At 32.3% G+C, this 144,179-nt stretch overlaps 5 protein-coding genes and 1 long non-coding RNA gene across 6 annotated transcripts in view; all 6 read left to right on the top strand.

Moving 5' to 3' along the window:
• LOC133192432 (low-density lipoprotein receptor-related protein 2-like) overlaps positions 1-3,797 on the top strand; it is a 22,192-nt gene extending 18,395 nt beyond the window's left edge. Inside the window, exons 11-21 of the mRNA XM_061328440.1 lie at positions 1-5; positions 124-304; positions 419-546; positions 630-786; positions 890-1,002; positions 1,090-1,215; positions 1,350-1,520; positions 1,821-1,994; positions 2,861-3,031; positions 3,231-3,407; positions 3,610-3,797. The exon at positions 1-5 is cut by the window's left edge and continues 223 nt beyond it. Of these exons, the coding sequence (XP_061184424.1) occupies positions 1-5; positions 124-304; positions 419-546; positions 630-786; positions 890-1,002; positions 1,090-1,215; positions 1,350-1,520; positions 1,821-1,994; positions 2,861-3,031; positions 3,231-3,407; positions 3,610-3,797 (1,591 nt within the window). The remainder of the gene's footprint in view (positions 6-123; positions 305-418; positions 547-629; positions 787-889; positions 1,003-1,089; positions 1,216-1,349; positions 1,521-1,820; positions 1,995-2,860; positions 3,032-3,230; positions 3,408-3,609) is intronic.
• Positions 3,798-29,032: 25,235 nt separating this feature from the next.
• On the top strand, positions 29,033-56,744 carry LOC133192433 (low-density lipoprotein receptor-related protein 2-like). Its single transcript, XM_061328441.1, has 16 exons — positions 29,033-29,183; positions 29,302-29,482; positions 29,628-29,755; positions 29,844-30,000; positions 30,424-30,536; positions 30,652-30,777; positions 31,226-31,396; positions 33,426-33,599; positions 33,885-34,035; positions 35,063-35,360; positions 46,638-47,065; positions 47,407-47,659; positions 50,857-51,004; positions 51,553-51,663; positions 52,504-52,758; positions 56,635-56,744. Exons 1-16 carry the CDS (start codon positions 29,135-29,137, stop codon positions 56,742-56,744), a joined length of 2,853 nt encoding a protein of 950 aa, XP_061184425.1. The 5' UTR covers positions 29,033-29,134.
• A 1,321-nt stretch (positions 56,745-58,065) lies between these two features.
• Positions 58,066-64,551, top strand: LOC133192435 (low-density lipoprotein receptor-related protein 2-like). The gene is made up of 7 exons (XM_061328442.1): positions 58,066-58,087; positions 59,495-59,645; positions 60,367-60,504; positions 62,563-62,668; positions 63,064-63,202; positions 63,999-64,118; positions 64,274-64,551. Exons 1-7 carry the CDS (start codon positions 58,066-58,068, stop codon positions 64,549-64,551), a joined length of 954 nt encoding a protein of 317 aa, XP_061184426.1.
• A 64-nt stretch (positions 64,552-64,615) lies between these two features.
• Positions 64,616-69,334, top strand: LOC133192436 (low-density lipoprotein receptor-related protein 4-like). Its single transcript, XM_061328443.1, has 8 exons — positions 64,616-64,799; positions 64,913-65,040; positions 65,121-65,277; positions 65,381-65,493; positions 65,581-65,706; positions 66,325-66,498; positions 68,733-68,856; positions 69,142-69,334. The coding sequence occupies exons 1-8, from the start codon at positions 64,639-64,641 to the stop codon at positions 69,332-69,334; spliced, it is 1,176 nt and encodes a 391-aa protein (XP_061184427.1). The 5' UTR covers positions 64,616-64,638.
• A 30,661-nt stretch (positions 69,335-99,995) lies between these two features.
• Positions 99,996-108,170, top strand: LOC133191887 (uncharacterized). The gene is made up of 4 exons (XR_009721761.1): positions 99,996-100,048; positions 107,135-107,231; positions 107,764-107,870; positions 108,021-108,170. It is a non-coding gene; the product is annotated as an uncharacterized LOC133191887 (long non-coding RNA).
• A 9,186-nt stretch (positions 108,171-117,356) lies between these two features.
• Positions 117,357-120,140, top strand: LOC133192437 (integumentary mucin A.1-like). Its single transcript, XM_061328444.1, has 4 exons — positions 117,357-117,378; positions 118,432-118,665; positions 119,429-119,662; positions 120,106-120,140. The coding sequence occupies exons 1-4, from the start codon at positions 117,357-117,359 to the stop codon at positions 120,138-120,140; spliced, it is 525 nt and encodes a 174-aa protein (XP_061184428.1).
• The last annotated feature ends 24,039 nt before the right edge of the window (positions 120,141-144,179 follow it).

The following is a 144,179-nucleotide window of genomic DNA, read 5'->3' on the forward strand; positions in this document are numbered from 1 at the left end:
AACTGGTAAATCTGATTTAATGATAGAAACTGATTTATTGCGAACATATTCGTAAATACCCTCCTCCCCTTAATATTATCTTAAATGTAATTGCCTGGACATCGTTATTACTTTATACAACAGGCTTTGTGAATCCTGACCGTATGGCGATTGATTATTCAACGGGAAATATTTACTACACTGCGGTAGGGTCAACATCGAGTCAGAGTTATATCGGTGTAATTCATAGAACTACCTTTCAGCATAAAACATTGTTGTCTGACCTTCACAGTCCAAGAGAAATAGTGGTATATCCGTCAAAAGGGTAAGTTTGGCCATAAATAGCCATAGGTCATTTTTCATCATGTTTTTGATTTTTAGATCACTGCAAAAATAAAAAAAAATTACATTGCTTTTTTATTCTTAAACATATAATTAGTTTCTTGTTTTGGACGGAGTTTGGGAATCTAACTGAAATAGGAAGAGCATATATGGACGGGTCATCAAAAACATATATTGCAACAACTGACATTGGATGGCCTAATGGTCTTGCCATTGATTTTACATGTAAGTAAATATAAATGATTATACATCTACCATCAAGACCAAGTAAAAAAAGTACCTGTTTTAAAATTTAATATCTTTTTTAGCCGACAGAATTTACTGGACAGATGGACAGAAAAACCGCATCGAATTCTCAGATTTAAATGGAGGAAACAGACGTGTTTTGACAACTGACAATGATGCACATTTGATGAGCATTGTGGTTCACGGACAATATCTCTATTATACCGCGTGGAATCGGCAGTCAGTATTTTTCTGTCATCTTATATCTTTTAGAAACTGATTTTCTTATAAAATCTGACAAATATGTCCTTAATTGCTTTTTCCCATTGCATTGCTCATGCAGACGGATAACAAAGATGCACAAAACAACAGGATCAAAAGTCACCTTTATGTCAAACCACCCTGAGCTTGGTCGACTTGACAGTCTTGCTATATATGCAGACGATGTAGTTGATGGTAATCAGTATCCTCTGAGTTAAATAACGCATTCCAAAGTATTTGTTTTTGTAAAAAACCATGAAAGGCTATTTCACTTTCTTATAGTGAGTTTAAGTTGTTCCCAGAAAAACGGTGGTTGCAGTACATTCTGCTTTCCGAAACCAGCAGGAAGAACATGTGGATGTCAGGACAATGTTAATTTACAATCAGACCAAACAACATGTCAAGGAGGTTCATGATTATCAAGTCATTTTTTATGTCAATAAAAAATCTAATGATGGTACTAAAGTTTTGGAATTGAATTAATGGAATGTCTTATTGTAGCGTAAATGTCACCTATAACGTAATATTTTTACTTTTTGCAGTATCTAGTTGTACCACTTCACTACAGAATATATATATACCCGATTGTCTCCCATATCCTGGGCAGGTTTGCAATATAGAGTGTAAAGCTGGATACAGACTAGATGTCAATACGTCTATTACATGTGATACTTCTGGACAATGGAATCCTTCTCCATCTTCTTTATGTACAGGTGAATTTCTGAAGTAATAAATCATAAATTATGAATAAGATGTAAATTAAACATTGAAAAATTAATAGACTCATTCCATTTGTAGGATTTTTTTCCTACTACATGTAAAAAGTATCTTTAATATAGATTTTAGGTAAAATGAGAACAGATAACCCCAAAACATAATCTACTTGTTCTCTCTCCCTCTATCTAATCCCCCTCCCCCCCCCCCCCCTCTCTCTCTGTGTATGTGCTGCTCGCTTGAATATAATTAAAACATATTTGATTATAATAATTATTTCAAACAATATTCTTTCATAGAAATATTGTGTTCATCACCTGTTGGAAATGTGATGCTGTCATCAATTTGCACGCGAAGAGTGGGTGACTCGTGCACATTCAAATGTGCAGAAGGCTACACCTCGACAATTTCACAGAACTTGCTTTGTACAAATGATGGTACCTGGAACTTTGACACCAAAAACTTATGTATACGTAAGGAGAACAACAGATTAGTGAATAATAAAAAGAAATACTGAGTATATGACAAAATTAAAAGAAAAAAAAGGACAAATGGATCAAGTTTACTTTTCAGGAAAAAAAATCAGCATATTTTTTAAAAAACAAAAACAAAAACAAAAACACGTAATGTGTCTATATATACAACTGTGTCAATGGGTCTTCATATCTCTCAGGAATATAATTAAAAAAGTGAGGGAAAAATATTATATTACATGTATGCAAACTGTCAATCCAGCGCACAATTTAGAAGTATTAAAAGTATTTACTAGCTTTTCACAGTATTTCCGTTTCAAGTCTCCTGGAATCTGACTGAATGCCCCAGGGTAGGCTGAGTCAATCATGTTTTGAAAATTCCTTACATTTGACAAATATTATTTGCTTTCTGGATGTCTAGAAGGCAAACTGTTTACATGAGTATCATGAGTAATTAGCTTTCAACAAAATTTATGAAAACTATTGTTTCTAGGTATAAGTTCGGACCCAAGAATAAGGTTAAGTTCATGAATTAAAATTTCGAAATTGGCGTTCCCTGAGCTAATTAAGCATCTAGGGTGATGCAAGCTGGAGCATCTATTGAAAAACATTTTTAAGAATCTTCTTCACTCTTAAAACATCTGGAATATAATCATTAACATCTCTTCCAAGTTGTAAAATCCATGTCACATGGGTCTGGAAGTCACACTCTAGGTGGAGCTGAGTTGGCCACAGCCTAATATCTCATTTGTATGTTTTTCAGGTGCTTCTTTTAAAACACTTATTGACATAAACAAAAAATTAACTCTTAAGTCATGAAATGTTTCTCCAAAACGCAAATTTATCAAAATCAGTGTAATTAACAGGTTCTGGTTGTTCAAAGACAATACGAAATGGTCAACTTATCAACTGTGAATCAAAACTAGGAGAAACATGTCGATATGAATGCAATAGTCAACTGGAAAACAATCCATCTGTTCCAAATGTTACATGTAACGCAAGTGGTAACTGGGATCACGATACAAATGATCTATGTGGTAGTGTATATTCATTCTAAAGCAAAGCGTAATCTATAATTTATTGATTGTATCTTCTTTTACGTCCCATTCGAGATATTTTTTCATATAGTGACCATTTGCTATTATACAACATAACTGATGGTTACATTTAATATGAAATATAAATATATATATAAACATATATATGCATAAAATATATATTTGTATCCTACTCTAGTACAACTGTGTCCTTCAACTATTCGTAATGGAAACTTAAAATCAGATTGTCAAAGAAAAGTTGGATATAGCTGTTTATTTACATGTGACAGTGGCCATAAATCTATAATTTCTTCTTCAAATATTGTGTGTACCTCGGATGGCCTTTGGAACGAAAATACCAACGAATTATGCCAACGTAAGATAATTTCTTTAATTTTCTTGTCACATAGCATACTTTGATACCGCAAAGTTAAAAGAGCAAAGTAAGACAATTTCGTTCTTCATTCTGTATGTTTATTTTTTTAATTATATTAGCATAAGTATTCCTCACAAAACATAACGCATAGCATAAAAGTACATGTGCATATTTCACAAAACGAAGATTTTTTTTGTTCTAGACATAACCTGTCAACTAGAAATAAGAAATGGTAATTTGAGCTCCATTTGTAAGGGAAATATCGGAGAAAAATGTGACGTGGTATGCCATGAAGGATTTATAAAGAACTCTCCAAATTTAATCTGCACAACGGAGGGATTATGGGACAAACGCACCGATGGCATTTGTGTACAAAGCACTTGTAAGTGAATACAGATGTTCTTTCTTAATTCAACATTATTTTTGCTTTTAAATACATAGATTTGTTTTGTTTATTTGTTGTTTAATGTCCCTCTCGAGAGTTTTTCACTCATATGGAGACGCCACCACTTGCCGGTGGAGAGCTATAAATTTTGACGTATATTTCGCACTCAGGGCCATTGAGCAGTGAGGGATCTTTTTCGTGCCAGCACATAATGCGATACGAGACCTCAGTTTATACGGTCTCATCCGAATGACCGGTCTTCACGCCCTGCAGTGGGATTCGAACCCGCGACGTAAGGATCAACCCCTTACTCCGCGACTCTAGAGCAGACGCTCTAACCATGTCAAATGGTAATATCTCAAGTATTGATAGTTATCATGAGAAGTCAGGTATTTGGAAGAACATGCTTGTTTCTTCTTTTAAAACATATAAGAAACATGCATGTCCTTTCAAATACCTGACTTCTCATAAAAAACTATCCATACTTGAGATATTACCATTTGACATGTATATTAAATGAAAAAAATTCCACTGATTTAATAAATTGACCATAAACTTGTGTCAAATGTAAAAATAATTTGTTGTCTCCCTAATAGGATAAACGTAGTTCTTTATACACAGCTTCTCATTATATTATCTTACAGAACAAGTAAATTAATATAAATGAGGTAATGCATCTTGTATATTTAGCCAGCCCATCCACGAGTGAGGATAAAACAATTGCGTACATTGGAATGTCAGTTGCAGGTATTGTCATCCTCGCCATTATAATAATTGCAGCTGTTTGCTTCACGTACCGCAGAAAACCACATGTTGTTGGGTAAGATTATACTGGTAAAAGGGTGTCTTAAAATGCACTAAACTTAAAAAGGTTTAATGTAAATCAGTTTGACGAATAACATCATCACAAGACTATTTAAAAAGCATTATGCACCTGGGGAATTGCAATACCAGCTTATTATTTTCACTCCCTCTTTCATTGCCATTTATTACCAATACTCATACTATACTTAAAGGAACAGAAGCACTAAATAAATCATGGTTTATAATTTTCATTCACTGAGGTATAAATATAATTTTAGAATAGAGCTATTTCTATTATAGACAAGAATACCAGAGTGCTCCTGCAGCTCGTAATAATATCTATGCAACGTTCAAAAATGGTGGATATATGACTGATAGCAGTGATTTACCAGAAAGACCCGTTTCTGATGTGTACTGCTCAATTGACGACACCTTCGCTACTGAATACGAAGAACCACTTAAAGATACCTACCTGAACCCTCTCACATACTGATAAATCATTTTGATAAACGTTTATTTAATGTAATGTTCCTAAACCGCTTAGCATAATTTTCGAACTTAGAAAAATTGTTTCTTGTACCACGTCAAAGTGTGTTATGATTAGCAATAAAATAATATATGTTGTACAAAGTATGTCACTGTTGAAATAAACGTTTATTTATATGTAACGTTCCTACATGTTTATATGTTTAACTTCCCTGAACAACGTTGCTGTGACGTATTTTTTTTTCTAGACCCATAATGTTGACCGCGAAGTTTTGACAATCTTAGTGATACTTAATATTTTTTCATCTTCGGATATTTTACTTGAAAAAGACGTAAATGGTAAAATAACAAACCAAGCTTTATGATAAACGTGATGACTTTAACATTTCAATAGTCAACTTCCCTTACTTATGCAGCAATATACCTTCATCACCTCATACGGGGTTTATATCTTTCAGTTGCTTCGATACGCAAGAGCATGCTCTACGTATGTACAATTTCTAAAACGAGTCAAATTATTGACAAACAATTTGATGAAACAAAAATATCAGCAGTCTCGTTTAAAGTCATTATTCGTAAGTTCTATGGTCGATACAATGACCATGTCCGCAAATACAATCTATCATTGAGTCAAATGCTGTCTGACGTTTTTCATACTAATTGTTAGGCCATTATTTACACACTGAATTGTCGACGGACTTTTCCCTTATTTCCCGATCATGACAAGGAGCACACGACGGGTGTGACCGGTCGGCAGGGGATGCTAACTCCTCCATGGCACCTGATCCCACCTCTGATGTTTGGAGGTCCGTGTTTGCTCTGCTCCTATTTTGTAATGTTTTATGGACTTTTGAGTTTGAATACTGTTCGTTATCTCCATATATTTCATTCCTAGAAATAACAGTCATAATCAACAACCCTAGTTGTGTTTTTTATATATGAAATATTTATAGAAATTACATTTGCCATGGAAACAGAAGAAATATGCAAAAAATAAATAAATGAATAAATAAATAAATAAACCGCTTAGCATAATTTTCATACTTAAAAAATTGTCTCTTGTATCATATCAAAGTGTGTTAAGATTAGCAAAAAAAATGTTTTACAAAGTATGTCGCTGTTGTCATTGTCAACGAGAGAGAGAGAGAGAGAGAGAGAGAGAGAGAGAGAGAGAGAGAGAGAGAGAGTTTGCTTTTCATTTTGTTATGGGAGGTAGAAAAATTACTGTCACGTGACAACTATTTATTGACATTGCTCTGGTCATAGTTCTTGAAAATGGTAATTTTTGTGTATATTGGAGTCCTGTTTATCTAGACACTTTATCATCCGAACTAAATTTATGTGGAACAATTCATATTTCAAAAAACCAAATCAATAAAACATATGACTCAGTTAACCGAACGCTTTATAAATATGAACAATTTGATCAGAAAAACAGCACCAAGATTAACAAGGCTCCGCTGAAAATATTTCAGGAATAACTGTCATCTCTTTTGCCACTTTCTACCATTAGATCATGCACTCACCTCTGTAGATGGCTTGTGTATATCAGAGTGATAAGCACGGAAATTATGCGTTTGATTAAATTAATAATAGTTAAATGCCCGTGCTTATTTTGTCAAGGAAGATATTTACTAAGTAGATATATAACTATTAGTTTAATTCAAAATAATCCTTAGAATATCATGCTATTTCAAAATCCTGACGCGAGCCCATTGCAGAGGTGTCTACTGTATATACACAAGTATGTACATGTACCTTCTTTGATTTTTTGGATGCTCTCCTTCATCAAAGGAACGATAAATCTTTCAAAAAAGAAATACGAATATTTTTTTCTCGAATAAATATATAATTTACAAAGTTGTCAAAGTAAATATACAGTTCGTTCGAAAAATTCCGTTCAAAAAAGTTTAATATACTTTCTTCTAAGGAAGAACTTATTTCTCAACACAGATATCTTGTTTTCGAAGGAAAAACAGTAGCACACTTGGCGCAGTTGTTAGAGCGTTTGCTCTGGAGTCGTGGAGTAAGGAGTTGATCCTTAGGTTGCGGGTTCGAATCCCACAGTGGAGACCGGTCCTTCGGATGACCGAGGTCTCGTGTCGCAGTAGCTACTGGCACAAAAAAAGATACATCACTGCTCAATGGCACTGAGTGCCGAGATTAAGTTTAAATTTGCAGCCCTCTACTGGCAAGTGAAGGCGTCTATTTTGAGGGAAAGTTTCTAGTAAGGGACGATAAACAACAAACAATCAAAGGTTTAACTTTCTCCAACATCGCTTGCATTAGTCAATCAAATACAGATGACACAACGATTGCTTTAGAATACCATAATTATGATACCAAAAAACTTCAGGATACCAAAAAACTTTAGGCATTCATTTTACACGGATGATAAATTGGGGTCAATTTTAGTTGACATACGAGGGTTGATCAAAAAGTTCGCGAACTATCTCTGTATTTTCAAAACCACAGTTCAGATCAGAATGAAATTTGGCACACATATAGTCATACATGTGTTCTATATATAGCAGTTTTATGTAATGTTTTGCTCCATGTTTGTGACGTCACAATGTGAAAATGACGTCATAAGGTAGGTTACTTGTGACAAAAAATGATTGACTCAGTCGTACTCGAGCAACGAACGGCTGTAAAGTTTAATGTGTATCTTGGAAATTCCTTTGCAGTAGCATATAATACTTTGTACAAAGTTTATGAAGACAAAAGTCTTGCCAGGAGTTCAATCATTAATTGGATTGATTGTTTTAGTGAAAGAAGGGAGATGGTTAAAAATGATGTTTGTTCTCTTGCCCAGTGAAAGCAAGCTTGGGAAGAGATGTGTCCTCAGTTGAGCAATTTGATATGAAAGACCGACAAGTTACAGTTAGAAAAATAGTTAAATATCTTAACAATAATACAGTTATTAAATCCCTAAAATATCGTTTACTTTAGACTTTATTCATATCAGATATGATAAAAAGAAGGCGCCATGCCTTATATCCACATTGGATAAACGACGCTCCCAAGACAGAAGACTCGGGTTGTGATTGTCACCATGCTCATTCCGGGAAAGGATATCCTTATCCACCCATCCTATTGCCGAGATTTGGCCATTTTTGACCAGTTGACTGTTCTTGTTATAAAAAAATAATTTGCATGGTAAGAAATATAAGACTCGGAAAAATCTTTTACATCCTGTGAACGGGACGCTTCGGAGCATGCCACGTGACCGCTTGTATCACGTGATTCGCGCATGGGCAGAACGATGGCAGATATGCATTTAAATCGGAGAGGACTACTTTAAAAAATAATGAACACTAAAACCTAATTTCATTTCTTTTATGGAAGTTATTCAATTAGTTCGCGAACTTTTTGATCACCCCTCGTATATGTGAAAAAGCTTGCAAAAGAAAGTTCTTTAACCAAGTACAATTTGGCCTCAATTAGAACAATTAGATAAATATAAATTGTCATTCCATTTAAAAAAAATTATAATAAAACATTAAACATGTAATTAAATGCATAAGAACCACATTGTTAAGATTTTTTAAAAAAAAAAATATGTCCATGGAATTATATATGGATATATCATGTTTAGATAACCATAATATATTTATAATTATAATGATAATACATGTATCATGGATAAAAGACAATAATTTCTCAGTGGATGGACGTGGTTGTATTAAGTTAATGTAATAAGCACTTTGTAGAGTCTCTAATCCAACTGAGTATATCTGTGACTTACTGTTAATCGTCATAGTTGTTAACTTCTGAAATATGATAATACTTGTTATAAGGATTTTCTTTTTTATTGATATATTTCACTGGAATTCGCATTAAATGCAGTGACTACAGGTACATGTAGAAATTTTCATAAGATTTGATGAAGTAATGGAAAGTAATAAAGGTAAAAAAATATCTTTATTGGAGAGCCATGAAAGACAGGTTTAACAAACCGTTGCATTTCCCCGTGCCGATTGTTAAAAGATTTCGATTAGAAATCGATACGGCTCAAAATAAAAAAAATATTAATCTGATACATATGGTTTCCGTAATCATTCATATGAAAAAACAAACAAACAAACAAACATCAGTTAAATCGTTCTTGGACTCCTGATCTCAATAGGCCATAAAAATTAAAAATTTTGAAAATAAAATTTATCGAATTTTCTCAGCGTCTTACTTATTCTTTTATTTCTTTCCTGGGAAATAATAAAACGTGTAAAAATAAAACTCCCTATAATCTGCTTTCCTTCTGTTTTGAGAGATTTGTTTATGTCTAAAATTTCGATTTAAGAAACTGCTAAAATAAAAGATTTATTAAATAAAAAATATATAATTACAGGAATGCTCTTGAAAATTAATTAAATCATATGCTATATATATTGTAAGGTAATATACGTAACCTCTATCAAAAATACACCCGGATTTTTGAAATTTACAGTTCCGTTTTGAAACTACTTCACCCACCCTAATGTAGATTTTCTGTACGATTCGTGGAATTCCATAACAAATTCCGTGGAATTCCATGGAAAAAGTGTTCCATGGAATTCCGAGGAATTCTCAAGAGTATTGGGACGGAACTTTTTCGGAATGGTATGGAATTTCAAATCTAGCCTGGAAAAGAGCGGAACAATGCCAGAACAGAAATTTGCGGAAATAGCTGGAAATCCATGGAATTCCAGGATATTTGGAAATATATGGAATTCCACGGAAATCCAAGGAATTCCAGGAAAATACAAAAAACTGGAATAATCCAAATAATTTAAGGGCCAAATAATTACAAAAAAAAAGACTAAATCACAATTTTTCAGAAATCAAATCTATATTTTCAAAATAAAAAATCATTTTTGCTGTACAATGTGTTTGGGGACAAATATTGCATACACACTTCTATGTATAATGTAAGCACAAATATTAAAAAAGTATTATAAATGAAAGTGTATTTTACATCAAAGGTTATTTAAACAATGTTAAAAATCCACAGAGAAATATCATTACTGGATGATCACCTTGGTTTAATTAATGAGAATTATTATAATATACATGCATGTACATGTAGTAAATAACAGTCTGCATAAGGACTTTTGGTTAAAGAAAATACTTTGTACCTAGAGTAATCTCAAACATATGACACTTTTTGATAATAAAAAATAGATTTAAAAAAAACCCCATTAATTATGACCTTTTGCTTCATTAAATGACCTTAGGAAAGGTCACTAAAGCCTTAACAGGGTATATTTGCAACATTCGTATACAGTTACAATGATCTTCCAGTGGTCCATATACATTTACCATACAAAGTTAATGACTAGAGTGACAAACATAGGTATTAAGTACACAAATATCTACTACACAACTATATTTGGAAGATCCCATAAAATCAACACATGCTATTTTTTCCCCAAACATGCCCCAAGATCCTAATTATTGAAGGTCCTAAACTTCTGAAGTATTGGCTAGAATCACTTCCTCACTGGTTCTGCTAGAGGGTGGTCAGATAATTGGTGTCACGAATGGATTCACTTTTGGTACGACGGCTTCAAAAGCTCAGCAAGTTTGATGTTGATCATTCCCAAAGACACTTCAAACTTTTCTTGCTCCATTTCTGAAAGAAAAGATTACCATAAAGATGTATGATATCTATCTCATATATAAATATATGACAAATAATAAACTAAAGCTATATAAGACAACTGGTTCTTTCAACCTGGCAGATCAGTTTAATACTGTAGAATAGGAATTTATTATCTTGTAAATTTTTGTTCAGATTAGGATTGATTCCTTTTTAAACTAATGAAAGTTGTGAAATTAAAAAAAAAAAAGACGTGTTTGTGAAACATTGATGCCCCCATATGGCAGCTTATGGCTGAGGTTAAAGTTTCTCAAATGCAAGTCAAACTCTAAGGTCAAAGTCAAAAGATAAAAATGTTGTTACCCAAAGAAAAGTCTTGTCTCAAGGAATTTAACTGTGAAATATGAAAGCCCTAGCATCAAACATTGAAAAGTTATGGCGAAGGTTTAAGTTTATGGAAAGTAAGTCAAATGTCAAGGTCAAAATTAATAGTGCCCAAGGGAAGGTCTTGTCACAAGAAATATACTTGTGAAATATGAAAGTCCTATCATCAACAGGCCTTTCAAAATCTGCTGGTACCCGGTACTTTTACACGGCTGAAATCATGATTGTACCGGCCAAACATTTGATGTGGAAAAATTCTTCAACATATTTTGTATTTAATTGAAATCGCTTCCACAAGGTACCTCCTATTTTTGTAAAAGTACCACCTGTTTCTGATCTTTTTGAAAGCCCTGCACCAACCATTCAAAAGTTAAGGACAAAGTTAAATTTTTTTAAAAAGTGGATCATAATCAACGGTCAAGGTCAAAATCCGTCAAATTGTTGATATCGAATGGAAGGCCTTCTCACAAGGAAACACCTAATGAAGTATGAAAGCCAAACCTGAATCCCCTTCACCCAAGGATGTTTTGTGACATTTAATAGTTTGGTTGATCCTATGGTTCTGAGAAATCAAAAATGTGAAAAGTTTACAGTCGACAGACTAACACCAGACACTGATCAGAAAACTCACTTGAGCCTTGAGCTCAGGTGAGCTAAAAAGAAAAGGTTAGAACTAAAGTGTATAAATAAAGAGACATGATTGTGTCTAAGTTAATTAACCTTGAATATGAGAGAGAACATTGTAAATTACATAAACTATGTACCCTTAGAAACATTCAGCAAATAAAGTTAAGGTATGAAAAAAAAGTGCATTAGTAAATATAATTTATATACCATATAAAACTTTTAGTTTTGCCTTGTCAATGGCTCATCTTTTGACTCTTAAGCTTCTGATTAAAAGCACCTTGAACAGGAGTTTGGACGCCTATGCTGCCTTTGATATATTATCCTCCATATTTGCAAACTCCGTTAACTGACCTTTGAAAAGAGGAAAAGATGAATTTATATGCATATGTAGTTGCTTTAAATGCACATTGGCATATTTACAATGTAATAAAAATATAGACAAACAAATAACATAAAGTGAATATATAGAATACATTTGTTCTAGGCTTCAAACATGCAAATACATGTACATATTTTTTTTTTTGAAATATTGAAAATAATAAAAAAAAACTGTTATAAATACATGTAACTTCCAGGCATCAACAATTCAGTATTGAGTAAGATAATATATTAGCACATGTATACATACAGTATGCTTCTTTATTTCCGGAAATTTATATCTGCGACTAAGATTATAGGTTTGTGTAAGAATATGATGAATGACATTGACAAGGCGTAGGTATAAACTTGTGAACAGGACAGAGAACTGACATAGGAAACAAGTTAAAAGCAACAACTTCTTAAAATAACTAAAATATATTTGAAAGAGTGGAGTCTAACGTTTATAATAATTTTTCTCAATGCCTGGCTAACATTGATAAACACATAATTTCAATTCTTTTGATTTTATTGATTAGGAAAATGATTTAAAAATCTGACCTTTGTGTAAATTTCCATACAGCTCTGAGCTCTTGTCCTTTTTGTGAACATTCCTGTAAATAATGCATGCATAATTTTATGTCATAGAGTATAGTCATTTTTAATATTTATACTTAAATAATTATAAAATGATTATGCATGTAGGCATTTAGCATGTTTAGATTACCTGTCAAAAGTTATAATTGTTATGCATTATTAAGGAATTAAGAATATAAACCTCTTGTTATTTACTCAGTAAAAAATATCTTATGCTATAAAACATTAATTAATAAAAACAATGTTAGTTTATTTGTCCTGAATGATAATTTGAGCAGGCTCTCACCATTCTCACAAGCTAAGTGACTGAATGACTTAGCATCTACATCTACATATTAGGACATTTCATCAAACTTGATGATTATATGCCGGCGCTGTTCGAATCGAGTACTTCAACTATGAAATAATAAAAGTAAGTGCTGTGAATGATCATGAACATGCATTAAAAAATAGATATAATTATTTACATTGTACTCTGTAAATGTAAGTAGTACATGTACTAAGGAATGTTATTAGCTAATAATTTGGACCAGAGTTCTGAACTGGCCCAAAAGAGGCTGCCGACACCACTGACCATGGAAGAGAATTCCATAATGTCACTGCATGGGGGTGGGGGGTGGGGGAGCTATATTTTAAATTATCTGTGCAAGTACTAAAGGTCTGAAAGTAAGGAGGACTTGAAATGCCTTTGTTGGTGGTAGTCTGTGAAACTAAATAGAGGCTTGGGTCTACCGCAACTAAGTTGTGCACAACTTTATATCTAGTCCGAATTATCTGACGCTTTCCTGGCTTTTTTACGATTTTGATATTTTGCGTGCCAGGAAAACGTCAGAACCGGCGCCATTACGAAAACTGGGAATTCGCCGCCTCCAACCGGAGGCGGCATTCTCGGGTTGATTTTCGATACTAGCGAACCTAATTAAATGTCAAAATCACAACTTATCAATAGTACAATACTTTTAGTACTCACCAACATCGTCTTTATGGTTCGTTTATAAAATATACAATCCGATGAAAACATTTAGTCTAACTGTCGAGATTTCTTTTCATTTCGTGCATTTTAAAATCTTGCAAGTCCTGTGTCGAAATGCGGAGTGATGTTTTCTTTTCATCGATATTGGTGAGTACTAAAAGCATTGTGCTATCGGTAAATTGTGAGTTTGGCATTAAATTCGGTTTGCAAGTATCGAAAATCAACTCCGGCTGGAGAAGGCGAAAATTCCAGTTTCCTTAATGGCGCCAGTTCTGACGTTTTCCTGGCACATAAAATATCAAAATCGGAAAAAAAGCCAGGAAAATGTCAGATATTTCGGACTACTTTATATCATATAGAGCATTATTAGTCTGCCACCGTCTACACGTTTTTCTGCTTTGTAAACATGGTAAAGATAGCCAATTTAGATGTTGCAACATGTTGGAGACACTAATAGTGTTTTGATGTCTGTGTACGATGTAACATGGACTGTCATTTTACAACATCCGATCAGCGTAATCAGTTTGAAGATCGATTACAATAAAACATACTCGAATAATCATCCCATAAACCCTACGAAAAAGAACATGAGAACTTGCACATGAGTCTCATCAAGGAGTCGTTAAAACAAAATCACTTTTACGAGAAAAAGTTTGCAGGCCAAAAACGGACGAAGATTTTAAAACCGCCGTTTTGTTATGTCATGCATGTCAAATGGTTTGTAAAGCAAATCAACAAGCTCCCGTTAAAATGGCAGAACAATCCACTAGAGCTTGGAATAAACTGGACATGGATTTATGCTTGCCATTTCAAACCGTAGAACAGGTATTAGTAATTATTAATTACTATATCAGATACCCAGAAATCAAAATCATGAAATCTGTAACCTCAGAAACTATTATTTGACGACTAGTGAGAACTTTTGCATCTCATGGATTGTCTAAGACAACGACAGACAATTTATTTGAGACGAATTTGAAAATTTCTTCGCGTGGAGCGGATTCAGACATCACAGAACGCTACCGTATTGGCCTCAAGCTAATGGAGAGGTTGTTAAGATTCAGTGCAACATTAAAGAAATCTGCACATATCGCAAAATTATAGCGCATGGATTGGAGATTCGAAATATATAAATTTAACTTAAATTATCGGAAAACAACACATATAGCACAACAGAAGAATCACCTGCCAAATTAATGTTCAGCAGATACCTGAGGATAAAATTCCGCAAATGCCACATAATCGAAGGAACAGAATTCTTTTCCTCGAGACAGAGAAAATAAATTTCGAATAAAAACATACGCGGACAGTTTGCACAACGCAAAATATGTCGAATTGCGCGCAAGAGAGACAGTGCTGATTAAGTTCAATACGCCGAAATTTTAGTTAGGCACAAAATGGTATGGACCGTTTAAAATTATCTCGCATGAGGGTAGTGCTGTTAAGATTGACATTAATATCAGAACAACTTATCGAAACATCAACCATGTGCGACCCTGTAAGGACACACGACAATGACAGTTTTATTTATCAAACATTTGAAGCTGTAGCTAAACACTCTTAATTGGGAAAATGTTTCACCTTAAGATAAAACTATTTATGTCCATCTGTAAAGTATAAATTCAAAGAGGGGAGGATTGTAATGTATTAGAATTTACTAGAATTGTTATACACAGTCTGTTTATAGTTGATTTCACAGGCATGCAAATCTTTAGCTCTCTTTTTCTCCTACAGTTTAGTAACTTACTGACATTTATCTGAAATTAAGTGAGTCACCTATATTCCCTGATTCCCAGGCTCTGGTGACTTTCAAATATATATAAAAAATTGGTACAACATGTACAAGGAGACACTTTCTGACATCCAATGTAATCAGACTGATTTGTGCTTATTAGATTAAATATATAAAATGTATTGAGGGCTGTATCTAAGGTACTACACCCTTTAAAGTTGGGGGTCTAGGTTTTAAAGCCATATTTTCTCCAAAATCATCAAAAAGTAATAAACTGATTATTTGAAAAGTAACACCACTTAAGACCTACTTAACAAAAATCACCCTAGTATCTGTAAGCGTGAAGAATACAGGAATGGAAAGACAGACAGACGGAAAGACGGAGAAGACATTTATAATTTCCCAGGTATCATATGTAGGGGGCTAAATATTGAAACCAGTATTCGTTTTAATTTTGTTGCAATTGGAACAAAGTACATTTAGAATTTATCAGAGTTTGATTTTGTTTAAAATTTTCCTCAGCATTAGCCATGCTTCAATCTTAACAAAGACGATGACCCATTTATGTATCAACACTTGGAAAATACAATTGGGGGTTTATTAGATAATGAAAACAAAGCTTACGTCTTTTAGTGAGAGTCAAACCATACTCTTTTAAAAGAAAAATGTCTGAGGAGTATAATTTTAAAGTTTTAAAAAATCTGTTTGTCTTACTTGAATATTGTTAACCAACTATTATTTGCGTCATCTTTTATTCGCGATTCGTCAGTTTGAAATCAATCCGCGACGATTAATTTTCGCAATTGGGGAAACATTCTGTTCAAATACAAAGCAAAATAAATGGTTTGCAGCGATTAATATCAGCGAATTTAAGTACGTCGCAAAACTCGCGGATATTTCTCGCACTCGAATAAAAGTTTGTTTACATTATCAAACTAGGACATGCAATTTACTGTATACAGGGTTATTTTCGCCCTGTGTTATTCTTGCACTTTCACACTTGCAAACAATTTTGCTCCGTTTTAAATTCGCCCAGTCACAGTTCTGTTTAGGAGGTAATACTGTCTATGAATTCACACCGTCTTAAATTCGTCCACTTGTGTCAAGGGCGAAAGGAGCAAAATAAAACGGAGACGAAAATTTCACTCTTTACAGTACTCATAACTCAATCTTAACGAAATATTTCAGGCATCCTTGCTGACAGAGGACTCCTTATTGGAATGTGGAATCCTGCATCGCTGGTCACCATCACAAATATACCCAGATCTCAAAGAGAAATTCAGTATTTCACTAATGTCACGCAATATTTGCAGCCTCCAAATTATCGGATATTAAGCATTACGTCTGATGAACAAAATAAAGTTGTTTTTGTCGCCATTCGTGACGCTATTCTCGCGTTTCAAAATTTTACGATTCCGCCAAAAACATTAAGATCTCTTGAATCAATTACTATTGCTTACAAAGGAAAATTTCTGGCTCTTGGTCGAATTGTCTTTGACTATGTCTCTAATAATTTGTACTGGTGTGATTCGCTTTTAAACTGGATAGGCATGAAGCCAGCGTACGGCCATAATAATTCTACATACAAAATTGTTGTTCAAGATAACCTGTATCAGCCAGAGGGATTGACACTAGATCCTGAAGATGGGTAAGATAAAAAAAAAAACTGTAACACATTAAGATATGCATCTAAAATTCTATCATGCAAAAAGCTGTTAAAAGTTTAAAATACATGTAAACATTTCAGTTTAAATGTATCTCTGATTATAATGTTTATTTTCATTTAATGTATCAAATTTTATTTCTTACAACAGTCAATTAAATATTTCATTTCTTACAAACACAATGTGTTTACAGCTTTCTTTGGATTTGTTTTAAAATGTACAGTTTTGAATAGGCGGTATTATTTCAAAAGAAACCTTGTGTTTATTCCTTTCCGGCTTTTGTTCGTGTAAATCAGTTCTTTACAAACGTTATCAAGAGAAAAGAAATATATACAGAAATAGGCATCCAGCAGGGCACACGAGTTTATTTCTTTCAAACTTGAAAAAGTACTTAATAATCAAGTTCTGGGCCTAATCACGTCCCCGCGAAACGTTGATTTCGTCGAAAGTATTTCCTGCACAACGATCGCGATATTATAGACGAGCTTGTTGAAATAAAAAAGCACGTGTCGATAAAAATTACCATACCTTGAAATATTTTTACACAATCATAACAAACAATACACGAATTCTTTTTTTTTAGTACATTTTTATACATCAATTTAGGCGTATATAATGCACAAACGTAAAATCAAAAATTGCACGAGCAAAGGCAACTGAAAATTACATGAACAATTTTACTGTGCACACAGCTGCGCATATCATTATTATGAACAGTGAATATTCAATGTGTTCTTGGTTTTCGGTGCTCTTCAACTATTCATGAATGTTGGATGTAAACGAGGGAAAATGGCGTTGACTATGCCATGTTTGTTTGTTTTTATATTTCCCTGTTAAAACTCGATCCGACTTCTAGCTATTGCCAATCGAACGAATGATGTGTTTTATTGTGAACTATGTGAGAAATTTTGAAGCTATTTGGAGGTAACTGTGTTTTTCTTATCTTGACCGATATCGTTGTCAAAATATGATTCGAAGTGTTCTAAATTGTGGCAAGGAGGAATCGCATTTTTCAATCAAGTCGGTTGTGCTATAAAGAGGAGAAACAAAGTACATTACATATGACACACTCTATTAAGATCGAGACTCTGAACTAGTAATATTCAAGGATAAATCACAAAATTTTAGGAGATACCGTATTAAACATTAAATTAATGAAGAACTCGATGGTCAATACATTAATAAACAGCACTGCAGACCATGATTATGATTTAGAAAAGGTTGATAGAATAATATGGATAATTATTTTATTCAATTATTTTAAATAAACACTCTATGACCTGGAAAACTCTCTTACTTGTTAAATACATGTACAATTTAAATGTAAAATAGAAAATAAAATAAACATACGAGGGTTGTTCGGAAAGTTCGTGTACTATGCCAATCTTCGTTATACTATATTCCAGAAATTTAGAATGAACACATTATCATATATAAAAATATTAATTTTGTTTCAGTGTGAAGTTTCATTCCAATGTGTGCTTTAATAGAATTCATGTTATTTGATTTTAAAATCAACACATTTTGTAACCACGGAGCAAACTCAACAACACTGTAACGTCAAAAACATTCCGACATGAGGTTCTCAAAAATACTATCCCTATACATTTCACACAGTATTACCCAATACCAGTAAACTCATTAAAACTTTTCTCTATCACTTGAAATCTATTTTGCTAACAATTGTTCCAGTAGCATCATTTTGTTTGTCTATCTCATATTTTTTTCACTGCATAAGTGTGATTTCACAAGATTAGCATCTGTGAAGCGCCAAACTCTAAGCATGGCGTTACTAACTTTTCAATGTTTTGATAAGATTTTTACAGATAATTCCTTTTCTCACAGATCACAATCGTCTAAGCAGAGTAGTTTATCATTCAAATACCGCTTGTACTATATACTATTACATGCATGGCTCGCTTTTGACATATTTCCTACTTCCTTCGGCATTTTCGGAATTTTTTTCTGGAGTTTTTCAGAGTACAACACAAAATTGTATGGTTAACTGCTGCGCCGTGACGTTCTACGACGTCGTCTTTTTTGTCTAGAGGACTACCTATTTTCTAAAACTGATTTCTTTTCAACGAAGCAAAATATTAAGTCATAATTTAGAATCAGAAACGATGAAAAAATTCTTAATTTGAATCTGTAATTTTTTCCCTTTCGTGTCATTTTACAGAAGATATGACTTCAAAAATTATTTAGTGTCTTGATTGTACATTACAAAATTTTGACTTGCTCTGTGGTCCGATTTTCGCGTTTTTAAAGTCTAAATACGTTTGAAATAAACCACTTTATTAAAAAAAAATTAATACACATCATTTGAATTTACTGTTGAAATATTTCTTCCAAATTTTGGTATAATATGACGTTAAGTAAAAAAGTTATGACGGTAGTCCACGAACTTTCCGAACAACACTCTTAATTATACATAATTAAACAATTATAAATTTGGATTCTTGATGATAATGATGAGGAATTAATTACTGATTTTAATTATAATATTATAGAATTTATTTCGTATTACTTTTCACTTGTACCGATTTCTCTTGGGCAGTTGTTTTGTTTCATTTGGGAGAATAAAAATTTAATCAGTTAACTGAATAGATTTTTTTTTTCAAAAGGGCGTAAAACGTTTCTGCGAAACCATAGAGATATTTAATATTTTATTTCTAATTAAATTCTTACTTATACACTGTGAAATTATTAATAATAAAAGTAAACAGAGTGGTGTAGTGTACACACCACTAAATGGATTGAAACTGTACATGAACTCAGATATCAATTCTGGTGGGTATCTGTAGCTCATACTATTTTAAATTCCATAGCTTCCGTGATTTCACATCCATTTTTAGTCATAAACAACTCAAAAAATAAGTCATTTAAGATTAAGCGTGAGCCTCATTAAGATTAATGGCGATTATTTGATGATACGTTTTCGTACCTGATAAAGGGAGAACAAATATACATTTAGTAAAGTTTCAAACATGTATTTGTGGACAGGATCCATCCCTCCTTCAACCCCGGGGCTTGTTGGACATTTCTTCATAAATTATATTTATAACACTTATTTATCATGTATACTATAGGAAAAAAAATAACGTCACGGTAGCTCAGTCGGTAGAGCGCTCGCTCCATGATTGGAATTGGATTGGATTGTGTTCGACCACAGGTACTTGTGGACAGACCCCCCCCCCCCCCCCTTCAACCCAGGGGCTTGTTGGACATTTTGTTTTACAAATAATATTTATTGCACTTATTCATCATGTGTTTCATAGGAAAAAATCCTGAAAACCCCAAAATAATCGTTTCTGACGAAAATGTAATACTATACATTATAAGAGAGAAAAGGTATGCCACTCCGGTTTGTTTACGATGTACCCCCGCTGGTATTTCTGGGTTAAAAACATGCTTATATTTTATTTCAACCTAAAATGTCGGTTCACATTGTCAAAATTTATTTTTATTAATCTGTTAAAATTAAATGTTTGTTGTTAATCTTTTATCTCATAAACATTTATTCCCTAGTATGCAGAAATACAAGAATTGGAAGATAGTTTTGTTCTTTTTTTCGCTTTTGACGTGAATCTTAAACAAAATACCAGTCTGTTATTACACCTTCAGGAGAGTTGCATATTAAAGTAAAACTCTATTTATGCATATTAACAGTATGGTTTGATAACTCGAACCTCTTCAAACGTGTTTATATCACAAAATTGAAAAGCAATATCGTTGTACCCCCGCTTGTATAGTGATTGGGGTGTCTGTCCGACCTTCTGTCTCCACGTCCGTCCGTTACGCTTTAGGGTACCCATCTATTATCCGCAACTCCTCTTATACCACTGGAATTTAATGAGACTTTCACAGAATCTTTGTTACATATGCCATTGTGCTAGATATTCCAACACTTAAACTTCATGTAAATTTTACTCTTTCTTATTATTATGATACTATTGTACATATTGATTGTAACATTGCTCAATACTCACTTTTTCATTGTTGAATTGTTTTAAGTGCTTCCTTTATATATTTACATTTTTCTACATCTAGAATATAATACATGTTCTTAGCTCGAGCGCTAGGTTGATTGCTGGATATGATGCTACAGCTGGGTCTTTAATGTACGGTGTAAACACATCAACAGAACCGTTTGATATTCATATTTACGAGGCAAAAAGATTAAAATCACATGCTGGTATGAAGTTGTCAGCATCTTGTATGAAATTTCATACATAATAATGTCTTATTTTGTTCATAAAATAGGTTTTACCTCAATTTTGGTTACTGAAATTATACAGTATTGAAGGATATCTTTTAAGCAAAATTCTTTTACTGTGAATAATTATAGTGTACAAATATTGTCTGTCAAAACCCTTTTAATTTTTTTTTAAATGATAAAATGAGTATTTGTTATTAAACCCTGATGAATGATCAATGTGCCTCAGTGGAATATAGATTTCGATTAGTCATCAGCTATTAAAATTTTGAAAATGTTTTTGAATTAACTCGTGATAACTATTTGAATGATATATATATGAATTTTTAGACCCTTGCGCTTCAAGAAATTGTCAACATATATGTGTAAACAGTCCAACAAGCAAACAGTGCTGAGGGTTATAGATTATCTGTGGACGGTTCAACATGTAGAGGTATTTTGTGTATATCAATATACGATTTAAATTCCTTAAATACTAGTAAGAAAGGAGAAATATTCATACTTTCAAGAGCAATTTCATAATGGTGAAAATACTAAATATATAGAATATTTGAAATTCAACATTTAGCATATTGATTTAAGAAAATCACTTAAAGCTTATCAAGACCATTTTAAAAAAAATAAATGATAGGTAATAAGTTAGTCTTAAGTACTTAAAAATTTCCTATTGTTAACTGTTGCATTTTGCTGCTTTTGACAGAATACTCGTCGCTCTATGAGAAAGGATTTATTATTAGCAACGCCACATTGTTTTCCATGTTGGAAGTCAATGCCGTCAAGGAATACAATCCACGACTAATGCCATTCGAATCTCATCAGTTAATATCACGACATTTGCTGTTGACCCTAACTCTCATCTTATCTACTTTGTTGACGGTCATAGTGAAAGATTAAGAAAAAATAACGTCATAACAAGAAAATCTGAAACCCTAGCTTCCATTGGAAGTGCTACAGGTAAAACTGATTTACGGTACACAGGGTATATACCGGGTATAATTTAATGGGAATGTTTTAAATATGGCTATATTATAAATCTCAAAATGTAAATACTCTGAAATGAAATATATGGAGATAACGAACAGTATTCAAGCTCAAAAGTCCATTCAAACAATACAAATCAGGAGCAGAGCAAACACGGACCTCTAAAACATCAGAAATGGGATCAGGTGCCATGGAGGAGTGAGCATCCCCTGCCGACCGGACCGGTAACACCCGCCGTGTGCTCCTTGTCATGATCGGGAATAAGGGAAAAATTCGTCGACAATTCTGTGTAAATAATGGCCTAACAATTAGTATGAAAAAAGTCAGTCAGCATTTTACTTAATGATAGATTGTATTTGGTGACAAGATCATTTTATCGACCATAGAACTTACAAAATAATGACTTTAAACGAGACTGTTGTTATTCTGGTTCATCAACTTGTTTGTCAATAACTTACCTTCTTTAAGAAATTGTTCATACGTAGACCATGCCCTTGCGTATCGATTCAACTGAAAGAGATAAACGCCATATGCTGGTGATGAGGGTATACTGCTGCATAAATAAGGGAAGCTGACGATTGAAAAGTTTAAATCATCACGTTTATCATAAATCTTGTTAGATTACCATTAAGGTCTTTTTCTTGTAAAATATCCAAATATGAAACAGATGTGTCGGACCTTGTGGTATCTTTTATTTCAAGCTCACTGGGATATATCGTGTCGACATATGAATGGAAATAACTATTGTTAATTGGTAATATGTCATCGATTTATCTAAATGTCGAGTTGAAAGCCACAGAAAGAGTTTTCTTTTTTTCAAGCATAGGATTTTGAATAAATTCTGCTTCATATGAATACAAAAATAGGTCTGCTAATAACGGGGCGCAATTGGTATCCATGGAAATTCCAACAGATTGTTGGAAGACTTAGTCCCCAAAAACCACATAGATACTGTCAATCAGAAACTCAAGCATCTTTTAATATCAACTTTAGATTACTTGTGTGTACAATCAGAAAGGTTTTTAACAAAATAATTTCGCAAATGACCAATGACAAGGTTAATAAATTAACGAGGTCCATTTTTATTGAAAAAAGCAGTGTCAATGATTTCAAAAAGCCTGGACTTTAATCGTCGTGAAAATAAAATTGATTTAAGATATTAGAGCAAGACATAGTAATTCTTGTTCAAATATTTAATTTGATATTATTTCGAAGTGTTCCTTTATTAGGAGGTTTATTTTAGAAGCCACATTTGAAGCATAAATATTAAAATAACACACGTACTTTTATATTAACAAAATAATAATAATATAAAAAGTCATTTCATTTCAAATGTTAGGATGTGGATCGTGCAAAGTGAAACGTCCTAAATTACCACATTGTTGGGGGAAGGGGGGATCATCAAAACTTCTGTTAAAAAAAATTATAGATAGTTTTAGCTCACATTTTTAATTTAACCTCTTACAATTATCGATATTATTCATTGCTTTTCCTTCCCATTCAAACAGACCTGAATTTTGACTGGATTGCTAATTTGCTTATATGGATTGAGTCAACAGGGACAAGCATACACGCCTACTCTATTAATACTGGTTCGATTACAATAATATATAGCGGACTTCAACGACCAGCTTCATTAACAGTGGCCGCATACAATGGGTTTGAGATATATATATATATATATATATATATATATATATATATATATATATATATATATATATATATATATATATATATATATATATATATATATATATAATTTTCTGTAATTGTAATTCGTTTAATTTATCTTTTCTGAAATTGTGTTAATTTTATTATACGCAACACAGTTAAGGCTGCAGTAAGGAGGTGGGGCCTAATTTATACGGGAAATGCTTACTATGACATCACACAAAAATATATTAATTTCATAAAATTACCACAAAATGAAATGATTTGCTATTTTAAACTGTTGAATAGCTTTAAACTACATCAATACTTACTAGTGCAGGCATTTTTGTCGTTGGTTAAATCCCACACAGCAATATATAAACAATTCACTGATCGCAATGCACTTGTCAATGTGACGTCATATCGTAAAATTTGACGCAGTTTGTGTGCAGTGAGAGGCGGATCAAGTTATATTTATACGATGAAAAATGTATTTTGTAAAGAAATAAAATATAAACTGTAGATCTATAAGAGGCCATTAACTTGGATGCGATGTCTATTTTATGATTTTATTCATATACTTCCCGTACATTCCCTAGACAAGCGATACTGTCGTATATTTGTATGCAGATTCATTGAAGGGTAATAAATCGATATATTCAAGGGCATACCCTCAATGAATTATGACAAGCTTTTACACATAAACTCAAGAAGTATGAAGATATTTGAAAAGTGCTGCGAACCTGTTGAAATCTTACAAATGAATTAATTATATCTTTATTTGATGTACTTAACCAGCAAAATATTCAACATACGGTCTAACAAATGTAATTTTAGCAATTAGATAGTAGAATCTATATAGGTTCGCAGCACTTTTCACAATTTACAAGGAGTGTTGAAAATAATTAAATGTTAAACTTAGATTTTTAACTTGGTTATGCCCTTGCAATATTAGAATTTATAGATGACCTCAATACTTCAGGTATATTTGCTAAAATCACGTGACTGCCACATCACGTAAAAGTCTAAATAAGAAATCTAATCTTCCTCAACATGTAGTTTTCAACCACATTGCATTTTTCCAATAATAGTAAAGTCCTAAAACGAAACGCCCATCCTTCTAAAGAATGTATTTTCTATCTAGAAAAATCGCCGATATTTCCATTTGGCACCTTAACTGTACTGCGTAATGATCAAAATGCATTTTGAGAGAACGGTCCTTTCATTTAACAATAAACATATTTCAGTTATCTTTTTTGACTCTCGGGAAAATTACGCAGATGAATTATGCGGGGATCACTGCGAAGAAACTTTCCAGTAGATATTGTATCTCCTCCAAACCTAGAAAGTCCGACTTCACTCTATTATGATATCACAAGCAACAGGTACATTAAAATAACAATAGAAAATGCACAAAATTGCAAACTTCTGAATGCATTACAAATAACAATTTTGCTTTATAAATGCAAACCACACAAGAAAAGTGTTTGGATGTGGTACCCAACATTCTCTCCGACTTTTTTGCGTAAATATATTGGCTGCTCAATTTTATTTCATCTGATATTCACATTTAGAAAACTATATCTGCCAAAGTTCATTTGATCCTTCTTAGAAACGAGTTTGGTGCCTAATTTGTTTTTATATTTTAGAATATATTGGCTTGATGAAACGACTATTAAAAGCTGTCTGAGCAATGGGTCTAACATTAAAAGCCATACTGTTACGTCGGGTGCATTACAGATATTTGTATACAAGGTAATGAAGTCATACTATATCTTTCACTGATTTTTTTTTTTAAATAAAAGCTTAGCCAGATACATGTATTTATTTATTTTTTCCAGTGCGTGATATTCCTAACCAAAAGACTAGTTAACTATATATAGTTAGAATACCTATACTTCGCTGTTTAATCAGGAATATTCATTTTAAAAAAATTGTTTTCAGACCAGTTACCTAATGAAAGATTCAGTTTTGAATTAAGCTGGATTTGTCATTACTTGACTGATTGTTAAAAATAGAGCTTATCGAAAATCTTTAACTGCGGTCTTCATCTACATGTGTAATGTTGGATCATGAAGCATCAGAAACACAGAGAGTATTAGAATCAATTCCCAATGCATCATCTATGAAAGTTTGGTCTATTTTGTACTTTAAATGTTAAAATTGCTATAGATTTATATCCGAAAGTTAGAGGAAATATTAAACCATTACCAATTAAAACTTTCTGCTTTTTACAGAACAGAACTTCTTTAGGCTTCATGCTTGTTATTACTTTGCGGCAATTAATCAAATGATCACTATAGTTCTCTCCCATGTTAGAGGAACAAAAAAAAGAGGGAATTTATGTGGGAATGGAAGAAGTTAAATACCGATACGATAATAAAAAAAAAACAGACCTATACCTGAATGAGGAGGGATTTGTATTTCTTTAAAAGTTTTTTAATGAGACTTGATATTTTGACTTGTTTAATGACAAATGAATTCGCTTGTAGGATTTCTTTGGTTGGATGAATCAGAATAGGCTGTACTTTGCAAGAAAGTCAGAAAATTCCTCAGAGCATGTTCTGGATTTAATACAAAATCCTAAAGAAGTTGTTGTTTATGATTCCTCTTTACAGCGGGATAAAAGTGGTTAGATTTTCTCTCTCTACATACATCTGACACTATGAATGTTAACAACTGTTCTTTAACAAAGCTCTTAGCTATCATAATGTTTTCTTTGGACTTAAACAAAACAGTGTTGTAAAAATTTGTACATATTGAGTACATTTCCTGTGAAGGGTATCTGCCATATTTATCCAGGAAATATTTTATTAAATCTTAAGAAATACTAGGGAACAGAAATCGTTGTTCAGTTATATCAAGAATTAACATGCAAATAATGTTTTCAATTACTTGTCTTTGTCTGATACGATTGATATGATGTTAAAAATACTTTTATATATTTCAAATTGTGTCATTTACTGTAGATCTCCTTTTTTCCATTTGATAGCAAAGACTAGATTACTCAAACTTCATAAAGTTTTATGGTAGTTACCATGAAATCAGTACCCTTCAGTGGGCAGTGTTTAGAGTTTCCTTAAGCTGTTGTATGAAATCTAATAAAAAAAAATATATGTGATAATACTCTGCCACGTACTTCATTTAAATCATTAAATAAGGTCCTTTTGTAATTGTAGTACATTGTAGTTATAAACAAAGAATACAGAATATTTCACGAATGGAGACTTCCGGTGCTTATTTTTGGGTATACATGTATGTGGTCCTTTTGCTGCAAAATATAATTATTTTTTCACATTTCATCTAAATAAAAACAAGTTTCTTAATTGTCTGAAATCTTTTCAATTACTAATACATTTCCTCTGATACAGATCAGTTAATAAATTTAAACCTCCATTTCTTTGTTTTATAAAGTACTGGGTTCTTTTCTTAATTGTGGGAAAAGCTCAAAGCTCAAAGAATAACAAAATATATGAATAGCCCGTCATATATATAAAAATATAAAACTTGCAATCATTATTATCGATGCACTAAAAAAAATAAATTTTGACAATTTTTTTTTTTTTTGATGTTAACAATGCCTTTTCCATTCATTGATTTGTTTGTTTTAATTTTACATGTAATCCTCAGAGTTTTATATAGAAGATAAACTCTTGTTTCTTCAATATTGGCAGAATAAATGATAAAGAATTTCTTATTATATGTTTTAGAATAATGTCTATGTTAGCATTCTTTCACAGAAAATATATATTATATGTAATCTATCATAGCGTTTGCACACTGAAGTGTCTACAGATTTTTCCGACATGAAAAGGAGCACACGGCGGGTGTGACCGGTTGGCAGGAGATGCTCACTCCTCTATGGCTTCCGATCACACCTCTGATGTTTTAGAGTCCGTGTTTGCTTTGCTCCTGATTTGTATTGTTTGAATGGACTTATATGAGCTTGAATACTGTTCCTTATCTCCATATTTCATCAATTTACTGTCAATACAGATTCTTGCAACGTCTTGAATGGTGATTGTGAAGGTATTTGTGTGCCGATACAAAGTGGACGAAAATGTGAATGTGATTTCGGCCTGCAACTTCAAACAGATTTGAAAACTTGCGATAGCAATAAGTGGGTTAATCCTCTGGTAATCCTCTGCATAATTTGTTTTGTGATAAAAGATATGTATTTTTGTGTCGTATGAAGAGCAGAGTGTCACACAGGGATAACTTTACCTGGCGTCTGTCTGTCTGTCTGTCCGTCCGTCCGTCTGACACAGCCTATATCTTGAGAACTATAAGAGGTATAGATTTGATATTTTACACACTTTTTGCCTGGCACTTTGTTTTCGAAAATATCATAATTACTGATCTTGACCTTTGACCTATTTTGCAAATTACTCCTGATGGTTGATTTTATTTGCCTTTCTTTTATTTTGAGAGACAAGCTTTTGGTCATTAGCATTTATATCACATGTTTATGAGCTCATAACATTGTATTTTGAAATTGTTTGCTTTACAGATACCACACAAACTGAAATTTTAAAGATACTATAAAAAATACTTCAGGATCGGTATACCAAAAAAAAAAAAAAAAAAATCCTTGTAGATTGACAATTTTAGTTAAGAAAGACTAAAATCTTCTTGGAGGATAGCTGTTTTTAAAATGACAAATAATCATTTTCAATAATTTCACCCCATTTCATTATTCTCTTTGGCTTTGAGGGTTGGGGAATCATATTTTTTATTTGATTGTCAGATTTCATATGATTAATGCTATTCTATAAACAAACAAACAAACAAACCTTTGTCTAACTTTTAACTTCTTGGTCCATTCTTAAATGCTGGAATTACCAAGTGTTCGACCATACAGCCACAAAAGGTGGGGGAGGAGCTTCCAAATAAAAATTTACATTAGTAGAACTACATCAAAAAACTATTCTCAGAAAAGAAGCCACCCCCTTCCGCGTGCTAAGCTCCTGTGAATTTTATTCTTTGCTATAATGCTAGTAGCAAATAAATATCTGACCACCCTTAGAATTATTTTAATCTGTAATGATGATGCGATAAAGAAGGCGACACATGCTTTCCTTGAAACACACTAGGTTTTTTTTTATTGTAAGGCGTTTATTCTAATAATTTCCTGATTGTGATTGATAACTCCGATGGAAGGATCCTTCAGTTTGACATAAACACAGGCAATGTAATCAAATTACCAATCAGTATAAAGTATTCCCCAGGAATAGCATTCGATAAGTCAACAAAGGAACTCATTTACTCTGATTCCTCATCAAGAAAAATTATGTCAACAACGCTTCATGGAAAGAATAGATCCTTGCTCTATTCAACAGGTATTTAGAACCTGATATTTAAAAAAATGATTAGCAACTTATATCTTTTTTCTCCTCAGCATTGTGTATCATATATTCTTTATTGTTGTTGCCATTGCACTAAATCTGCCATTCACAGGATTCGCCTTTGCTGAACGTTTGACCATTGACTATTCAACGGGAAACATATACTATTCCGCAGTAGCCTCTATACCGAGTCAAAGTTATATTGGAGTTGTACATAGACAGAGTTTTCTTCATAAGACTTTGTTGTCTAACTTGCATAGACCAAAAGATATTGTTTTATATCCGTCAAGAGGGTAGGTATATGTACTTGTAAGTGCATGAATTCGATGTTGTATTATTGCAAAATATATAAAATTAGCAGAAATACACGTAATTACATTTTCTTAAGTGTGTATGTTAATCTAATATAAGATTGATCATTATAAACCACTTCTCTAGATATTTATACTGGACAAAAACAGGAAGTATCAAAGAAATAGGTAGATCGTACATGGATGGAACATCAAAAATGTACATAGCAACAACAAATATTGGAGCCCCAACTGGTCTTGCAATCGATTTTACATGTATGAATAAATACCGCTACAATCTGTTTCCTTACATTCCATCTCTGAGGTATATCTTTTTTTGATGAATTCATCTTTTACATTTTAGCCAATAGACTTTACTGGACAGATGCAATTAAAAATCGTATTGAGTACTCTGACTTGAATGGAGGAAACAGACATGTTTTAACAACAGATAAAGACGCATGTCCATTTGGAATTATTGTTCATAGACAATATCTCTATTACATAGCGTCTAATAGACAGTTAGTGTGATCCTTACTACTCTTTCAAATCAGATTTTTTTAAAACAAATGTTTCCTACTAAATGTTTTTCTTCTTTTATAATTGTAGTTTGTAACTGAATTATTCAGTATTACTAACTAAGAATCATTTTGTGATATGATTTTGTTTTGTGTATTTATTTGTTTTTGTTTTGAATTCTTTCTTTGTTTTGGCTTTTACATTAATATTTTGACAAATCATACTTTAGTCGAACGAATTCGATAATCTCAAATATAATAGTATTCAATATACATATATTAAAACGGTATTCTTTATACTTTGAAACTATTTAATTGACAACAGAACAACACTGTTAATTTTATTCAGATGAACTGTGTTTGACGGAAGTACTTTGCCTTTAGCAAATCAAAGCAAATACGACATTATTTTTTTCTAAAATGCAGAGGCGTAACAAAGATAAACAAAGCAACGGGTTCAAAAGTAACATTTATGTCAATCCATCCAGAGCTGGGGGTGCTTAATAGTCTTGATGTATATACAGATGATTCAGTTGATTGTAAGTACTAATGTATTGTTAAATAATACACAAAATTTCGAAAGGTATTACGTTTCATCTCACTAGAGTCGCTTGAAAGTCAGGTATGTATTATAAAATTTTTCTTTTCTTTTAGTGAGTTTGAGTTGTTCTACGAATAACGGTAGTTGTAGTGCATTCTGCTTTCCAACACCGAATGGAAGAACATGTGGTTGTGCGGACGATGTTGATCTAAAATCAGATCAAACAACGTGTCAAGGAGGTACAAGTCAGCTTTTAGTGGTGATACAAAAATATATAAATATACAGAGAATTTAATCCCATATGGCAAATCAATAAGCAATGTCAGAACTACTTACCCCATTTAAAGTCTATTAAGTTGGAAACAAATTTCAGTCCGAAACGTCACACAACAGGGGTACAGGAGAAGTACCCTCAGCTATGCGAAATTTAGTGGAATTGGTTTAATTACATTTAATCGCATTAAATCAGGATTATGTTTACAAAAATAATTCATTTTTTTTTTCAAATTCAGATGATAATCTAACTTTCTAAGACATGAACATTTTTACCATAGTAATTTCCGTTTTCACGCATGTATTAATTGTATACTTTTTAATGGACTGCGGAAAAAGTAAATCAGAAATTGTATTTTTTCTGTAATTTTTAATTTTTTTTATTAAATGTTATGTCGACTTTAATTTGGACAGTTTCTCGCTGCACTACTTCTCTACGCAATGTGAATTTACATGACTGTATTCCATATCCTGAACACACTTGCAATATTCACTGTAAATCTGGATATAGACTAAGGGCCAACGTATCCCTTATGTGTGATCACTCTGGACAATGGGTTCCATCTCCAGTTTCCTTATGCACAGGTAATGTTTAAACATTTTTGATGAAATTAGAATGCAGACTCAAAGTAATTTAGGCACTGGGAAGGGTACGCCTCCCTCATATTTTTTTTGTTTTTGAATACATGCTAAACAATTGTAAACAACTAAACAATCTACGGTTGTGTTTCCTCAACTATAACGTCTCATGACCCCTTTGTTTGCTTGTCAAGGAATTATGTAGGCTGTGCCCAAACTGATATTGCTTCATATAGACCTAGAATATACAGCTCAAAAACTTTTTAACTGGACATTGTTGTGAACTAACTAAATGAACATTTTTGGAGTAAATGTTTAGCTACGAAGCAATGAAAGATATGATGAATTTTGAAATTTTATTTAAGTTCTTATATTCGTAATTGACAATTTACTTTGTTGTACACATTTTCTCCCCTTGTTGCATGAATAACAACCTCAATGCAAATTATGCATGAAATGAAATAGGTTTTCACAGAGCCCTTTTTGGAGATGAGCACCGTTCTTGCTAGAGTGCCTGAGATTTATCTTAAAATTCATACATTGTTCGCCTGTTTTAAGTAAGAATCAGTCTACTTTATTTGACCCCAAATATTTATATTTTTTAGTTTGAATCAGGATTGTTCCATGAAAATGAAAATGTGGAATTTACATTTTTTACATTTACATTTACATTCTGGGAAACTCTGTGGTGCTGTCTGAGCTATACTATATACTGCTTAATAATTCATACATATAGATTTCTGTGAAATATTTATCAAGCACATATGGATATGGTACTTACATCTTTTAGTATCTCCCAAAAGCGCACGAAATTTCTTAATGAGAGTGCATTTCACAACTAACGCTGCCAGGAAACGATCCCATTATATATCTGAAATGTGTGAAATTTTCTGTTGAATACAAGGACTTTGATGACAATATACAATCGTCTAGAACAAGACATTTGGGAGACACTTCAGCGGGAATGAAACTTATTACATAAACGTTCTATGGAGACTTAGTGATTAGCACTATTGACATAACACTGTTATTCGTGCAAAAGGGGAGTACATAAATACTATAAAAGAAAACAGCAATCCCAAAATACCAGCTTTGAATGTGAAAACAATAATAAAATTGCATAATTAATCACGTCTTAAGTTTGCACCATTGTATACTAGCAATATATTTATTTCCCAAATGTGCATTTAATTAGTTCGCAAAAGGCATGTTGAGCTAGGTGTTTTATAAGCTTATTCTTGACCATTTTCAAATCCTTTATATAAAAGGAATTGCATTCAGACATAATGTTAAATAAAGGGAAAATTAAATGCCAACAAGTTAAGTGTTTTCTTTGCCAATTCCCAAATTTCAATTTTACGGGTGTATCTGTAGTGAGTGTTTTAAAGAGAGAAAGGGAAACGTCGGTTACATGATATATTTCAGGATTGAAGGGTGCTCATCTTGGTTGTTCTTGTCCTAAAGAGTCAAAGATTTGGTAAAATCTGCGAGTTGAAATACATATAATTTAATTCTGGTTGTAACGCTTTATTTGATTGGACAAAAAATTTACTTTATTTTGTATAAAATGGGTTGCCTACGTCACAATGACTTGCATCAAAAACGTATCGATCCGCCTGACGTTACATTCAAATTTTGCACAAATTGAAGTCATTTTATAAGAACAATCATCTTTTTTTTCTTACATCAAATGAATGAAAATTAAATTATAAGGAATGAATTTAATAGCTACCCAAAAATGGGTAGCTATTAAATTCATTCCTTAAAAAACCAAATCTAAAGAGGGTTTTTCTCTTCCATGAGAATAAAACTGGTTCTTTATTCGTTTGAAAGTTTTTATATAACATATATTGCCCAGTTATGATAATTTCCAGAGTAGCAAGAATAAAAAACTAGATTTGGCTTCGGTATTTTTCTTTGATACTTTTCACATACTTTTATGATTAAGTACCTCGCTGGTTTAACTTACAAATGAATAAATAGAATTTTAGATGTTACAACCACTAAAATGTTCATTAATAAACTCTGTTATTAGAGATATTCTGCACGTCAGCTATAAAACATGTCAAGTTATCATCAAGTTGCACACAAAAAGCTGCTGAATCTTGCAAATTCTCTTGTAATGATGGATATACCCCGACAACTTCAGAGAGCTTACTTTGTACAGATATGGGCACCTGGAGCCACAACACCAGAAATTTATGCTTACGTAAGGCATTGTCCGAGAAATACGGAAATGATCCATATTTTGATTCTTAAATTTTGTTAAAATTGAAATGCTAAGATGCTTTCTTCTTGAAAACAAATTATATCTTCAAAGAAGAAATATGGTCTTTTTAGGAATTTAAAAACACTGTAAAAATTATGTTAAAAATAACACTTAACACTAAAATAAAACTTATAAAATTGTAACAAATAAACTACTTGAATATACAATATACCTCTTAAAAATAAATAATTTTTCCATCTTATTTTCTTATATTTCTTTTCGTAGGAAACACGTCCTCACAACACAATAGCGAAGACGATTTTGAAATATACAATATGTATGTCTACATTGGATCATCAATTGCAGCCATCTCTGGAATAATTTTCCCTGTAACTCTTGCAATAGCGTGTTTCCTCAAAAGAAAAAATACATCTCGGTAATTGTAATGTTTTAATTTGAAGTTGTTTATTATAACTTTGTTAAACTTTGAACCCTGTTTGCGTCTCAATTTTGGTCATGATTATAATAGGAGACGCATGGATCACAATGCTCATCTGGGTCACCTTGTTCTACTATCCTTAAGAATTTCTATAAAAGATTTTTTCCCTTTTTATTCCCATAGACAATATTTAGGCAAAACTGTGGACCCGTCTTAGTTCATAGAATCGTCTTTATCAACGTACATTATACAAAATTTTGTTCAAACTTAGCCCCTGGGTCCATACCTTGAACAATCTTTGAACTAAATATATATATATATATATATATATATATATATATATATATATATATATATATATATATATATATATATATATATATATATATCCCTCCCTTCTGGGGGCCAGGATTTTTACAAATTTGAATCTGCACTACATAAGGATGCTTACAAATTGTATGTAAACCCTGCTGTTCTTTGGAAGAATTTTCCATATAAATATTCCTAAAAAAAACTTCAATCCGTTACAGTGGTTTAACCCTATCTCAGGGTGCCGAAATTTGAGCAAACGTGAATCTGTACTACCTACAGATCTTGCATATCACTTAACTGTTCCCGTGAAGATTTTAAAAGATTTTTCCCTACACAATTCCATATAAGACTTTGATCCCCCTATTGTTGCTCCCCCCTACCCCTAGGGCCATGAGACCCTGTCTCATTTACTCAAACAGTAGTTTCGCAGAGATGGACGAAAGCCCATGATAATCAGTTTGGTGGGTCTGAAGTCACGTCAGAAGAAAACCTCTTAATTCCTGTAGATCTTTCGTGTATACGTCCATAGGGTTTACAATGGATACCAAACTACAATTTACCCGATGGGCTAGAATCCAGAGTTGAAATTATATACGCCCAGAAAATGTCACATATGTCGGGCACATAAGTCTCAAAAATGTAACAAATAAAACACTTTCTTACAAAAGATTTTTTCTATTCAAACTCTGATGTTATCTATTTGATTTTATAGCGATACGTACCAGACATCACCGGTGCACACGGAACACAATTACTCGATAATCAGAAATCGTGGACATTTGACTGGAATTAATAGAGAAGAGGGGCAAAAAACTGCTGAATACGTAACCATCGATGACCAGTTCATTACAGAATATGTGGAACCAATTGACGACAGGTATCTGTACCCTTGTGGACATTTGACTGGAAGTTATAGAGAAGAGGGGCAAGAACCTGCTGAATACATTGCCACTGATGATCAGTTCATTACAGAATATGTGGAACCAATGAAGGACATGCATCTGAATCCTGTATAAACTATGCTACTCATCTACAGCAAGGAACTTATGAGCAGACAAATATTTGTTTTAAAATTTTACATTGATTGTAATATATTAATTATTTTTTGGATCGTTACTAAACATTTGTTATGTTTTATATTGAATATCTGAATTAGTCAGAAACTAAAGGTTTTTTTTTTCAGTAGGGCTTTTAGCTTTTCCTTAATCAGTTTTCTAAACGCCAACTGATACCTGATGAAGAAAAACAAATAACTAACAACTTTATTTTTGTGAGTGTAATTTACTTATCAACTACAGAAAGTTTTACGAGAAATTCACATTTCTCCATTATGTAAAAGTAATTTAGAGAATTTTTTTTATTAATTTTGCTTTGATACTTATATGTAACAATGTGAAATAAAAATTGTCTTAAATTACAATCATTTCAAATTTATATCTTTGATAAACACGTAATGAAAGACAGTGTATGATATAAAATATCAATTCTTATGTACATGTAAGTAACCAAATCAAAGTTAAAAACAATAATATAAGAGGGTTGAGATTAAAAATGAAAATTGTCTGATGTAAACTCATTTAACAATCATTATATAAGAAATCTCTATTAATTCTATCACAGCGAGAGATGTTTTAAGTCCCATTTGAGAATTTTCCACTCTATAGACGTCACCAAAGACCGATGAAGGGCTTCAAATTTAGACCTTTTATTGGTAGTGAGGGTCCTTTATAATGCTAACACCTACCGTGACAAGGGGGCTCGTTTTCTAAGTTTTCATCCGAAAGACTTGCGACTTTCACTTCAATTGCCGGGGCTTGTCGAAGAAAAAGAAACAACAATGAATGGGTATTAAAGCAAAACACGATTGGAACTTAAAACAACACAATCAGTTTTGAAACCCTTCTTCAAAGGTGATACGACTGGATGGATTCTTGTCGATAAATCAATTTTTTTTTGTTCCATGATGAATTGATCATCATGAATATCAAACTGAATCTTTAATATTTTATGTTAACGTAGGTACATTTAAGTAAACCATTATAAATCATCTTTCATAACGCACGTAAATAAATACAGGTACAGGCTGCTTTGAAAGTGATACATGTATATGTACAGTCCTTCTAAAAAAATTTGTTCAAATTTGACGAAGCAGGACAGAAGTGACTTCCTTATTCAGTGTTTACAAAAAGTACTGTACTTTACCCAATTATCCAGTTATATATTGCTTTTTAATTTAAATGGATGTTCGTTTCTCATAAAACAATTATGTTTGTTTTACATGCGATAGTTTGTCTTATAACCACAGCAACAAATGTGTACTTTTCTTTTGGTAAGTCAAAACACATTGATTTTATATTTATAATTAAATCTGAAATTAAATACAAATTTACAATTTAACAAAACAAAATTTCTTCAATTTATTAACCATTCAATGCTGCCTTGATGTTGTCCCCTTTTTAAATTTGTATTTAATGATATCAAATATATTATATATTTGTAATGAAGATCGATAATATATTTGAAATGAAGTAAAAAATCATTAGTTTTAATCAAAGTCTTTTAACATGTATAAAAGATTAAAAAAAAACCCACTTTGTTAACTCCTTTACTAATCGAATGTATATTTCTTCTCACAAGGTTTTTTTTTTATCATGAGAAGTTACTTCTTTAAAAAAGTTTCTGTTTGTTAGATGAAATTGTCAAACAAAGTGTGTTGATAAAATTAATCAAGGAATAAAAAAAGTTAATTTACGATTGACAAATGATAATAAATATGAGAGAGAGAAAGAATGACAAAAGGAAGATGTTGTACTTGCTGAACTGTTTAATACAGTACCCCTACATCAGGTGATGTAAAAATTTGCATTGTGTTTATGAAATATGGAGATAACGAACAGTATTCAAGCTCAAAGTCCACTAAAACAATACAAAGTGGGAGCAGAGCAAACACGGACCTCTAAAAACAGAGGGTTTTTTTTAATACCAGAAATTATAATTTTAAAAAGAAGTTTGAATATAGATTTAGAAAGAACGAAACGAATAAGGAAAAGAAATCTTGTATACAAATATATGCCTGCTGGATCCAAATATTCTAATAATAAATAGTAACGTCTTTTCATGTACATGTAAAAGACTGTAAACTATTTCCAAATTTACGTAAGCTTTAAAAATATTCTGGCTTTGGTTTTACAATTGTTTGGCTGATGTATACGTTGTACGTAGGAATATATGTTTACAAACATGGCATGTATTTCAAGGTTATTACACCTGTTGAGAACATAGTTGTTTTCCATCTCCAGAAGAGCGTGTTGTTCGAATAAAGCGTGTCTTAAAGCTGAACACGACTCGTAAATAGGCATACGCCATTTTCGATATTACTATCTACGATATCAGCACCAGGGTATCCTCTTCGCATTCGTTACACCTGACTGCTTTATTGTCACGGGTATCGGCGTGGAATGGCGACCCGTGTTCGTGCTGGTTATCGTGTATTACCTTTGTTTACTTTTTATTGAAGTAACGTGTATTTACAAGAGTTCGTTTATACAGTACCAACCAGACCCAACCTGACACCTAAGCAGTCCCAGAAAGCAGTCCCTGGGACTGCTTTGGGACCGCTGAGACTGCTCTGGGACCGCTATGGGACTGCTCTGAGACTGCTAAAGAAAGCAGACCCAGCAGTCCCAGCTGTCCCTGGGACTGCTTTGTTCACTCATGCGTGAAAAAGGTTCTGAGTGACATGATAGCTCCGCCCCTTGTGTATTCTGAATTTGCAACTCCCTGTTGTTGTTTTGTTTACTTTTTGCAGAGAGGTGTTTAAGATAAAAAATTAAAAAAAAAAAAAAAAAAAAAAAAAAGTATTTCTTAGTTAAACATGTAATTACTAAATGTCTTCAGGGGCTGTAAATTTACACAATTGTAGTCTAGAATTAGTTTTACAAATGAAAGAAGTTAAAAAGGAAGTCAGGGAATGATTTCTTATCCCTTGAAATAAACGTCAATACAGGTGTTTGGAAAAAAATTATCTAGGCCTATTTAATAAACTAAATAAATGCTGTCAAATTATGTATTCAAAATTTGTATTAACACTATTTAAAAAAAAAAAAAAACTTGTCATTTCAGTAAGATATTCAGAGGGACGTACTGTATTGGATTTTTTTCTTAATTGAAAAAGCTAATACCATGCTTAAAATAGAACACTCCATGCTATTTTTTACCCCCCCTCAAATAAGACCTCATAATTTATTAAATGACCATAAAATAAAATTATTCTACCATTCTTCTGTTACATAATCAATGTGAACAATTATTGGGGAATTTATTTATGAATTAGTTTTTTAGCTCACCTGAGCTGAAAGCTCAAGTGAGCTTTTCTGATCACCCGTTGTCCGTCATCTGTCCGTCTGTCCGTCCGTCCGTCTGTCCGTCCGTCTGTAAACTTTTCACACTTTCATCTTCTTCTCAAGAACCACTGGGTCAATTTTAACCAATGTTAGTACAAAGTATCCTTGGGTAAAGGGGAGTGTAAATTGTTAAAATAAAGGGCCAAGTCCCCTTACAAGGGGAGATAATCAAGAAAAGACAAAAATAGGGTGGGGTCATTAAAAAATCTTCTTCTCAAGAACCACTGGGTCAGAAATACTGAAACTTATGTGGAAGCATCCTGGGGTAGTGTAGAATCTAAATTGTTCAAATCATGATCCATGGGGGTAGGGCGGGGCCACAATAGGGAATCCAATTTTTACATTGAAATATATAGGAAAAATCTTTAAAAATCTTCTTCTCAAGAACCACTGGGCAAGAAATACTGAAACTTATATGGAGGCCTCCTGGGGTAGTGTAGATTCTAAATTGTTCAAATCATGACCCTCAGGGGTAGGGCGGGGCCACAATAGGGAATCCAAGTTTTACATTGAAATACATAAGAAAATTTTTTAAAAATCTTCTTCTCAAGAACCACAGGACCAGAAAAGCTGAAACTTATATGGAAGCATCCTGGGATAGTGTAGATTTTAAATTGTTCAAATCATGACCCCCGGGGGTAGGGCGGGGCCACAATAGGGAATCCAAGTTTTACATTGAAATATATAGGAAAAATCTTAAAAAATCTTCTTCTCAAGAACCACTGGGCCAGAAATACTGAAACTTATGTGGAAGCATCCTGGGGCAGTGTAGAATCTAAATTGTTCAAATCATGACCCCCGGGGGTAGGGCGGGGCCACAATAGGGAATCCAAGTTTTACATTGAAATATATAGGAAAAATCTTTAAAAATCTTCTACTCAAGAACCACTGGGCCAGAAATACTGAAACTTATATGGAAGCATCCTGGGGTAGTGTAGATTATAAATTGTTCAAATCTTGACCCCCAGGGGTAGAGCGGGACACAATAGGGAATCCAAGTTTTACATTGAAATATATAACTTAAAGAAAAATCTTTAAAAATCTTCTTTTCAAGAACCACTGGACCAATAAAGCTGAGACATATTTGGAAGCATCCTGAGGTAGTGTAGATTCTAAATTGTTCAAATTTTGACCCCCGTGGTTAGGACGGGGCCACAATAGGTATATTAAAAGGGGGAAATCTGGTAAAGAACAGCATGGCCAAAGTTACTCAGGTGAGCGATGTGGCCCATGGGCCTCTTGTAATTTATTAACAAGTCATTAAAAGAGTACATTTATATATATATAAAAAATAAACATTTGAAAATATCGGGAATCGTGACTTATTTATTATTTGTTTTGTTTGTGTTTATCTGACCGATTAATAAAAAGCAATACAATTGTATAAAATGATGTCAACACCTGTGGTTTCAATCGCCTTTGGGCATAATAAGTAGATAGTCAACTGATGTTATTTGGGTATCAGTGTTACACATCACTGAACACGCTGGTCAACAATGACACTAATTTCAATCTATGTACTGCAAAAAAAATCTTTGTTTCAATAATTGTGTATAAATTTATTTCGGGATTAAATAATTTTGAATATAATCTGAGGGTTCCATTCGCGTGATTTACAGATGTACACTCGAACATTTATATAACAAAATACCTAAAACTGAGAATTTAATGATAATTAAATTGTTTCATTGAAAAAAATCATGACTGAAATATAATACTCGGCAATATTTCACAAAGAATTTTTCAAAAGTGCCAGTACTAAAGAAAAAAGCATTCAGAGTATAGTATGGGAATCGGCCTTGCTCTATAAATCTATACTTATAAATTAATAAATTTTGCAAATAAACTCCGAAACGGGTGCACCGGAGCTCTTACTTACTCCTCTTACAATACACTATATACAAGATGATGTCCGTAAACTATATTTAGATTTCACTCGCATAGTAAGTATCGTACATTAAATTAAAAGTCTACTTTTATTTTCTATAAACAGCCATGAAATAGCAAAAACATGAGTACGGTGGCATTTCCGGTTGGCGGATCTAAGATACTGGCAGTTTTTAATGAAACTGACAACAAGCAATAATTAATTTATTTCATAAAACGTCATCACTGAATTATTTAATCGAAACTTGATTTAAATGATATAAAAGAAATAAGTTGTGATAACCGATTAAAAAGGGAAATGTGCAATTAAATTAATTTCGTCATTCACCGATCTTAATATTGACGGAAGCTTCTAGAACATCATATAGCATCGAGCCCGATGTTAAAAAGAAAGAAGAGGCGATCATTTAAAAAAAGCTTTTGTATGAATGGCCATTGAAATAATGGTAATTCATTGACAACACTATAAGTTTTGAATATATTTATATATCGAAAGACTATTACGTGTATGTAGTAGGTTTTTCTAATAAAATCATCTTTAAAATTTGCTGTACTTCGTAATAAACTTGCTTACATGAAATGAGAAAATTAATGACCAAGGCATTGTTCAAATACAATTAAAGCTGTGTAAAATTTTGTGCTTTGATCAATACATTTTAGTTTTCTTCTGAATACAGTCTTTTGTATCAAGTACTCGGTCTATTCATAGGACATTAAAAGCTAATTTTTACACAGACCCTGCACTTGGGTCTTGGTTTATAAATACGTATGTACCTTATTGATACGTAAAAAAACTAAAGTACATTTTTACATATCAATAAGGTACATACATATTTATAAACTAAGACTCAAGTACCCCACTCAGTAAAATGTGCATATTCGTTGCTTTTATCCTTGACGGAAATGAAATAAGAGCATCTGAAGTACAATATCCATTACAAAGTATAACAGGTTTCACAATAAACGTCAATTAATGAAATTGTTATTTTTTAAGTTTTTTACAGAAAGGGGGATTAAGGGGGAGGGGGCGGTGGAGACGTACATCTTCATGCGGGATTTTGAATAAAGTATTTCTTCCTGCTATAAGCCTGTAGGCTGTCAGTAATACTACAATATATTTCCTGTCGTTAGTGGTATAAATTTAATTCCCCGCGCTTGCGCGGGATTTCATCTAGTATAAGATCTTTTTAAAGCTAATTCTGGTAGAAAATAAACAACTCAAGTTTAATTTTCTATATACAAAATAAATATGAAAACCAATATCAATAACAGGAAAAAAAAAAGAAACTGATTTATTTTGGTGAAAAATAAATATACCAAATAGTTGTATTTAAATATTCATGTTTTAATAGGTGTGAACATCTTCTTCGTTCAATAATTATTATTTGTTTCTACACGAGTACTGTAATTTTCTTAACAGTTCAGAAATGACTGTAACGTAAGAATTGTAAATAGTTGTTGATACTACTCAGAAAAAAAATGATCATCAATTTCAACAGCCTTTTATAGTTACATTGTTTATTGGTAATCTCATTCTGAGTAAGCTCCACCCATTAAATTAATAAACCCCGCCCACTAGGACTGCTGGGATTGCTTTCTGGGACTGATGGGACTGCTTTCTGGGACCGCTTGGACAGCGTGGGACTGCTATGGGACTGCTCTGGGACCGCTGTGGGACTGCTCTGGGACCGCTGTGGGACTGCTTTAGCAGTCCCAGAAAGCAGTCCCCGGAACTGCTCTGGGACTGCTTTGTATCAGGTTGGGTCTGGTTGGTACTGTATACTGCACTGACCTGTGCAACTGTTGTACGTTTCTTTGGTATCTTTCTCTCCTGCATTAGAATAGGTACATACTTATATTTTGTCGCTACCAAGTGCTGTATAGCATACGTCTTTCTACACCTGTGACGATTGATTACTCTGAACAGTGACCAAGTCTGCGACTTTATATAGGGGCCCTCGGATATAGCGAGAATCCAATCGAATATGGTTCTTGCTACTGAAACTTGTTTCAGTAGCAATACTTAAATGACAAATTCTTGGGGAAAAATATATAGTATTGAGGAACGTGTCGTCTGACCTTAAATTTTTTATGATCATAATTGTATTTTTTCCTAAGTGCCTCTGAACATGTTATTGAATTATATATATTTTGTATAGCTCAATATAAAAAAATTATTTACGCATTAAATTAACCTCATTTTCAAATTGGATCTAAATATTTCCTTGATTTTAAGATAACATGCGGAAATACACCTTTTTATTTTGAAAGAATGTTTGTCATGATATGGGCACACGTTCAAGGTTAGAAAATGCACTACATATATGAGGTACTATTACAATAATTTACTAGGTACAAATACAATAAACATGCAATTCAAGGTTTCTGATATTGTTGGCCACGGCAATGTTGAATTTAAAGCACAATAGATTATTGACATCGATTTATATTAAAGGCCTAAAAACCTTTTGCCTTACAAGAATTTGCTACAGAGTTGTGAAGAAAATATTTGTGAGTGTCTGTGGCGTGACATGTGATTGAAAAACCTTAGCATATTTTAGAATATTTTCCTTTTTAACTTTACTACATATTTTCAAACCAACTTAATGAGTCCTGAGTTAAGAAAAGGAGGTTTTACACATCTTAAGTTTATCTTGTTTAAATGTAGTTATTTATGCATATGTACATTTTACAAATACAAAGCTTCAAAAGCAAACGTCATTCGTCTGAGAGCTAAAGTCTTTTCAAAATACATTTAAAATTCAGACGTTTTTACAGAATATATTGGATTGAGATAGAAAATTGATACAAAAAATAAAGATTAAAAAAGTGTTTGTTTTTTTTAAACATTTATTATTCTTTTCAATACCCTTTCCTTCAGCAAGTTCTTCAACCAGGCAATCGGATTTAAGAACGTAACTAACAATTCACTATTTGCAGTTCAAACCTCAAGTTTGCAATCCCTTAAGGATTAAACTAGGAGAAAAAAAATTAAAAGACATTATAATGCAAAGTAATGTGGGTAATAATAAGCGTAATAACGCGACTTTAAAAAGTGTTATAACACTTTAAAGCGTAATGTAAGAAAAAAAGGGATTATGTCTTTCAAAAAGCGCAATAATGCAAAGTGAAGGGGTGTTACTACGCCTTTCTAACAGACGTAATAACACAAAGTAAAAAAAAAAAAAAGAAGCGTAAAAACACAAAGGTTTTATAACGCGAAGTGAAAAGGCATTATCAAGTTTTTTTTTTTTTTTTTTTTTTTTTTTTTTTTGAAAAAGCGTAATACATGTAACGTGAAATGGAAAGGCATTATAACATCTTTCGAAAAGGCTTCATAACACAGTTCAAAAGGCGTTAGGTGAAGGACTCATATCTTATTGGATCCATGGGGAATGGATTTCACAAGTATGGTAGATTAATTATTCATTATAATACTTCAAACAATTTACAACCAGATTTCCAGGGAGAAAGATTTTTAAAGGTATAATTTAATTTCAATGACAATATGTTACTAACTTTAGTCCTAATCTAACATGTGTCTAATGCATTCCATCAAAATGGATTTATCAATTTTGATGGAATTGAAGGGTCATTACTTATTGTACTCATGCAAAAAGTTTGCCTGTTTGTCATGTAAGAGAAAAGAAAAAAAAAAGATTTTCAAATATGAACTTTTTCAATACTTGACCAGCTTATCCCCTGCTTGGGCCTTAATCTTGGACCCCAGGGTCATAATTTTCACAATTGTTGTGAGAGGGTTGGTTCATAATAGTTATGCGAGGAGAAGCACAGAAAAGTGTTTTAAAATATTACATGCATTGCATGAATAATGATGGCTTTGATTCCTGTATAATTGACGCCTTTCCACTTCGCTTTATTACTCCTATGTACAACTATCGTGATAACACTAGTTTCAATAAGCGTAATAACGTTCTTTCAAAGGTATAATAACGCTTTTAAAAAGGTGTAATAAAGTCTTTTCACTTTGTGTTATAATGCCCTTCCATTTCCTATTATTATACTCATTTTCAGAAGTCTTAATAACACTTTTTTTTTCTTTCGATCGCCTTATAATAAGCGTAATACAGCTTGTTCTTCTTCCCGTAAATACGTCTTTTGAAAAGGGTCAAAATGTCCTTTTTATTATTTCTCCTATTTTGGCGTTATAATGCCTTATTATTCTGCGTTTTTACGCTTTTTCAGTATTACGCCCTTTTACTTTTCGATATAACGCCCTTTCATTTTCTCAACTTATGTTGATACCAATTGGCTTTCTTAATCTAGAATACTGGTTGCCATTCAAAATTTTCAAATGTTTATATTACTCAATAGTCTCAATTAGACAAAATACGATCATTAAAGACCCCTACCTACATGCAGTTTGCGACTGATGTATAAGGATGGAGGCACAAATGGTCAAATACTACCAATGTGAAAAGTGGTGATATGTATGTAGTTTTGAAGATCCACCCTTTTTTGCCTTCTTTATTATAATAAGGGAGGCCCAGGTTCGATTCGCTGCTCTGCATCCAATCTGAGACACAAACAGAGGTAGTGACTGTTCCTTCGCCAAGAAGTAAAAGTTACAGGTCTTTCGGATGAGACCTCAAAAACCGAAGTCCCGTGTCACTGTGGGCGTTTGCACGATAGGGAACCCTTATTTCTCAATGGTCCTAGGTAAAAAGTGCAGGTCTAAATTTGAAGCCCTTCACTGGTGTAACTGGTATTTGGCTCTATATGAGTAAAAAATTCTCGAGTGAGACGTACATGTAAAACAACATACAATCAAGTTTCTTTTGGAAATGCAACATTTTATATGAGTAAGCAGAGGGTTTATGAACCTTAATTGATTAAGACAAAAAATGTGTTCTAATTAAATTTTAGTTTGGTACAATGTTTAAAGTATTTAAAGCATTATGAAATTATCTCCCGTTTTGTATAGGAGGATTTCCCCCACAGCACCCCCCCCCCCGAATCTGTACTCTAGAGTAGGACTTCCCCTTTAGGGGCAATCTCACACTAGAGCCAAATTTCCCCCTCTTTCTATATCAGAGTAGGATTTTTCCTATTTTATAAATGCTAGAATCATATAGACAATATTTTGTGCAAAAGATAACATTGTACTTTTTTTTCTTTCAGAAACCAGTTTGACCAAATGCAAAGAATAAAACCTAATGTTTTAAAAGAATTGGTTAGGCAATTACTGAGAGAAAATAGAATAAAGATTTTCAATTTTCATAGTTCGTGTGATTCAATAGAACTGGTTGCATTTTGAAAATTTTAAATGTTGAATGCACAACTAGACTTTTTGTTCATATTTTTTTGAAGTTTCTTTAAAATTGTCTGCCTGTTGGAAAATTAAAGGAACACTCGTGACAATGTATCGCCCCTCTCCACCCCTCAGATATAAGCACATGTATAATATTTTATCGGGGAGATTGGCTCCGGCGGAAATCGCACTCCATAACTATTACACGGAGTAGAACCCCCCCCCCCCGGAAAGTTGAATCTTATGTGGGATTTCCGTAGGGGGAATTCTACCCAAGAGTCATTTTTTCGTGGGAAAAATCCTACTCTAGAGCCCATTTCCGGTGAGAAATCCTGCTCTTGATCCAGTTTTTCGGAGGGGTGATTTTAGAGGGGAAAGCCTACTCTACAAGACTGATATTATAGCACAAAAATGGCGTTCCCTAATTGCTGTACAGTGTTGTTTAGATACCCCACCTCAAATATTATAAAGGAAAAAAATGTACACAGAATATAGTTTTCATGGTGAATTCAGAATGATTAAACTTGCAAACAAGTTGCCTGTTGCAGTCATTACATATCAATTGTACGTATATTATAAACCCCATCTGTAATTTATTTTCACTGAAAAAGAAAAGAAAATTAATTGAAATAAAGACTTCCACATGCCAGGTAACAAAGTTGGAAATGAAATAAAATATAATTTAATTTAAAATTAATATAATTCAAGGTCTTCCTGATGATAAGGGTCTGATATTGGGAATGTGGAATCCTGCTTCGCTAACCTCCATCACGGAAATCCCTAGAAATCCCGCCAGTCACTTCGGAAATGTGTCAATGTTTTTAAATCCTTCAGGCGCTCAGATCATTAGCATATCGTCAGATCCAGAGAGGACGATCGTTTTTGCAGCCATTGGATATTCAATTTACGCATTCCAAAACTTTACCATCTGGCAGAATGAAACCATTCCTATTTCAGTTGTATACAGAGGGAGGTCTATCGGAAATGCCCAGATTGCATTTGACTATGTTTCAAAAAATTTATACTGGTGCGATTCCTTGCTTAATTGGATAGCCATGAAACCAGCATATCTCGACAATACAACGATATATAAATTGATTATCCACAACAATTTGAAACAACCAGAAGGATTGGCACTAGATCCCGAGGCTGGGTAATACTTAAATACTCACGCTTATATCTCATAATCTAGATTTCTTTTACAAAGGATGAAAAATGTCCTTGCAAAATTGGAAGACAGTACAAATAATTTTATTTAAAAGACAAAAAATATGTCAATAGTAGTCCTTCTGAAAATAAAGAAGTGTATATAAACTCCAAAGGTACATGAAGATTGTTTCTCAAGCTACACTATAATTTTCTCAAAATTCTCAGTGTCTTATTTTGACCTTTTTTTCTTGTTTGAATTTTCTGTCATTTTATATTGCAGTATTTATGTACAGGTAAAAATGATTCTTTTATGTTTTTCTGCGACCTTGTCAATCATTCCAACAGACTGATGTTCTTTTCCGATAATGATGTGAATCCACGCATTGAAAAGGCCTCCATGAATGGAGATAATAGGACTGTAATAGTGCACACAGGATTGAAACGAGTTCTGTCCCTTTCTGTTGATGTTATCAATAGCTTGCTGTACTGGGCAGACTATGGCAGACACACTGTCGAGGTCAGCGACTATTACGGATTAAACAGAAAAGTACTGCGACGTAGCAACAATGTTCCTGCGACTGGATTACATTTTTATGAGGTAATTGAGTAGGTTTGCTTGTTAATCAACAGTTCCAGTTACTTTTGTGTTCACTTTGGGTTCCACTTTATCCGCCAAGTATATAAACATCTGTTTTAATAGTTAAATTGACTTCGTATATAATGTTCATACAGAACGTACAAAAACATATTTTATATCGGATATTCAATTGACGAATGTTGAGTACTTGCAGAAAAGAAAAGAAACGGGGTCTTAAATTCACATCAGAACGTCTCAACAATCTCCAATCTCCTATGCAGAGTTGTCGTTCGTTCCTCTCTCAGACAATGAATGTATGAGTCGATCGTAGAGAGTGAACAATCTCGTCAAACTAGTGGCCCAAATCCGTATGCCACTGGAATACACATTCATTATCCCTTTATTTAAATTTTTTTTATCTGAAGTAAGTGGACAGTAATCAATTGTAATATCAAATACGATTCATCTTGCTTCTGCTTGCCACTGATCTTTAAATTCGGCTTCCGTAATGGATTTTGCATTAACAGAAGCCATCATGTTGGAGGTAACAGACTTTTCTAGAATACATGCACAAAAGGAAACATTTTGGTTTATTTCCATCTCAGCAAACTGTTGAGTAATCATTTAGCTTAAACATTAACAGGATCATGGTCAATGTAGAATATTTAAATACTAAATAAATATAATAGAATATACCGGTATATTACTAAATAGCAGATCTCATGGAAAATTTTACCTCACCGATTTTATTGACTGACATTCTAAAGTCAAATGCATGATAAATATTATGATGTTGAAATTTTCGAGAAGATCAAATTTAAGAGATATACTAACTAATAACTTAAGGCCGCGTGGCACAGTCGTTAGAGCGTCTGCTCTAGAGTCGGAGTTTATCCTTACGTCGCGGGTTCGAATCCCACTGTGGGACGTGGAGACCGGTCCTTCGGATGAGACCGTATAAACCGAGGTCCCGTGTCGCAGTAGGTGCTGGCACGAAAATGATCCTTCACTGCTCAATGGCCGTAAGTGCCGAGTGTAGGACAAAATTTGCAGCTCTCCATCGGCAAGTGGTGGCGTCTCCATATGAGTGAAAAATTCTCGAGAGGGACGTTAAACAACATACAAACAAACAAACAAACTAATAACTTAAGGTGGGGACCGGTCCTTCGGATGAGACCATAGACCGCAGTAAGTGCTGGCACGAAATAGATCCCTCACTGCTCAATGTCCCTGAGTGCCGGGTATAGGTCTAAATTTCCAGCCCTCCACCGGCAAGTGGTGGCCTCTCCATATGAGTGAAAAATTCTTCAGAGGAAAATTTAACACAAACAAACAAACAAACAAACTGTTAACTTAAAATTCCATTTCTGATATAAAAAGGTAATATGTTCAGTTTTGCCTTATAATTGTAGACAAAAAGAAAAGAGGAATCGAACGAACTCTTAATTCAATGATTTTCTGCCTGTACAGTCCTTTTTTTATTTATGTTGTCACCTCGCAACCCAGTCAAATTTGTGTTCAGTTTATCTTTCTTTAAATATGAACTAATGGTCACTTTTAGTATATAATGATGCAACTGCTTAACGCTTTATTGACACAAAGTTAAACTGGAATGGTCCAAGATAAAACCTTTGATATTGCTTTGTGGTAGAAGAAATGACTACTCCTATGGAAAAAAAATAGAAAGCAAGTAGAGAGATACAGACGACCGTCCTCGGTATTACGCTGGTTTTTTTCTCTCTCTTTTCCTCTCCAGAGAGAAAGAGAGAGAGAGAGAGAGAGAGAGAGAGAGAGAGAGAGGAGATAATATAAAATAATACACTATAGCTCAGTCAAATGCTTTTAATTTTAAATACACTAAAATACGAACATGTCTTTACCCACACTTCATAAAAAGATAATTTTTTTTGTCATGGAATTAGTAAAAATTGACAAAAAAAAAAAAAAAAAAAAAAAAAAAAAAAAAAAAACCAAGATGTGTTTGTGAAACACTGATGCCTCCGTATGGCAGCTTATGGCAAAGGTTAAAGTTTCTCAAATGCAAGTCAAAATCCAGGCCAAAAGATAAAAAAATTAAATTTGAAAGCCCTAGCTGCAACTGTTCAAAAGTTATGGCGAAGGTTTAAGTAGGTCAAACTCCTATGTCAAGGTAAAAAGGTCAAAGTGGTTGGTATCCAAAGGAAGGTCTTGTCACAAGGATTCCATATGTGAAGTATGAAATCCCTAGCACCAACCATTCAAAAGTTATGGCCAAGGTTAAAGTTTTTCGAAAGTAGGTCAAACTCCAATGTCAAGTTCAAAGGGTCAAAGTGGTTGGTATCCAAAGGAAGGTCTTGTCACAAGGATTACATATGTGAAGTATGAAAGCCCTAGCACCAACTGTTCAAAAATTATGGCAAGGTTAAAGCTTTTCAAAAGTAGGTCAAACTCCTATGTCAAGGTCAAGGGTCATAGTGGTTGGTATTCAAAGGAAGGTGATGTCACAAGGATTACATATGTGAAGTATGAAAGGCCTAGCACCAACCATTCAAAATTTATGGCCAAGGTTAAAGTTTTTCAAGAGTAGGTCAAACTCCTAGGTCAAGGTCAAAGGGTCAAATTGGTTGATATCCTGAGGAAGGTCTTGTCACAAGGAATACACTTGTGAAGTTTGAAACCCCAAGCACCAACTGTTCAAAAGTTATGGCCAAGGTTAAAGTTTTTCAAAAGTAGGTCAAACTCCAAGATCAAGGTCAGAAGGTCAAAGTTGTTGGTATCCAAAGGAAGGCCTTGTCACAGAGAATACACAAGTGAAGTTTGAAACCCTAAGCACCAACTGTTCAGATATTATGGCCAAGGTTAAAGTCTCATAAAATTTTGCAAAAGTGGGTCAAACTCCAAGGTCAAAAGGTCAAATATGATGTTACCCAAAGAAAGGTCTTGTCACAAGGAATACACATGTGAAATATGAAAGTCATAGCTCCAACCAATCAAAAGTTATTGGCAAGGTTAAAGTTGACAACAGACAGACAGACAAACAGACAAACAGATAAACAAACAGATAAACGTACAAACAGACAAACAGACAGACAGGACATAAACAATATACCCCCGGGATCTTTCGATCCGGGGGCATAACAAAAAACTGTGTAACTGTCTTAATCTGCTTATCGAACCTAATTTCATTTAAATATCTTCATTTCTGGTAATATTCATACTCTTGGTATATCATTTTACAGGGAATGTTGCATGTTGTAAGCTCTGGAGCTAGAGCCATGTTTGGAGTAGATGCAGCATCAGGAACACAGCTTTACAGTCTAAGGATGAATACAGCACAGCCATATGCAGTACATGTTTATGATGCAGAAACCTCCAAGGAATACATCGGTAAGGAATGTAAAGTCTTAAACAATAAACATTTTGATAAACTTGACACATAATCGGGAATGTTTAAACTATTTTGGGACGAGTTCGATAATGTAGATTCTAGAAAAGATATTCATCGAGCGAGGCGCATGCTTTAGTGATAAATTCAAAAATGTTTTATTTTTAGTTGTAAGCTCAAAATAATGTGCAGGAATTTTGAAGATCTTTTTAAGAAGTCAGGGATTTTGAAAAGCATATTATTTAGAATGTTTCCAATTTTGTTCTCAGTCAAACAAAATGCTTGTACATGTTACCATATATATATATATATATATATATATATATATATATATATATATATATATATATATATATAATATAAATATAAATATAATATATATATATATATATATATATATATATATATATATATATATATATATATATATATATATATATATATACACACACACACACAACAATTCACACCGCTATAAACTGCATTTGCCAGAGGGTTTTAAATATAAATTGTCGTTACATAGTTTATATAGTTTTCTTTTATTATACAGACCCTTGCACTTCTAGAAGTTGTCAACACATCTGTGTAAACACTCCAGAGGGAGCTAAATGCCTCTGTGCCGAGGGTTACTTGATATCTTCAGATGGAATGACGTGCACGGGTTTGCTATGCCTTATTTAACATTAAAGAATCAACACATTTTTGTTCAGTTATTTAGCGTTAATTGTCATGCACAATGAGATGTAAAATATGACTCTTATTTCAGTCTAGAGGGTGCTGAGATAAGATTTTTTAAAATTAAAATTCTTCATGTAGGGATCTTGGAAACGTAGTTCACCTAGTTTCCAGGTCCACAAAACCTTGTCTCTTATTGTGTTTTCTCTAAGTAAATGATAGAAAAGCAAAATTAACTCTAGATAACATCCCCATCTTTTTCAAGACCCTCTCTCAAAATCTTATAGTTTTTTCTTGGACCAGGGAATTTTTCGTACCAAATTTATTGTTTTGTTTGTTTGTTTGTTTGTTTAACATCCCTTTCGAGAATTTTTCACTCATGGAGACGCCACCACATGCCGGTGGAAAGCAACATATTTTGACCTTTGCTCGGCACTTAGGGTCATTGAACAGTGAGGGGTCTTTTTCGTGCCAGCACCTACTGCGACACGGGACCTCGGTTTATACGGTCTCATCCGAACGACCGGTCTCCACGTCCCACAGTAGGATTCGAACCCGCGACGTAAAGATCAACTCAGATTTATTGTAAATGCATGTCTAATTTTCTAAACATATATTGAGTAACCATATTGAGAGACAGACTGCAGACAACAAGGGTAGAAAATTACCTAACGTCAACTTCTTTTTAATTCATCATTGTTTGCAATTAATTTATAAAATGATATATAATGAAAAATTCAAAGATGTTTTCGATTTTTTCAAAAATGTATAAATAATTTGTTTAAGTTATATTGGATAATAGTTTTGTACATTTTTTTTCCACCAGATCGCTCCTGGTTCCATGAGAAAGGCTTTATCTTGCACAATTCAACGGCGTTTTCGATGTATGAAGTGCATTTCGTCAACGGTAGACGAGGCTTGTATCCTATTATAACAGTCCCCTCCTCCATTATTCAGACATTTGCTGTTGACGCCAATATGCATCTTATCTATTTTGTGGACAATAGCAACAACAAATTGAAAGAACTGAATATAATCAGTTTTAAAATTAGAACGTTGACGTCCATTCAATTTGCATCAGGTAAGCTGCTGAAAATGAGCCTCCCATCACAAATAAAAATTAGTAGATATCACACAATTTCATAAAAAAAATGTAAAAATGTATTATCTATGATAAATTAATGAATACTTACAATGCTTTCTATTGATGTACCAAATACGTCGAAGTCCAAATTTCCTTTTTACACAGACTCATAATTTGTGATTTAACGTTAGAAAAGAAGTGTCACTGATAAATCATTGTGGGTTGCATAATTATGCTTAAGGGTTTGGTTTTGTGTTCATCCAAGTGAAACTCGTATGAAATAAAAATCTCTATATCTTAATAAATACTTCTTGCTTACTCTTGAAAACAGACCTATGACATCTTCCATGTGAAAGCTGTCTTGACATGTATGCAGTTTGGTTGTCACTTGCAGTGTCTTGCAGCAATAATGTGCATTTTACACTTGCAGGACTGCACAGCTACAGGTCTAACAAAACAATAACACGACATTTGTTGTATATGTGCAGATAGTTGAACGTCATGGGTACAACTATTTGTTTCGTTCCTAGCAACTCTGTGCGTACTTTTTGCATATCTGTCTGTTTTTCATCAACTAGGCATGTCCGCCATGCGAAATCTGTGGGCTGCCATTCCGGTATTGAAACCTACTGACTATTTCTGTAATCTGGTGTCTCTAGTACCCCAATTACACAAAACAAATAGAGAGACATCTCGTAAAACATCTCCAGCTATTAGAATGTATCGATCGAAATGTTTAATATTATTTATCATAAGAGTAACATCGATGTTTACGTCACATCAGAGAATGCTCCGTCTTTGATTTTACAATGCACCAGATAAATTAATACGCGCCCAGTTTTAGCAGTTACGACTGAAGTTAACGTCTGTTATTTCTTTTGCAGGTAAGGTTATGAATTACTTTTTATTAAATAAGCATATTAATCCTACAGATGTAGGACAATGTCATATAATATTGAAAAAATATTGCACGAAAATTAAGAACTACATTCACTCTGCGTAGTTTATATCTGAGGTCTGTCATGCGATATTCGGCTAAACTGAAAGTAGGAGCTGGTAGGTAGATTTTTTGTCTTTATTGTGAATTATGAGCCTTCTCTCAGATATATAATTTAACTCCTACTATCAGTAATACATTCTGAGTATAACAACGCCTGCGATCTGATGCACATCAATTTTAAAAAGGTTAAACGTTATACGAAGGATCCGAGAATTTCCACGTGTTTCTTGCAGACCGCAATTTGGTAGCGGGTAATATTTAAGGTTACTGTAATAAATGTTACTATGTTTCAAAATACTAAAAGTATTCGTCATTGTATCAAAATATAGTTCATTCAAAAACACGGTTTCAAATATTATGAGTAGAGTAAATAACTAAATTTTGTTTTCATGAATGAGCGATTTATTGTGTAAGATCCTTCATTGAGCCTCAGACACACCAAGTTAAATGTCCAATGACAGCTAAGTGAAGTGGCTCTACGTAGTACACATATATGGTAAATCAGTTGTGTTATTTGTAAATCAAAATTTTTATATTCAAATTTTATTGCTTTTTTGTTTTACTTTTTGTAAAAAGGGATGCAATATACATGTATATATATATATATTATTAATTATTCACAGTTATATAAATAATATTCACATAAGTTTGTACTATGTATACAAACCATCATTTTGGACTTGGTCATTCTAATTTGCAGATTAGTGCAGTATACATATAAGTTTTTCATGGGGAAAAGTATAAATCAAATGATAAAAATTTTTAAGGATGTCAACTTAATTTGGTTTTTGCTTGATATGTAAATTGTTTATCAAATGAAGAGTGCAGCAAAATTGAAAAATAATTATTTTTTTTATAAGAAAATTGCATAAAGTATTATTTTCTAGTTGAAATGGTTAAGATTGAAAATTGAATTTCTGCAACTGCATTGATTTCATCAAATAGGGAGCAATAAGGGGATCTTACCTGATCTTAAGTTACCATTGAGCATGCTGAATCAAATGCTACCAAGCATATTTATTTTTTATTAAATGGTCATTTTATGAAAGTTTTTCATATGCTCAATCAGACATACGTTGTTGGTTGCACTTGTAAGGAAGACATAAGGTGCTGGGGGGAGGGGGGGGGGAGGTAAATCTTGGTATTGATCCATAAATATCATAATATTGAATTTATTCTTGTAGAATCCTCTAAGACTTTTCTATAAAAATTGAAAAAAAAACAAAAAAAAAAAAAAAACTAATGAATGTACATATAGCCACCACTTTATCTCAAAGGTTATTATTATTTTTACTATTTATTTATTTATTTTTTTTTTTTGAGGACCTGCATTTTAATGGTACAGATAAACCTTGTTATTTCTATCCTGACTATCCTGATAATATGGTACCAATAAAAAAAAATCGAGAAATCCAATAGTTTGACACATTAAGGTTAAAATGCTTAAAGAAAAAAAGTGACTTTCAATGAAATATGAAGATAACAAACAATTATCAAATTCAAATTGAAATTCACATTTATTGATGTTCTCGAGATTGAAGCAAAACTCTATTAAAATTCTTATAAAGTCTCAAAGAAAAAAGTTTTATTGGGCCAGTTTCAGGAAATAAATACCATTCAGTTAAAATACTGACACCTTTAACAAAGGTTAATATTAATATCTAGATTTAAAAGAATTGTTTTTAAATTTTTTTTTCTAAAATTTATTATAATTATGTTTACCATGTTTACAGAATGCCTTGTTTCACAAAAAAGAACACTGCTCAGATATATTTTCTGGACTGCCAATTTCTGCATTTCATGTGATACCTGTGTTGGAGCCCTCCCAAGAACCTCCCCTGTAAGGTGAGTTTTATATTACAATGAAATGATTCTGTTAATTTAATAGACATGTGTATAAGGATATAACGTAGGTGTTATAATCACAGTGAGCTGACAAGTCATTTTCATTTTGTATGATTGGATTCAGATGTTATTCTATGGGTAATGAATGAAAGAATACACAATTTTTATGATGAGAAATATATATGCGGTTGGATGAAAAGAAAGATCTTGTTTAAGTGAATGTTGTGTATGTGTCCATCACATTGTCTCAAGCCATGGTTGGAGTCCGCCTACAGCTCTCTCCTACCCGTGGCTGCTTGAGCGAATAAAGTATCGTAATCATGAATAATCAAACCTTATGACTGTGATGTCACGTTATAAACCAAATAGATATAAAAATAATTGTTTATATTGCGTTGACTTTAATGATAAAAAACAAATGTTAGGTAAACAGTGACTGAAAAAAGAAAAATATCGCATCAGAGGTTGTTTTTAAATAATTGAAAACTTCAATCTCTTTTGGAAGGAACTGTTTCTGATCATCTTCTTGTAGTTTACTAACACACATGTCAAGATCATATCAGGTTTTTAAAATTCTGCCATCCAATCCTTACCTTGTCATTTAACCTTCAGATTTTGTACCGATACTTGTCTCCTTTATTTAATTATGATCTTATATGCTTGTCTCATCTAGTTCCCAAGGCAGGATGACATGACCGTCACTTGGGTTTACCTTGATCTTATTTATGGTTGACCTCTTTATAAACAGATTAAACTCATTTATCTTTATATGGATTAAACTACTCTGATCTACACAATTGTAAATTAAAATGAGATACATGTATATTCAGTGCAACAATCAGTGTTGACCAACATTTACAATGTGACCAGCCTTTGACCCTGAAATTTACTTGTCCATCTTTGCATGCTTTTTACTTAGTCATGATGTAAAGATTTAACTTGCAATTCAAGTTCCCTCTTTGAGAGTGATCAACAGTATTGGGTTTTTAGTGGTATGTTATAAATTATTTATATTTAATATTTTACAGATTTCAAAGTTAAGGAGGCCATTCAAATGATAGTGGTTTTGGTCCATGTTGGTTTGTCTCAACAGCTAATCTTTTGGAAAGCAGTGTTGGAGAAAATATCAGCAACATGAGAAGACTGTGATTACGTTTCATACGATATGACTTGAGAAAGTTGATATTTCTGATTTCATGGTTGTATGTACAAATACATTGAACTTTCCAAACATCACTGAAAAAAACATATGATGACCATAAACAAAAGTACATATTTGAACTTTCCACAAGTTTACAATGAGGAACATTTTGGGATCTTGATACAAGATATTTTAATAATGTTTTATCTAATTTATTGTTTAGTGCATTAAATGCAAAAAATGTTTTAAAGTCACTCTTTTGAAACACATGCTTAGAACACGGGTCTCAAATATCTTAGAGTTATATTGTTAGAATTGAAGCTTATTTATAAAATTATACCTTATATCTTTAAGAGGGCTGAGTGGTTGTGGCCATTTTCAGACTATATTGATCTCCTTTAGAAGAAGAGCTCCATATAAAGATATACAAAAATGATCAAATTTTAAAACTAAAATGTATGAGATTTTTGTTTGCTGATAATTGACAGCTTAAGATATCATATCTAAAAAATTAAGTTATATCTGATGGTTAATTTGTTGACCCCCCAGCCTCCTTAAAGAAACTTTCTAAAAAGTAGTCAAACTTGCATATGCACGTTAAAAGAAATATATATCCTGGAAGTGATTAAGAATTTAAAAAAAGTTCATTTATCATCCTTTTCTTTTGTTCTTCTTGGTGACTTTTTTACAGTAATCAAAGACATTTTACATTTTAGCTCATCTGAACAGAGGCTATATTGAACTTTTCTGATCAAAGAGTCTCTGGTGTCTGTCCATCTGTCTTCCATAAAAATTAAACCCTAAAATAGGGGTATCAAAGTTTGACATGGGAATAGATAGGAAAAAATCATCCTTTAATGAACAACAAGGTAATGATTTACTCATAATTTAATGCAAGCATCCTCAAGTAGTGAAGATCAAGTTGGTCTAAATCATGGGCCAGACCTAATATTATACTGGTAATAATATTACAATATTTCCTATTTGTATTTTTTTTTTCCGTTTTTTTTTCTTCTTCAAATAAATCTGAGATAAGATTTTATATATAAATTAGGGATGGCAATTTGTAACCGGTTAATCGATTACTCGGTCGGAACGATGGCAATCGATTAGAAAATCTGTAATCGGTTAATCGGAAGAAATAAAATATTTGTTAAATTGAACACATTTTAAAAAAAAATTATTAAAAAAAAAGAAATCATGATCATTTAGGATTTAACGGATCTAATTTGGACGTACATGTAATTATGAATCTCCAGATTGAGACCGTAGCGTAATTGGTCAGTTTATGTACAGTGTTAATTACTGTTATAACACCATGTCGTTACCCCGACTGTCCTGTAATTCTTTAATGATAATAATTGAATCATTGAGCACTGTGAATTGGCGTGTTTTCCGTTTTCAATGCAATTTAATTATTACACAAACATTGTAAATTAAGGACTATAGAGTTCACATGTTTTGATTATCGTAGTTAAAATGCAGAAAAAACTTTTGTGACATCTGCTCTGGAAAATTATCAAAGAGTCCTTAGGCTTTTTTCATGGATTTCTCAATTTTTCTTGTCTACTGAAATTTAAATAAAAAAAAATGTACCCGTAGTTTTCTGATCCAGAATCAAGACTAATGAAACGTTTCAACTTCTATCGTCTTATTTGGGTCTATTTGTGTATATGGAGAGAGCTACTTGAAAAACAATTTTCAAGAAAACATGCATTTTGATACGATTAACCGGTTAATCGGTCGGAACGTCTTGCGGTTAACCGATTAGCAATTCTGTAATCGATTGCCATCCCTAATATAAATTGGTAAATGCATGTATACATGTGAAAAAAAAACTTCAGAAAACATATAAGCCATGTTATAGCCATATTGATAATGAAATATCCTCATGTTGTGGAATCAGTTTTGGATTATACATGGGTTTATGACCCCAGGGTGGGGCCACAATATTGGCTCAAAGTTTTTATGAGAATTAAGGGGGATAAGAATGTCTTAGAAATCTGAAGAACATCAAGGTGACTCAAGTGAACATTGTGGGCCAGGCCTCTTATTTAAATTGCACACTTTCATTCCACCTGCAGATTTTTAACATCTTCTTTGGCATATTTTCTAAGGAGAAAATTATTTTTCTAACATTAATTTAGCTGTGTTTTGTACAGGCCATAGAGTAATACTTTAGATATATCTGGGCTTTCATACAAAGTGCTATTTTTAGATCAAGAGTGAGTCTCTTTAATTCTATTTTTAACACATTGCCATGTGGTTGGGACTACTTTCATGGCTAACATTTTCTTGTTGAACTAACATGTATGCATTTAAAGAATTGTACCTATTGTAGTGAGTTTACATTTAAAACAAGGGTTCTTCACAAATAGTTGTAGCCACTTAATTGGTTTAACTATTTCATATTTTTTTGGATTTTTTGGTGCACTACTAAAACCTGTGGCTGCGCAGTCCTGCAGGTGTATTGTGCACTTCATAGCTGCAAACTACTGCAAGTGTCAATTAAGCTGCATATGTCCAGAGATTGTTTTCATTATGAAGATGACATAGACCAGTTTTCAAGTGTTAGCAAGGCTTAATTTTTGAGATATTAAGGTTTTTATATTTAGTGAGTCTCACTTTGCTGCACACAAAACCAAACCCTTAGCGTAACAGAGGAATTCCTTCTTATTGAATTATCGTACGTAGTATAGTATATATCATTTTGACAAATACTTCAGTTTTATCCCTTGATATCATAGATCTGAATTTTGATTGGATTACTAATCTTCTTGGATGGATTGAACCTACTTCGTCTAGCATAAAGGCATTTTCAGTTAATTCTGGAACAACGTCAACAATATACATCGGACTTGAACAACCAACTTCATTAACAGTTAACTCTCATAATGGGTTTGTTGATCTATTATTATTACAATGAGTAGATCAAACCCTTGTTGCTTTTTTACTTTATTTCTTGATTTGAAATTAGGTATAATTTGAAAAAGCTGGTAGTAGACTATAGTTATGACACAATCCATCCCTATAGATACTTAAAGCAGATTACGTAAACAGCTTTTAATGTAACTTAATCAACAAAGAAAATCAAAAAAGAAGTATGGTAGAGGAGATTGTAAGCTATATTTCATTGTCATGCAGCTCTAGCAAAAAACTACTCAATTGGATATAATGACTATAAATTTAGTAAACAATATTACATGTAACATGCAATTTCAAAATAAAAGATTTCGATATGTTCAAAAGATTAATTTTGCACATGAAAGATTTGAAATATATTTACAAAAGACAAATTAAAGAAAAACAAAACAATTAAACAGTATATTGAGACCAAGTAGCTGTTTATACTCTGCAAAAACATTAAAATTTGAGGAAAAAATCTATGACAATTAAAACTACCACTGAATTTATAATAAGAAAGTTTTCCTAGCAGATTCGAGGCACTGTTTCAAAATAAAACTATTTCCAAATCTTTATATGATTTAAAAAACATTATGATGATATTTTTCAATGAAAAATAAATATTTCTATTTTGTAATGATATTGTTCTAATGATATTAGATAATATATGATAATGATATATATATAATATATGATAATGATATTGTTCCTTTAGAGACCTTTATTGGATTTCGGGAATATTAGGAAAGTCCATAATGAATGGAAACTGGAATAGAAATTTTCCTCGTACAGTTGTGTCGACTGCAAACCTGAATGACCCCAAATCTCTCCTTTATGATGTCACAAGCAACCGGTATATTTTAAAGTTACAAACTATACTGTAGTTTAACGTGTACTTTTCCTATCATATTAAAAGATCAAAAAATGAAATTTTCACAAAAAAAATTTCAACTGGAATGAGTTGGTTTTATATTTTTTATTTAAATAACACGATTTTACTTCACCCATTTTCAGCATTAATGTGCAGTTGTTGTCGCTATTAGAAAACTGATCCGTAATGCAGCTTTTCTAAAACCTGTGAAACAAGAATCAATAAACTAGAACGTAAAAGTTTAAAATTTATGCCATGTTATAGATATGAAGTAACATTTACTGATGCTGCTAGGTCAGTTGCATTTTATTGATGTAGCTAAACATTCATATATCTTCATGTTTCAGGTGCATAATATATATCGCACTTACAACTTAAACCCTAAATATTTTATTATGTATAATGAAGAATGTCTTTATAGACAAATGGCTTTCTATTAATCCCAATAGTAAGTAAATCATGTGCATTTCAAACGCCCATTCTCTTTTTATAGCCGAAAGACCGATATTAACATTAAACCCCATGGTTGTATTTCTGATGATACGTTATATATGTTGCATTTATACCGAGTATATCCAATTCGGTTATCATCAATAAACTTTTTAATTTGTTCCTCGTCTCTATAGGGAGGAAGAAAAATGAATCATTACTTGCAAAAAAATGCATACCTTACCAATACATCCAAATGTAAGAGAAACTGTTAGAAATTTTACACTAAAGTCTTATTCGTGTACCACATGCTTCTACATGTATTACAATATGCCACTTTAATTGATAATCAAAGAAAATTACATGTATGATTAAACACAGATATTTAATCAAAATTAAATTAGTACTAGTATTTCATAATAAATCTAATAAAATTTGAAATGTTTGGATGCCTATGTAACATTCAGTAACGTAGGTATTAGCTACTTTATCCCTTTTCTTTGATAAATAGAAAAAAAAAATACGATGGTTTTTATGACTGTAGGGATACGTTAATAGTACATATAACTTTTAAATGGTAGTTACTCTCGCTTACGTTATCATCTGTCTGTCTCCTTCTGATTTTACTCATCACGACATCTTTTATTTCAAAAGATGGCCAAAAATGTTGATTATGGTACAGGTCTAAACCATTAAAATAAACCTGGCAATGCAATCGACAGCTTTTAGCCTTTTATATACAAATCATATTTTAAAAAAAAATTATCAGATCTGATCACGTATGTATATCTTTTTTTACGTTTCGACAATAACATTAATTTTTATCATTTGTTAAATTCGAGGCCAGAATCTGAATTCTCAAAATACTTTTTAAACTTATCTTTATCAAGCAAACAGACAGTACATTCTTATTAGTATTATTGTTACCAACTGACATTATTCTCGTCCATTCTTACATTAGCTCTGAGTCTCGTACATAACTTCTGAGGCTGTAATTTGTGTGAATAAAAAACTGATTATTTTCGTTGTTCTCACATTTATTGATAGACAATAGTCCACTCAGTTCAAATGGAATGAATTTTGTTTTTCATTTTAATAGTTAAATTTAACATGGTATTGTAACATATACATCGTTTATGTCATTAATTTTTTTCGGTTGCCCTACAAAACAGCTTTCTTTACTTTTAAATTAATTACCTAAATACTACAAATTATTGGCCTTGCAATAAATAAAAAAATGTCCTAGTTAATAAATATCCTCTAAAGAAGTTAGAACGCCGACATTGTTTTATTTCATTACCAATAATTATAATAACGTATATATTGCAGTGATCTCAGGGATAAAAAGTCTTGTATTTTTGTCAAATTTTACATCGTCAGAAAAGTGTAATAGATTTTTCGTGATATAAATAAGTTATCTGTTGTTAACCTAACGTACACCAAAGTTTTTGGAGTTTCAAATATACCCTGTTTGCACATTATTATTGAGGATGGTCGTTTTACTAAATGTTCCTACAAAATAATACGTAACCAAGAACAAGAAAAAAAGACTTGTAATTGAAATTGGTTTCAGGAAGAAATAATCAATTTATAAGTCATTTTATATCTAAGGTTGTATTGGGTTGATGATTCAATGATCAAAAGTTCATCGACAAATGGATCCGATATTAAAAGCCACGTCATCACGTTTGGTGTAACACAGGCATTTGCATATAAGGTAAAAAAAAAAAGGGTTTCTAAAATTTTAAGGAATTTAAGTGTTATGCCAAAAGTGTACAGATCTAGAGTGTAATTGACAATGCCATGGTAATTTTTTTTTTCTTCATTTCATTCTTAAAGACTTCTAACAGTTTCTTTTATTGACAAACGCGTGATAAATCATTTCAATAAGAATGGTGTGTATCCAACCAAAAGTAAGTAGATCTTTTTGAATAATAAATATGGCTCTTTAAACGAAGTATGTTTGCATTTATTTATGCATGTATGGTATAGATTAAGTTTATAAAATCATACATGTAGATATAAAGATATAATTACTAGGATAAGGCTCAGTTGTAAAAACTGCATTGAGCTTATTTTCAATAAAACAAACGTGAAAAAAATTCTTTTCAGGGTTATTTAGGCTGGATAATGGGGAACAAAATGTACTTCTCTAGAAAGTCTTCAAAGACTGCAGAGAGATATGTAGACATCGGAGAAAATATCAAAGGGGTGGCCATCTTCGATTCGTCTCTGCAAGAGGATAAAAGAGGTGTTCATTGTTAAAAACGTGTTATCCTTGTGTCATATGATAGTGTAAATTTGTACTCTAGGCACCTGAGCAACAAAGAAAAAGATCGAATTGTTTATTTTAACTCTTATGATGAACTGAGATAGGAATATAACCCTATTAATATTTCTTAGAATTTCCACTCCAAATTTAGAAAACATCATAAAACATTTCATGATGTATTTTAATTTTTAGAATCACGTATACAGTGTATACAAAGGAGAAGGTCTCACCAAAATATTAGTTGATTCTTATATGTAAATGACTTTTAATTCTTCAATAAATTTTTCTTTTGAGATATTCAGTTAATCGAATCTAGCTTTATCAAAAGGTATTCATGCATGTTTAAACATTTACATATGCTAAAAGTAGAATATTTTAGTTTTGAATTCCAACAAATCAGTGCCGTCATCGTGTTAAACAGATAAGTATAATAATTAAGGGCTTTTTGCAATCTATTCAGTGAGTTTCCATTGGATATTCGATATAAAATTTTGATATCAGTTACTGCAATTTGATTACCTTAAGATTTTATTATAAAATCACTTTTAACTCGTATGTATATTTGTTAACTCCTTTATTACAGTTGTAGCAAACAATTTTCAACCAATTTATCGGTACACTAATTAACCATTAATGATGGATTATACTAAAACATTATCATTTTGGAATCAAATTTGATATTATTTTACTATTTTTTTTCCACATGTTTTAATGATCTGAAACATTTATCTGGAGAGAATATTATTACCTATTCAACATATTTTTAATTTTTAAGGCAGCTGTCATTTACTTAATGGTGGTTGTCAAGATATTTGCTTGCCGTTACAAACTGGTCGTGAGTGTGAGTGTGATTTAGGTCTTAAGCTTCAGCCTGATTTGAAAACATGTGATAGCAGTGAGTATTTTCGTGCATATTTATTTTTTATTGTTAATGGAATTTGTTTAGATGTTTAAAACACTTTCCAATTTAGATTTGAAAATATTCACATGATTTTTAAATTCCAAGAACTTTATTATTACCTATAAAAAAAATGGTTTTAAATTTGATAGAAGTTTACACGTCGAATTTCATCGTGGTGTCTGATTATTCCCATGGGAGGATGCTTCAGATTAACATAGACAAAGGTGGTCTCGTAAAGCTGCCTATAAGTACAGGGAATTCTGCAGGAATAACATTCGATAAAACTACAAAGGAACTCCTGTATTGTGATCGCTCCACGAAGAATATAATGTCTTCTTCACTCCATGGAGGGAACACCACTCTGGTCTATGCAACTGGTAAATCTGATTTAATGATAGGAACTGATTTATTGCGAACATATTCGTAAATACCCCCTCCCCTAAATATTATCTTAAATGTAATTGCCTGGACATCGTTGTTACTTTATACAACAGGCTTTGTGAATCCTGAACGTATGGCGATTGATTATTCAACGGGAAATATTTACTACACTGCGGTAGGGTCAACATCGAGTCAGAGTTATATTGGTGTTATTCATAGAACTACCTTTCAGCATAAGACATTGTTGTCTGACCTTCACAGTCCAAGAGAAATAGTGGTATATCCGTCAAAAGGGTAGGTTTGGCCATAAATAGCCATAGGTCATTTTTCATCATGTTTTTGATTTTGAGATCACTGCAAAAATTAAAAAAAAATTACTTTGCTTTTTTTCTTATACATGTAATTAGTTTCTTGTTTTGGACGGAGTTTGGGAATCTAACTGAAATAGGAAGAGCATATATGGACGGGTCATCAAAAACATATATTGCAACAACTGATATTGGATGGCCTAATGGTCTTGCAATTGATTTTATATGTAAGTAAATGTAAATGATATACATCTACATTCAAGATCAAGTAAAAAATTACCTGTTTTAAAATTTATTATCTTTTTAGCCGACAGAATTTACTGGACAGATGGACAGAAAAACCGCATTGAATTCTCAGATTTAAATGGAGGAAACAGACGTGTTTTGACAACTGACAATGATGCACATTTGATGAGCATTGTGGTTCACGGACAGTATCTCTATTATACCGCGTGGAATCGGCAGTCAGTATTTTTCTGTCATCTTATATCTTTTAGAAACTGATTTTCTTATAAAATCTGACAAATATGTCCTTAATTGCTTTTTCCCATTGCATTGCTCATGCAGACGGATAACAAAGATGCACAAAACAACAGGATCAAAAGTCACCTTTATGTCAAACAACCCTGAGCTTGGTCGACTTGACAGTCTTGCTATATACGCAGACGATGTAGTTGATGGTAATCAGTACCCTCTGAGTTAAATTACGCATTCCAAAGAATTTGTTTTTGTCCAAAACCATGAAAGGCTATTTCACTTTCTTATAGTGAGTTTAAGTTGTTCCCAGAAAAACGGCGGCTGTAGTACGTTCTGCTTTCCCAAACCAACAGGAAGAACATGTGGATGTCAGGACAATGTTGATTTACAATCAGACCAAACAATATGTCAAGGAGGTTCATATTTAACAAGTCATTTTTCTATGTCAATAAAATAGCTAATGATGGTACTTAAGTTTTGGAATTGAATTAATGGAATGTCTTATTGTAGCGTAAATGTCACATATAACGTAATATTTTTCCGTGTTTTTAAACATATTTTTACTTTTTGCAGTATCTCGTTGTACCACTTCACTACAGAATATATATTTACTCGATTGTCTCCCATATCCTGGGCAGGTTTGCAATATAGAGTGTAAAGCTGGATACAGACTAGATGTCAACACGTCTATTACATGTGATACTTCTGGACAATGGAATCCTTCTCCATCTTCTTTATGTACAGGTGAATTTCTGAAGTAATAAATCATAAATTATGAATAAGGTGTAAATTTAACATTGAAAAATTCCATTTGTAGGATTTTTTCCTACTACATGTAAAAAGTATCTTTAATATAGATACTAGGTAAAATGAGAACAGGTAACCTCAAAACATCATCTACTTGTTCTCTCTCCCTCTATCTAATCTCTCTCTCTCTCTGTCTCTGTCTCTCTCTGTGTGTGTGTGCTGCTCGCTTGAATATAATTATAACATATTTGATTATAATAATTATTTCAATCCATATTCTTTCATAGAAATATTGTGTCCATCACCTGTTGGAAATGTTATGCTGTCATCAATTTGCACGCGAAGAGTGGGTGACTCGTGCACATTCAAATGTGCTGAAGGCTACATCTCGACGATTTCACAGAACTTGCTTTGTACAAATGATGGTACCTGGAACTATGACACCAAAAACTTATGTATACGTAAGGAGAACAACAGATTAGTGAATAATAAAAAGAAATACTGAGTATATGACAAAATCAAAAAAAAAAAAAAAAAAAGGACAAATGGATCAAGTTTACTTTTCAGGAAAAAATCAGCAGATTTTCAAAAAAAAAAAAAAAACAAAAAAAAAAAAAAAAAAAAAACACGTAATATGTCTATATATACAACTGTGTCATATCTCTCAGGAACATAATTAAAGTGAGGGAAAAAATATTATATTACATGTATGCAAACTGTCAATCCAGCGCACAATTTAGAAGTATTAAATGTATTTACTAGCTTTTCATAGTATTTCCGTTTCAAGTCTCCTGGAATCTGACCGAATGCCCCAGGGTAGGCTGAGTCCATCATGTTTTGAAAATTCCTTATATTTGACAAATATTATTTGCTTTCTGAATGTCTAGAAGGCAAACTGTTTACATGAGTATAATGAGTAATTGGCTTTCAACAAAATTTACGAAAACTATTGTTTCTATGTATAACTTCGGACCCCAGAATAGGGTTAAGTTCGTCATGAATTAAAATTTCGAAATTGGCGTTCCCTGAGCTAATTAAGCATCTAGGGTGATGCAAGCTGGTGCATCTATTGAAAAACATTTTTAAGAATCTTCTTCACTCTTAAAACATCTAGAATATAATCATTAACATATCTTCCAAGTTGTAAAATCCATGTCACATGGGTCTGGAAGTCAAACTCTAGGTGGAACTGAGTTGGTCTCAGCCTAAAATCTCATTTGTATGTTTATCAGGTGCTTCTTTTAAAACACTTATTGACATAAACAAAAAATGAACTCTTAAGTCATGAAATGTTTCTCCAAAACGCAAATTTATCAACATCAGTGTAATTAACAGGTTCTGGTTGTTCAAAGACAATACGAAATGGTCAACTAATCAACTGTGAATCAACACTAGGAGAAACATGTCGATATGAATGCAATAGTCAACTGGAAAACAATCCATCTGTCCCAAATGTTACATGTAACACAAGTGGTAACTGGGATCACGACACAAATGATCTATGTGGTAGTGTATATTCATTCTAAAGCAAAGCGTAATCTATAATTTATTGATTGTATGTTCTTTTACGTCCCATTCTAGATATTTTTTCATGTAGTGACCATTTGCTATTATACAACATAACTGATGGTTACATTTAATATGAAATATAAATATATATATAAACATATATATGCATAAAATATATATTTGTATCCTACTCTAGTGCAACTGTGTCCTTCAACTATTCGTAATGGAAACTTAAAATCAGATTGTCAAAGAAAAGTTGGATATAGCTGTTTATTTACATGTGACAGTGGCCATAAATCTATAATTTCTTCTTCAAATATTGTGTGTACCTCGGATGGCCTTTGGAACGAAAATACCAACGAATTATGCCAACGTAAGATAATTTCTTTAATTTTCTTGTCACATAGTGCACTTTGATACCGCAAATTTAAAAGAGCAAAGTAAGACAATTTCATTCTTCAAACGCACCGATGGCATTTGCATACAAAGCACTTGTAAGTGAATACAGATGTTCTTTCTTAATTCAACATTATTTTTGCTTTTTAATACATAGATTTGTTTTGTTTATTTGTTGTTTAACATCCCTCTCGAGAATTATTCACTCATATGGAGACGCCACCACTTGCCGGCGGAGGGCTACAAATTTTGACCTATACTCGGCACTTAGGGCCATTAAGCAGTGAGGGATCTTTTTCGTGCCAGCATCTACTGCGACACGAGACCTCGGTTTATAATGTCTCATCCGAAAGACCGATCTCCACGTCCTGCAGTGGGATTCGAACCCGCGATGTAAGGATCAACTCCTTACTCCACGACTCTAGAGCAGACGCTCTAACCATGTCAAATGGTAATATCTCAAGTATTGATAGTTATCATGAGAAGTCAGGTATTTGGAAGGACATGCATGTTTCTTCTTTTAATACATAGAAGAAACATGCATGTCCTTCCAAATACCTGACTTCTCATAAAAACTATCCATACTTGAGATATTACCATTTGACATGTATATTAAATGAAAGAATTTCCACTGATTTAATAAATTGACCATAAACTTGTGTCAAATGTAAAAACAATTTGTTGTCTCCCTAATAGGATAAACTTAGTTCTTTATGCACAGCTTTGCATTATTTTATCTTACAGAACAAGTAAATTAATATAAATGATGTAATGCATCTTGTATATTTAGCCAGCCCATCCACGAGTGAGGATAAAACAATTGCGTACATTGGAATGTCAGCAGGTATTATCCTTGCCATTATAATAATTGCGGCTGTTTGCTTCACGTACCGCAGAAAACCACATGTTGTTGGGTAAGATTATACTGGTAAAAGGGTGTCTTAAAATGCACTAAACTTAAAAAAAAGTTTTGATGTAAATTAGTTTGATGACGAATAACATCATCACAAGGCTATTTAAAAAGCATTATGCACCTGGGGAATTGCAATACCAGCTTATTATTTTCACTCCCTCTTTCATTGCCATTTATTACCAATACTATACTTAAAGGAACAGAAGCACTAAATAAAACATGGTATATAACTTTCATTCAATGAGGTATAAATATAAATTTTAAAATAGAGCTATTTCAATTATAGACAAGAATACCAGAGTGCTCCTGCAGCTCGTAATAATATCTATGCAACGTTCAAAAATGGTGGATATATGACTGATAGCAGTGATTTACCAGAGAGATCCGTTTCTGATGTGTACTGCTCAATTGACGACACCTTCGCTACTGAATACGAAGAACCGCTTAAAGATACCTACCTGAACCCTCTCACATACTGATAAATTATCATTTTAATAAACGTTTATTTAATGTAATGTTCCTACATGTATATATGATTAACTTCCACAAGCAATGTTGCTGTGACGTATTTTTTTTTTTTGCTAGACCCATAATGTTGACTACATAGCTTTGACAATCTTAATGATACTTTCTTGAAATAACAATGATCATAGTCAGCAACCCTAGTTGTGCGTTTTACATATAAAATTTTTAAAGAAATTACATTTGCCATTGAAACAGAAGAAATATCCAAACAAAAAAAATTAAACCGCTTAGCATAATTTTCAAACTTAGAAAAATCGTTTCTTGTATCATATCAAAGTGTGTTATGATTAGCAATAAAATAATATATGTTGTACAAAGTATGTCACTGTTGAAATAAACGTTTATTTAAATAAATGTAACGTTCCTACATGTATATATGTTTAACTTCCCCGAACAACGTTTCTGAGACGTATTTATTTTGCTAGACCCATAATGTTGACCGCGAAGTTTTGACAATCTTAGTGATACTTCATATTTTTTCATCTTTGGATATTTTACTTGAAAAAGACTTAAATGGTAATCTAACAACCAAGCTTTATGATAAACGTGATGACTTTAACATTTCAATAGTCAACTTCCCTTACTTATGCAGCAATATTCCTTCATCACTTGCATACGGGGTTTATATCTCTTAGTTGATTCGATACGCAAGAGCATGCTCTACGTATGCACAATTTCTAAAACGAGGTACATTATTGACAAACAAGTTGATGAAATATGAGCTGTCTCGTTTAAAGTCATCATTTCGTAAGTTCTATGGTCGATACAATGACCTTGTCCGCAAATAATATTTATCATTGAGTCAAATGCTGTCTGACATTTTTCATACTAATTGTTAGGCCATTATTTACACACTGAATTGTCGACGGACTTTGCTGTTATTTCCCGATCATGACAAGGAGCACAAGGCGGGTGTGGCCGGTCGGCAGGGGATGCTAACTCCTCCATGGCACATGATCCCAACTCTGATGTTTGGAGGTCCGTGTTTGCTCTGCTCCTATTTTCTAATGTTTTATGGACTTTTGAGCTTGAATACTGTTCGTTATCTTCATATATTTCATTCTACAAATAACAGTCATAATCAACAACCCTAGTTGTGTTTTTTTATTTATGAAATTTTTTATAGAAATTAGATTTGCCATTGAAACAGAAGAAATATGCAAAAAAAAAAAAAAAAAATTAAACCGCTTAGCATAATTTTCAAACTTGGAAATTTTTTTTCTTGTATCATATCAAAGTCTGTTATGATTAGCAATAAAATAAAATATGTTTTACAAAGTATGTCACTGTTGAAATAAATGTTTATTTAATGTAACGTTCCTACATGTATATATGTTTAACTTCCCTGAACAACGTTGCTGTGACGTATTTTTTTTTGCTAGACCCATAATGTTGACTGCGAAGCTTTGACAATCTTAATGATACTTCCTAGAAATAACAATCACAATCAATCAACAACCTGAGTTGTGCTTTTTGCATATGAAATTTTTAAAGAAATTACATTTGCCATGGAAACAGAAGAAATTTGCAAAAATTAAAAAAAAAAAAAAAAAAAAACCGCTTAGCATAATTTTCATACTTAGAAAAATTGTCTCTTGTATCATATCAAATTGTGTTAAGATTAGCAAAAAAAAAAATGTTGTACAAAGTACGTCGCTGTTGTTATTGTCAACGCGAGAGAGAGAGAGAGAGAGAGAGAGAGAGAGAGAGAGTTTGCTTTTCATTTTGTTATGGGAGGTAGAAAAATTACTGTCACGTGACCACTATTTATTGACATTGCCCTGGTCATAGTTCTTGAAAATGCTAATTTTTGTGTATATTGGAGTCCTGTTTATCTAGACACTTTATCTTCCGAACTAAATTTATGTGGAACGATTCATATTTTAAAAAAACCAAATCAATAAAACATATGACTCAGTTAACCGGACGCTTTATAAATATGAAGAATTTGCTCAGAAAAACAGCACCAAGATTAACAAGGCTCCGCTGAATATATTTCAGGAATAACTGTCATCTCTTCTGCCACTTTCTACCATTAGCTCATGCACTCACCTCTGTAGATGGCTTGTGTATATCAGAGTGCTAAGCACGAAAATTAGTGCGTTTGATTAAATTAATAATAGTTAATGCCCGTGCTTATTTTGTCAAGGAAGATATTTACTAAGTAGATATAAAACTATTAGTTTAATTTAAAATAATTCTTTGAATATCATGCTATTTCAAAATCCTGACGCGAGCCCATTGCAGAGGTGTCTGCTGTATATACACAAGTATGTACATGTACCTTCTTTGATTTTTTGGATGCTCTTCTACATCAGAGGAACGATAAATCTTTCAAAAAAGAAATATCAGTTTTTTTTTCTGGAATAAATATATAATTCACAAAGTTGTCGAAGTAAATATACAATTCGTTCGAAAAATTCCGTTCAAAAAAAGTTTAATATACTTTTTTCTAAGGAAGAACTTATTTGTCAACACAGATGTCTTGTTTTCGAAGGAAAAACAGTAGCACACTTGACGCAGTTGTTAGAGCGTTTGCTCTGGAGTCGCGGAGTAAAGACTTGATCCTTAGGTCGCGGGATCGAATCCCACTGTTGAGACCGGTCCTTCGGATGACCGAGGTCCCGTGTCGCAGTAGCTGCTGGCACAAAAAGATATATCACTGCTCAATGGCACCGAGTGTCGAGATTAGGTCTAAATTTGCAGCCCTCTACTGGCAAGTGGAAGGCGTCTTCATTGAGGGAAAGTTTCTAGTAAGGGACGATAAACAACAAACAAACAAAGGTTTAACTTTCTCCAATATCGCTTGCAGTAGTCAATCAAATACAGATGACACAACGATTGCTTTAGAATACCATAATTATGATACCAACAAACTTCAGGCATTCATTTAACTCGGATGATAAATTGGGGTCAATTTTAGTTGACATATATATGAAAAAGCTTGCAAAAGAAAGTTCCGTAACCAAGTACAATTTGGCCTAAATTAGAACAATTAGATGAATATCAATTGTCATTCCATTTTAAAAAAATATAATAAAAACATTAAACATGTAATTAAATGCAGAAGAACCACATTGTTAAGATTTAATAAAAAAAATATGTCCATGGAATCATATGGATATATCATGTTTAGATAACCATAACATATTTATAATTATAATGATAATACATGTATCATGAATTAAAGACAATAATTTCTCAGTGGATGGACGTGGTTGTATGAAGTTACATGTAATGTAATAAGCACTTTGTAGATTCTCTAATCCAGCTGAGTATATCTGTAACTTACTGTTCATCATCAAAGCTCTTAATTTTGGAAAACGATAATACTTATTATAAGGGTTTTCTGTTTTATTGATATATTTCACTGGAATTGGCATTAAATGCATGTACTCTAAGTGACTACAGGTACATGTAGAAATTTTCATAAGATTTGATGAAGTGATGGAGAGTAATAAAGCTAAAAAATGTCTTTATTGGAGAGCCATGAAAGACAGGTTTAACAAACCGTTGCATTTCCTCGTGCCGATTGTTAAAAGATTTAGATTAGAAATCGATACGGCTCAAAATAAAAAAAATATTAATCTGATACATATGGTTTCCGTAATCATTCATATGAAAAAACAAACAAACAAAAAAACATCAGTTTAATCGTTCTTGGACTCCTGATCTCAATAGGCCATAAAAATTAAAAATTTTGAAAATAAAATATATCGAATTTTCTCAACGTCTTACTTATTCTTTTATTTCTTTCCTGGGAAATAATAAAACGTGTAAAATAAAACTCCCTATAATCTGCTTTCCTTCTGTTTTGAGAGATTTGTTTATGTCTAAAATTTCGATTTAAGAAACTGCTAAAATAAAAGATTTATTAAATAAAAAATATATAATTACAGGAATGCTCTTGAAAATTGATTAAATCATATGCTATATATATTGTAAGGTAATATACGTAACCTCTATCAAAAATACACCCGGATTTTTGAAATTTACAGTTCCTTTTTGAAACTACTTCACCCATGCTCTAGTTTCTTGACGGGTAAAGCTTGATCTACTTTACAGGCATGCGTAATAGTAATATATACAGGCCCGTAGGAAGCAATTTCAGTTTGGGGGGCACAGCCATAAATTTTTAGTTGGGGAGGGGGGCACTATGATAAAATGAAGTGCTCAAAATTCCTTGACAAGCAAAAAAAAAAAAAAAAAAAAAAAAGGTCATCAGACGTTTTTATTGATGGAGCACTAGCATATAGTAGCTATGTTTTCTATAGTGATCTATATATAGGCAAAATTATTTGGGGTACACCCCCCCCCCTTAGGCTTGTTAAACAAAGTTCAATTATTTCGTTTAAATTTAAAACTACCTTTTTAGTCCAGAAATAACAGAGTAGTGTTAATTACTCTCTTTTTGTACAATGAGAGTAGTATATATAACTCTGATTCATAAGTTAAACTTTTGTAATTGCGTTATTAAAATTACAAAATTATTTAGCAATTTAATGGTAAGTACTCTTCAATGTATTTCCTTTATGACATTAATTTTATTTTCAGAATGATTCAATAACAATGACCTTACTTATAAAACAACCTTTCTTTGGGCGGTATTTTAAGTTCAATATTACATATCAATTGTTAGATCATTGTTTTCATATTAATATTGACTACAAATTGTACGATTTCTATTGCTTAAAAATATACTGGTACTGATTCGAGTACTCGTATATCCTTAAGAACGAAGGTTTGCGATATACTAAAATTCAAGATTACACAGAGGGTCCTTTCGTTTTCGAAAGTAAATTGACCATTGAACTATTAAATACATTTTTAATAGTTCAGAATGTCCATGAGGAACTGTGACTAGTTGTTTCAGGAATAATTCACTTCCCTGATTTAAAAAAAAAAGAATTCTATAGCCTAATACAATTTCCTTCAAAAAATATTATTAGAAACTTAGTACATGTAGAAATCATTAATCCTTCAGGGGCGCCGACATCATGTTTCTTTCTGTTTTTTCAAAAACTGTCAAAGGAATTCTTATAGTTTTTGTTGATATCCCCCCCCCCCAAGAAAAATTAAATGTGAAAATGCTGAATTAATGAAAATTGAAGAAAGCGTTCTTCAGCTACCTATATTGATGATATAAAGGACATTGATAAATACTAACCGAATCTCTTTCCAGACCATTTGATATATTCTCAACATCAAAAATTTACATGCGTTATGAAATTTTCCCGCTCTCATAAAATGAACTAATCAAAATTTATTTCTTTAGAGATGACCTTGGAACTTTTTAATAATTTCTAGTGTAGAATAACCATTTTTAAAACTTTATTCTATACTAACACCGATTAAGGTTGCCGTTAAATCGTCATTTGAATAAAATCATCCATGAAAGTAAACGAAACAAACTGAATTCAACTCTAATAATTCGTTTTCTTTGCTGGAAAATACACTTTGTCATTAAGCATCATAATATATATACAGGAATAATACTGTACTAAATAATGAATTGCAAAAATAAATTATGATTTAATTATGAACTTCTGTACTCGAAAGAACCAAATATACATGAGTTAAAAGATAGATGAACTAAATGTTTCTCTAACAGAAAATTGTACTATCTCAACTCTACGTTGGTCTAGAAAGATTTGGCAGTTTTCTTTATCAATCTTTAGCAATGCGTCAGGTAAGTTTTAATATATATATATTGATTTAAAAGCTAGACTTTAAATATATTCTCTTTTACTTCACTTTAATTGATTAAAGTTGTTTTTTTTTTTTAAATCATATTTATGTGTAAAGGACAAAGTCTTCAAACTTTGGTAAACTTTATCACGAATTCGATTCGTGTTTTCGTGAAGAGGTCATTAAAATCCACTTCCTTATCGGGTCCTTCCATATAAGTTTAAAACTGATATTTTTTCTGATGATTTATCGATAACTGGATGAGACTTATAGTTTTGCAGATAAAGATCGTAATCTTCAAAGAATTCGAGAAGGTGAAATAAGGTGAATTAAGCTAAATCATTCCAAGAAACTTAAAAATCTACTTCCTTATCGGGTCTTTATATATTTGATTAAAACTGATATTTTCCTGATCATTTATCGACAACTGGATGAGACTTGTAGTCTTGTAAATAATGATTGTAATCTTCAAAGACTTCGAAAAGGTGAAATAAGGCGAATTGAACAGAATCATTCCAAGGAACTTGAAAAATCAGTTTATAACTTAAAGGTAATGGATGGACAATCTATCTTATTTCGTTGCACTCAAGCAGAATATACCATCGAATTTTGTTTTAATCAAATTCAGTCATCAAAGTTTGCCAATACCCACGAGCGATCCTTATCCCTGGGACATACGTTAATGCTTGCGTCTGTACTCGATAAGCATGAAAAATGGATTGAAGAAAGCAAAAATAAGAATGTTAATAAAGCTAGTTTGTTTAAGTACCTTCAGGATAATTCAAGGAAAAATTTCCTTACAAGGTCATCATTGGTTCGGTGGTTTGGAACGTATGACCACAAGTCGTTAGGTAAGTCGGCTTATACAATTATCTTTTGTTTCTGGCTCATTTATATAAAATTAATAAGTTCAAAAGAATAAGTCCTGTCAAGTATTCCTTTATCTTTAAAAAACCCCGGATATTTATTTTTTTTTTCAGCATATATTGATGTACAATGTGTTCATAGATACATGTACGACAGTACATATGAAACTTTACTAAAAGAAAAGAAAGTTTAGAAAATTTTAGGGAATCAGAAGCAAATATTCAGTTCATTTTGGGAAAAATAAAAGATACAAGAAGCCCGCAGGCCTCTATGCTCACTTGAATGGTCATATTTAAGTATATGTATGTCTCCGGAGCCATTTCATTTTTTTTCCTTCCCTTAGTACTGTTCTGCAATATCAAACTAAGCCTTAGACATAATAGACAACTGCCTCTTCAATAAAATTCGCATATCTTTTCATTGTTCATCTGCAGAATTATGTCGTTAAAATTCATTCTGATTCTACACACAAGTACTCCGGCGTTGATATTGAAAAGATGCTTGACTTTCTCATTGACAATATCTATGTATAGTTTTTGGTGGCCAGGTCTTCTATCAATCTATTAGAATTCCTTTTGGGTACTTATTGTATCCCGTTATAGTCTCTTGTTGAGGCCTTCAGCTAGACATTTAGATATATCAACGATGTTTTATCAATTAACAAATATTCATTTTCATTCCTACGCTGATTCACTATATTCTATTGAACTTAAAATAAAAGACACCACAGAGTTTAACATATCTGCGCCATATTTGGATATTGTCTCAGAGAGAGATTTTTGATTGCAATCTAACATCTAACTTAAGGGTTTCCATCCCTAATAGGACCTAATTCTCTATTCTTAAATATCCATCACGTATATAATACTCTGATATTAATTCAAAGCATTTTAAAGTAGAAAAGGATTTACCAAGACAAAGTTTCAAAAATGTAATTAACTAAGCAGTAATTAATTAACAGAAATTGCATTGAAGTCTATGGAGACAAGCGATTTTTTTTAAAAATAAAAATTCAAATAATAAGAATATCAATAAATACTGTGGTAGAAAGATGCATGAAATCATTAGAAATAGAATGACAATTGAAAACAATTTTTTACCGTATAGATTTTTTAACATTGATTTTTATTACTTAAAAAAAGAGGGAGATAACTCTTCAACAAAGGTCAAGGTCATATATTAGGACACGTTTCATTCTTACATGCCAATAGTAATAAATGGGAATTATGTCTAAATATACTGAGTATTTTACCCGTACATATCTGTTATGTATTCAAATTCATTGAATCTGAGGCTATTTGGGATGGAATACCTTAATGATAAATGTGATGACTTCAACTTTTCCATTGTCATATCCCCTTATTTATAAAACAATATTACGTTATCACCTGCATATGGAGTTTATGTCTCCCAGTTGATTCGATAGGCAAGAACATGTTCAATTTCTAAAACGAGGCAGACTATATGATGCAGTAATATAAACAATATTGCTGAAAATCAATTTTTCGTTAATTTCTAAGTTCAATACAATAACCTTGTTTTCAAATACATGTACAAACTATCGTTGGTCGAATATTAAAATCTTTCATACAAGCAATTATTTACACACTTAATTGTTTACGGATTTTTCCGTCTACCAGATAATTGCAAGGTGAACACGGCTTGTATGACCGGTGGCAGGGTTGCTTGCTCCTCCATGGCACCTGTTCCCACCTCTGTTTTCAGAGATCTGTGTTGGCTCTGCACACGATTTATATTGTTCAAATGGACTTTTGAGCATCATAAATGTTCGTAATCTTCACATTTCGTAGAACACTAATAGATTTCATTTCTTGGCCAAAGGAATAGGCGTAATTAATTGAAATATTATAAGTGTTGTTTTGAATATAATTTCTCAATTTGAACCTTTTAAGGATCTACCTGGTACATTATTTTTTGAAGTATAATAGGAAATATTCAATATGCTTCTTCGACCTGCTTCTACGATGAAAAAAAAATGAATTCATTTGATTTTGACAATATTATAGCAAATGTACACTTTCTATCTAAAATTTGAACCCTGTTTGCGTGCAAAATTTCTGTCTTGTAGCCATAGTTCGAACAACTTCTATTATTTTCCTCTCCCACTGATTCCGTTATTTGGCACTCCGTATTTTCTTGTTTCAAAAAGAATTCTTAAGATCAAAATGTCCCAATCTTTTCTAGGGGTCATGATGAGGAATAAAATGTGAATCTGAACTTATAGAAAGTTTACATATATATATTTTTTTTGGTTTGGTGTCTTATACATGTAGCTTTCAAGAATAGAAGATTTCAATTATTTTCCTAAAATACTATCATACATAGAACCCTGGATAACCTCGTTTGTACCCCAGGATAAGAGGGGGCAAGGTAAAATTAATCTATATGAGTTAAGAGTGTTTGTATAGAAGTTTTTTTTTTTGTTTCTTATTTCATGATTTAAAGCTTGTCAAATATTTGCAGCTTTGTGAAATATAAGACTTTCAAATTGCACAGGAATCAATCTGCGAGCATTATAAAGCAAAAGTCACTGAAAATTTCGTGATGCAAGTATAAGCATGCCAGTAGCAATTTAAAGCTCAAACTAACAAAATGTAATCAGAATAGTAGTTAACAGTTTAAACTTCAACCCTGTTACTACAAGCCCTTTCAAAAATTCATTTTGTGTCAATACATGTATCTGCCATTATAACCTTATATTTCTCGTTGTTCTTTGTCTTTCGCATTTGGCTCAGTTTCTCACGAGATGTGTTTAAGACTTTTACTCAAATTTCCCTTTAACCTTGGCTTTGTTTTTTTCTACAGAGCTACAACAATGAATTTGCAATTGCATGCAAGCGTAATTAACTCTTCTTTTCCACACTTTTGTTACATTAATCTGTCTGTCACTGGCCTCAAATTTCTATATTCTGTGTTTACATTGTAATTACATGTCATCTTCGTACACATAACTGAAAAAAATGAAATTAATAAAGATATTTTTCCTTTGACCCAATCCGCCAGTATTTTAATAGCATCTACACTAAAAATAACAAGAAACTATCATATCCACAAATCCATATCCCACAAATAGAAGTTTCATTATAAGTTAAGCTTTGATTCGTATTTGATTAAATATAAGCAATAAACTCACACTCTAAGATTTGTCTGGTGTTAACTGGTAATTCATTTTTAATCTGTATAGTCTTAATCATAGCTTACATTTGACTTATCTTGCAATTCAAATTAACCTACAACGTGACATTCATGTCCTTAGCTTTGTTATTATTATTGTTTACAGACAGAAAAATCATCCTCAAACACGAGCGCCAATATATTCTGGAACATTTATACAAATGCCAAAAAGAAACAGTGTCATTTGCCCCTTTCCCTGAAGAACAACTGCTTCAAACATCAGAAGAAGAGGACATTTTCAAAATACTTTCTAATTTAATTCTGAAACCAGAATCTGAAATAAAAGATGCAACTTACAAATATCACCAAAACTGTCCAGATGTAAACGTAATAAAGTTTTAAATAAATTCGAGAATAAGCACATGTTTATCTGTTGTTTATTTTTACCTTTTTAAAAAATAATCAAAGAGCAACTTTTGTGTTCATGTGTTTGTATCCAAGCACGATACGAGTTTGTAACACAATAACAATTAATTTCGCAGTTATTTTGAGAAAATCTAATGTTTTTCTTGAATGATAAATTTTGTGAAAAACATCAAAATTGTAACAAAATTTTAAGAAATCTTTTTTCGCTTGCCTTCAGCTGAGGCCAATTTGTGGAATCACCTCTGATCGCTGGAAAGCATACATACAGGAAAACGAAGGAGATTTAGTTCCATTTATCCTGGACGCCATTTGTAACCTATTTAAAGTCACTATCAAAGTATTTTGCATTGTTTCGGAAGAGTTGACAATATTCTACCCAAATGAAGAAACTGAAGAGGAAATTGCCATTGGTCATCGAGGAGGAAAGATGTACGTTCCACTCAAGGAACTCCAAAAAGGTGAGCAACATATTCCATGTTTTGATGACGGAAGTTTTAAATTATTAAACATTCAGGTATCTATAAGCTCTCAAACTGTAATACCTCTATGCATGTAATTACAGTAACTTTTATACCTGCATTGACTATATTGTATACCCCACCATTCTTTTTGTAATTTTTAAACCCTTAAGACTTTTTTGCCGAATTGATTTCCATCTGAAATATTCTATTTTTCTAAATTCATGAAAGATGTGGACATAAAAAAGTTTGAGGAAAAACAAGCTGCCTATCTTCAAATCAACGAGAACTTAGAGAAACTTAGAGTAGAACTGGAGGAAACAAATAAAAATATAAAATCTAACCAAAGTAACATAAAGCGCCTCGAAAAAGCAATAGCAGACTTAAAACGAAGAAGAGAAGAAATAGAAAATGAAATCGAGGAAAAATCTAAACAATATGAGAAAGAAAAGGATAAGGTACAGAAAATCAAGAAAAAAGTACAAGTTTTGAATGAAAAAAGAGTAAAAATGGAAGCGTTCTTAGAACAAGCTGCGGGAGTTGCTGAAGAACTGAAATCCGATTTAGGTGGTCTTGAATTAAGTGATGAAGATCTGACGGAGGACAAAAAAGGAGATGACAAGAAAATTTCGCTTTCTGAGTGTCAGACTCCTGTTGAGCCACCAAGGATAACGTCAAAAAGATTTTCCCGAAACTGCATGAAAACTACAATGTCAACAACCCACAAATGATATCAAAGAAGCAAATCAATACATGTAATTAGTTTTAAGAAAACTATTCTTTGTCGTGAATGCCATTTATTTAATTGAATTAGAAAAAAACTGTTTGATTTGTTCTTTAACAAATTCACTCTGTAATAAAACTGAAAATTGTTGTCATTATTTATAAAAAGAGGTACAACATGAAGCAAAATGAAACCTTTTCACTCAATGATACAGTTCTCAAAACCATTAATGTCTTTTATGTTCCTTAGTTCTCCTGCCAAACGACTGAGCTTCTTTTTTGTTAAAAGCAGGCAAAAAAAATAATATCATGTAGAAGTGAAATATGTCATTTATTGAATTAAATGACGAAAAGAAGTAAAACATAGTTAACAAAATAGGGGTCAGAAAGGGGGACTCAAATATAGAGTATTACACATCTTAGGCAAAATATTGCACAATCTGCCCCAAGCACCATTTAACATGCTGTACATAGGAAAAAGGGCGATCAACCATACTAGAATAAGAGTTCAAACCCTGTAAACGTTCAAAAGATACAGTATACTTGTATTTCAAGTTGGACTCCTTATAAACATCATAAGATTAAAAAAACATAAACAAAAAATGCCCTAAATTACTGCCTGCCATCAAAAAAAGGTGGGTAAAACAAAATAACAAATAACCAAATTACAACAAAATAACAAACATTGGTGGCAGATGGGGTGCCTGGTGGGTTTGAGAAATTCAGCAGTTCAATAAAAGCGTGACTTTCTTATTTGGTAAGCAGATCAATAATGATCAAGTGACAGATAAGAGCTTCGCTGATTGGTTGAACCCATTTTCAGCATCATGCCAATGTTGTGGTAATTAATACACTGTACACGTTCACAATCACTATTTTTAACCTCTCTCTCTCTCTCTCTTCCTCTCTCTCTCTCTCTCTATATATATATATATATAAATATTCCATACTAAGTAATAAATAGAGGTGTTTTTTGCATTAGTGAGATGCATGACGTCACAGTAGCTGTATCATCTTCCAGGGCTATATCACACCCCTAGAATATTAAATCTTTAAAAATAGTACTTGTGATAATACACCTGTGTTTTGGTTCACATTCTCTCAATTTTCAATTACTGTTCTTTTATAAAATAAGCTACATGTAAGTGCATGGTCATTTAATTGTATTTTTCTTAAGTTGATATGCGCTGTATTTTATGACTAAGTATGTAATAAACATGATAAAATATACCCTTTTCCACATCACATCACATCCTGTATCAGCCCTCGGACCTTCGGCCTTGGTGTATCGGGCTGATACAGAATGTGATATTGAAATTTTCATTGATTTGTCGACAATAATCACGATGGCTTAATGATTGTGGAAAAAAATTCTTAAATCGCAAATAGTAAAATTAAAACAACCACAGTGTATGCTCTTTAACTGTAACTGTATTTTTTCTTTTTGTTACACGGTACAAAGTGCTATATTTCTTCTATTTTGACTCAGTTCCCTGCACCAAGAAGCATATTTCTATGAATCATTTGCTACTACAATTAAAATTACTACCATTTCTATTTTAGTAACATTTCAAATTTTGGATTTTTAATCAATACAATCATGTACATGTATTGAACTATAGCCTATAATTTACAAAGTACTTACAAAATCGGACAACGATAAAAAGGGCAGCAATATTTACGCAGGACAGTTAAGGCTACAAAAATACGGGAAATGTTTACTATGACATCACACAAAATTATCAGTTTTTCAAATTACCACTAAATGAAATGATTTGTTATTTTAAACTATTGGATAGCTTTAAACTACATCAATACTTACTATTGCATGCATTTATGTCGTTGGTTAAATCCCACACAGCAATATATAAACAATTCAATGATCGCAATGCACTTTTCAATGTGACGTCATATCGTAAAATTTGACTCAGTTTGTATGCAGTGAGATGCGGATCAAGTTATATTTCATACAATGAAAAATATATTTTGTAATCAAATTAAATATTATTTGCAGATATATGAGGTCATTAACTTGGATACGACGTCTATTTTATGATTGTATTCATATACTTCCCATACATTCCCTAGACAAACGATACCGCCGTATATTTTTATGCATATTTACTGAAGAGTAATAGAAGGGTGAAATATATTTGGAGATAACGAACAGTATTCAAGCTCAGAAGTCCATTCAAACAATACAAATCAAGAGCACAGCAAGCACGGACCTCTAAAACATCAGAGGTAGGATCAGGTGCCATGGAGGAGTGAGCATCCCATGCCGACTGGTAACACTCGTTGTGTGATCCTTGTCATAATCAGGAAATAACGGGAAAGCCGGTCGACAATTCAGTGGGTAAGTAATGGCCTAACAATAAAAGATGAAAGACGTCAGTCAGCATTTGACTTAACGATAGATGGTATTTGCTGACAAGGTCATTATATCGACCATAGAATTTACGAAATTATAACTTTAAACAAGACTGTTGATATTCTTGTTTCATCAACTTGTTTGTAAGTAACTTACCTGGTTTAAAAATTGTTCATACATAGTGCAAACTCTTGCCTATCGAAAAAACAGAGATATAAACCCTACATGTATATGTAGGTGATGAGGCTTTATTGCTGCATAAGTAAGGAACGTTGACGATTGAAAAGTTAAAGTCATCACGTTTATCAAAAAGCTTTGTTGTTCTAGTAAAATACGTAAGGGTCTTCATAAATCGATATACTGCAAGGGCATACCCTCAATGGATTATGACAAGCTTTTACACATACATTCAAGAAGTTTGAAAAGTGCTGCGAACCTGATGAAATCTTGCAAATGAATAATTAATTATATCTATACTTACTGTACTTGACAAGCAAAATATTCAACATACGGTCTAACAAATGTAATTTTAGCAATTAAATGGTAGAATCTATATAGGTTCGCAGCACCTTTCACAAAGTACGAAGAGTGTTGAAAATAATTTTAAATTAAACTTAGATTTTCTACTAGGTTATACCCTTGCAATATTGGATTTTATAGATGACCTAAATACTGCCCAAACTATATCGTACTTTTTGACTGAAATTTTTCTGAACAGGAGGTCATCAGCAAGTTATTTTTTCGTCAAAAGAAGGGTTTTTATAATGTCTAAATAAAAATTCCTACTGTTATCAATAATAATCAAACTATTGACTTGATTTGTACTTCTAAAAATCATCGTTGTTTGAAATTTAAAAAAAAGAAAAGAATCTTTTTCTGCATACTCTGTTGAAACAAAAATTATTTAGATTTAAATCAAATCTTTGAAGATGCTTAGTTCAGTATGGTTTATTGTTTTCAACACCCATGGTTAAGTTTGATCAGATTACAATATGTTCTCCGAAGCATATTTAACAAAGATAAATTCAGTTCAATCCAGATCTGTGTGTAATACCGTGACATTGAACTTGTCATCTTCTCTGATAACATTCATTATTACATATGTATGTTTTAATGCAGAAAGAAACTAACTGCAAAAACACTTTTGAATTTATATATAGCTTTTATAATCCCTGTCTGGTAACAGAGGTTCGGAGTTTTGGTAGGGAGGAGGAAAGAATTACAAGATTTCCAACAATAAGGTTTGAATAATGGAATTCTAATTTTTTAAAATGGAAAAAATGGAAATTACTTTTCATAGTTATTTTTAAAGTAAGCTTTCATGATCAGCATGTTAAATGTACACGCACCCCTTACATTTATAACTGAAGAGATTTACTAATGATTTACATTAACCTCATTCAAACTGAAAGCGATCGTCATCGAAAGCTTTTAACATAAATAAACCCGCCAGTAATGGACAAATAAACTTCGTTTGATGTACATTGTATTTTTACTATAGCAAAACATATCATACACACCTTTCTCGAGATAAAAGTTGTCATCTGCGTTGTCTTTTCACTGGTTATCATTTAGTAAAATAGCTAACAAGGTCATTACGTTCAGATGTTTGTTCATGTACATATGTTTACTTGCTACATGAATTTCGATGTCAATGTGTAGGTCTTTCAACTGCCGCTAGGGTTCGACGAAAAGAACGATAACTCATTACCAGAAGGTGTTTACAACTGGTCCGAGGTAGCTAATTGTTTTTAAGTATGTTTTCCAAGTCTCCCTTCACTGCCAGTGGAATCTTATTGTTTAAAAATTCAGTACAAATGGTAAACGTATTTATGATGTTGTTAGAGACACTGTACAATGATATATAATTAAAATTTTTTAATAAAAATATAAAGTGAAATCAAACCCCTTTCTTAATTTTAACCTGATTAAAATTTTATCGTTCTTCTTTTTTACTTAGTAAAAAGAATAAGATTATGAATTATTGCATTTAATTGTAGAAATATATATCCTTATGGAAGAAGGACAACAATGCACACACCAAAATATTACATTATATTTTTTTCTTCATTACAACTGTCATAGAGAGTTATAAATCACGAATGTAGTCCGTTTCCTATTCATTTTGATCCCGTTATTCCAGGTAGAATGAAGACATTCTCATTGTTTTGGTCAACTCTTTTGTAAACACAATAATACAAGGAACCTTTTTGTGTACATAATAATACCCATTGAAGCAGCTTATATCATTCCTATAAACGATAACTCATAAATCGGCAATTTGTGGATCGTTTTTCACACTTGAGTTACCTGTCCTGAAAACACAACATCGTGCAAATCAATTGATAATAATTAAAAAATTTTAATCATTTAATTAGATGTATGTTAAGATTCTACTCTGAGAATTTCACGTACCTTTAAACCTATCTATCAAATGTTTTTACGATGTGTGCAACTTGAAAAATTAGTCGAAAGGCCTACAATGTGATTAATATAATTTATTTATTTGGTTATTATTGTCATTTTACGTTATTGAAATAATTGAGAAATAAGTAGGTAAGACAGAAAAAGATATAAGTAAATATTGAAATGTGTCATATTATGACCCTAAATTTGTATTTAGAAATAAATCATTTGATTAAGGGAAAGTATTTTAAAGTATTTTTGGGGGAAAAGTGGTGATTTCAAGCAAAATATAAAGTCGTTAGGTCGGATGTAATTATCTTTTTTCATAATAATAGATTCAAATAATCAACAAGATCATTAGTCTTGAAAGAAACGCGTTTCGTTTTCAATCGCTACAGATCGTCATAAAATTAAATTTGTTTGATAATTCCATTCCAATAGAATTATTTTTATTTTAGGATACACAAATTTCAGCGAAATTCTTTTTATTGTTAGTGATAGTAAAACAACTACATATATTTTTTAGCTTTAATATGCATCGATAAAAAATAAATATCTGAAAGGTACACAGCTGACGATAGGGTGATCGCTCAGGGGTCTGGAATAATGCTTCACTGACTACTATATTACAAAATTACCAACGTCAGGATCAGATCATTTTACCACAACCCCATTTGAGTTGACACCAATCAACACATAAATCCCAAGCACTGCAGCTGATCCTAGGAATAAAATTTTGTTCTTATCTGCTGGAATGGAAATCTATACAGTTAACAATTAAAGTTTATGGCAGAATGAATATATATCTACAAATATATAATAATACTAAATATTTTTTTCACGACAGGGGGCTAGTCATGACAAAAGATTATGACGTATTAAATACTTAGGTATTTGGACTGCCTGTCCTTGAAAGTAACATTAACTGTTTAAAGATAATTAAGATATATAGGAAATATTTTGGGGGTTGGGGTAATTTAAGGTTGCAATCTAAAATGTCTCTTATACATGCCATATCTAACAAAAAGCTGTACTTTATACTTTAAGCTGTATCCATCTTGTATTTTAAATTGCTTTTCTTCCTGAGAACCAACCGAGTTGTCGAATAGAAAAAAGCCTCTTTAGATGGAGAGAACAGATCTGTTATTATATATGTACAGTAGGTCGTATTGACTTCAATTCAGGAGAAATTTTGTATGTCAATACAAGTAGGCGATCCATTTATTTTAGCGATTTATGATGGTGAAACCAAAGTTTAACTAATACCTATGTCACTTCCAAATTTTCAAACTAATTGTATAGTTGATAACACTTCGATATTATATTTTTTACATGTATATTGAGTACTATGACTGTTTTCTGCTCGGAAGATAAATTTGTGATGATCGTTATATCATTCATCACTGCAAGCATAAAAATGACTATTAAAATAACCGTACCTATACCCTACATATAAATCATTTACAAATACTGTAACCATAAAGAACGAGTTCCCTATTTTCTTAATGTTTAGGTCTGTGAGTTTCTCCAGTAATTATAGTAAGTAAATTAGTAATGAATGTCACTTCTCCCTTAGATCCATGTTTTCTTCAGTATTGCCAGCACATCTATGTCAACACTCCATTAGGTCCAAAGTGTTTCTATGCTGAAGGATACAATGTATGTACTTAGAACTGATAGTTCTTCTTGCATTGGTTTGTAACCTATATAAATACATATATTTCAAAGGCATTTATGACCATCCTTCTCCAATGAAAAAAAAATTCAATTGATATGATGTGCATCATAATTATTACTGATTTTTTTTACATCATAGATATCAGTGTATTTCCGTGGTATTTGTATTGTTTGAAAGATCCTATTTTTATGACAAAGGAATTGAAGTGAATAATGTAATGAAAAAGGTGAAGTAATCGAATTTAAAAAACCCTACAAACAATACAGATCTGTGAACGGGGAATAAAACACGGACCCCTTGAATTCCAGAGGTGGGATCAGCGCCTAAGCATCCCCTGGCGACCGGTCACATCCACCGTGATCCCTTTATATTGGTCAGGTAGACTTAAAGGCATACGCCATTTTCGATATTGCTATCTAAGATATCAGCACCAGGGAATACTCTTCGCATTCGTTACACCTGACTGCTTTATTGTTACGGGTATCGGCATAAATGGCGACCCGTGTTCGTGCTGGTTATCTTGCATTACTTTTGTTTACATTTTATTGCAGTTACGTATATTTGTGTTTGTTTGTATACTGCACTGACCTGTGCAACTGTTGTAAATCTCTTTGGTATCTTACTCTCCTGCATTAGAAGAAGCACACACTTATTTTTGTCGCTGCCAAGTGCTGTATAGCGTACGTCGAAGGAACAGTTGCTACCCATTTTTTATCGACTTAGGTCAGTCGCGGCCGAGATTCGAACTCACGACCTCCCGATCACGGAGCGAGCGCTCTACCGACTGAGTTTTATTGAAGAAGCAGATGTCTATGATATCAAAAAGCCTAATTTTTTATTTTATCGCGAGGAATGGTTGTATGTTGAAATGTCGTACCTTTTGATGTTATTGACTTCTGATTTTAAATTTTCTAAAAGTTCTTTTAAGTTTTTAAGAATCCATATCTGATGTATACCTCTTCTAGAATATGCTATAGCACAGTACGTCTTTTCCTTTATAGCAGTTGATACTTTTATAAGAAGCAAAGGAAGGGGCTTGGAAGAGCATTTGCTAAACCCGACGATATATCATTGTTTGAAAGGATATGTATGAAGTTTTGGAATCCAGTATATGTGGGGTAGATAGAAATTACCTTGGTTCATTGGAATGTGATTTTGAAGAATTTCAGCCTTAAAAATGTGAACGATGAGTATTAGCTGGATTTTCAGACGTAGAATATGACTTCTTTGACATGTTCTAATACATATTTATATAATGCATTTATAAACACAAATTTTAAGCATCTTATTTGCAAGTTAAACAATTTATCATTTTTCTATTAAAAAAATACCAAAAATTATTCTTAAAAAAAACTGAGAGCTAATATTGATCTTTATTGCTGAAACCTTATTTAAAAAGGGATGTCTTACATGTCTTGTAAGATTCAGATATTTTTGACGAGGTCAGTAATAGAGAAAACAAAAATGCAAACCCCAGCTTGAAATTTTTTCTACTATGAAATCTGGAAATATTCTGATATTTTGGAGTTTGCAAGAAACAATTCCTCGATTTTGCAAAACCGCAGGATTTCAAGGATTTTACTCCAACCACCCTTTAAGCTTTAATTTTTTACTGTGAAATAAAGATATTTTTTTCTAATATTTTTGAATTTAAAATAGTTTCTCGACTTTGCCTTAATAGAATTTTACTCCACCTCAGAAACAACGGTAAGAACTCACTCAAAACAACGCTGGAGTAGTCGAGCAACTATTCTCCGAAAGAAAACTTTAAATTATTATCCAAAAATACAAACTTGGATCCCAAAATCAGTTGAAATTTGGTTAGTGGGATGGATTAAGTCGGATAAAGTTGGATTTAACGTGAAACAATGTTTCAGAACTTCTAGATAAAAAAAGTTTCTGAACACGCTTTTATTATATTTCCGCTTGAAATGCTCAAGCAACAGAAAATTTGAGAAAATATTAACATCAAACCTGTGTTAAAGTCCTTTAGAATTACGCTAATAATATCCTGCATTGCTCATATTAAATTGTTTGATTCATCAAACCTTTTCATTTCTATGTATTTATCTGCATCGCCCTTTGTTAAATAACAATGATTTTTATTTGATTTAGAAGAATTTAGTTAAATGATTTTATATGAGTATAATCTAACAAAACTTTTAAGTTGGTAATATTTTTTCAAACTATGCAGATTTTTATACTTTGTCGCAAGCTCTTTCGTCAACAGAGCTCAAGTTAATTAAAAGATGACGTCACAAAAATGTTTCAAAACATGTTAGTGAGCATTTCATAGGCTATTGTGACGTAATAAATGAAATAACAGTGTATGCTTTTATAACGTCATGATTGATTGTTCTACGTGCAAGATTATTCTATTCATTTGAGACGTCATCTGATACTTGTAACTTAGGCCTTTACTTGGCACTCATGGGCATTGAACAATGAGAGTTTTAGCGTGCCAACGTCAGCTGTGACACGGGGCCTCTGTTTTTAACATTCGATTGACCCGCGACTTACACTTCAAAGTGTCGAGTGCTTGGTGAAGAAAAAAGGTGAAGATAACGAACAGTGATCTAAAAAAAAATCAGATCAGTGAAAATTCAAATCAATGATAAGGGCATAACATACGGAACCCTGGAAATTCCAGAGGTTGGATGAGGTGTCTAGGAGGAGTAAGCATGCCTTGTTGACCTGTCTCATCCGCCGTAAGCCCAATGTATTCATCTGGTAGACGGAACATTCCCTAGTCAAATTCAATATATAAACAAAGGGTCTTACAATTGGTATGAAACACGTGAGCAAAAATATTTCAGATATCATGTTGCATTACTTATTGAACGACCCTCCTATTAAAAATAGATGTTCCAGTTTTTGACTTAAGGGTCCTCAATATACCCGCAGCTTATGTTCTCACATTACTGAGCATTACTTTTAACAAGCAAATCGACCTTTAAAAACTGGCCAGGAATTAAAATATAATACATACTGATTTAAAAAAAAATTAATTTCATAAATTTTAAGATATTTTTCCAATCGAGTTTTGGTAAGTAGCACAACAAATTTTGTTTTTTTCTGGCATATATCTTTAAACTCACAAAACAACCAAAAATTTGAATTTTATCCGTCAATATATTTTTTAAAATGAATTAATAAAAGTTAATAAAAATAAATATTATATCTCATTATCATGACTCATTTTCTCTAAAATACATGGGCGAACAATTAGGACTTCTGATAAAATAGGAGATGTACTACTGAATTAAATTACGAGAAATTGAATAAAAATCAAATTTATTGATGTAGAAAAATTATTTTCAAAATCCTTGGTATCAAATTTCCTTTTTCGAGTTATCTTTCCCATTATCCAGGACACAAATCTTTGGTAAGTCTCCATATACGTCATCATACTCAATTGCAAGTTACTTTATTGAGACTGAACTGGACAGATATAAATGAGCAAAACTAGCAATGAACACTATTTATCAATATTTATAAACACACAATGAGATGGGTAAGCGTGCAAAATAATAACTTATACAAAAGACTTTGTTAACGAAATCGCAATGAATTGATTAGCCTAAAAGTATAAAAAAGATAAAACGTTTCCTCACAGATATGCCTGTTATTCATAGTTATGTATTATTATGCTAAAAAAAACTAAAACGTCTACCGATCTTTTATTGAGAAAATCGACACCTTTTTCGTTCGGTCACACCTTGATAGTCTCATGTGTTCATTGTCATCTCCCTCGGGAGATGACACATTAAGTTTGAATCACCGGAAGTGAAGTCCTAGTGTAAGCTGCCATTGATAAGCTGGTGGTCTGGCAAAGGAACTGACGATGACACAATTTCTAAATATAGAGATGTAAACAAAATTGACCAAAGTCTGTCTTATTATTATTAAACAAAATGGTCCATCTTAAAGTAAAACTACACCAGTGTTCATTAAGAGTAATAGAGGTAGGATAACTTGGGTGGTGGTAGGTCTTCATTAACGGTTTATACACATAAACATTGTATCTAGGCTATTGCGTAAAACGATGGTCAGCGCGCAGGGATCAAAATACACAAAACATGGGATCTTGAATGTATAAGCCAAGGCGTGGATCCAAGATTTACTGACGAGAGAAAACAGTGAAAACATTTAAATAACAACTCACATTAAATGCATATATACAATGGCAAAAACTTTACTTTTATGTGCACTTTAGTCAATCGATAATTAATGCCGTATATATATGAAAAATAAAACAGAACTTATTCAAAAAAAAAAAAAAAAAAATAAAAAAATAAATAAATAAATAAATTTCGAAGAAAAGAAATTTTACCTAAAAACACAATTTAGGCAGAAACGTAAATGTCTCTGGTTTAAGTAACTCAGTGCTGCAGGCATTTGAATAAAGATAATAAAGAATCATTATGAGTATTTTCTCGGATGTGTGCACTTTATTCTTTCTTATTTAAATTTACCCCTGTAGAAAAGTATAAGAAAAGATAGTTTTCTTTACCTGGCCCAGATTTTAAGAATTAATAAACAAAACAACTGTTATAATTTTCTTTATGCAATTCTAATTTGCGTTTATTGTCAATGAGAAAAGGTAAAAAAAAAAAAAATCATTCCTCGTATTCTTGAAATAAAGCCAAAATTTTAAATGTGTCTCATGGAACAGCCTACAAAATCGATGTTGGTAGACGGGGGTTCTTTTCGGTGTGTTAATACTTAATTTTAAATGGTAACGTTTTAAATTAAATGGTAACGTTTTAATTTTATTACCTTTCTATGCATGGTTTTTTCCCAGGAGCGTATACATGTACATGTACTTATACATGTATTATACATAATATAGCGTTAGCACATGAATCTGCATGGGCAGCAGAAGGGCATGATGCAGGAGTGTCTCAATTTTTCCCTTGATATTCAAAGTGGCTCAATAATCAATCAAATCCCAGTGGCTCGATGGCCAAGTCACTTCAGAGGATACGATTAAGGAAAATAAGGAAAGTCTTGGGAAGTAATTCAGGTTCAGATTAATTTAAGTTGGCGCTTCAAAACTTCTTTGCTGCCGTAGTAGGCGGCTAAGAACTCAAGTCAAAAGGAACGCTAAGTTTTTATCCATCTTCTTTCGGAATAATTGTTAAAGCTATATATGGCGTATCTGAGCTAAAAAATAAAAATACGAGATTGGGTGTAGCTAAACATGATATATGTTATTTACGTTGAAATTAAATTTTTCACCGATTTTGAACTTGAATAACCTCATGTTTCCATAGTTCGACTGATTAAAAAAAAACAAACCTGTGTCTGTTAATTAAAATCTGAATCGGTAAATAAATCGGTTTTTGTTTTAAATTTCTAATATCTTTGAAACGTGATTGATTTAAATTGTGTAATTTACAGGAAAGTCCTATTTTTATGTAAAGTAATAAAACAAATAGATCTTTCTTATTTAGATAGTCTGAACTTATAAAAAAAAATACGCAATATATGACTTTAAATAATTCTTACGAATATTTCTCAGTGGTTAGAATTTTTTACAGACATTATACAAAATATATTTAAACTGAATAAAGCATATTTACAACAGGTAAAATAATACAGGCACATAGCACCAAGAGGGTCGTCTCCTTCCACTTTTCCCCCAAACATTGAAGAGGCGCACCCTTGACCCCTCTTCCACCTTTTGTTGCAGTATGGTACGTCAAATCATCCCATGAGAATGTATTATAATTTAAAATATGTTTGTCGGAAAAGTTGTAATCCCTCCTTCCCTTCCAAGAAATGAAAATGTTGAGTTTGGATAGCCCCTTTTTCCCCTTGTCAAAGATTGTTCAGATAAATCGTCGATTTTTTTTTTTTTTTTTTTTTTTTGTCCTCCACCCCCCATTTTTTTCAAAAGCGATACTACTGCCTGTAATAGCTGAGAAAATAATATAAAATTCCACTGTTTATTCTGTGACATTAATGAAGCCAAAGAGATGACATTTCAGGCTTTCTGGAAAGCCAAACTTGTTAATTGTTTATGATCAGCTAGGATGTCGCTCTCAATTTTCTGCATACATGTACTAACCTTCATCTTTAAAGAGTTCTCTCACAGGTGGTGTCAGGCAAATTGTCAGTACACGAATTAAAACTACACAAAACCGGAAGTAAAAGTATTTTACGTCACAAGGCACGGTCTGTGGAGGACGCTTAAGTTTTTGTCAAAGGCATCAATGCCCAAGAAAATGTTTTCGTGGTAAATATTTACTCTTCTGCCATTTCTTACGTGTAAACCCACTGAAATTTTAATACAGAAAGGCAACTGATACAGACAGAAAACATTCATTCGGACCTGTACATTGATCTCATGATCTGAAGGTTCCAAAATCTGTAAGTAATACTGTTTCAACATTTCATTGATCAATTAAAAAGTTAAATATAGAATTATTGCCATTTAACAACTGGGTTAGCTCATGATCAGACAGAGTGTTGTATTACTGAAAATCGATATTGCATCACCCAAAATATTTGTTATCAATACCGAAAATATTTTTATATCATTACCGAAAACTTAATCAGCTAACTTCCGAAACAATAAATAGCAATTAGATTAAAACATGTTTTCCGTCAGCCATGTTGCTTTGTTGCTCCAATTCTCAACAAGGAAGGATGCTTTTATATAATTTAAGCAACTCTAATATTCAGCAATTTTCAAAATTGCTACATGTTTACAGTCGATTTAAATATAGTTTAAAAGGTATGTCTCTTCAACATGATAACTTGTGTATCAGTTACGACTGAATTCTTACTGCCGAGACCAGAACGTTTGTGTGTGCGTGTCACGGCTCCAGTTACATAGTCACTGTATTTCTGGATGCAGTTGTGATCTTTTTCTACCTCAACGGATACTAAGAGAGCAGTGACAATGAAGACTTCGTCGAAAAGAGGGTTCATATACAGAAAGGGAAGGTTTAGTGTATTCCGCGAAATACAAGTCATATTAATATACCTAGGGATAATATTAATTATTGCCCTGCATTATTTTAGCTCGTAAAACTTTTAAATTTGAACAAACATGCCTTGCGCAGATATTGTACATTGAATAGGTGACATCAGGTTATATCCTTTTTTAATCTTTTCCACTTCTTATTTTACTTCTATCAATATCACTTACATATCAGGTGCTCCTTACACAGAGGAGGACGTTCCTTAGCTGAACTGAATTACTGCTATGTACTTCGTTTTTGTTGTCTGACAAATCACCCAAGAATTTTAAATGAAACGCCCACTTTTATTTCTTTTTTTATCAAAAAAAAAAAAAAAAAAATGTTAAATGACTAACATTTTTCAACGTAATATTTAAGGTAGTAAAATATAATATTATACATTTGCAGTAATATAAAAAGTGCTTTATATCCATGTAGTGTTATTTTTCATAACGTTTTTTTAAACGAATAAATTACTTGTATTTACTTTAGAATAGAATCTTAGACAAAAATAAAAAATGCACATATACTGTTAGGTATTTATGCAATACACCTGTGTAAAATGGAAAAACGCCAATTTGTCTGCAAATTATGTCCAAAAGACTTGTCAAATGTTATTTAGAGGTCATTTCTATAAAATGAAAACAAAACTAACTTTCAACATCGAGATTAACACCAGTCACATTTGGTAGAAAGAATGATTTACATGTTTTTCCAAAATGTAAATATCAACGGGGATGAATTACCAAGAATACACGTGATGGTTAAAGTAGTTTCATCGTAAATGCTTTATGTACCTTTCAAACTTCTCTCGTATATAAATGTTTTGATCAATGGAAATATCACACAAAGATGATTGGAAACCTGGATTTTTTTTTCTTCTTTTTTGTATACATACAACGCAGAGGTACTGGTATTTTATACCAGCAGCAATCTTCTCCCCCTCCTGTATGGTAGAATTACATGTATCAATGCGCTCTCCACACTCTGAACACGTTGATCTTTCTATAAGGTAGAGAATTTTCCTTTCGCCGACGATAAACCTCCTGTCCTTTACAAGATGGATTTCCTCGTCTTGCTCGTTTCTCCCTCAAACATAAATGAGTAATGTAGCGTATATAAATATAGATAAAGGTTTTATAAGCGCTTTTGATTATGTGGCGCAGAGAGAGAGAGAGAGAGAGAGAGAGGCTCATACTTGTGCCACATAGCTTCATCTGCGTCGTTTTCTCCCTCTGTATCTACATCTTCTGGATCCATGGTCTCGTTTGCATCATCGTCACCAAATATTTCTCGTAATAATTTTTCCACTGTACTTTCACATTCCTACATGCATATTTTTATTGAGAATAATAGAGTTATTAACGATGAAAGAATATAATTTGAGAGATATTGAACCTTTATTTCCTTAAAAAATGACTTCATGCATACATATGAAAATTTTTATTTCACACAAATTCTTTATAAGCCATAAAGTACATGGACTGTTCCAAAAAGTATTTAATCCATTTTCCCGCTTCATATAATAATGATAGTATAGAAGCTACTTTTTTTGTAGAAATTGATTTTTAAAAATATCATAGTACATGAAAAGGGCGAAGAAATGATTATAATATAGATGAATTCATACACTGTAATCAATCAGATGCAGGATGATTTTTGTTTGTTTGTTTCTTTTTTTTTCTACACACAATGACTACAAAGTTATATCAGTTTACATCTTTTCAAAGGGGTTCAGGGTTGGTGGCCTTCTTTTTCTTTTTTAAATGAAATTGAAACTCTGACAGAGATCCTTTTTCAGAGGGCAGACCATAAAAAAAAAATAATAAAAATAAAAAAATAAAAATTATCACCTCTGTATCTGAAGTCTCTTCCTCAGATTCCATCATGTTCCCAGAAACCTTTATAAATAAAAGTGATTGAAATTCTACACAAATTCAGGTGTCCAAGCTTATACTTTATTTCGACATCTGATTTTTGTACGTTTAAATTGTACGCTTATATATATATATATATATATAAGTGAAATTTCCTCAAATATACCGGCTTACAATTTGCCTATTAACCCCATTGAAGAATGAAAGAAAGGCAAGAATTCATCTGAAAACATGCACCCTCACATTCATGTTATATATATAATTCTGCCCCCCCCCCCCCCCCCGGAGTTCTGCAGAATATCATACAGACTAGTTAAAATGTGTAGAACATAAAAGACAGACAGACCATTTTCTCTTTGTTTTAAATACTTCTTGCAAAACCTTTAAATAATTAGCAGGAGGATGTATTTGAATTATTGAATATATTCATTGAATAAAAAAATAATAACCGATCCTTTTGAGAGGCATGCGCATGAAAATGGAAATAATTATGTTATCTATTTTTAGCAAAACTGGATTGTCAAGTGACTTGTCAACATGTCGGAAGGGCGTGAATGTGCTCTGGATGTATTTCGTAAAAGAATTTGGATACTTTATTCTAATCGTTTTTATGTTTATTTCTACTTACCGTTGGATCCATCAAACTTGTACTGTCTCCACAAATTGTCCACTTTCGTAGTGTTCGATGTGTGTCTCTCACTGCAGTTCGATTGTAATAACGTGTAAGTTATTAGTATGTGTCAAAACATTATTTACTCAATCCTGATTTTATTATTTTTTTTTTTTTACTAATTATTATTTTTACTCATTTCTGATTTACGATTAGTGCTACATTTTGTATTACTTGAATGAAATAGAAATCCCCATAGACAGTACAGGTTTGACATACCTATCAATGTATACACTAGGCCTTTTAGGTCAGTGTGCATCAGCCCGTGACGATGACCAAACGTCTTATATATGGAATTGAGATATTAGTAGAGAAGAGAAATAGTGCCGACACCGTATCGCATGTAATACGCATAACGCTTTATATTCTTGCGCGATAGCTTTAAGGAAGATACAAGTATATATATTCATAAACTCTTAAACTAACATAACTGCCCTTAGTGAAGAAATATTAATACAGAAAGCGCGAAGAAATTCACTTTTATAAGGATACCCACTTTCGCCCCAGCCCGGGGTTGAACCCTCGACCTACAGTATCTGTCTCCTAGCAGTACAGGAACAACGCGTTAGACCGCACGGCTATCTAGGCAAGTCAAAAACTTGCTTTCGATGCCGATGGAATTCTCGCGGCGCTATCCTACACTACGTCATACACTACATGGTCATTGAGAATGGAAGTGATATACACTTATTATGCCCCGCCATGAATATGGCTGGGGCATATAGTGTTTGTCATGTCCGTCTTCCGTCCTTCCGTCTGTCCTTCCGTCACACTTTGCGTTTAGCTCTGTTCAAAGCTCAGTTTCAAAGAAACTATCCAAGATATTTTTATCAAACTTCATATGCTGATAGATATTGATGAGAGCTATGCAACTGCATCAACATTTTTTTTACCTTGACCTTTTCTTTGACCTTGACCTCACTTTTTTTAAATAAGTGTTTAGCTCAGTCTTTAAGATACCATTCAAGATAGTGTAATCAAACTTCATATGTTGATACATACTGATGTAAGGTATTCAACTGCATCAACAATATTTGACCTTGACCTTTCTTTTGACCTTGACCTAACTTTTTTTAAAATTAGTGTTTAGCTCAGTTTTAAAGATATCATTCAAAAAAGTGTAATCAAACTTCATATGTTGATACATACTGATGTAAGCTATTCAACTGCATCAACATTTTTTGACCTTGACCTTTCTTTTGACCTTGATCTCACTTTTCTTAAGTTAGTGTTTAGCTCAGTTTTAATGAAACAATTTAAGATATTCTTAACAAACATCATATGCTGATACATACTGAAAAGAGCTTTTCAAGTGCATCAATATTTTTTACCTTGAACTTTCCTTTGACCTTGACCTCACTTTTCTTAAATTAGTGTCAGACTTCATATGCTGATACATACTGATGAGAGCTATTCAACTGCATCAATATTTTTTACCTTGACCTTTCCTTTTCTTGACCTCACTTTTCTTAAATTAGTGTTTAGCTCAGTTTTAAAGAAACCATTCATAATATTTTTTATCAAACTTCATATGCTAATACATACTGATGTAACCTTTTCAACTGCATCAACAGTTTTTGACTTTGACCTTTCCTTCGACCTTGACCTCACTTTTCTCAATTTGTGTTAAAATGTTGCATTACTATTATACCCTCGGCGGGGTATTCATGTCCTATGGACATATTTCTAGTTTGAACATGAGTTTTAATAGAGGATCGTTACCAATACACGTTGTAATGAAATTTAATGTTTATTCATAAAGCTCATTTTACAACAACTCTTAAAGGACTTAATTGTCTCGTGTTTTTCAATTACTTGAAATTAAGAGCATATTATGTCCCTCATGATCATAGTGTATAATTATCCTGTTTTTATTGTGGAGATAACGCGGTAATTAAACACTATTGATTAAAATAAAAACCCTTCAGTTAAAAATCCAAGTTGATTAGATGGCGATCACGTGACTACGTAACGTCATATGCGACAATGGCTGATCTGCTGTTTACGTTAATCTTACTAAAATGTACGCGATGCAAACTAAATTTTCTGCGTTATGAACGACCAGATCACTGATTTTATCAGTATGAAGTTGAATATTCATCCTTTTTTTGAACTGTTAGCAAGAAAAAATACGAAAAATATATGTAAACATGGTAAATTAACCTGTTAACAGTGATGATGGCGAGGGAGACGAGCGAAGACGAAGAAACTCGTTTGCACGATATATTTATATAATTTGTCATCTAAACACACGTATTAACTTATTCACAAATGTAAAATTACAGAACTTTGTTAATTTAATATATTTAAATATCTTAAATTAAATCATAGTGTAAATACTTGAGCGACTAGAATCGTCATTGAAACAAAAGGGAGGTAATTGATAATAATATATACCTATAGTATGAAAAGGTGACAGGATCTTAATTTTCTAAATAATTATCCTTTCTGCTATAATCATATACTAGTTAATGTTATCAAAACTGACAAGCTGTGCAATAAATCAGCAAGTTTTTTCGAGATTTAAAATTTTTATTTTCTTACCAACGTCATTACACCATGTATACCTACACTGTAGCCCGTTTATCAGCGGTATAATATTTACATGCATATATTTATAAATTCATCTTTAAATAAATGTTTATACTTAAATTAGAACAAGTTCATACTTCTATCGTTATTGAAAAGCATGTAAGGTTCTGAATTTTCCTTATTACCCTGCAATTGTCGATGATAACTTCGTTTAAAGTATTAAGTTTCTCATCTCGCTATCACTGATGGAGGACACTTTTTGATTACAATAAAATTTTTAGTAAACTTATATATATATATATATATATATATATATATATATATATATATATATATATATATATATATATATATATATATATATATATGTGTGTGTGTGTGTGTGTGTGTGTGTGTGTGTGTGTGAGGGGGTGTGTGTGTGTGTGTGAGAGAGAGAGAGGGTGTGTGTGAGGGTGTGAGGGTGGGTGTGGGTGTGTACGAGGGGTTTTCAAAAAGTCGCGGACTAATGCGATAAAATTAACATATATAGGCTGTGCTAACAAAATTTATAAGAAACATAAAACAACAAAAGTTTATGAAATATTGAGAGAGAGAGAGAGAGAGAGATTTAGGTAATGATAGCCAACCAGTTTGCAAATGTTTGGTACTCCAATCTAACCAGCTCAGTAGTTTTCAGTTGTTTTTTTTCGTTTACAATTTCTGACAATATAATTATATATTAAACAAAATTTTTACATTTTATCTTATTCTTAGTTAATACGACAGAGTTCTTTTTTTTATTTTAAATTAGAACACTAGTATTCGATGACCCTGCACCATTTTTATCTTCACCAGCCTGTTGAATGCATGGAAACTGAGCAAAGGAGGTAAAGAGATTTTTAAACTTTAATATTCTCTTTTAAGCTGAAAAAACTACATCAGTTTTGTGAAGAAGGTATTTTCTTATATATTCCCATTTAAAAGTCTTATCCCGTATTGTGGCTAAACCTATAACTACACAAGTATGTAAAACAAATATTTCATATTGTAGTCACTCTCTTTCCCAGAAGGCCATGTGAAGAAAATGAACAATGATGATGATAATAAAATTATTTATTTTAACTGAATGAGATCTTGTTGTGAGCAGCGAGTAGGTCTTCCGTCCGATTTTAGATGAAATGTGTTATGATTTTGATTGAGATATTCATTAAGGTTTAATGATATTCAGATGAGAGAGACAGTTCTTACCGGCATAAATGACTATCATTCCTTTATAAAATGTCACCAGAACTTGTCATTTATGTCAACATTTGAGGTATCTTGAAAGTAGTGTTGTCAACGAGTACCCGGTTAACCGGTTAATCGTCGAACGATGCGAGCATTGGTTAGTAAAACTGCTACCCTGCTACTCGGATATATTGAATTTTATAAAGCAAATCAGTAGGAATAATGTATTTTTGTTTATAACTCCCCCATTTTATTTACCGTTATTTAATGTTAGTCTAGTTTAGTAAGACCTAGCGTTTTACAAATGCGATCGATTTGTTTATCTAATTGATGGCTATGATTGCAAAGGGGTATACATGTTTTGAAGGCTTGATTTAATTATAATTACCTTACATAAACCTGTGCTAGTCCGCAGTACAAGATAAACATGCCGCCACATGCATTGAAAACATCCTAGTAACCGGTTACTCGATCGATAAAGTAAGCGATCGAGTAACCGGTTACTAAAATCCTCCGATTTGACACCACTACATGTACTTGATAAACGGTTACTCGCTTACTTTATCGATCGAGTAACCGGTTACTCGTATGATTTTCTTATATATCAAAACATTCTTGTTCATGTTATATATAATCAGTTGTTATGTATATTGTATATAAAGTCATTACATTCGTTCTCAGGAGCAAATGTTAACGATTTACACGATGTACAACTGTACATACATAATTAGTCCGTGAGGGAAAATGTTAGATTTAAATACAGGTGACTTATAGGTCCAAAGGGCCGGGTGTAAAGTACTTGTCTTTTTTTATATTAAATATGAACTATTTCATGATGTATTACACAAGTCACTATAATAGATAAATTATTATGTTAAACGTGCTAAGGAAGGATTTTATATGAGTGAGCAGAGATGATGAACATTAATATAATTTATTTAAAGAATGTGCTTTTCCTCCGATTTTATTCCATTTTCTTAGAACATTATTATGAACATCATTTGTTCAATATGCATTCCAAAATATTTTACATTTTGAGATACATATTAAGAAAAAGAGATTTAGCACTCGACTCCAGGGATGGGCACGATTACTGAAGAATGTAATCGATTAATAATCGATTACTAAGAGGAATTTTGTGTAATCGATTATTAATCGATTACACTCATTTTTGTCCTGTAATCGATTGTAATCGATTACTTTGGAAGATACAATTGATTAATAATCGATTACTTACAAGATTTTATCCCTTCAAATATCAAAGCAATATTTAGATGGTAAACGTTGATGTTATCCACTGAAGTTTGAATGTGTTCCTGCAGTTTTAGTGCAGATTCTTTTAAGGTTTTATTCTGGCTAACATTCTCATTAAATGCCCAAATGAGGGATTCTCTACCATAGAAAGTGGAGACATGATTCCTACAATGAAATATGCCAAGGAATTAATTATTCCTTTCATGAACCTTGGATCTAAACCTCCATATTTATTGACTTGTTGTAAAAATTATTTAATATTTTATTGTGAATTACTTCATTAGAAGTATTTGGGCTGCCCGTATGTTGACAGTACACATTAAACAATCCTGTACGTGTCTTTAAAAAAAGAAGTAAATTAGAACTCTTAGTAATAAACATGTAAATTAAATGTGTCTTTAAGTAATTAAACTAATAGCACAATTTCATTCTGTATTGAAAAAGTGTTTTGAGAGCTATTAATTGTTTTAATAATATTGTTTGTCTTCAATGAAATGAAAGTTAAACACTAGGTAGTTCACAGTTTACACCTCATTATCTGCAAGTCAGGAATGTATCAGTCAATTAATTAGCCAAATAAGATAAGCAAACACAGTGACACACTCCCTCTCTTACAGACACTTATAACCTCTCACTGATATAAACGTAACCTTACAATTTTGAATGGAAACATGAGAATCAGATTTTGCAAATTTTAAAGTTACTAAAACACAAGTTTGAAGTTGTTTGAACATTTTCAGATATGAATAAGTATTTCCATCTTCTTCTTTTTTTCGAGTACTATGTAGTTTGTTTACCAAATTATTTATATTAAATATAGCACTTAAATCTGTTTTTGCAAATTTTATTGAGAACATTATTAAACTTATGATAATAAAAGTCAGGAAATCCAAACATTACACTAGGTGGTTTATATTTGATATTTAAGTGTGAGTGACTGGAAATAATTCTCCAAAATAACATCCATTTATGTATAAAATAATCGAAAGTATTAAAAAAAAGTAATTATAATTACATTGAAAATTTTAGCTGTAATCGATTGAATTACGATTACAAGTAATCGAAAATCTCTTCGATTACAGATTACTGTCGATTACTTGAAAAAAAGTAATCATTACAATCGATAACGATTACTCGATTACGATTACCCCATCCCTGCTCGACTCAATAGAATTTTCTAAATTATGACCACACCATAAAAATACCAAGCCTGTATTATAACTTCTTAGTAAATATACGACATCAGAAGTTCGAGCAAAAAATAGAAGGATTTTAAAGATTAATATAATTTTAAACAATACTAAAAATATTAAAATCATCATAAAGACACTGCTGTTAATGAGATTATTATCGGTTTGAATTTAAATTTATCAGATATTGCTATTTGGTCTGTTGTTCATTTTCGTCTGTAACTTTATTTTTTAAAAAAATGGGGGTCATGAAAAACACAATTTTCAACTTTGGTTGAGAGCTTTATTCTCTTCATAACCATGCAATCAGTTTTCCTTGAAGATGAACATTTTAGTATATTACCATTTTGACCTACTTTTTCTCTAGAGTAAGGACCCGTGTCTTTTGATGTCATGAAAAAACTGATAGCGAACTATATCTTTTTCCTTTGAAGATATGCAGGAGTAAAAAAAATTTTCTACAATAAAGTACATTTTCACTATATGACCATTATGAAGAATCCCTGCCCTGGACAGCATGAAAAACATAATTTTTGGTTGAGGACTTCATACTCTTCCTTAACTGATCATTCAGTTTTCTCTTCGAGATGTATAGGAGTAGAGAAGCTCATTTAAAAAAAAAACATTAGGCCATTTTTAGCACTTTTTGCTATGGTCCTAAGAGTCCAAATTGTATTTTGATTATACATGTAGCTCCATAATTTTTAATGTTTGAGGGGATTTATTTTGTAGCATTCAGGTATTGTATACCAAAAAAATTGAAACAGACATTTCTGTTTCGTGTCTAATTTTATTTTCTTGGTATAGATCTGAAGCCTCATCTTTATCCCTGTTTTATCTGTTTTGTCTTGTCTCTCTTGTCTTTTAGACTGCGATGTCTACTTCGTCTAATTTTTAAGAAAGGGACAATGAATTCCTTTTCCTCTTTTATCAAAGGACTGGTTAATTACCTGGCCTTTAGCTATCAGGAATAGTGTAAGTAATTGGAGGCCAACTTATTTAACCCCTTTTTGTAAAGCAGATGATTCTTCATGTACATCTATGAGCTGTTTTTGAATAATTTGTTCTTTAGACGTCATGCACTGACCTAATCATGATGACAATCGTAAATATCCTCTCTAGATGAAATAAAGGGTTTTTCAAAATTGTTGGAGTTTATGTAAAATGATTATTGTCACTCTATACTATGATAATGAATATTGTAATCTTTTGGTCCGTGCAGATACTGATTCATCTAATTCCGGCATGTTCGTCTCTTAATATTTTGTCTATTAACTCCTTTTCTATACAAGGTACATATTAGAATCTTTTAGCTACATATGCAATGCAGTGCAGCTTATTCTTTTGCAGAGATTAAGATTTCCATTTTTTGGTATATGTAGTTAAACAATTCTCTCTTCCGCGACTTATGACTTCTCATATTTTATGCAAAATTCTATACATATTTTACCAGTTTTTGTCCTAGATCTCCCAATACCTGGTAGAATTCTGTCAATTCCTACTGTTTTTTCCATAACAAAATGATATATACCTTTGACTAGTAGCTGGTTTTACTGTCTTCTTTCTCCCTCCTTCCTTTTTTATTCAGGTTTTTTTCTAAGTCTTGTTTTATTTGTTCCTTTGCTGTTTGCTCTATCTAGTATTTTGAAGTTTTTTCTTTCTATTTAGTAGATGTTCCTCTAACTTTAGCAACATTTTTCTTTCTAATATTATCTTTTGTCAGTCTGGTTTTTAGCTCTACTGGTCGGAGACCAGAAGAGCTTATGCGATAGTTAGTTGTCCGTCGTCCGTCCGTCTGTCGGTCTGTCTGTCCGTCTGTCTAGCTGTCTGTAAACAATTTCTTAAAATGCTACTTTTCCTACAGTTTTGGTCTGATTTCAATATAACTTGGCACACAAGTAGACTACACTAAGATACATAAATCTGTGTATCGGTTTTTGATTTCGGTGAACGTTGTTGCCATGGTTACTAAAAATAGAAATGTCTGTGAAATGCATTCAAAATGCTACACCTCCTACAGTTTTGGTCTGATTTCAATATAACTTGGCACAAAAGTAGACTACGCTAACAAACATAATTCTGTGTATCGGTTTTTGATTTTGATGAACGGTGTTGCCATGGTTTCTAAAAATAGAAATTTCTGTGAAATACATTCAAAATGCCACTCCTCCTACAGTTTTGGCCTGATTTATAACTTGGCACACAAGTAGATTATACTGAGAAACATAATTCTGTATATCAATTTTTTTGATTTTGGTGAAGTGTTGCCATGGTTAAAAAAAATGAATTTCTTTGATATACTTTCAAAACATAACTTTTGCCTACAGTTTGGTCTGATTTTAATATAACATGGCATGCAAGTAGACTACACTGAGAAACGTGATTGTCTTAATTGTTTTTTGATTTTGAGGAATAATGTTGCCATGGTAGCTAGAATCTAAATTTCTACAAAGTTCTTTTAAATGGCTACTCCTTCTACAGTTTTAGTCTGATTGCAATTCATCTTGCCACAAAAAAGAGTAAAACGAGGATATTGTTTATTTATTGCTGTTGCAAAGTTTCAAGTCCAAGTGCTACTTTTCTCTTCCTTAATTGTTATAAGTACAAACCAGTAGAGCTACAGTCTCGACAGAGACTTCTGGTTAAAAAATCTTTTCCTGTTCAGGATTTTTGTGAGGTTATATAACGTCTGCAGGTCTACTCAATGACTTTTCAGCTCAGTTTCGATAGCAAGCTCTTTAAAATTTTCTTGTATTTAGTATATTTTACTTCTTTATCTAGCTCCTGATATTTAGTTTGAAACTTCCTTCTTTTGCAATCTCTTTTTGTATTATAAAGAGTCCTCCATACACTACACACTAAAGAGTTCTGAATTTGTGGCATTTTATGCAGAACGAGTTATCTGCCCTTTGATCTAGAAAAAAATAAATTGAAATGTACACCTATTACTTAATTCGTGATCAAACCAAGCATTCATAACATTTAATAGGCCAAGATATATAGATGGAACACTTCATAGATCATATGCAGGTATTTTGCCAACATATGTAAACAAAAGTGATTTAGGGAGAGGGCTAAGATAGGCTTAGCCTGCTGCCCAATCCTATTCACTTTTAGATCTGTGAATAAATATTGTTTAAATCAAAAGTGATTTCTGTTTATCAACACTTCATTGTCTTTGAACATATGCATTACTTTAAAAAAATGTCAGTAATGACATTTTTTTCAATTACATTCAATTTCATTTTGTCTTTTATCTCTCATGATAAATTGTATTTGCTGACAAGGTCATTGTATCGACCATAGAACTTACGAAATGACGACTTTAATCGAGACTGCTGATATGCTTGTTTCCTCAACTTTTTTTAGTAACTTACATTAGATTTTTCTAGAAGTTATTTCCCGATCATGACAAGGACCACACGGCGGATGTGACCGGTCGGCAGGGGATGCACACTTCTCCATGGCACCTGATCCCACCTCTGATGTTTTGTAGGTCCGTCACCGTGTTTGCTCTGCTCCTATTTTGTATTGTTTAATGGACTTATGAGCTTGAATACTGTTCGTTATCTCCATATATTTCATTTGAAGAGATATCACTTTATACAGAGTAATATAAAGTATGTCAGAATGATTGACTGATTGATTGTATATTGTTTTACGTCCCAGTTCGAGAATTTTTCACTCATATAGAGACGTCATCAGATACCGGTGAAAAGCTTCAAATTTAGACCCTTACATGGCACTCAGGGCCATTGAGCAGTGAAGGATCTTTATCGCGCTATAACGCCTGTCGTGACACGGGGTCTCGGTTTTTATGGTCTCATCCGAAGGACCCACAAGTTTCACTTCAAAGTGCCGAGTGCTTGGCGAAGGAACAGTTGCTATCTATTTTTTATCCACTTAGGTCAGTCGCGCGGCCGTGATTCGAAAACACGACCTTCCGATCACGGAGCGAGTGCTTTACCGACTGAGCTACCGTGACAGTCGTATGTCAGATGATAACTATCGTAAATCAATGTTTCAAAGTTATTTCTATAGCTACAGTGAATAAAAGTTTTCAAAGTGATAATTATAGCAGATCAAAGAGTCAAAGTTATAACTATTAATAGTAAATCAAAGTGTCAAAGTTTCTATTGTGCCAAAGTAATCAATATAGTTAACTATAGTTTACCATCGTATTTTTTGTCAGGGGATTCCAGTAGACTTTAAATCCTTCCCCAAATGAATTAGTTTTCGAGAGTATTATTAATATAATTTTGTTTATTCGTCCCATTTTCCACTTGATGAACTTTTTTACAGCAGTGGAAACTCTTACGTGTTCATCCTCAAGTTCTATCCAAATCGGTTCAACCACCACAACCTTTCAATTTGGAGATGGCAAGACAACCTATAATACGTAAGTCTTTTTGAATATATATTTTTAAATGTTTTTTCTATTGCTTGCTTTTTGAGTTTTAAATAAATGGTTTAAACAGTAAAAACACATTCATCAATCTGGTTAGAAACGTTGTAAAACACTGCTAGTGTAGACATTTTTATACAGTTATCTACCTTGAAAGTAAGGATTACGAGCTATATAGTTTTATTTTACTAAGGATCAAAATAATATAATATTTACTATATATTATATAGTATAAGCTTAGTTGTCTTTCAGTGTCAGCAAATATTAGTATTAGTTGATTTTCATTTAATATACTTAACATGTATATAAACATGATTTTCAAAAATAAATCTAATTTCTCATGAAAATGCTCATATGCATTTCTTCTTTTCCTGTGTTGTGTTCTGTTGATTGCACTCGCCTACGTAAAGGGGTCTAGGAAATTGTCCTTTCTTATGACTATGTTATAAAGAAATGTCATTTATCACATGAGGGGTAATGAACCTCAAGTGATAAAGATGGGTGAAGAACTACATTTTTTGAACAGGCTGCTGTCATGTACATGGACTTTCACAGCTTCTGATCTGTCTGCAAGGCTTGTCATTGGACAACGATTAAAGTGTGGGGATGGCGACGAACTATCATTACGCGACGGTACTTATGATAAACATACATATTTTTCGTCTTCATAAAAGATATTGATTTGTTAAATTAAAGCAATTGTGATTGAAGTTATTAAATTGTCTGATCCAAAGATTTTCAAAAATTAATTTCATCATTTTCGATTTTAAAAATACTACCAAGGAGGTGGTGTACCTACAACAATTTCTTGCTGTGTTGACTGCACAAAAACTCCAAAAGTAACAGGACCTACAGCAACGATCGGCTTCACCTCAGACGGGACTCGAAATCCCAATGACATAGGATTCTATCTTGACATATTTGCTGGGAAAGATGAATGTAAGTAATTCAATGGTCAAACAGCATGTTATCAGGCAATTCCGTCCTGTCTAAAGTAATTAAGTTCTTTCGAAATTATATTGATAGTTTTCTGGAAAAAATTCTTACCAAAGTTTTCAACTAAATAGGATGACAAAACTTCAAAACAAGCTGAGGTTTCGTAGGAAAGTTTAAAACATTTATACTAATCAAAACTCCTAACCCGCCAGTTAAATGAAAAGCTATATGTTGCAGTGTAATCTTGCATTATGCTATGTTATATGTATTAGCAGTTATCATCTAAAGATTGGTTAAAAACAATTTACATGTAATTTTTATTTTATTATTATGATTTATATAATTTTTAAATGGTTAACTGATTTTGATTGAATAAATGATGAAATTAATGGAAGAACCTTATTCCACCAGTGACTACAAAAAATTTTTCGAGAGCTGTAAATCCAGATTTCTCATAAGCGAAATCATCACGATCTTGAAGAGCAGTGATTACTCGGGGTCTTGACTCTTGAGGATTCAAGGCAGCATCACTTCCGGTCACTTGAAACTTTCAGTAACACATATTGACACCTAATTGGTGATGATGCAATTGTTTAGCAACTAGAAATTTTTATATGTGTGAATTAATACAAAAAAACTTGGAATAAAAAATTAAAACTTTTCATGGTAACATAAATAGCGATAAAAGCAGAGAATGTTGCAAAAAAACCAATCTCCTTTATGCTTCAACCATCTGGCATCAAAATAATGGCTCTCCCGCTCTCCTCTGTGAGCATATGCTGCATTTTATTCAAAATGTTTAGTGTTTGATTAAAGAACTGTTTAAAGAACCCAATTCAAAAATCAAACTAAACAATTGCAAATTTTCTTTCACGATGAAATCGTCAGGGTTCAGTAGATTTTTCAGGGATTTCAATATTTTTGGTTTTGAATAATCGAATATTGCTGCTAGAAATCTAGTGTAAATGTTGGTGTTTTATTGCCGTATTCGACAGAAGCTATAATATTGAAAAAAAAAAAAACTAGAGTGACGGGTTAGAAGTTTTGATTAGTATACATGTGGCCACAAAAAGTGACATTGCAATCGGTAAAGGTCTTGATTTGAAAATACAAAATGTTTGAAAAATGTAAATAACATTGCATTTAGATCTATGCAACTACAAACATAGACAAAATCTTTTCTTTATACTAATTCAAAATTCATTATACTGCAGTGTCATTTGTGTGGTTATATTTATAAGAGGTATTAAGATAAGATATATACGTCTTGCAGCACAGGAAGAAACAAGACCTTTCAGTTAAAACTGAAAGGCGTATTTCAGTGACTTTTCAGTAGCCATTTAGCCACTGAATGAGTGACCATTCAGACACTGAATGACAGGTACATTTCAGTGACCTTTCACCACAATTCAGGTACCTTTCAGTCACCATTCAGCGGACACATTCCAGTTATCTTTCCGTGACCTTTCCGTTCCCTTTCCCTTGTCTTTCAGTCACCTTTCAGTCGTAATTCAACAACTTTTACATCGATTTTTCATTAGTTTATAGTTTATCGGTTATTATTCCTTAAAAATTTATTAAATGATTCATATCTTTAATGAATGTATTTCTCAATCTGTAAGATGTTCAACTGTCTAAATTGTATACTAAAATGTCAAATTGTGATTATAAACTATAAAATTTATGTCTTTTAATTTTATTAATATAATAATTGAGAATTACAATTCAACTGTGAACTTATAAAATTCAAAATGTTTTCGAAATTCAAATATGTTGTATGAAAATCGATTTACAAAAAGAAAAATATTTAAATGATAAAAGATAATGATCCAATATTCGTATCACAGTTTCATTAACTGACATCGATTTGTCTTATTTTTCTTTCTGTAAGATCTCAAAATCCATAAAAATATTTTCACAGGCTTATTCAATTTAATAAGTTGTTAAATAAATACACAATCAGTCAATCTGAAAAAATAATCGAGGATATCGGTCAACATACTTTTAATATAATTAAACAAGAAAAAAACTTTTCACTTCTTACTTTTTTGTCAGCTGTAATATAGTTTTTCATTATTCTTACAGCCTTTTCCCCCTTTAATAAAATTCTTAAAAACTATTTGTACATTATACCTAATTGCACAAAACACTCAAAAAATTTTACATAGCACAACGTGACGACATAATATGGGTGTACACATATGTTTGAGAACCAAAAAAAAAATCAATGTAAATTGTGATAAAACAATGAAATATGAGCATTCAATTTTTTTCATAAAAAAATATAGACCTTACCAAATTTTACATTTTTTTGTCAGTAACCTTGAACTTGCCATAATGACCTTGAGTCAAGGTAATGGCATATTTCGTTGACGACTAAATTTTGTTTGGACCTTCAACTTTCAACTGTAATTTTATTTAAAAAACTTTTTACTTTTTTGAGACAATTAAGGACCTTGAACTTGCTAAATGGCCTTGGGTCTTGGTCGATACATAGGTTTACATCATATGCAATATTTTTGAAGAGTGTTCTCCGTTACAAGATCTAGATATGATCAGGAGTGGAATAAACAATTTTCATAAGCTATCTTGAAATTGATCAAATTACATTGTTTTAATACATATATAATATATATACACATTTACGCCCCTTTAGAAACTTATACAAAGCTCGACATTTTACCTTTCAACAGCCATCATAACATATCTTAATTCAAAATATGCTGAGCATTTACAGGAATTTTTTCTTGACTTTGATACTGATAATGATTTATTTATCATATTTATCCCAATAACCTTTGATTTTCAGGGATACAATATGAACTATAAGTATTTAGCATATGTTTTGTTATTATTTTCCATATTGTACATATGCTGTGTATATAAAAAAGTTGATTGTCATTTTGCTAGTAAATTACCATTTTGGATTCTAGTATACAATTTGAACTATCAGTATTTAGCATATGTTTTGTTATTATTTTCCATATTGTACATATGTTGTGTATATAAAAAAGTTGACTGTCATTTTGCTAGTAAATTACCATTTTGGATTCTAGTATATGTTTGAGTTTAAAAAGTTGAAGTCGAACGGAGCAGAATCATTCAGAGGAAAAGAGCTGACAAAAATTTAACATATTTAATTTACAGCGGGCTGTACAAGTCAGAATAATACCTTCAATATTTCGATTTCGTCTTCGTATGTCATCACCTCTCCTAACTTTCCATCAGCTTACCCAAAGTAAGTATTTAAGTGCTTCATTTTCTCTGAAAACAAAACTCTAAGAGAGTTTTTATAACTGTGTTACCTTACTATCTATTCTAAATGTCTCCCCTTCTGCAAATCACTAATATTGCGAAGTACAATGAATGAATTTCTTATTGGTGTCGTCATGCAGCCTCAATGTATTATTTATTTGAAACCGGAATCTATGATAAAACAATTATGGACACTTAAGGTGGAAAATATCAGATAATGATCGGTTTCGACTCGATCAATATGGACATTTTTGTGGAAGTCTCTTCCAAAATTGTTATGTTCATTGCCCCTGGGTCAGGGGCTCAGGTATTATGTTGGGACTTTATTCACCATATAGTGAAAATAAATAATGTTTTGAAAATCCTTTTCTGTGCTCCTGGCCTTGGGATCTAGCAGATAAACAGAGTACAGTTGTAATTAGCAAGTTAAATTTTTGCCAGATTTGTGAAATTTGGACCACTGTATCAAGTGTTCTAGTGATTGACAGGGCTCTATGGATCTTGTTGTGAAATTTGTACCGAAAGGAGAGAAAAATTCCCCTTTGCTATTCATCTAGATGATAATTGATCACAGTAAATAATGTAATTGAGAGGTCAATTGAATAAAAGAATAATACAAGAAACTTAAATCTATAATTAAAAAAAAATACTTTTATAGTTTTCAATAGTCAGGAAGATTTGTAAATGATGCACAATTAAAAAATGACACAAAAATACTTTATCTTTTTACAAAAAATATTTTTCAAACATGAAATATTTATATAGGAAATGGGTACATTAGAACTGCTCAAGTACAGCAGTTTCGTTTCGTTTGATCGCATAGAGTAATAGCATTTGCAAGCAAATAGATCCATGATCTACTTCATTTTTTGTTACGAAGTACTATTTTGTTGATCTTTGCTCTTACTCTGAGGCGAGATATTCGTTCATCTATCAGGTTTGTTATATTTTATACTTCTTTGTATCCTTTATACTGTTGTATTATCCTTTGGTGTTTGTGTTTGTTTAGAAAACAACTGTATTATTTTTAAAAACGCTTTCATGTGGATATTAATTTTTGACTTGTTTTCTTTATGAGAAGTGATGAATCAAAGAGAAATCGATATTTTATATATATATATATATATATATATATATATATATATATAGAGAGAGAGAGAGAGAGAGAGAGAGAGAGAGAGAGAGAGAGAAATCCACTTTTTATTAGGATACCCACTTCCAAATAATTTATTTTAAAGAATTTTATGACAAACCTGCATGGTAATTGCATTGAAAAGGCATTGGCAATATGTTAACAAAAATACTAAACATACCGAATTTTATTATCATTAGTTTTGGAACTGAAAAAAGAAGCAAAGTTCGTCAAAACATTCGGATATAAACGTAATTTTCAAATGTTTTGTTTCACGAGAGTGTCGTAGCTTAGAGTAAAGTTGAACATTATACAAGGTATGGAGTCTATTTGCTAATTATAAAACGTAAAATGCAAGTCAGAATATATTTAGATAATTGATGCATATAATTTGAACACTTTTTTAAAGGAACTTTAACAAAATTTTATGTACAGTATAAATATAGATATATTATGTTATTATTATTATTTTTAGTAAACTATTTTCGATTAATTTATTTTCCATTTATTTCTATTTGAAGACTGAGAAAAATGGTGAACCCTTGTTTTACTTCTTAATGATTTCTTTCCTTCTTTTGCTCTCTCTCTCTGGAACATATTTTAACAAATACACATCCTTATCATGAAGAGTTCCAATAAATTGGTCCTAACTTGCCAATCGTAAGCGCTACTTCTACATGTTTTGCGAAGTGCTCGTATACGTTCACGTTAGATAATAGTAAACATAATCGTATGTTTATAATTTGTGATTTGTTAGTGAAACTGTCACCTTTAAAATCAACTCATACGCACGTAGTTTGCCTCGATTTAAAAACAGACTGTAATCAAAACATAGTCTTGAGTATCAAATCAGCTTGGAGGCTTAAACATTTGCAATTTTATTACATATCTGCAATTTTATTACATATCTGAAATTTAAATGTTAACAATCATAGGTATTTTATTACGTTTAAATAGGGCAAGTTGATTGACGATAGAAAAGTTAAAATCACCTCGTTAGTTTCGTTTAGTTGATATTTTGCCAATAATGTTCAATACTCAAAAATCAATACTCAAAACTTGAAAATATCTAGTCGACATACAAAAAAATATGTTAATCGATAAAATGTCCACAATATATCGGAGTCCACATAGAGCTGTATTCTTTTGTTGTACATGTGGGTGTTTCGAATAAATTCTGCTTCATAAGAGTATAAAACAAGTAGGCCAATAAAAGAAATCATAGTAGTTTTATTTGAATTCCAACAGCTTATTGTACAGTGATAAACTTGTGTAATCCGGATGCTGTGTAATCCAAAATCTTTACTATGAAGACGAAATTTTTTTAGACTCTTTGGGTAAATTCAATTGTTTGGAATGTTGTCTAACCTGAAATGTTGTCTAATCAAACCAACTTCTTTGGATCCATTGGTGTCCGGATTATTCGATTTTACTATAATATGGTCTCAGTCTTTCAGAAGACTACCGATAGAAAAATTTAATTTTTTATCTTTAATTTATCATCAAAATTAAATATCTACGTGGTTTGTTTATATTTATGATGTGTCACTGTCACTGAATAATTTTAACGTCAAGCACATATTTTTTGTAGCCAGATTGAATGCCGTTATACTTTTATACCAGTGCCTCTGAGCCAAGGACTTGTTATTTCCTTCCAGTTTATCAATCTTGATTACGATAGTGGTTGCTATGACAAGATCATCTTAAAGGAAGGTATTAAATGTCTATTTTCTAAACTTCAAAAATGAATTTATGTACAATTAACGTCACATGGTAATAGGGATAGGTATTATTAATTTGTGATATAATTTATAGTGAATATAATCTCAATATCCTAGGTGACATGAATGGGAACAACATTGCTGAAATATGTAAGGACTACGGACAATATAACCCTGTTTTATCTCCAAATGTGACGTATAGAACCACGGGATCATTGTTCCTTCATTTCATATCTGACTCTATAATCAAAGCACGTGGGTTTAGAGCTAGTGTCCAATATGGTAAAATTAGTTAACTATACTAAATCTATGAAATATCCAATACTGTTATGCAATTTCTAATAAAGGGTTTAATAAATTATCTATAAACAAAAAAATGTAAAAGAAATTTCAATCAAATACGCCATGATTCTTCATCAGCAATATTCATGCTTTATCTCCATAAATTGTGATTCAGAACTGCTTTCTGATATACAAAACAATAAAAGAACTAGAAACTCATTGCGAGCAATGAGAGGTCTTCCGTCCGATTCTGAAAATAAAAACGAAAATTCAAGCTGAAAAAGTGATAAAAGAAATTCATACACTCTGGAGATTTAACCCTGATCGTCAGCGTGAAAATCCAACGTGATAACCATTAACCAATCACTTTTTTGCATCACGACCGGAAGTAACAGCGATACAAAATTTTCTCACGATTTAAATGAACTGATGACTGACTATCAGTCCTGAAAGTTTTAGACTTCAGTTGTTATCTGTTTCCGTGCAGTATTGTGAGAAGAAATTCCAATTTTGAGGACATGTAAACACGCGAGCGGAAGTGAATTTTATAAAAATCTCTGACTTTTCTCTAGACATTTGCAGTATCTACAACATACATCAAATCATTTCAAGTACTTCATCGATAAGCAATATTTATGAGAAAGTTAAATATAAAAATAACGTAGTTTATCTCCTAAAACAGGAAGTTGACGTTTTTGTTCCCGTTGGAATCTAACATATTTCAAAACAGTGAAAGAGATGCAATAAAGTGTTGCAAGTTTTAATTTAAAAAAGAAAATTAAAAATTTTTGATTACTTTGATCACTTCCTGTGACGATCGAAAGTGACGACTGACGCTCTGAACCCAAATGGTTTTGCCTTCATCTTAAGATCTGTTGCTCTTATAACTTTGGTGTCTTAATCTCTAACCGTTTTCGAGATCTTGCTCACACAACTTCTCATTTTGAGGACAGGAAAACACGCGAGAGGAAGTGAATTTTTGAAAGATATTTAAGGTTACTCTAGACATTTGCACTCTGAATAACATATTTAAAATTCATTTCAAATACATTATCTATAAAGAATATTTATGGGAAAGTAAAATAACCAAATTAGGTAGTTTTTCGCTTATAACCGGAAGTTGTCGTTTTTGTTTCCGGTGGGCCCAGCATCTCTCGAATCTGCGAAAAAGATGCAAGAAAGTGATGCAATTTTTAATTAAAAAAATAAAAGTTGAAATTTTCGATTTCTTTGATCACTTCCTGTGACGACCGGAAGTGAGGCTGACGCTCTGAACCCAAATGGTTTTGCCTTCATCTTAAGGTCTGTTGCTTTTATAACTTTGGTGTCTTAATCTCTAACCGTTTTCGAGATCTTGCTCAGACAACTTCTCATTTTGGGGACGGAAAAACTCGTGACCGGAAGGGAATTTTACAAAGATATTTGAAATTTGCCTAGACATTTGCAGTTTGAATAACATGTTTAAAATTCATTTCAAATACTTTATCTACAAAAGATATAAATGGGAAAGAAAAATACTTAAATTAAGTAGTTTTTCTCTTATAACCGGAAGTTGACGTTTTTGTTTCCGGTGGGACCAGCATACAAAAGAGATGCAATAATATGTTGTAAGTATTGATTTAAAAAAGGAAAGTTGAAATTTTACAATTTCTTTGATCACTTCCGTAAGCGACCGGAAGTGCCGACAACGAACAAAAAGTAGCGACCCGGCTAGTATCTATCACGAACTATGATCCCTGAAAGTTTGACATTGATATCTCTTGTCGTTCTTGAGATTATCCGCGGACAAAATGTCATTTTGAAATCAGAAAATGGTCTGAAACTTGGAACCGGAAGTAAAATTTCCAAAGTTTCTCTCAAATAGGTCAAGCTCATTTTACAAGACACTATTCCTGAAAATTTCATGTAAATTCCGTCCAATAGTCTTGGAGAAATCGCGTGCAAAAAATTAGGAAGTCAAAAAAATAATAAAAATAATAACTAGATACTTGTTGCGAGCAACGAGAGGTCTGCCGACCGAATAACCATCCTTATATTTAATATTCTTTTTATGTAAACATTAACATTATATATGCTCGTAGTAAAGACGCCTTAAGGACATTTGCAAGATTCCTGGTTATTGTATAGAATTTTTCAAGAACTCTTGAGAGTTTTAATTGTAATAAACAGGCTATATTCTGGATTGTTTAACCTGCCAATCCAACTTTCTTTTTTTTAGATTTTGTCAAATCAGTGTTTTTGCAATTCTCAATGCATTCCTATGTAAAATGTTGATAAAAGGGACCTACATAATTTTTCACCATAATATTTCTCCAAAACCCACTTATTTCATATAGTTTTTGTACTATATATATTATTGTATTTTCATTTCCTATGACTTCTAGATATTTTAGCTGAAAATGTAAATATAGAAACAAGACAAGGATATACCGGCATCGATCTTTATTTTTGAGTTACTTCCCTTAACAGCTATAATTACATTTTATTCATAAGGGTCAAGAGAGTCAGACTGATTGATTGATTCTATCATGTAATTGACTGAATTGATTGAAACACATTGTCATAAATATATTGGCATTGATTTATTTCACCTTTTATTCGTAGTTACTAAATGCTGCTTCCTTCATACAACCTAGAAACTTATCTCAGTCGGTCTACCTTTCAGCATATGTCACATCTTTGCCTTTCCCAGCATACTGAGCATAACTATGGTAAATGACGACCTGTTCGCTCTTTGTCTCCTGAATACAATGTACAACAAAGCCATTACTACTTTTCTTTCTTCCTGTAAAGATGTTACTACCCGTTGAAGGAAGTACACGTTCTTTTTGTTTACCTCTGTAAACATACGTTACATTGGTTTTCACCGCTTAGAGAATTCTACACGGGAGATCACTCTCAATTACTATTTCATAAGTGAAAAAAAAACATGTATTTAACCGGAAACTTTGACTTGCCAATGTCCTTAAAATATAACATGGGTCCTTCAAAAATGCAACGATTTTTAAAGATTTATTTAAAACAATTGAAAATAGCGCAGGATTCACACAGAAAAAAAAAAATCTTTCATAAAGATGAAAACGTAAATTAAATGTAAAAAATGGGAAAGAAAATTCAGACATAATCGGGATTAAACCCGAAATGGTAGAACACCGTTGACGTTCGAGGTTAGTGTGCGAGTTACTATCCACCCGAGGACCTCCGAGTGCCGACCAGCTTGTCGAAGTTTACGGAGACAGCCGCCATTTTGGACCCGCTTCAATTTTTAAAATGCGAATATCTAGAGTTTGGATTTATCATTTTTTAAACTTTATATTAAGCCTCTTTGGAAATGCCTCTATTAACCCTACTAATATCAAAGAAAAATATTTGAAAACAAAAAAAGTTAGAAAATTCGAATTTTTAAATTCGCATCCAGTAACGACCGGAAGTACCGACGATGAACAAAAAGTCACGTCCCGGCTAGGATTTATCACGATCTATGACCCCTGAAAGTTTCACATTGATCGTTCTTGAGATTATCCGCGGACAAAATGTCTTTTTAAATTCAGAAAATAGTCCATAACTTGGCACGGGAAGTGATTTTCCAAAAATAATGCCTCGTTTTAAATAACGTCAGATTACAACACATTGTTCCTGCAAATTTCATCCAATTCCATCCAGTAGTCTTCGAGGAATCGCGTGCACAAAATTAGATGGGCGGAAAAATAATAATAATAATAATAATAATAATAAACAGTAGAATCACTATAAGGTCTTCCGTGAAAACGGAAGACCTTAATAATAAGAAACAGTAGAATCACTATAGGTCTTCCGTTGAAAACGGAAGACCTAATTAATATTCTAAGTTGTATTACATCAACATCAGGAAACACAAAGAGCATCACTATAGTGACCACAGAGTCAACAACAACGAAAAGGACAACACAGTCAACATCAGCTGAATCAACAACCGTATCAACAACAACCAATGAAGCTACAACATCACAAAGCACTACATCACCAATACCAACAATTACAGAAAGCACCACACTGCCAACAACCTCAGAATCATTAACGACAGATGTCATAACACCAACAACATCTACTCCTACGTCTCAAGGTAAGATATTTTATCACCTTTGTCCTATTGCTTTTATCCTTTGTTCTTTTGCAGAGTTATTAATTTGAATTCGTTTCTCTTGAATATTTATCCCTCATATCAGTTCGTCATTTGCATAAAATAACTAAGTTGTACGGCATCAATGTATATTAACACATTTTGGCATATTCAAAATTCAGTGCTAAGTTAGATCATAGACTGCTTTATCATGGTTTATGATTTGTTTCACTGCAATTCATTAAAGAAGAACACGATTTTGCTATCTTAAAAACGATTGAATGGTCAAAATTTAAATATTGACACTGAAATAGTTCATTCACTTATCTTTGTCCCTATCTAAATAATTTTATTTTTTACCTTTTTTTCTAAGAAAATTATTCTGGAATTTAACTTTCTATGTTTTTTTTTTGATTTTTTTTTTTTTTTTTTTTTTTTTTTTGTTTTGTTTTGTTTTTGTTTTTTTTCTTTTTGGTACTGCTTTACATATATTATGTATGTTACAGCAAATGTTTCTTAAAGAACAATATAACCCTGTTTTATCTCTAAATATGACGTATAGAACCACAGAATCATTGTTTCTTCATTCGATATTTGACTTTGATTACGCAGCACGTGGGTTTACAACTAGTGTCCAATATGGTAAAATTTGATTACTTTGAATCTATGAAATATGCAATACTGTTATACATGTAAACTTTGTTAAATGAATTAAAAAACTTTTAACATTTTGAGTTGCATTACATTACATCATACTCAACGTCAGGAAACACAGAGAACACAGCTATAGTGACCACAGAATCAACAATAATGAAAAGGACAACACAGTCAACAACAGCTGAATCAACTACTGTATCAACAGCAACCAGTGAAGCAACAACGTCACGAAGCAATATATCACCAATACCAACAATAACGGAAAGCATCACACTGCCAACAACCTCAGAATCAACAACGACAGAGGTCATAACACCAACAACATCTACTCCTACGTCTCAAGGTAAGATATTTTATCACCTTTCTCCTATTGCTTTTATCGTTTGTTCTTCTGTAGAGTTATTAATTTGAATTCGTTTCTGTTAAATATTTATTCCTCTTATCAGTATGTCACTTGCATTAAATAACTAAGTTGGATGGCATCAATGTATTATGAACACATTTTGTCATATTCAAAATTCAGCGCAAATTTGATCATAGACAACTTAGCTTTATCATGATTTATGATTTGTTTCACTGCAATTTATTAAATAAGAACATAATTTTGCTATCTTAAAAATGATTAAACGTTCAAAATTCAAATAACTACTCTTATGATCACTCATTTTGGTCCCTATCACTTTAATTTTCACTTTTACATATTTTTTAAGAATATTATCCTAAAAATTTTAAGTTTCTATGTTTTTTCTGTATTATTTTGCATATATTATGTTTGTGTTTTATCAGATATAATTGGAAGACATGCAGTGAAGAAGATCTAAAATATGAACAAAATCCATTTAAAACAGTATATGAAAAAATGAGCACTGACCTTATATAATATTGTAAAAAGCAGAATAAGACAATCGATCTAAACTGAGGTTGAAAATAGTTAAGAGCTTTTATCATTCAGTGCTTTTGATATTAGATTAAAAATTGACAGAAATTAGAAAATGAAAAGGGGAAAATCGGGCTTGAATATTTAAACACATTTATTGCCCAAACTTTATTTAGAACCACAAACCTTTACTTTATTATAATTCATTATCCAAAACGTTCCAGTACTTGTTATATTTTGCTGACAACATAGTCTTAATACGAAATTGCTAAGAGTTATTGTGGATATTTTTCGTGAAATACTCAGAGCCTTCTAGCATGAAAAATACGTTATAGCTCTACGATGTGCAATAGGCTGTTTGTCATTGCCATCAGTGACATTCTTTTGTCATCTCAGTAAATGTCATCCTTATTGTTTTTGTTTTGTTTTCAAAACCATTCAAAATAAATATTACATTTTGTATTCATACATTTTGCTTTATTTACATTCTGCGTTGCCTTCAGCTCAAAAAATGAAATAACACAAAATGTAACAATCATGTAACAATCAAAACATGCGTTGTTACATTTTGCGTTGACCTCGACGCAAAATGTAATAGCGCTAATTGTTATGATTCAAATTTTGAATTATTACATTTTGCGTTAATCGGAATGCAAAATGTAATAATCCAAAATGTAATAATCCAAAAATTTCGATATTTTGCATTATTACATTCTGCTTTGATTTCGACGCAAAATGCAATAACGCAAAATGTAATAATCACAGTTTATTATATTTTGCGTTGTTATTACATTTTGCGCTGTAACATAGCATATATTTATTAATTTTGCTAAGATTTCTATTCTAGTGAAATATAGATGCGAAATGAATACTTATGTAATATATAAGTCCCAGCAGGACTTTAATGATTTCTTTCGGAAGTTCACATATCTAGCAGTTAAAGAAGTATTGCTTCCAAAGTACATGCATTCCCCTTTGCAGAAATAACAAAACTAATTTTAAATTAAAATATAAATGTACATGTATTAGTATTTGAAAAATGTGAATGAAAAATTCCTTGCCGTCATGTTTTTTTCAAAGTAAATATGTTTTCATTTTTATTTTACGGAACCCTCGCACAATGCAATCTCGAAATGACGTCATATTTAAAATTTACATAGAAAAAATATCTAAGTTACTCAGCAACACACACCCTCACACACACACACATCAGGTGTACATAACATTTGAACTGTATTGTTTTGCTTGTTAACGTTATCTATGACGTCATGACCTCATGAGTGTCTTTTCAGGGAAGGAATAAATCCATGACGTCATACTATGTAACGTAACGTAAAAGTTCCGGAAAATTAAATTGGACAATAAATTATGATTTTCACAGTCTCAGTAATCAAACTATAAACAAATTAATCATACAAAAAAGACATAAACACATCAATATATTAATGTTTGTTCAGTTGAAAATAGATTTATAAAATAAATCTCTTTAACTATTCTCATTACGGCTGAATCGCTCATAAGTTTATGAAATGGAAAGACAGTGTAGTTTCCTTGAGAGCAAATGTCGAAATGCTCACTACATAGAGTGTTTCTGATGCCGGGATTATTGATTTGCTGGCGATGTACTCGCATGCGGGCGGTTAATTGGAATCCGGTTTGACCGATGTATTCCTCTCCGCACTTATTACAAGTTATGCAATAAAGATGTTTTTTTTTTTGTTTTGCATGACATATTTTCATTTACATAAAAAGTTTTTCCACACTTAAAAATAATAGGGGGGGGGGGTCTTACTAAGGGGGAAGTCACACTAAAACACCGTCAATCAGGTGTGACTTTTAAACCAACTAAAGTATTTCATCATGTGACCATCTATAGTCACGTGGGCTCTAAATATAAATTGACAAATTTAATCAAAATGTTCAAGGGCAAGGCAAAGAATAATTAAACTGCACAATGTTTCAAAGCGTCCATTTGAATCCCACTACGGGACGTGGAGACCGATCCTTCGGATGAGACCGTATAAACCGAGTTCCTGTCTGGCAGTAGGTGCAGCCACGAAAAAATGCATCACTTCTTAATGGTCCTAAGTGCCTAGTATAGGTCTAAATTTGCAGCCCTCCACGGAAAAGTGGTGGAGTCTTCATATGTGTGAAAAACTAAACAACAAACAAACAAACAAATCGTCTATTGGCAACCACCCTAACTCAGTGATCCTCATACAGTAAGATTTTTAAAATGATTAATTTTAGTAATTTAGTGAAAACAAACGACCGAGTTAAAAAAGTAGACATAGTATTTTCCACACTTCATGGGAAATGATAAATCACCTAATGAGTTATACAGAAATGAACGTCACTCTGCCCAAAAAAGCAATGTAAAAGAAAAACCTACTTCTTGGGATTTCGCCTTGCCCTCAAGTTTTCAAACGTTCTGTTGTCCCAGCATTGGAGATAAGTCTTTGGTACTAATTACAGTTTGTTAACCTTGAAAATTTGAACAATTAATACCTAAAAACTGTTCTATGCTTTATTTTACCGAATCAAAGCGGTATTCATATAAAATCATAGATTTAGCTTTGTTTTATATGATTTCGTCCTTTCCATACACCATACATGACGTTGTTGATACCTTAAGCATTTTCTCAAAGATAAAACATTACAATAAAACTTAACAGCGTCAAACATACATGAAATCAATTTAAAAATGGTTGTGGTTAAAAAATTATAAGGAACTCATTTTAAATGAGTAGTTAGTCCCCTTCCTGTATATATAAGTAACTCTTTATTTCCTCAACACCCCTCTACTCTCACTCCCCCAACCACCACCACACATGAAATAAACAAAAAAGATATGTCTACTAGAATGAAGTTATTTATCTTTAAGGTTTTTCTCAGTGGCTATTAAAAGTCTTTTGGTGTTTAGAGATTCTTGTGAAATTGAAGATCATTGGGGGGGAGGGGGGGGGGGAGGGGTGAAGGGTACGCTAGATCGTGTGCTAACTTTTTTTTTCTACAGAGCTATCTCCTCACAATTTGCTACGGGTATCATCTGCATACGGGGTTTATATCTCTAGTTGATTCGATACGCAAGAGCATGCTCTACGTATGTACAATTTCTAAAACGAGGTAAATTATTGACAAACAAGTTGATGAAACAAGAATATCACAGTCTCGTTTAAAGTCATCTTTTCGTAAGTTCTATGGTTGTCAGCAAATACAATTTATCATTGGGTCAAATGCTGACTGACATTTTTCATTCTAATTGTTAGGCCATTATCTACACACTGAATTGTCAACGGATTTTTCTGTTATTTCCCGATCATGACAAGGATCACACGGCGGGTGTGACCGGTCGGCAGGGGATGCTCACTCCTCCATGGCACCTGATCCCACCTCTGATGTTTTGGAGGTCCGTGTTTGCTCAGCTCCTATTTTGTAGTGTTTAATGGACTTTTGAGCTTGAATATTGTTCGTTATCTCTATATATTTTATTATTGCTCAGATAGTCAACTATTTTTCTTACTGTAACTTGGCGATCTTTCAAAACAAATTGCTCAATTAAGGACACATCTTTTTACCGGCTTGCTTTTGCTGGTCAACAGAACAAACATCATCTTGAACCATCTCCCTGCCTTCAATAAAACATTCAATCCAATTGATGATTGAACTTCTTGTAAGTCTTTTGTCTTCATAATTAATGATTGAACTTCTTGTAAGTCTTTAGTCTTCATAAACCTTGTACAAATTATCATGTTCTACTGCAAAGGAATTTCCGAGATATACGTAAAACTTTACAGCCATTCGTTGCTCGAGTACGACCGAGTCAACTATTTTTGTCACAAGTGACCTAAAACTGACGCCATTTTCACATTGTGACGTCACAAACACAGAGCAAAACATGAATTAATATCTGCTATTTATAGAACATGTGTATGAATATATGTGTGCCAATTTTCATTCTGACCTGAATTGTGATTTTTTAAATATAGAGATAGTTCGCGAACTTTTTGATCACCCCTTGTATATGTGTTAATTTCATTAGTTCAGGATTCTGGTTTCATTTATTTGGATATGGTCAAACAAATTATATATAGAGGGGTTTTCTTGCCATTTTACTTACAGAGAATGCACACAATTAAGTTAATCTGTGTGTAATCAGAAGCAGATACTCCATTGAAACAAAGGAACACTAATATACGAGAGTTGTCTCAAAATTCAGTGAACAGAGCTAATATGTTTTAAAGAAATTTATGTGTCTTATAAAACGATTTCTGGGTGGATAAAATGTTTAATTGGCTGATAAATTACGAAGTTTTAACATGATTACTTAAAAAATTCGAGTAATAAGAATCGTAGTGTTATCGGTCCCTAACACCCGGAGGAATCTCCTCCGTCACAAAAGATAAACGTTATCCGTTTAGATTTTTTGGAGAAATACGTTATTTATCAGAATCAATTTCTTTAATTCATCATTAAATTAATTGATGTAAATGTAAATCATCTTAATCATTATGATATGATTTAACATTAAAATATATACTGAAAGGAAAAAGAAACGCATTATAAACTTTCGAAGTGAATTTAAGCTATTTTCTTTCGAACGTATTTTCAAGTTTTAATATCGAATATTTAATCTCCTCTATAATCAACAAGTACTAAAATCTCATTTAATTTTCACTGATAATTTATGAGTTATTGAAATTCATATGATGGCACCCCCCCCCCCCCCAAAGTGAAATTAAAAAATTTCGACATCCCCCTTGCGCATCTGCCAAAGCCTTGATTCTCCTCTGCATGGAGTTCATCAGGGCATTTAATATTTTTCTCATAGGGATATTATTCAACCTTTCCGACAGGTAATCCCATAGGTGGTCGAGAGTAGCTGGGGCATTTCGACGCCTTCAAACCCTACCGCCGGCTTAGTCCCACAGATTTGCGATTGAAAAAGAGATAGAGGCCAGATGGTGTGGTAAATATGAATGTTTGCAAGAAAGTCTTAACAAACTCTAGCTACATTTTCCTGGGGGTGAACATGCTGAAATAAGGCATATGACACGATTGAGAGTAACAACGATGTAAAGTTTACGAGCTCATGATAATAAAGTAGAGCAATCGGTTTCTTTCAGTTTTAGGGTAAATGTAACGATTATGATTGCCTACTGCATTTATATCGGTCTCAGTGGTAATGCCGAGGCGATTACACAGGTGACAGGATAAAAAAAACCCATATTGATGTGGCGTTGTTACGCGCTTACGTCACTGTTGGTTGGAGAGCATTCCAGTTCCTCTCTGACACAAATAAAAAAAAATGTTCTATGGTGGAAAAATGAACAACAAACTGCACGGCAAAATGCTGTTGCCTTTTTCTTCAATTAAGCAATTCAATCCCTCGACTTAATGGAACTTCCGTCAGCCGAACCATGATTGCCAAAAATTCATATTGACTGTAAATATGGGAAAACGATGTGTATCTCAAGTACCTCAAGTAGTACAACAACATGTGTTTACAAACCTGTCATCATCAATAAGCACGTGTTTTTGGCTTTTTACCACTTTCCCTACGTGACGTCATCCATTTCACGGTTGAGTAATTTTGAACATCAAATTAAATGCACAGTAACCAAGATACACCTCTGACCAGTTTTCTTAATTTTCGGCCACGCAGTCAAAAATAATTCGCGTATTATGTTATCTGTGTTTCTTTTTCCTTTTAGTTTATAAAAAAAAATATGAACATGTATCAAAAAACAATAATTTTAAAACCCAAGTATATTTCTACAGATTTTTTGCATGTCTTTTCTAATGGCCTTACACAATTTCACTCTTGCTCAATTCTTGGTGGCCGGTCCCTTTTTAGATCACATATTAAGCCGAAGGCCCAAGTGAGCTTTTCTGAACAAATAGTGTCCGGTGTCCGTCTGTCGTCTGTAAACTTTTCACATTTCTGACTTCTTCTCAAGAACCTCTAGGACAATTTCAACCAAACTTACCATACTCCTCGAATAAAGGGGATTTAAGTTTGTTCACAGAAAGTGCCACGCCCTATTTCAAGAGAAGATAATTAAGAATTCGTGAAAAATTTGGTGGCATCTTTTCAAAATTTTCTTCTCAAGAACCACAAGGGGAGAAAAGATAAAACTTATGTGAAAGCTTCATTACATAATCTAGATTCAAGTTTGTTCATATCATAACCCCCAGGGGTAAGGTGGGGCCACAGCTTTTTACAAAGGAATATATAGGTGTAATGGTTAAGGGACATTTGTGTTAAAGACTTCAAATAGCGGAATGACCTGAACAACTCTTGGAATGGACTAACCAAATGGTATAGAAGGCAAAGCTTATGAAAATTCAGGCATTCAGAAGCTAGCTGAAGAAGTTGGCCCTTTATTCAGCATTAAAGAAGTTAAGGGAAAGAGCAGAATAAAAAGTATAAGAGTTATTAGCACCAGTGGCAAATATCTTAAGGAAATAATGTTGAGTTGTTCTTGGTTAATTAAATCTGAAGAAGATTGAGACACCCTATTCTTATCTATCAATAGGAACTTAGAGAAGAAACACGATGCAAAAAGTACTTTACCCCGTTCTTGTCTCTAAATGAGAGAAAAACTTTAATACCGCGTGATATACCCTAAGACAGGGCGGTTTTAATAATCATTTTCTCAGTCAGAGTAAAAGAAAACTTATATATCTCTTGTAAGATCCTGATCGTACACGTTGCATAGGAAATATCTTAAGAAATCTTCCTCTCAAGACCAACTAAGCCATTATTTGTCATATTTATGCAAAAGCAACCTTAGGTATTGTAGAAGCAAGTTCGTCAAATTTTGACCCTTCAGGGTTCGGAGGAGTGGGGGGCAACAGAGGGACAAAGTTAAAGAATATATACCAATCATCTTGAAAATATCTTAAGCTGAAAAACAGCAAAGTCATGATAAGTCATGTTATAATAGAAGCATTCCATGTAGCGAAGATTCATTTTTTTTTTCAAATTGAGGATGGTTAAGATGGAACCATAATAAGCAGAGTTTTAATTAGGAATTAATAGTGAAAAAAATCTTTAAAATTCTTCTCCTAAAGAACAACAAAACCATGATTAGTAATATTGATATGGAAGCATCCTGAGGTAGTGTAAATTTAAGGTTGTCCCCCCTCCCCGTAAACTTTTCAATTCTGAACTGATTTCTGCTTTTTCCTAGCCAATATGCTCAGGTGAGCGAAGTGGCCCATGGCCTCTTGTTTAAGTTTCCCTTCTTCACATGCTTAGACACACTGTTTCAGTCATTTTCATATACCAAGAACCAGAAACATTGCAATGTTGTACCAAACATGTATGACATGAGTTTCTGTAGTAGTGAATTCAAGACCAGAACATTTGAGAACAGTCAAGTGCGCCGTCAACGCATTTGCCATTTTTCAACAAGTCGGATTTCAAACCCATGGATGTAAAACGTTATAAAATTCAAACTTATTTAAGCATATACACAAAAATATGAGGACAGGTAGATAACATTACAGTATTAAAAACTGGCATCGTCCGTTGTGCGTCTTGCGATAACATTTAAACATTTTTCACTTTCTTCTCTGGAACCGCTTAAGCAATTCCAACCAATTTCGGCATATAGCATCTATGGGCGAAGGGGAACAAAAATTGCGAATTTCATCGTCCCTGCCCCCTGGATCCTAAAAAGTGGGGTTAAAACTATCAAAATTATTACAATCTTTAAAAATCTTCTTTACTCCTAAACATCAAGCAGATAAATTTAGCCCTATTGCCAAAATAGTGAAATTTATGGTCCCAGGGTGAAGGGCTCAGGTGCTAGGGCGGGCTAAATGTATACAGATCATATAGTGAAAGTGCATTTTTTCTTTGAAAATCATCTTCTCTTCTCCTGGACATTAAACAAACTAACTAAGAAAAAGTTATGATGAGCAAGGGTGCCTCTTCCACAATTTTGAATTTCATGGCCCCTGGGTCAGGGGTTCTGGTGTTATGGCAGGGTTCAATTGATTATATAATGAAAATGCATTATTCTTTGAAGATCCTCTCTGCTCCTGGGAATCATAGTTACAATTGATTGATTGTATATTGTTAAGCGTCCATATGGAGAATTTTTGACCTATATGGAGACCTCATCGTATGCCGGTGAAGAGCTTCAAATTTAGACCTATACTCGACACTCATGGCCATTGAGCAGTGAGGCTTTTTTATTGTGCCAACGCCTACCATGAGACGGGTCCTCGGTTGTTAAGGTCTCATCCGAAAGACCCGTGACTCACTTCTAGTGTCGTTCACTTGGTAAAGGAACATCCACTACCCTTAAAATTTGAGGCAGCGCGTCGAACGAGAATTGAACCCGGACCTCCACATCACGAATTTATGATGAGCAAGGGAGTTTCTTCCTAATTGTGAATTTTTATTTAAAAATGAATTCTTAAGCTTCTTTATTAACTTAGGAATATCTTTATATTGTTTTAATCTTTCATGAATATTTTCTGATTCTATATTTTTCCTTTTTTATACAAAATTTCATTTTTTCATAAAAAGCTTTTGTATCCTCTAGTGTGTCCTTTCGAGTAGAAGCAACTAATCCATCATTCTTTCTATTTTTGGTATTTCCTTAATTACTGACATAGTTTCTTGATTCCAAACTAACAAAATATTTTGATGGTTTTTCTCCTTCCTCAATCCATTTTACCTTTGACCTGATACATTGCCCCTTGAACCTTATATTTCTTATTTCTTCTATTTTTGAGTTCATTAATTGACTGTTCTGTTAAATTTTGTTCTATTTCAAACATTTCATTTTCTCTTTCAATTGTTTTATTCTTTTTTTAAGTTGAATATGAGATTGACTTTCCATTTATTTCCATTAGTAAATATCGAGAAAAAAAATTGATCACTAATAGTAAATTGAATGCCATTATCTAGACAGCCAATTCGTTCCATATTGTAAACAGGGCAGGAGTACTGAATTTTAACCTCTTCAGTCTAACTATTTATTTGTTCAACTAATTCCTTATCAGTAAGAATAGAGTTATTGAATTTCCAGAATTTACTTTTATAAACTCATAAAATTTTAAACATAATAAAACTGGTAAATGATCCGAACGATATCTGCTCTCATAGTGTACACAAGGAACCATAGATTACAAAGATTCTGATATCAAGAAAAGTCAAGAATACATGTACCTTGTTTGTTTGGATTCTTTCGTCTCCGTGTAAACCTTTTTAAGTTTGGGTTATTTCACTGTATACATCCTTTTGGCGTAAAGCACCCATAAGACTTAAAACTTCAAGTCTTGATTGTGGACTGTTTAAATTTATGCAGTTGATTTACTTAAACTCTTTATCAAAAATTAAATTAAAATCACCCCCCTATAACAATGTGTTGGGAAGAGTTTAACTCCTCTATTTTATGAAATAAACTGAAGAAGAAATTTTGTCTATCAGAATTGGGACCGTAGATATTTATCAGTGAAAAAAAATGTATGTCCTCAATAACAACATCTAAAATAGATAATTTCCATCATTATCCTTATATTCATTAGATATTTTACCATGTATTCTTTTAGTTTACGCTAATTACTTGTCAAAGAACAAGTCTCGATAGGGCTTATTTGTGATCCCCGGTTACTCGTCAGATTTCAAAATTTATTAAAAGCCTTAAAAATTAAATATTATTATTAACTAAAGTCTTTATTATATGAGTCATCGTCTAAAAATGTCAAACAATAAATATGGGCAGCATACAAAGCTGCGTGTTGAAGATAGGGTCCTTTGATTTTCATGAATATCAAAAATAATCAGTGACAGGTACACACTTCAAAGCTTTCGTTAACACCGAGCACAGGTTTGTTCAGACTCGAGTTTGAAATATAATGTGTATATTATCTGTGTAAAGGTTGAGTGAAAATATCTTTGTTGAACAATGTTTTGCTCTATGTTTTTTAATTAAAAGTATTGTGATTTGGAATCTCTTCGCTCACGTCATTTACATGCAATTTATTAACCTCTTTATGACCTGTTTAGAATCATAACAAGCCACGTGGATTTGTATCGTTACGGGTAAATGCCCCCAATAAACAAGCTAGCTCTCAGTTGAAACGTACTCATTTTTATATCGGTAGGAATGGACTTGTTTGGTTCATCTTGTTATAGCTTTTTATTGCCAAAGATTTGTAAGTGGAAAATTGTATTTGTAGTTGATCGTGAATCTTAAACATATAAATTGTCTTTGAAAGAAAAATATCATATCAAGTTCTTTTTAGAGTATCTAATCAAAATATCCCCGCCCATTTCAATGTAATAGAGAAACTGTAATCTGGAAAATGTTCCAGCTTTTTTGAGTGCGATAGGTGTTTTAAAAATGGCTTGTACTTTTTGATATGCTTTATTATTCATTTTAAATAGAAATACTTCGTTGTACACAATGAATTTTTTTTTGAACGAAATACCGTATGGTAATATTTAACCGGTAAACCAAGGGCGTAAAAAGGGACCACGCTTCTATACTTATTAAAAAGTAGTATACTCCTTTTTTCTTTTTTTTCTTTTTTTGTTTTTGGTCATCAGAGAGTTTATTGTCGTACGCTGCAATAATATGTGAGTTTAATGAAAGTAAATTCACCTAAATCCAAAATAAGAATGAAGGCATTCTTTCTACTGCAGGTTCTGGCTGTACAAAGACAATATCAAATGGCAATCTTATTAATTGCCAGTCAGGAATCGGAGATACGTGTAGATTTGAATGTGAAAGTCCTTTGAAAAACAACCCGAACGTTCCAAATATTACATGCAACTCAGGTGGAGACTGGAGTTATGACGCAAATGATTTATGCAGTAAGCTTGTTTATACCGATGGATTTATTCAAATCCTTTTTGTACAATATATATATATATATATATATATATATATATATATATATATATATATATATATATATATATATATATATATATATATATATATATTTATATATATATATATATTTTTTTTTCTTTTTTTTTTTTAGGGATGTCAACGAGTACCCGAGTACTCGATCGAACGTCCGAGTATCGAATACTAAAAATAGTACTCGGTTACTCGGAAGTATATTTTTTTCTTATTTCAAAGTACATATTTTTATCAAAAACCTATCAAAAAATTACTTAAATATTCATACGGTAATTAGTGTGTCGTCATCTACATTTGTACACCTGTAAAACACCCGTTATCGCCTGTGGCTGTGTATATACAGTAATTAATGACCAATCATCTGGTACACAGCAGTTCTCACCTATTGTGGTCCTTAATTTTTGGATGGCTTCAATGATTGTTTTCAGTAAACATCGTTTAAGTATGGTCTATTATAGTCAAATCGTTTTTAAATTATTTAATTAATATACGGTGGCGAAATCGGACATGCATAGAAATACCGCTACCCACTTCAAAAGTGAAGAAATATTTAGAAATAACTAAAGATTTAAAAAAAAATTGAAAGTCAGTTTGCGTAGTAGGTTTAGTGGGAAACAACCAAATTATTAAATGATTAGATTAGCGATCCCAACAACGTCTTTTCCTTCTCTTTCGTTTGTCTAACATCACAAAACTGCCGAACAGATTGTCCTTTTGCTTTGATGAAATAGGTCCTAAACAAGAACTGTAAACCATTTTTTTATGTATTAATTGAATCTTTTGAGTTTATTTGATAAATAAATATGGTACCAAAAATCATTTCCCTTTGACTCAGTTGTTAATATACATTTATAAACGTGATAAAACAGCTTTGGGATTTAACAGAGTTTTACCCGGCTCAAGAAAATTAACACACTGTCTTGTATTTTCATTTTTACCGAGTACCCTGGTACTCGATCGGAAAAACGTCCGAGTAACCGATTATAAAAAATTGACCGTTTTGACATCTCTAATATATATATATATATATATATATATATATATATATATATATATATATATATATATATATATATATATATATATATATATATAAAATAAAAATGTTTTAAATTTTTCAGTTATCTTATGTCCATTAACAATTAAGAATGGAACACTTCAAATTGATTGCGAAAGAAAAATTGGAAACAAGTGCTCATTTGCCTGTGATGTTAATTACAAATCTACTATTCAATCTTCAAATATTGTGTGCACCTCGGACGGAACCTGGAACGAAAACACCGACGAATTATGCAAAGGTTTGACAATTCAGATCGTTTGAGAATATATTTCATGCGTTGTGAAATATTATCTTTATTATAATTTTAGATTTCCAGATGAATTGTTTCATAATTGAGAATTTTATCAACCAAAATCTGACTAAATCCACGTGAATTTTTAAAGCATTTAATGCTTAATATCAACAATATTGATATTACAGCTCTGACCTCTTATTTTTACAATTATTTTCATTTTATTTTCTTTCATTTCTTTGCATAGAAAACATATCCTTACAACGTAACACTGAAGAAGCTTCTGGAATGTATGTCTACATTGGATCATCAGTCGCTGTTATTGCAGTAATTTTTTTCGTTGTTGCTGTTGCGATGACACGTATCCTAAGACGAAAAAATGCATCTAGGTGATTCGGCTTTTTTTAATATAGATTATTGTTCCCTCTATTGCTCCTTCTACCTTTTTGAAACTTTGGACAATCTTGTCATGCATATGATTTAAACGAAATACTCATGGGTCTTTGGCTCGCCTAAATTACATAGACGCTGGTGTTCTTAAGAATATTCATTTTAAAAAGTCTTTTCTTACTAAAAAAAAACGGTACCCATACTTTTGTCTCGATCCTCTCCTAGGGGCCATTGCTTAACTGAACTGATTTTGATACAAACTTCAAAAATTTTAAATCCATGCAAATTTAAAATGTTAACATATTAATATGAATAGGTGTAGCCTTGCTACACTTGATAAGATTGTTTTTACTTTTCCATTTCCATGTATATGTTTTTTAAATATATTCCCATGTGATGATTTCTTTTGTGCCCCCCCCCCTTTACTATCTACCCCTGGGGGACGCCACAACTTGAATGTGTACTATCTTAGATTTTTTTTCTTAACATTACTAATCATGGCCCTTTTGTTCCACATCTTGAGAAAAAGATTTTTCGAATTTTCCTTGTTCGAAGTACTATTTTTTATAAGCCTTATGGATATATGAATATTATAAATCATAGCCTTGCTGTCCTTAAGAAGAAGTTTTAATCTACATTTAAACAAAAACTTTCACATAGCCAAAATGCCAAAAAAGGTCTAAATTTGAACCCTTCACCGGTATCTGGTGACATCTCATATTAGTAAATTACTTACAAGGAATGTAAAACTGAAACAAACAATCTGTTAATTTTAACATTTTCTCGCCCAATGATTTTTCGTTTGTTTTGGAGAAAAAAATTTAATTACTCCATCAAATTAAGCTATTTTTTATTTTATTAAAGGAGGGTGTAGCTCTTCATTTAGAGCTTTGATGGAATAAACTCCTTTCAAGCAAGTTTGCATTATTCCATGACTTACTAGAAGTGGACCATTGCCTCTGAGGAAGAAATAGACAATGTGAAAAAGTTTGCAGAGAGACAGATAGCTAAACAGACAGACAGACAAATAAACAAACGTCGGACATCCTTTGATCATAAATTTTCACCTGAGCCCTTGACATTGTTTGCATATACATGTGAAATCCTCTTATTATGTAAGTTGACTATATACCTTCATTGGAGAAATACTATGTATAGCTTTGCTTATTGGAGAAATTAGTTTCTGCAGAGATTAAATACAAAGATAGAAAAGTCTGTGATGATGAAATAGAGTTGCATCCTTTAATTATCCGTACAAAACATCCCCTGCTTATAATGTTAATCACAAATGTATCTGGTACATTTGCCAAAGTGAAATAGATCTTGTTTCAAAATCTGAATTAACCTATTTGATTTTGTAGGAATACTTACGAGACATCACCTGTGCACACGGAACACAGTTATTCCGTAATCGGAAATCCTGGACAAGTAACCGGCAGTGATACAACAGAACAACAAGAACCTGTTGAATATGCTACAATTGATGACCACTCCATAACAAATTATGAGAAACCTTTAAATTACACGTATCGGAACTCTGTGTTTAGTTACTAATATATACTACTCATCAGTAGTGATGAACTTCTTGCAGACAATATTTTTTAAAAAAAAGTTTCTTTGTAAAACTCCTATATAGTATTTGCTGTTTAAAACATCGCTAAACAGTTGATATTTGCACTTACTCAATACCAGTATTTTCATTGTAATTTCTTATTAAAACCGATTGTCGTTAGTCAAATATGCCAGACTATACTTAACGTGTATAAGACAAGTGTAATTTTATCGTTTCTAACTTATTTCTTGCGTTTGACATTTAATGGCCACGACTCGTTCCAAGCAAATTAAAGATTCAGGTGTTCAGTGGGTGCCGACCAAGTTAGTTTTAGTTATTGGTTGAAAACTGGTGACATTAAAAAATATTAACTGCGCTTTTGAATTAAGAGCCGGTTCACATGATAAGGCTTGCCTTACAAGTATAAAACGTACGTTTTGCAGAACATACGACTCTCATGTCCAAACGCTAAGGCAGGACTTACAAGATTATTAACATTTCCTTTAATCCACGTGTTTTTCAGTCATAAACAGTGCATTCAGTCATTAAAATAGAAGAATCATATTAGTAGGGCGTTGTAATAATTACCCGAATAATGCATTTACATTTCTAAAAAAAAAAAGGAAAAAAAAAAAAAAAAAAGGAAGAGTTTGAACATAAGCATTTGAGGATTCATTCATTGTCTCATTCGAAAATACTAAATGTGTTCACTTCAATCGTTTGAAAAAAAATAGATTGACACCTGGTCAAATTGTTTTCATTGGCTAAGAAGAAAAGGTCAGCTAAGTCTTGTATTAAGAAATACATGTAGAGCAGTGCTCTATTCCTAAGTCAGACTGGTAAGTCTTGAAAAAAACGTGTATTAAGGGTGTACACACGGTAAGGCTAGAACCTAAGTTTCATGACTTATAATGCAAGCCTAACCGTGTGTATCGACCCTAAGCAGGCGCGCCAGCCTTTGGAGTTGATAAGGCAATCGATTTTTAATAATAAATTTTCATCAATCAATAAATCAATATTCAATCAATTCAATTCTATGAATTGGAAGCAATATTTCAATAGGTCATTTTTATTAAGCTTGTCTTATCCATCTGCAAGAATATTTCTAGACAAAACTGTATTTGGAACAATATCAATATGTCATCCCAACTTAGGTTGCGGTGACTTAATAATAAACAGTATGTTTTTCAGTCAATGTATGCTTTGATCTGCTTTGTATTAATATCTTTTAGGATAATAGATTCCTTCTAAAATACAAAAAAAGTTATATAAATAAACGAACGGCATTGTTTTAACAAAATAAAAACGCTCTGTTACCAATCAAGGATTACATTTTTTTTTTTTTTTTTATAAATTCGAAATTTAGTTTTGTTTCTGTTAGTCTTTTTATTCATTGAAACATTTATATATAGTCACGAATGTCATCAAAAAAGATGTTACGGTATTCCACACAGATCTGGATTGAACTTAATTTATCTTTGTTGGATGAGCCAGAGGAGCATATTGTAATGTAGTGAACCATGTGTGCTGAAACCAATCAAACATACTGATCAAAACATCTTAAAAGATTTGATTTACACCTCAATGATACTTGTTTTACCTGTAATAGAGAAAGCAGAAAAATGATAGTTATGTACTAGTAGATTCCATGATATTTCACTATTTCAGACAGTGATGATTTTTTTTAAATTGCTTAAGACTTTTTCTAAACTTTAAATCAAAAGGACGATGAAGTATAAGCATATATAAAAATACAATAATTTGTTTTTTTTAAAAACAACACTTTTTGTGGAGTTTGGATTAATACCAACAATTTCGGTATCTTTTACATATTTTTTTAAATCTCGAGACTTTAACGTTTTACAGTACCAACCAGACCCAACCTGACAGATAGCAGTCCCAGAGCAGTCCCGGGGACTGCTTTCTGGGACTGCTCTGGAGCTGCTAAAGCAGTCCCAGAGCGGTCCCAGAGCAGTCCCACAGCGGTCACAGAAAGCAGTCCCAGCAGTCCCAAAAAGCAGTCCCAGTAGGCGGGGTTAATAATTTGATGGGCGGAGCTTAGTCATAACTGAGATTACACAGCGTATCAACAAACAATGTCAGTAATATAAAGGCAGTTGAAATTTAATGATGCACTTCTTTTTTAGGCGAAAAAAGTGTTAGACATGTTACATGAACAGCATATTTACAATTCTTATGTGACAATTATTTCTGAATAATTAACAAAACTGCAGTATATATAAGAAAAAAATAATTATATTAAAAAAAGAGACTTTCACATTCAAACTGTAATTACATCTGTAGTAAATTAATTTGAAACCAAATTAAGCCATTGCATGTTTATTAAATTTTATTTATTGACAATGATTACTGCAAATATTTTTTTTCTAGAAAATTAATCATGTGCTTAATAAAATGAATGGCTTATTTTTAGAGTAGAATTCAATGACTTTGAAATACATGTAGATCCTACAATTATAGAGCAAGGCCGATTCCCATATTACTCCGTATTATGTTTTTCATTGACGTTGAAGCTTCAGAAAATATACATGAATCTGATGACAGTTAATTCTTTATCAAATTTTGCTTACTAATATATTCTGGCTATCATTTTCATTGACTTGTCAATAAAATTATTGTAAGAATCTTTACGCAACGTAAAACGATTTCACTAAAATATTTCCTGAGCCAGTACATCAGTGTGCATGCACATGTAATTCAGGCAAGTGACTTTATCTCAGATATTTAAGAAATTAAATAATCCTGAAATATTTATACCATGTTTATTAAAACAAGAGTTTTGCAGTTTGAAGAACGAAATAAATGTCATTGTTGACCAATATGGTCAGTGATATGTAACACTGATACCCAAATAACACGCGTGAACTGTCTGCTATTCATGCCCAAAGGCGATTGAAATACACATTTTATACATCGTGTACGGCTTTTGATCGACCAGACTATGCAGTTGTTACGTGTATCTTGCTTTTCCTCAAACGTACACTAAAGAAGTAAGAAATAAAACACACATTACTATATTTTCAACCATATTTATTTTTAAAATAATTTTATATATTTATTAAAACTTTTTTATAAGTTAAAAATAAATCCGGGATCCGGGAGAAAAATCGACGAAAAATTGCTCACGATGTTTATATGACGGGAGATTATTTCATAGAAAAAGAAAAATTGTCCTTATTTGAATTAATTATTAGATTTTATTTTGAAGCGGTAAAAAAAAAAGGCATTGATTTTTTTTCTTCTTTTTTTCCGTGATAGCTGCCTTTACAGTCTAAAAATAATTACTTTCCAGTGCAGCATATATATATATAGCTTTGAAAACTTTCTAAAACTTTAATGCCGTGATTCTGTCCTCCTTTAGGACATAGAATAATGTAAAATTTAAGTACATAATTTAACAGCTTTTATTAATTATATAAATCATTTAGTTTCAAACACCTGCATTTACATGTACGTTAAATACACAGATTAAAAAAAATAATTTTCTGACTTCTGTTTTTTAAACCGTCAAAACAACTTTTTATTATTACCAACATTTAATTAATTTTTCTAATTGATTTTACAATGCAGAGGTGCGAAATCGGCGGTTGACGTACATGTATACATATGTATCTTTCAGTAGTTAACAGTATTTGCTAATTTTTTGGAAAATTCTTGCTGATTAATTTTCTTTTACAACTTCTCAGCTGAAAGTAAACAAAACTACTGTACAAAATGAAACCTGTATATTCAGAATACACAAGGGGCGGGGCTTTCTTGTCAATCAGAATCATTTTCACGCATGGGTGAACAAAGCAGGCCCAGAAGGCAGTTCCAGGGACTACTGGGTCTGCTTTCTAGAGCAGTCCCAGAGCAGTCCAAAGCAGTCCCGGGGACTGCTTTCTGGGACTGCTTGGGTGTCAGTTTGGGTCTGGTTGGTACTGTAGCTCACCTGAACTAGGTGAGCTTTTCTGATCAATATTTGTCCGTTGTCTGTCGTTGTTGTCGTCATTTTTGTTGTAGTTGTCGTACATTTTTCTCAATTTCATCTTCTACTCCAGAACTACTGGGCCACTTTCAAACAAACTTGGCACAGAGTATCCTTGGGTTAGGGGGATTCAAGTTTGTTCAAATGAAGGGCCACGCCTTCTTCCAAGGGTAGATATTTATGAAGTAGTTAAAAATTAATGGCATCTTTTTAAAATCTTCTCCACAATGGGTGATCAAAGTTTTACATAGAAATACATAGGAAAAATCTTTGAAAGTCTTCGTTTTTAAGAACAGCAAAGCCATGATTAGTCATATTAACAGAGAAGCATCCTCAGGTATTGTAGATTCAAATCTGTTCAAATCATGGCCCCTCAGGAGTAGAGAGGAGCTACAACAGGGGATCAAAATTATACAAAGGAATATAAAGAACGTATGTAAATAAAAAAAATTCTTCTCAATAACAGCAAGGCCATGGTTAGTCAAATTAGTCAAGAAGCATCTTCAGGTAGTGCAGATTCAAATGTATTCAAATCACATCACAGGTCACAAAGTCCAGTTCAAGGGGAAGGGCAAGGCCATAATAGATGATCAAACGTATAGGAAAAGTTCTTCAAAAATCTACTTAAGCCATGATTAGTCAAAGAAATATGGAAGCAACCTCAGATAGTGTAGATTCAAGTTTGTTCAAATCAACCCCCGCCCACTTTTATATATAAACTTTTCAATACTGAAATGATTTATGCTTTTTCCTAGCCAAAGTGCTCAGGTGAGCGCTATGACCCACGGACCACATGTTATATTTTAATAACAATTGCTATGTTAACTAACAGCAAGATGAAGTTGTTTACATACTACCACCTATTTTAGAAACTACAATTTAATTTCATAATTATTTAGAATTTTCACCAAGTGAACTTAAATGTACAAATACACATACAATCCTTACATTTTGTACTAAAAGGATTTATAATTGATTAACTTTAACCTCATTCAAACTGAAAGTGATTGTCATCAAAAGCTCTTTACATATATTAACCCACTGATAATGGACAAATTAACTTCGTTTGATGTACGCCATATTTAACAGTAACAAAAATATTGTACACACCTTTCTCACGATGATAATAGTTGCATGTATCTGCGTTGTCTTTTGATTGTCGATCATTTAGTAAAATAGCTAACAAGGCAATGGCGTTCAGATGTTTACTCATGTATCTTTACTTGCAAAATGAATTTCGAGCCAAGTTCAAGATAGATTAGTATAACTTTCGTTATTTAAGAAAATCATTTTTTTTTTTTTTTACTTTTTGGAAATAATTGAGAAAAAAGGCGGTAAGACAGAAAGAGATATATTGAATTGTCATAAATATAAATTTACATTTGTATTTAGAAATAAATCAATTGATTAAGAAAAAGTTTTAAAAGATATTTTTGGAAAAAGAAATTGTGATTTTTAGCAAAATATAAAGTCGTTAAGCAGTATGTAAATATCATGTCAATGGTAAATTCAAATAATAAACAAAAGTTTTAAAAGAACGCTTTTCTTTTTTATTAATCTGTCTGTAATCTGCCTAGATTAAAAATAGATCGTACTTAGAGCAGGTGTAGCTGAATATTAATACATTAAAAAGGAGAGTTGACGAAGCTGGAGTCATCTCGTTTGTCATGCAATTTAGTTGTTAATTGGTCCTTGTCGTCTACAATCAACGAAACGTCCAGATATGAAACAGACATTGCAGATTCTGTGTTGTCTTTATTTCAGGTTCACTGGGATATATATACATCTAATCAACATGTTAATAGAAATAACTATTGTTATTTGATAAAACATTGTCGATATATCTAAATCAAGCCACATCAAGTGTTTTCTTTTTTTTCATGTAGAAGTTTTTGAATGAATTCTGCTTTATAGGAATATAAAAACAAGTCGGCTAATTAAGTAGCATAATTAGTGCCGATGGGAATTCCAACACGTTGTTGGAAGACCTGGTCTCCGAAGACAAAAATGTTGTCAGTGAAGAACTCCAGTATTCTTTTAATATCAACTTCAGAGAATCAGAGTGATTTTTTAACAAAGTAATTTTGCTGATGACTAATAACACAAAACAAAAACTACATAGTTCAATTTTTATTGAAGAAACAGTTGTGTATGATATCAAAAACCCTAGTTCTGAATTTATCGTGAAGAATTAACACCACTTCTAGAATATGCTCTAACACAGTACGTCTTTCTCCCTTATAGCAGTTCATACTTTTATGTTAGAAAAGAAAGGGGCCTGGTAGGGCCTGGCGGTATATCTTCGTTTGTAAGGATTTGTATAAAGTTTTGGAATCAAGTAAAAGTAGGGTAGATAGAATAAACTTTTGTTGACTGGAATGTTAAAAGTATTAAACACTGAAATGTAATTTTGAAGAATTTCAGCCTTATAAAATATAATCAAGTTCTTCTAAAATACAACTATAATAATGAGCCTTAGAAAGACGATATTGTTACAGGACTAGTCATCTGCAATCATTACATATTGTTCATGTAGTCTTTCTAATTCTTTTATAACCTCAGATTTAGTGAAAAAGGAAGGATAAATGGTTCGCATATTGTCTTTTAACTTTCTGATGCGATTCTTAAATATAAATCTAAAACATTAATCCCTTATGACAAAGTGTTCAGGCCTTCCATTTCATATTCATATTAGCACAATGTCTGGCATAATCTTCGACAGAATTGATAATAGAAATAACGGTCTGTCGTCAATTGAACGATTGGGGCTCCCTATATTTAGAACCTTTTAAGATGCTTGTTTAAGATCTTCATGTTCAACATTATTAACATCACCAGGTATGATGTACTAGTATCTAGTGGAACTATAGATAAAGGAAGAAAAAGAGCAAGAACACTGAAGAGGTCTTTGTTTTAGATGTTCAATATCCAGGCATGGTAAAGTTTGTTAAAATTTTTAAAAAGTTTGGAAACAACGGCTTGGGAATATATTAATGTCTAGAGAATATGCAAGGCAACTGGAAATATGGCGGAATGCGAGACTGAAGTTTATGATTAAGATTGTTAACTTATTTACATTCATTGAAAGTAAGCTAATTAAAACAATATACAAAATTATGCACTCTGAACTTGAAAACTGGAATGCTATTGGTAAACTCATCCAAAACAGGAATATTTTTATGCACCCGTTCTGACCTTTCCAACATTTCTCTAAATAAACTTTCTACATTTTATAAAAATGCACTATTAGCATATAGTGAATTCAGATCGAATTTTCAACCAGAAAGCAAAGATGAAATTTTAAAGTGCCAGATTTTTGGAAATAAATATATTCAATTTCGAGGTAAAAGTCTATATATAGAGTCTTTCATTAAATGTGGCTTACACACTATTGATGATATTTGGGATAAAGTAAGTCTTTTAAGACTAATGCATACATATTTACAACACTTCTTGATAAAAGAAGTTGGGTTTTTGAATATAGCAAGATAACAGCCGTCATACCTAAAAATTATATTGATATTCTTGCAGGGAGAAATACTGTAAATACGAGTGATAAAGAAATAAATATTTTGTGCTGTTTGATAATTTTTTAATTGTTAGGAAAACAAAAAAGTTTATAAGTTTTAATGATATAAAACTCAAAGACCTACAAAGAGTGCTAAACAAAAATGTTACTCCCAAATCGCAAGAAAAATGGGAGAATTTGCTGCAAATTGACATTACATGGGGAAGAATTTGAGGGTAAATTTACGAAGCTAAATTAAAAATAAAAAATTGAAGAAATCCAATAGAAATGTTTGAATAACACCTTTAACACCGAAGAGAAATTACGTATATTTGGTTTATCAAATGGCAAATGCCTTTTTGTAAAGCAAATATTGAGAGCAAAAGGATTTATTTTTCTAATGTAAACATGTCAAACCAGTTTTAGAATTTGTACAAAGAATAATTTTGCTAATACCTGTAAAGGATTCCATCAAATGTGATGCATGTACTGTTCTGCTGGGATTGCCAGTGAACCCCAAAATGTTCGAATTTGTGCTAACACTTCGATTTATATATACAAGTGGTCAATATGGAAAACAAGAAACAGTATCAAGTATGAAAATAAAAAAATAACTACTTCATTGCTCCAAAAAGCATTCACGAAAGAAATGAAATTAATTTTTCAATTGTTAAAAAATGCTAAACGCAATTTTAAGGGAAATATGAATTAAACATTATCTGTACTAACAGAATTCGAGGAACCGTTACCTGTTTTCCACAGTCCAGATTTAAATTAACTTCAATGTATTTTATCATACATTCAATATATTGAATGTATGATATGTATGACGTGGTGGCTTAGCCTGTGCTGGGCAGCATCAATAATCACAAAAACTAGCTTGTATTCTACACTTGAAGAATCTAAGTATGGACTTGCTTTAGTTTCTTCAATACGTGCATTCAAATAATCCAAGAGAACCGAGTAAAGTTTAGTGCGAATGTTATGAAGGCCTAATTGTTTATTAATGTAAGGCAAAATGAATCAGAAGAGACATAATGTATATTTGGTCTATTGTATGATTGATGTCCATGACTACGCCTACATCTAGATGTTTTGTTTAAAAAGCCCCATCACATTCTCATTTGTGCATTGCTTTTGAGGGATTGAATGATTCCCTACAACATTTTTGTGGTTGTTGCAACATATTCCCTTACCAAAAATATCGCCTTCCTGCAAACATTTGCTGCAAATCTGCAGCAAACATTGCTGCAAACTTGCTGCAGACATTGCTGCAAGCTTGCTGCAATGAAGCTAAAGAAACCTTGACAGCTTATACAAAGCCTTTGTGCCTGCAGCAAGTTTGCGGCAAGTATGGAGCAAGCTAGCAGCAGACATTTTACCATGCAAATGAGGTTTGCTGCAAGCCAGCAGCAAACACTGGATTTTCCAAATATAGAAACTTTGCTGCAAGCTTGCGGCAAACATTGCTGCAAGCTTGCTGCAAACATTGCTGCTAACTAGCGGCAAACAATATAATTATTGTTTTTGGCACATTCCTGTGTACAAGCAGCAAGTTCGCAGAAAGCCTTTGTCCTGACCTTACTCTGTTTATTATAGAGAAAATCCAACATGTGTCTGAAATGATGCAAGCTAGTTTCAGTCTTTCTTTATGTTTGCTTGACAATGTTCACATACTATTCTTAATATAATTTTTTTGACATGTACACAAAATTAAAAACCTTTGCACATTACTTAACAGTTTTACGGTTAATACCAACTTATTTGAAAACACATGAACATTTATAATAATTGTTTTGGAACCTTAAATACTTAAATTTAAAGAAACATACAAATTTGATAATAAAATAAAGATTAAAATTCATTAATAGATTAAGATTTGACCTAGCAAGTACATGATACTTAAACATGCTTTAAAGAGGTTATTGTACGTATCATATCAGAATAAAACAAAATCAGATCTTACCAATTTAGATGTTGTGTAATATGCCAATGTACACCTGCATCCAGAATTATGTTTTTTTAATCATTCAACATGTTCAAAATGGTAAATATCCCTTACAAAATACTGAAACATCTACACTTTAATTCAAACATTTCAAAATGGCGTATCTGTGTTGACCCCAGTACAATCTGCATTTCATTGGCTGATTTGACTTGTTTACTGTTCTTGCGAACTTCCTGCAAACATTCAATTTGTTAAATGTTTCCTGCGAACTTACTGCGAACAACAGATTGGCGTGTATGTTTCTTGCAATGTTCCTGCAAACATGTTGAGTTCCTGCGAATTCGCTGCAAGCTTACAGCAATTGCTGCAATGTTTGCCGCAAGATCGCAGCTAGCGGCAATCATCTGCGA

Source organism: Saccostrea echinata, unplaced genomic scaffold, assembly GCF_033153115.1.
Source record: "Saccostrea echinata isolate AGI-Se365-2 ecotype Australia unplaced genomic scaffold, CSIRO_AGI_Sech_v1 ptg000025l, whole genome shotgun sequence".
NCBI lineage: Eukaryota > Metazoa > Mollusca > Bivalvia > Ostreida > Ostreidae > Saccostrea > Saccostrea echinata.

Coding starts and splice junctions, on each gene's coding strand:
- LOC133192436 (XM_061328443.1), top strand. CDS start 64,639: ATGGCGATTGATTATTCAACGGGAAATATTTACTACACTGCGGTAGGG. Junction 65,278..65,380: donor TATACCGCGTGGAATCGGCA/GTCAGTATTTTT, acceptor TTGCTCATGCAG/ACGGATAACAAAGATGCACA. Junction 68,857..69,141: donor AGAAAACCACATGTTGTTGG/GTAAGATTATAC, acceptor TTTCAATTATAG/ACAAGAATACCAGAGTGCTC.
- LOC133192437 (XM_061328444.1), top strand. CDS start 117,357: ATGTTACTACCCGTTGAAGGAA. Junction 117,379..118,431: donor GTTACTACCCGTTGAAGGAA/GTACACGTTCTT, acceptor CATCAACATCAG/GAAACACAAAGAGCATCACT. Junction 118,666..119,428: donor ATCTACTCCTACGTCTCAAG/GTAAGATATTTT, acceptor ACTCAACGTCAG/GAAACACAGAGAACACAGCT.
- LOC133192433 (XM_061328441.1), top strand. CDS start 29,135: ATGTCAACAACGCTTCATGGAAAGAATAGATCCTTGCTCTATTCAACA. Junction 30,778..31,225: donor TCAAACAACGTGTCAAGGAG/GTACAAGTCAGC, acceptor TAATTTGGACAG/TTTCTCGCTGCACTACTTCT. Junction 47,066..47,406: donor GCACTAGATCCCGAGGCTGG/GTAATACTTAAA, acceptor TCATTCCAACAG/ACTGATGTTCTTTTCCGATA.
- LOC133192435 (XM_061328442.1), top strand. CDS start 58,066: ATGTCGTTACCCCGACTGTCCT. Junction 62,669..63,063: donor CACAGGCATTTGCATATAAG/GTAAAAAAAAAA, acceptor AATTCTTTTCAG/GGTTATTTAGGCTGGATAAT. Junction 63,203..63,998: donor TCTGCAAGAGGATAAAAGAG/GTGTTCATTGTT, acceptor TTAATTTTTAAG/GCAGCTGTCATTTACTTAAT.